This window comes from Myotis daubentonii, chromosome 3, assembly GCF_963259705.1.
Source record: "Myotis daubentonii chromosome 3, mMyoDau2.1, whole genome shotgun sequence".
NCBI classification, from domain to species: Eukaryota; Metazoa; Chordata; class Mammalia; order Chiroptera; family Vespertilionidae; genus Myotis; species Myotis daubentonii.
The window spans coordinates 203,483,044-203,618,361 of record NC_081842.1 but is presented as its reverse complement, the minus strand read 5'-3'; the positions used below and the strand labels follow the sequence as shown (position 1 = coordinate 203,618,361).

Below are 135,318 nucleotides of genomic sequence, written 5' to 3'. Positions count from 1 at the left end.
TTGAAAGTGGGGTTGGGACACCAAAAAAGGGACGATGAATGTATATCCACGTCACTCAGGAACTTTTATGCCGGTGCAAAAAAAACTTATGTCAAAGTAGCCACACGATTGTTTAATAGGAGACGGACGAATGTAACTCCATGTTTACTGCTAGAAACCAAAGCTTTGTGTGAAATCTTGAATTTATGGGGTGGGAGGGAGGGAGGGTAGGAAAGCGTGTACCTGTCTGTTCTTTCCCTGATTCCTTCTCATTTCTAAACTGCAGGGGACTGAGCCCCCTTGGGCTTTGGTGACCTCCATCACTGGGGACTGTTTATTTGATGGTTGATTTTGCTGTGCCGGGTACTTCCACTTGCTGTCATTTTGTAAAACACATGCTGACTTTTTCCCTTCCCCTCTTCTCCCTGGGAAAATAAAATGAATGAATAAAGACTTATTGCTACTGAAACTGTCATCTCCTTGTTAAGATATTTAAGGTGCTTTACTCCTCCCATAATTCTCACCTCCTTGGATTGGGACTCAGAAGTCACAGAAGAACCATTAAGTTTTCTGTTCAGTCATTTTGATAGGAATGCATCTTGAAAGTTCAGTCCTCTTAGCACCTCATTACAGTGGATTTTTGTTTCTAGTTAGGCCTCTTGTCCTTTCCTTGGAAGTGGCCACATTCAAGAGGGGATTAGGAGCCTGGCATGCACAAGAATGGGTTTGTCTATGCCACTGGCTGGGATGAAAGGATGGGGCCATGCCTTGGGGCATGAGACCCTAATAATACCTTGTCCCTTGCTCTTCAAATCCCTTTACAAATCTTAATTAATTAACCCCCTGAAGCACCCCAGGGAGGCAAATAATGTGGAACTGGGGAAATTGAGGCCATAGGAAAACACGTTAACATTGTATTCGAGCCCAAGTTTGCTAGCTCGCTAATGAACAATGCTTTTTAAACATCTAGCCTTTCCCCAACGGAAAGAGAATTTTAAAAGAGAGATATTTTACTTGAGGGCATACCATCTACTACTGAAAGTGCACAGTAACAAGAACAAGGGTAAGTTTTATACATCCACTCCAGGGACCTTGTAGCAACAGTCTTATTTTTTTGTTAACCCTCACTTGATATTTTTGCCATTGATTTCTAGAGAGTGAAATGGACAGGGAGAGAAAAACCTCAATTGGTTGCCTCCACACCCACTCCTGGGGGCGGGGGGTGAGTGGGGCGGGGGCGAGACTGGGGAACCTGCAACCAATGTATATGCCCTTCACCAGGGAATAGAACCTGTGACCCTTTGGTCTGTGGGCCGATGCTCTAACCACTGAGAAAACCGGGCCAGGGCTGTACCGAAAGTCTTAAAACAGGCTGTTGAAACATCCTGAAGCAAAGCAGGAAGGATGGAAAATACGACTATTGCCCTAGCCCGTTTGGCTCAATGGATAGGGCGTTGGCCTGCTGGTCCCCGGTTCCTACCTTGGTTTCAGGCTCCTCCCAGGCCCGACCCTAGTCTGGCCGTGAAGGAGGCAGCCAATCGATGTGTTTTGTTATGGGTTCACTCAGCGAGATAGACCACCGAAGATAGACCACCGACTCAGAATTTAAATTTAAGAGCCTTTATTAAGCTGGCCAGCTGACTACAGTTACAGCACCCTGCCGAAGCAGAAGCTGAACTGCAGCCCCGATTTCCATGGCCAGCGACTACAGTCACAGCACCCTGCCGAAGCAGAGGCTGACTGCAAGAGTTACATTTTATTATTAAATTTTGTGGACGCCCAGAGAAAAATGTGTCTTTCAAATTTTGGGCCCCCCAATATGGAGGAAACTCTCTTTATACTTTTTCCAGTCCTTTGTCTCCCAAATTTGGAATGAGACTTCCGGGCCTTTTGAGAAAGAAAGCCTGAGTGCTGGGAAGGGACCATGAGACCATATCTCAAGGCCTGGCCTGATGTCAGTACCTTCCTATCTATGTGTTTTAGGAACAGACAGCACAGCATGACCCATCTGGCCGAAGTGCCAGATATGCAGCCCAGCACAGTGTCATCAATTTTTCCCTCTTCCCACTTTCTTTAAAAATTAATGGAAATATATGGTCGGGTGAGGATTAACAACAACTTAAAATACTACTGTTCACGGGTGGGTTACTCATCTGGAGGACCTGGTAGAAGTAACTCATCAGAAAGAGTGGAAGGCACAGTGAACTGGGGTTACTAGCGCAGTATTTCTTGCCTTGATTCCTTGGTGAGAGAAACTACAAGAAGGTTCTTTGCCGAAACCGGTTTGGCTCAGTGGATAGAGCGTTGGCCTGCGGACTGAAAAGTCCCAGGTTCGATTCCAGTCAAGGGCATGTACCTGGGTTGCGGGCACATTCCCAGTGGGAGATGTGCAGGAGGCAGCTGATCGATGTTTCTCTCTCATCGATGTTTCTGACTCTCTATCTCTCTCCCTTCCTCTCTGTAAAAAATCAATAAAGTATGGGGGGGAAAAAGTGTGCTTTTACATTACCAACTAAAAAAAAAAAAAGAAGGTTCTTTGAAAATTGCAAAGGTTTCTTTTGGCTGCTTTTTTAATTTTGAGAGAATTGCAGTGCCTCAAATTACGGCAACAGTTTCCCGGAAAGGTTTGGTACAGGGCGAATGCCCTTGGTTTTTCTATTAGGGTTAGCCGATGGCCGCTCTGTTATTTCATAGTAGAGCCCTTAAAGTAGCGCTCTTTCTGGTTTCCAAACTGTTTTCCTTCGTGTAGGTCCTGAGGCTGCACAGCCTGGAAACTGAGTGCCCACCTCAGCACAAACGCACTGGTAGGAAGTGCGTGTGTGCGGTGGACGAGGGCTGGGAACTTCCCAAACGATGCAGCCCGCTGAGACCCGGACAAGGGGCCCTAAGGCGCAGTTCTGCGGCCGCCCAAGGTCTCCCGGCGAGCTGGGCGCTGCCTTCCACCACTTCCCAGGCCCCAAGGCCAGCGGCAGCTGAGGAACCCGGAATCCTCGCCGTGGAGCGGAGCCCCCTGGCGGCCTCCAAGGTAGATCCAACCACCTCTCCGCTCCCCCGGGGCCTCGACCCCGCCTCCCCCGGCGCGCGGCCTGCAGCCCGGCCGCCCACCCCACGCGGTCACGTGAGCGCGCATTCCTCCGGGCTCCCGCGGAGCGCGAGCTGCGGCTCCGCCTCCGAGCTTGTTGGCGCCGGGCAGGACCACGCCTACCGATGGGCGTGTCCCGTCGATCGGCGATGACGTCATCTTCCAGCGTCACGTCGTGAGGAAGTGCCTGTGGGTCCTCTGGGCAGTTGGAAGGCGCCGGCAGAGCCGAGCAGGTTCTGTGTCCTAGCGGTTCACGAGAGGAGAGGTGACTGGACGGGGAGGCAGCCGCGGGAATGAGAGGGGACAGACTAGCGAGGGGATAAATGATTGGGAGACCCCTGAGGTAGGAGGTAACGGGGATGACAGTCGAAGGGATTCGTCCGTGGGAGCGGGAGCGGGAGTGGGAAACGGCCTGGGGGAAGATGGAGAAGGGAGAAGCGGGGAAGGGTCGGAGTGGAGGCACTGATGCGGCAGGAGGTTCGGGAAAAGCCAGTGCCCACGCCGAGGAGAGGGGAAGGGAAGAAGGCCCCCCATCCAGGAGAAGCAGGGAAAGACCGCAGCCCCGCAGGTCCCATTCGTTGGCTGCTTTGTCGACTCCGGGCGGAAAGATGGGAGGCTTGGCCAGTCTTTGGACTCTAATGCTGGCTGCTTTCCACTGCCCGCCGAGTCCCTGCACGTCAGCCGTAGCTGTTTGCAAGCCTTGGTGTCTTCCGTTTCTCTTTCTGTTCATCCAAGGTTGCCCAGTTGATATCTTCTTATTCTGGGCTTATCTTCCGCTCGGGCAAGAACTGAACTATGTCATGGATCAAAGAAGGAGAGTTGTCGCTGTGGGAGCGGTTCTGTGCCAACATCATAAAGGTGAGCCCACAGCACCAGTTGACCTGGTCAGTTGTGTCATCTTGTATCATAACCTGTTTTTCGGATTGAGCAATCCACGATGCTGAGTGGAGTTTAGCAATTCAGGGTAACTTCTAGGTCTGCATTTCTGCCAGGTTATTGTCCTAACTCACATTTTCAGGAAATCCACGTCCTAATATCATTGGGCAGCATAGACTATTAGGTTTTCCTTATGGAGAAGTGAAATTTATTTCCCTGAAACTTTTAACTATTATTCCTAATGCTATCCTCTGGATTTAGAGAAAATAACTAATCTTTCTTTGTAATGATTGAGTTTTAGCTTTGGGGACAGACAAAACAACAGAAGTCCTAGTCTATCATTTTATGAACCATGTGACTTTATGTGTGGGTTTTTTTTGAGGATTAAGTGAAGCATACATAGACAGCATTTAAACTCAATGTCTAGTAGGTGCATGTGTTTTTTCAAACTGTAAGAAAGTTTATTCGGAAAGTCACGGAGGTAGAAGTGAGCAGTAGAAGAAATGGGCTCAGGAAAGAAGTTATAGAGGCCAAAGTGCGGGTCCTTGGAGCTTAGGAGAGAGAAGGGTAAAGGTACTGCGCCTGTTGGGGAGGAAGACTTGGATGGAAAGGTGTGGGCATGCTCCCGAGAGGGAGAGAGCCTATAGCAGTTCTTAATTACTACTATTACAGGGGCCGAATTTCAGCCATTTGAAGACTGCAATCCCTCTATTTCCTATACTCTCCCTTGCTTTCCTAAACCTTCCCTCAGCTTGTTCTCTGAAGATTCACAACAATGTTATATCCTCTGCATGTGATAGGTTTGAGATGGAAGCTAGTCAGCTTGGATTTGTTTTTCAGCCACAGACTGTCAAGTAGTGGGTAGCAATGAATTTATGAGTCAGTAAGCCTTAAACCCACTCACACACTAGCACACAAATACCAAGGTTACTCAGGCAGGCCAAGATATGGAAATATCTCCTCAGGCAACCACTGCAGTCATGTGTTGGGAAGAACAAGAGATGATTGGCATTTCTTTTAAAGGCTGCGTGTGGATCCCAGCCGGTGTGGCTCACTGGTGTGACCCATGAATCAGGGGGTCACAGTTTGATTCTCAGTCGGGGTACATGCCAGGGTTGTGGGCTTGATCCCCAGGAGGGGGCGAACGGAAGGCAGCCGATCGATGATTCCTTCTCATCATTGATGTTTCCATCTCTCTCCCTTTCTCTGATATCAATAAAAACATTTTTTTAAAAAAAGGGCTACAGGGGCAGGAGGAGGGGGTAAGAGATAAACCGAAGGACTTGTATGCATGCATGTAAGCATAACTAATGGATTTAAGACACTGGGGATAGGGGAGGCTGGGGGAATGTCAAGGGGGGGGGGGAGGGTTGGGGAAAGGAGACATATGTAATACTCTTTGTAATACTTTAAGCAATAAAACAAAATTTAAAATAAAGTCAAGAGTCGCCGAAACCGGTTTGGCTCAGTGGATAGAGCGTCGGCCTGCGGACTGGGGGGTCCCAGGTTCGATTCCGGTCAGGGGCATGTACCTGGGTTGCGGGCACATCCCCGGTAGGAGATGTGCAGGAGGCAGCTGATCGATGTTTCTCTCTCATCGATGTTTCTAACTCTCTATCTCTCTCCCTTCCTCTCTGTAAAAAAATCAATAAAATATATTTTAAAAAAAATAAAATAAAGTCAAGAGTAAAAATAAATAAATAAATAAATAAATAAAATGTTACTGAAAAAGTAAAAAAGGGCTGCATGTGGAGACAAAAGTAGAAATGACAGAGAGGTGTGGGGGAAGCAGTTTGTGAAGAGCCCTTCCTGTGACGGAAATAGGCTACGGAGTGATTTTTGCTGTGGTAGACAACAAAAAGCCGCTGTGAACCAGATACCAAGTTTTCTTCGGCCCCCAAAATGTCATTTGTTTGTTTTGAAGTGACTCCTGACTTTTAATCCTATATAATAAAGAGCTAATATGCTAATTAGACTGAACAGCAGAATGACCGTCCAGACATCCTTCTGGATGACCTTCCAGATGAAGCTGGGGCTGCCAGGGCCGGCCGAGGCTGTGAAGGGCCGGCTGAGGCAGCTGGGGCTGTGAGGGCTGAGCCCCTTGCACGAATTTTTTTTATAAAACTCCTGATATATGGCATCTTTTGTAAAATTAGAAGATCCAACAATATTAGGCCCCATTTCTGAGTGTCAGCAATCAGATAGCGCTCAGGAGTGAATGTCTCTTTTATGTGGAGAATGCCCCCTCCATTCAACCACACTGTCAATGTCCTTTCTGGGCCTTCCAGTTGGAGACTAATGAAATCAAAGTGGTGGTTAAAAACATATGGTTAAAAGACAAAACCTGAGTTTAAATCCCCACTTTGCCTTTTAGCTGTGTGACTTGTGCAAGTTACTTGACCGCTCTGAGCCTCAGTTTTTTCGCCTGTAAAATGAAGCTAATACTCTATACTTTATAGATTTGTATGATAAAAAGACTAAGGTGAGGTACAGAAAGCCTAGAGTAGTGCTTGGCATGTAATAAGTGCTTAATAAACACATAAATAAATATAAGTAACCTTGGTCCAGCTGGCGTGGCTCAGTGATTGAGCATCTACCTGTGAACCAGGAGGTCACGATTCCATTCCCGGTCAGAACATGCCCAGGTTGCGGGCTACTGGGGCAGGCAGGCGGCAGCTGATCAATGATTGTCTCTTCATTGATGTTTCATTCTCTTTCTCCCTCTCTAAAATTAATAAAAATATATATTTTAAAAAAATAACAAGTAGCCTTGGTCAGTGTGGCACAGTTGGTTGGAACATTGTCCCTTGCACCGGAAGATTGTGGGTTTGATTCCTGGTCAGGGAACATACCTACTTTGTGGGTTCAATCCCCTGTCTGGGTGCATACGGGAGGCAACTGATTCATGTATTTCTCTTAACATCGATGTTTCTCTCTCTCTTTCTCTTCCATCTCTCTCCCTGACCCCCCTCTTCCCTGTCTAAAATCAATCTTTAAACAAATAAACAAATAATAAGTAAATTGCTTAATACCCAATTCCCTTCCTCAGGGCTTTTGTCATCTAGCTCAAGCCTCTCGGCTCAGGGTGTAATGTCTTCCTTTATCTTTGAAGAGTATGTGATGTGTTCACCATTTGTCTTCTCACTTCACAGGCAGGCCCAATACCCAAACACGTTGCATTTATAATGGATGGGAACCGTCGCTATGCCAAGAAGTGCCAAGTGGAGCATCATGAGGGCCACTCACAGGGCTTCAACAAGCTGGCTGAGGTAGGTATGGGTGGCAGAGCCCAAGGTGAACAGTGTGGAAAATTGGATTATAGCTAGAAAACCTGAGTTTGCTGTGGTGTGAGAGTATTTTTTTTCTTTTTATTTATTGTTTTGTATAGCTGTTTGTTTTATTGCTTGCTTGCTAGCTATCGGTCTTATATCAACATTAATAAAAAACTGAATCATCCAGACACATCACAAAATATTAGAAATAAGAACAAAATTGCCATCTCTCACCACCTTTAACCCATCAACAGTTTATTTTTTCTGTGCCTGATCCGAGTCCTTGTAACTTGTTCTAACATGACCTAACATTTATAAAATTCCATCTATAGCTTCAATAACCTTGTTTTTACTTGACATTTTGGCAAGTATTTTTCTAGGTTGATATATATATATATATATATATATACTTTCTAACTACACTTTTTAATGACTGTAGAGCTTTTATCATCATAAAGAGCTGACAGTTTGTTTAGCTGCTCCACTATTATTGGACATGATAAATAGTACTATTTGAGAATAAATTCTAAGAAGTGACATTTCTGGAGCAATAGTAAAGTGACTGCTCTTCCTAGTTTGCCTGAGTCTGAGAGTTTCCCAGGACACAATTCTTTCAGTGCTTAAACTGAGAAAAGTGCCAAACTGGGACATCACTTTAAGCAAAGGTCATGAATATTTTATGGTTCTTAATATATGCTGCGGATTGGAAAACATTAAGGCTCACAGTGAGATCAGAATGTGTTAATTCTTGTGAAACTAACTTTAAGAAGACTAGAAACATGGCCTCTAGCTTCCTGGCACAAGAACATGGCCTGATGCTAGAGCAGTGGTATTTTTTTTGCCTTGAGCAAGTGGCTGTGGGGTTCTCTTTAATACTGTGTGGAGGTCTTTAGATTTATTGAATCCAGCTTCTCTTTTGTGACTAATTAAGAGATAGTTTTGCCTGGTGCTTAGGAGCTGAAGCTCTGGAGTCACTCAGAACTCATTGGCACCCCTGCTCTGCCACTTCCTGGCTCTCTGACCTGCAGCGAGTTACGTCGTTCCCTTTTTCTTACCCTGGTTTCTTGATTTGCAAATTGGGGATAGCAACAACCTCTACCTCAGGAGATTATGTGAGGATTAAACAAGATGGTAAAATGAAAAGATGGCACAGAACGTGGCATAAGGGAGGTGCTCAAAAAATGGAAGCTGTTGCTATTGGCATCTTTTTTGCTTTTTTTTTAAGTGAGAGAGAGTTTATTAGTGAAGCGCTGAGACAGAGTGGCTACTCCACAGGCAAGCGGCCTTTTGACATCTATTTTGAGTGAGGTCAGTGGTGGATACCAACCAGGTGTACCAGCGAAGACCCTGTAAGGTCTATAGCTTGACCCTATTCAAGTGTCAGGGTTCTCACTGGTAATCTTCCTCAGGTGATAATGAGTTGGTTTGTGGGTATGTTTATGAAGGGATTAGTGTTAAGACAGGGAACTTTGAGGTTAAAGGTAGAGGTTTGAAGACATTTAAACAGAACTAGAGAAACAAAGCGGAAGAGGCATCACTATACATTAGTTTTTGTGTTTTAGAACTTCATATAATGGATTCACTGTGGACTTTTGACACATTTCTTCAACTCTCTGAGCCTCAGTTTCATCATCTTTACAGTAGGTATGAAAACAATAATGCCAGTCTCAAGGGGTTGTTTGAAGAATCAGTTGAAATAGCATATGTGAAATGCAGACTCAAATGGTGCTTTTTTTCTTATAACATGTTGGCCTCTCTGTCTACCAGAATAATGAAGTTACGTTGTGAGTAATAATACCTTGTGTTTTTATACTGTTTATTAGCTACTTTGTGAGGGATGGATTGTAATCTCTTTTTATTTGCATTTTTATTTTTTAATATATTTTTATTGATTTCAGAGAGGAAGAGAGAGGGAGAGAGAGAAACATCAATGATGAGAAAAAATAATTGTTCAGCCGCCTCTTGCATGCCCCATACTGGGTATCGAGCCTGCAACCTGGGCATGTACCCTGACTGGGAATCAAACTGTGACCTCCTGATTCATAGGTTGACGCTCAATCACTGAGCCACACCAGCTGGGTTCTTTTTTTTTTTTTTTTTTTTAATATATACATTTCTATTGAATTCAGAGAGAAAGGGAAAGGGAGAGATAGAAACATCAATAATGAGAATCATTGATTGGCTGCCTCTTGCATGCTCCCTACTGGGGATGGAGCCTGCAACCTGGGCATGTGCCCTCAACTGGAATCAAACTTGGGACCCTTCAATCCGCAGGCCGACGCTCTATCCACTGAACCAAACCAGCTAGGGCTAGCCGGGCTCTTTATACAGACAAGGAGACTTAGGCCCAGAGATGTTAAATGATTCGCCTATAGTCACATAATAAGTGCATGATGGAGCCAAGGACTAGAACCTGGTTTTTTATTCTCTCAGTGGAGAGTTCTTTCCAGTAGACCACAGTGGCATCAGCCTAGTATTCATTAAGTTCACATTTTTCGGTTCTCAAGTGATGGCTTTCTGCATATTTAGATCATTATTCTGACAGAAGCATTGGTGTTATCCTAGCTTGATGCTTTTCTGAGTCGGGGCGAGGCATCTCTTATTTCCCTTCCTACTCTTCCTTACACCCTGTCAGCCGTGGGCAAACTACGGCCCGTGGGCCAGATCCGGCCCGTTTGAAATGAATAAAACTAAAAAAAAAAAGAGACCGTACCCTTTTATGTAATGGTGTTTACTTTGAATTTATATTAGTTCACACAAACACTCCATCCATGCTTTAGTTCCGGCCCTCCGGTCCAGTTTAAGCACCCATTGTGGCCCTCGAGTCAGAAAGTTTGCCCACCCCTGCCCTAGCTCCTTGTCTTCTCCCTTCTCAGACTCTGCACTGGTGCTTGGCCCTGGGCATCCGAGAGGTGACGGTGTACGCGTTCAGCATTGAGAACTTCAAACGTTCCAAAAGTGAAGTGGACGGGCTAATGGAGATGGCCCGGCAGAAGTTCGGCCGTTTGCTGGAAGAGCAGTAAGATGCTGTCAGCGGGGGAGGGTATTCTTTCAGGATCTCCAGCCTAACCCTCAGCACTCTCTCGCGCGCTCTCTCTCTCTCTCTTTTTTGTTTTGTTTAAAGTATTACAGATGTCTCCTTTTTCCCGATTGACCCCCAAGGCCCCTGTCACCCCCCAAGACAAGCCCCCACCGCCCCAGTATCTGTGTCCATTGATTATGCTAATATCCCTCAGCTCTCTTATCTGAAGCTTATTTAAGGAACTTTGCACCCTTTCAATGTTAGTCAGATCTCTAGAGTGGCAAATATGACAAACTAGTTTTTCTTTTCTTTTTTTCAAAGCGAGCATTTACTTGAGGATATAGAGGTATTTCACAGAATGCAAGGACAAGTAAAACCAGCCTTAAGCAAAACTGAAACCAGGATTGATATCCATTAGGTAGCGCCTCTTTATACATTTCCTTCTCTCTACAGACCTGCTTTCCCTGCTTCACAGAATAGCCCAGAATGAACTAGATCCTTTCATGAGCCCACCTTAGATCAAATTTCCACCTCAAGACCAATAAGCTATGGCCAGGGGAGTAGAGTGAGAAAAACATTGAAAAAGTCATTTTCTGCTGTGCAGTCATCTCCAAAAAGTTACTATATTCTCTTGGGATGCCTGGAATGATCCATAAGAGGTCTTTAAGGAGAAGCTTTGCTACCACTGTTAGCTGTCACTAAGTTTAAGCTTAGGGAGCAAAGCCAGAAAGGGACACAGAAGATTGAGAGAGTTTGTTTGCTTTAAAGTATGGAGCCCTTTCCAGCCAGACTACCCAGAAGTCTTCATTATAATCATTCTCTGCCCAGCTCCTTCCCATACCAGTCCAGGACAATGAGAGAACAGAGAGCCTAGAGCTCCAGTGGAGCTGGGCCAAGGACACTTCTGTCTTTTCTGTCCCTGTGAGTCAGTGTGCTGGGGAGAGAAGCCAGGCTTCTCTCTGTCCATTTTGGGTTGGTGAGACTCTGGGCCGCAGACGTTGCTCCCTGCTTCTCAGCAGAGTCCCTGTGGCTCAGAGTTCACACTCAAGGGGCTGGGGATGGAGGCATGAGGGCATATTCCAGGTGTTCAAATTTTTCTGTACTACACACTAATCTTAGCTTTTTAAAGTACTCACTAGAGGCCTGGTGCACGAAATTCGTGTATTGGGTGGGAGGGTCCCTCAGTCCGGTGCATGGTTGGGGCTGGGGAGGGACGCAGGAGGTTGGCCAGCTGGGGAGGGACCGTGGGAGGGCTTCAGGGCATGTCCAGCCTGTCTCACTCAGTCTCGATTGGCCAGACCCCAGCAGCAAGCTAACCTACCAGTCAGAGCCTCTGCCCCCTGGTGGTCAGTGCACTCCCCCACTCAGCCACAAACCAGGCTGATGGCTGGTGAGCGCAGCGGCAGTGGCAGCTCCCGCCTCCGCGGCAGCACTAAGGATGTCCGACTGGGGCTTAGGCCCACTCCCCGGGGAAGCGGGCCTAACCTGTCAGTCGGACATCCCCTGAGGGCTCCCAGACTGCTAAAGGGTGCAGGCTGGGCTGAGGCCTGCCCACCCCCACCCCCCCACAATGCACAAATGTTGTGCACCGGGCCTCTAGTGATGTTATAAATGTCTGAATGGCCCTTGGCAGAAAAAAGGTTCCCCGCCCCTTGGCTAAAAGAAGGTTGGAACACCACTGGCCTAGTTCAGCTTCATTAGTTAGGAAGCTAAACCCTAGTGAAGAGAAGAGAAAGGCTTGCCATGGTCACACAGCAAGCTAGTGGTAGAGCCAGATTGGGAACCCAGGTCTCCAGGTTCCTCACCAGGGCTTTGCAATAATCTCTACTTTATTATTATTATTTTTTTAAATCCTCACACAAGGACATGCTTAGAGGAAGAGAGAGAGAGAAACAGGCAGACATTGATGTGAGAGAAACATCCATCGGTTGCCTTCTGTGTGTGCCCCAATCAGGGATTGAACCCACAACCCAGGTATGTGCCCTGACCTAGAATCGGATCAGCAACCTTTCTGTGCACAGGACGATGCTCAACCAACTGAATCACTTTGGCCAGACTGCAGTAACCTCTACTTTATAGGCCTCGCTCAAGTCATACACCTCTTAACACAAGCCGATGCTGAGACTATGGCAGGAATGGTTACCCAGTTTACAGGGTGAGGGAAACTTGGGCTCAGAGAGGCTAAGTGGTTATGCAAGGTCGCTAATAAGTATTGGCACTAAGACTTAAATCTAGGTATTCGATATATATATATTTTTTTTTTTTTTAATTTCAGCGAGGAAGGGAGAGGGAGAGAGAGAGAGAAACATCAATGATGAGAGAGAATCATTGATTGGCTCCCTCCTGCACACCCCCAACTGGGGATCGAGGCATGTGCCCTTGATCGGAATTGAACCTGGGACCCTTTGGTCCACAGTCTGACACTCTATCCACTGAGCCAAACCAGCTAGGGCTAGGTATTCTTATTTATGTTTTGCTTTGATTGTGCATACATTTGTCTACTGTAGCTCCAGTGGGTTCTCAAAAATAGGTGATTAGATCTTGTTTTACCTTTAAAGAAATGTGGTTGAGGGTTAAAGGATGCATTGGCTGTGGATGTGGCCTTCAGCTCTGGATCAGTGTTCTCCAGGACCTGCCGGAAACCCCCACTCTACAGTATACGTCTTGTTATTAAGCTTCCATTTCCCAAACATTAGTTGTTCAGTTTCTCCATAGCCTTCCCGGTAGAGAAGCTGGTTGGGTGACAGTGAGTTCATGCTCACTGCCTTTTGGGAGTTGCTGTATAGAGGCAGTGTAATGTCAAGATGAGGAGGACAGGCTCTGGAACCAGACTCCCTCGGTTCAAATTCTGGCTTTCCACTCACCAGCTTTTGATTTTGAGCAGATCACCCAACCTCCCTGTGCCTTAGTGTCATCATCTGTAAAAGGGAAATGATAATGATATCTGCCTCCAGGGTTGGTGTAAGGATGGATGTGCAGATGTCTGAAAAGCGGTTAGACCATTGACTGGCACTTAGTAAACATAGAAGTATTTTAGATGTCACGATTATTATATTTTGCCAGAAGATACAAAAGTAACCAATAGTACAGCTCCTGCCCTTGAGGAGTTTAGTTGTCAAAATGGGACAAACAGCCCTAGCTGGTTTGGCTCAGTGGATAGAGCATCGGCCTGCAGACTGAAGAGTCCCGGGTTTGATTCCAGTCAGGGGCACATGCCCAGGTTTCGGGCTCAATCCCCAGGAGGGGGTGTGCAGGAGGCAGCCAATCAATGATTCTCTCTCATCATTGATATTTCAATCTCTCTCTCCCTCTCCTTTCCACTCACTGAAATCAATAAAAATATATTTTTTTTAAAAATGGGACAAACATAGCACAGAATATGTCAAATGCAACTTACCAACAAGGACACATTAGGCGATGTCCTGTGTGGTAAAGACTTGGTATTTTGGGCTGGTTGGTGTGGCTCAATGGTTGAGCGTGGATCCATGAATCAGGAGGTCATGGTTAGATTCCCAGTCAGGGCACATGCCTGGGTTTTGGGTCCAATTCCTAGTAGGGGGCATGCAGAAGGCAGCCGATGGATGATTCTTTCTCATCATTGATGTCTCTCTCTCTATCTCTTCCCATCTCTGAAATCAATTAAAAAACAAACAAACATTTCTTTTTTTAAAAGGAGTTTGGATTTTCAAATCAAACAGACCTAGGTTTCAGTTTTGACACAACACTGATGTCTGTATGATCTTGGGCAGTCTCTGTCTGACTATCCTATCTGAGCGTCAGTTTCCCTCTGTAGCATGGGGAATGTGGTGAACTCCTTTCAGAGTTCTTGGGTGGGGTGGGGAGGGGGATGCAGTGAAATAATACATGTAGGACAGTGCCTGACACGCAGGAAAGCACTCAAAAACTGCTAATTGAGTGTCATCTAAGCACCCTGCTCTCCCCAGCTCAGCAGGTGCTGTGTCCCAACCCTGCCTCCTTTTCCCCAATCAGGGAGAAATTGCAGAAGCATGGAGTATGTATCCGGGTCCTCGGTGATCTGCATTTGTTGCCCTTGGATCTCCAGGAGCTGATTGCACAAGCTGTGCAGGCCACCAAGAACTACAACCAGTAAGTTTTTGGATTTCCCCTTGGGGGCCTGAATTAGTCTTTGATTCCCTCTACTGCAGCGGTTCTCAACCTGTGGGTCGAGACCCCTTTGGGGGTCGAACGACCTTTTCACAGGGGTCGCCTAAGACCATCAGAAAACACATATATAATAACATATTGTTTTTGTGATTAACACTAGAAAGACTGAAATTTAGTATATACCTATATTGCCCAAAAGCAGTCAAAATGACTGCATTGTGAAAGAATAATATCGGAGCACTCTTCACTTATGTTCCTTAGCTTTTCCAATAACTCATTTCTATTCGACATTTCTTTCATGAATTTAGGGTGCAAAAGAAATAAAATAAACAATTTATTAGAACAAGTATCACTGCATAAAGATTCGAATAACAAGTACTAGTTTAGCTTATTGAGCAACTGCAACTTACCAAGTATCGACAATTTATCATGTACTTGTATGTTATCATGTGACGGTAATCGAAAAAAAATGAAAACTGTTATTTCAATACAGAGCCGAACTGGTCATATAAGAAATTTACTCAATTCAATAATAAGAGTCATAATTTCCCAAGCAGTCAAAATGACTGCTTTTGGGCAATATAGGTATAACACATATATATATATACCGGAAATGAAGGAGGGGGAGGTAACTACAATTATTAATAAATGCATTTATATGTTGTACAAAAAGTCACAAAATTCTAAGACATTGTGTCCTTATATACATAATTGTTTTTCTAACTGAAATTAAAAAGCAGTCAAAATGACTTCCTTGGGCAATCTAGTGTTAATCACTATGCTTTAATTATGTTCAATTTGTAACAATGAAATTGGGGATACCACAACATGAGGAACTGTATTAAAGGGTCGCGGCATTAGGAAGGTTGAGAACCACTGCTCTATTGGGAGGCATCTTTGGTCAGAGACAATGAGGGGGTGGTTTTGGATACTTAGAGACCTCCTCCATCTGCAAGGCAGACCAGAGACGATTCTGCAGTACTATGTTGTATGTGTGTATACCAACTCGTACAGTTTACCATCTTCCTCCTTCATTTCATATACCTCTCTCCCCCAGCCCCCTCCAAGGGATGGGGTGGGAATGCAGCAAGCCTTATCTCTGTCTCTGAAGACAATTCCTTTCAAGAAATTCTTTTTTTGTCCTACTCCTTTAACCACGGATAGGATGACCTTGAGAGGTGGTGCAGATGCAGAGAGGAACAGAGTTTAAGAATCCAAACTTCATTTTGTGTGGCTTTGGAATATAGTGTATGCTTGGCAGTGGATTTGTTTTGCATCACATTTCCTTTCTGATCTCCTTGTTTGTGGTACGTGCCCTTGACTGCTAATATCACAGTGGATTCTCTTCCTCTGAGAGCTGGTTGGTAATAGAAGGGGGAGAGGATTAGAAGGGTAATAAGAGTCATTTTATACTTGTTTTATTACAAAGCTAGTAACATGTTTATTTCAAGAAAACTTAGGGAAAAATTCATAATCTTGGGGGTGAGGGGGAGGTGGTTATAGGGGGAATGAATGGTGATAGAAGGAAACTTGACTTGGGGTGGTAAACACAGTACAGTGTACAAATGATATGATGTGGATGTGTGCACCTAAACCTGTATAATTGTGTTAACCATTGTCACCCCAATAAATTAAATGATAAAGAATTCATACTCTGCCCTAGCTGGTTTGGCTCAGTGGATAGAACGTCGGTTTGTGGACTGAAGGGTCCTGGGTTCAATTCCAATTAAGGGCACAGGCCCGGATTGCGGGCTTGATCCGCAGTCGGGGGCATGCAGGAGGCAGCTGATCAGTGATTCTCTCTCATCATTATGTTTCTCTCTGTCTTTCCCTTCCTCTCTGAAATCAATAAAATATAAATATATTTTTTTAAAATTCATAATCTGATCTTTCAGAGGTGTCTCCAGTTAACATTTGGTGGTGTTTTTGTTCCAGGGAAAGGGTGCTCTGGAATAAGTGGTTCCAATCCTTAGTTTCTGTCCTGTTTTGGTAAATTATTCTGTTCTTCCTTCTCAGGTGTTTCCTGAACGTTTGCTTTGCATACACGTCTCGTCATGAGATCAGCAATGCTGTGAGAGAGATGGCCTGGGGAGTGGAGCAGGGTCTGCTGGATCCCAGGTATCCCTAGTTTAGCATGGTCCCTGATAGGGAAACCAGTCATGCACTGAACCATGAAATCCCTCCTAAGTCGGGTACATGGGCCAGAAGTCAAATCAGGCAAGCATGTGGAAAGATCAGGGGGGGCGAGGAGGGGGAGGTCTCCTTGCTTCAGAATTTCTCTGTGTTCACTGCACACCAGGAAGCTCCAGAAAAATGGTAGAACTCTGTGGTATTCGATGAAAAATGATATCCTCCTGGCTCTTTGGCAGTGTTTTTTCAAAGTTGTTTTTCAGGAATGCAGTTTGTCAGGGGAATAATCTCTTGGGTCTCTCGTGTTACAGTTTTATGCAAGATTCAGATATTTTTGCAAAAAGAAAATTGCCCATCATTAGCAACATAATTGAATCCTAATTATTAGAGCTCGGAGAGACTTTAGAAGCTACCTGGCTACTCAGTTCCTTTCATATTATTAAACTAATAAGAGCAATAGTAAAATAATGGTAACAACAAATAACCCAGTCAATCTGTTATTTGTATTTTATTGAGTCATTAATCTCATATGTGAGAGACTTGAGTCTTTTCTCCATGTAATAGATGAGAAAATTGAGCTCAGCATTGAAATTATTTCCCCAAGGTCATTCTGCTAATAAATGCCAGAGCCAGGACTCAGATCTAAAGCTGTCTGATTCCAGAGTTCTTGTCCTTTACCTCTGTTATATGGAATCTTGGGACCGAGGAATTTTCTGATTCCCTTCTGAGGTATAATTCAATTTACCTGAGAAACAAAATAAAAAATATAGAAGTTGCTCAGTGGGAATGGATTTAAATAAGAAGGAAAGGAGACTTTTTTGTTGTATTTTGTTAATCCTCATTCGAGATATGTTTCCATTGATTTTTAGAGAGAGAGAAAGGTAGAAAGAAAAGCCAAGCAATCAGTATTGCAGAAGCCAAGAAAAGAGGGTCAGGTGTGGGTCAGGAGGGGTCTGGGCACTGGTGGGAAAAACTGTCAAATACTGTAAGGAAATCAGTTAAGATGTGGTTTGAAAATTAACTACTCAGCCTGGCCGGGTAGTTCGATTGGTGTTGATTACAGCATCATCCCAGTATGCCAAGATTGTAGATTTGATCCCCTGTCAGGGCACATATAAGAATCAACCAATGATGCATAAATAAGTGAACAACAAATCAATGTTTCTCTCTCTTTCTCCTCTCCTAAAATCAATAAAATTTTTTTTAAAAGAAATAAAAATGAACTGTTGGGGGAAAAATTGAGATAATGAGTAAGTTGTCAGGGTTGGGACCAGGCAGGAAGATGAGATATGTAAGTAGAAACAAGTTACTGGTAATTTTCTAATTCTTGGGGTGGGGGGGTGATTTCATAATTATTCATTATAATATTGTGTTTTATAATTGACGTTTCATATAGTCTTGTGTGAGTGAAATAATACAGTTGATCTTTCAACAATGTGTTGGGGGGTTAGGGCCATCTACCACCCATCTAGTTGAAAATCCATATATAATTACAGTTAGCCCTCCACAACCTTGGATTCCTAACCATGGTTTGAAAATACAATTGACCCTTAAACAACACGAGTTTGAACTATGCAGGTCTACTTATATGTGGAATCTGTCAACTGTATATTAAAAATAGTAATGGATACATGGCCGGTGTTGCTCAGTGGTTGAGTGTCAATCTATAAACCAGGAGGTCATGGTTCGATTCCTGGTCAGGGCACATGCCTGGGTTTCGAGCTCAATCCCCAGTAGAGGGTGTACAGGAGGCAGCCAATCAATTATTCTCTCATCACTGATTTTTCTATCTCTCCCTTCCTCTCTGAAATCAATAAAAAAAAAAAAAAATATATATATATATATATATATATATATATATACTTAAAATAATAAAGGATGTATAAAAAATAGTAAGGGACAAATGTTTATGCTAGAAAGAAAGCTATTTAGCAAGCAGCTGTAATATGCATTCATGCCTAGGACTAGCGTTCTGATCTTGACTCCTAAATTCAGTGCACTTTATACTCATACCACATTCCAATAACTACTGACCTTTATCTTCTTTCTGCTTCTTGTCCAACAAGTTTTCCCATATCCATTTTCTCTGCCCTGCATGGTTTACTAACTTGCCTATGAGGGGTTAGTCATGCAGACATGGTGTAGGTTGGGCAGGGTCACCACTGTAAGGAGTCTGATGTCTCCACCTACGAGCTCAGGAAGCTTGGTGTTCAGCTAAGACTGGTCTAATCAGGACCTGAGGCAGTGCTCTTTACATTATTCAAATTTAGACAAATCTGCATTTATAACAGAGCCAATGAGTTAATTACAATTAGGCTCTACCCTTCCAATAGCTATAACTTTTCTATTCTCATTACCATCATCCAACTCCTCATTTTCCTTTCTTCCAAGGTATATATATATATATATATATTTTTTTTTTTTTTTAATAATTTTATTGATTTTTTACAGAGAGGAAGGGAGAGAGACAGAGAGTCAGAAACATCGATGAGAGAGAAACATCGATCAGCTGCCTCCTGCACATCTCCCACTGGGGATATGCCCGCAACCCAGGTACATGCCCTTGATCGGAATCGAACCTGGGACCCTTCAGTCCGCAGGCCGACGCTCCATCCACTGAGCCAAACCGGTTTTGCCCAAGGTATATATTTTTAAAACATATTAATGTTAGATTGGATTTTGAGTCTGGAATTACAGAAAAGGGATTAGGTTGAGCATAAAGGATAGTTAATAAACTCTTTTTCACTGAGTTACCTTGAGCAGGTCACTTGACCCACTGTAGGTCTCTGTGTTTCTCTTAAAACAATAGTGTTAATAATACTAATAATTGCTAACATTTACTGAGCATTTACTCTTTGCCAGGCATCTGCCAGGTACTCCATATATGTTTATTTTACTTAACCCATAGAGGCTATGAGGTAGATACTGTTCTTATCCCCATTTTTAAGATGAGAATATTGAGACACAAGGAAGTTAAGTAACTTGTTCAGGCCCACCTAGTTGGCAAAGCTTGGTGCCAGGATTTCAACCTGGCTCCAGGGCCTTGTTCTTTCATTCACTACTAGAAGCGTGGTGCACCGGTGTGGTCCCTCATCCTGGCCTGTAGGGATCAGGCCCAAACCTGCTCTCCAACATCCCCCGAGGGGTCCTGGATTGTGAGAGGGCGGTTCTCAAGTGACACACCCTAGAATCAGGCTCCCTCCTCTCTGGTTCCGAACCGCCGCTGCCAAGTCACCGCAGCTCAGCAGCTCCTGCGTTGAGTGTCTGCTCCCTGGTGGTCAGTGCGTGTCATAGCTACCGGTCAGACGGTCGCTTGGCCTTTTATATATATAGATGGAATACTTAGAGTGCCATATATAGGAAGGTTGACGTGAACAAAAATACAGTATAAAAATAAAAGTTACTAATATTTATTGGATCTTATTATACAGTAGGTACTAGACTAAGAGTTTATTACACATATTCTCATTTCATTTTCATATAAGGTAGTGACTATTATTTGCCCCATTTTGTAAGTTCAATTAACTAAGGTTTAAAAAGGTTAGTTGACCCACCCAAAGTAATGTATGCTGTTAAATGAAACAGCCTGGACTCCAGTCAAGTATATCTACTTCCAAAGTCTATGTTGTGTTTGTTTTTTTAAATATGTTTTTATTCGTTTCAGAGAAAGGGAGAGGTGGGGAGAGATAAAAACATCAATGATGATAGAATCATAGATCAGCTGCCTCCTGCATGCCCCACACTGGGGATTGAGTCTGCAACTGGGCGTGTGCCCTGACTGGGAACTGAATGAACTGTAACCTCCTGGTTCATAGGTCAATGCTCAACCACTGAGCCACATTGGCTGGGCTGTTTTGTTTTATTCTTTTTTAAAAAATATATTGGGGTGACATTGGTTAATATGATCATATAGGTTTCAGGTGTGGGTTTCTATGTTACAAGATCTGTATATTGCACTGTGTGGCCACCACCAAAAGTCAGATCTTCTCCCGTCACCGTATATTAGGGTCCCTTCACACCTCACCCCTTCTCTCTGACAACCACTACACTGCTCTTTGTGTCCACAAGTTTCAGTTTTATATCCCACATATGAGTGAAATCAGATGGTTCTTAGCTTTTTCCAACTGACCTATTTCACTTAGCATAATATTTTCAAGGTCCATCCGTGTTATTGCAAATGGCAGTATTTCATCCTTTCTTATGGCTGAGTAGCATCCATTGTGTGTATGTACCACATCTTCTTTATCCAGTCCTCTATCACAGGATACTTAGGTTGTTTCCATGTGTTGGCTACTATGAATAATGCTGCAGTGAACATAGGGATGCATATATCTTTGAAAGTACATGTTTTCAAGTTTTTCAGGTATATACCCAGGAGAGGGGTTGCTGGGTGGTATGGTAACTCTATTCTTTTTTGAGGAATCACCAGACTGTTTTCCATAGTGATTGTACTAGTCTACATTCCCACCAGCAGTTAATGAGGGTCCCCTTTTCTGCACAACCTCTACAACACTTGTTATTACTTGGTTATTACTTGTCATATTAACCAATGTCACCCCAATAAATTTTTTAAAAAGAACATTAAAAACACAAAACAGCCCAGCCAGCATGGCTCAGTGGTTGAGTGTCGACCTATGAACCAGGAGGTCACAGTTCGTTCGATTCTAGATCAAGGCGCAGGCCGGGGTTGTGGGCTCGATCCCCAGTGTGGGGCATGTAGGAAGCAACTGATCAACAATGCTCTCATCTAACAGGTGTGAGGTGGTATCTCATTCTAATTTTGATTTGCCTTTCTCTACTTGCTAGTGAGGTTGAATATCTTTTCATATATCTGTTGGCTGTTTGTATGTCTTCTTGGGAGAGGTGTCTGTTCAGGTCGTCTGTCCATTTTTTTTAATGTTTTTTTATTGATTTCAGAAAAGAAGGGTGAGGGCTAGAGAGATAGAAACATCAATGCTGAGAGAGAATCACTGACTGGCTGCCTCCTGCATGCCCCCTACTGGGGATCGAGCCGGCAACCCAGGCATGTGCCCTTGGCCGGAATCGAACCTGGGACCCTTTAGTCCACAGGCCGACACTCAATCCACTGAGCCAAGCCAAACCGGCTAGGGCGCATCTGCCCATTTTTTGATTGGGTTGTTTGTTTCTTTGTTTGGTGTTGAGTTTTATGAGTTCTTAATATATTTTGGAAATTAAACCTTTGTTGGAGCTACTGTTTGTAAATATCATCTCCTATTTGGTTGGCTGCCTCTTTGTTATGTGTATTTTAAAAAACAAGATGTTTCGCCCTGCCACTGTGGCTTAGCAGTTGAGCGTTGACTCAGGAACCAAGAGGTTGCCGTTTCAATTCCCAGTTAGGACACATGCCCAGGTTGTGGGTTCAGTCCCTGGTGGGGGGCAAGCAGGAAGCAGCCAGTCAATGATTCTTTCTCATCATTGATGTTTCTCTCCCTCTCTCTTCCTCTCTGAAATCAATAAAAATATCCTATATAATAAAAGCCTAGGTGGCGTCGCGCAATGTCATCACAAGATGGCCACCACAAGATGGCTAGCAGGGGAGGGCAGTTGTGGACAATCAGGCCTGCAGGGGAGGGCAGTTGGGGGCGATCAGGCCGGCAGGGGAGCAGTTAGGCATCAGTCAGGCTGGCAGGGGAGAGATTAGGGGGCGATCAGGTCAGCAGGCAGAAGCGGTTAGGGGCAATCAGGCAGGCGAGCAGTTAGGAGCCAGCAGCCCTAATTGTCAATTGGACATCCTCCAAGGGGTCCCAGATTGGAGAGGGTGCAGGCTGGGCTGAGGGATTACCGCCCCCCCTCCTGTGCATGAATTTTGTGCACTGGGCCTCTAGTATTTTAAATTAAAAAAAAAAAAAAGATTAAAAAAAATGAAAGTACTTACTATACTTTGTCAATTATCACTATTCTACTGGATCACAAATGAAGTGTTTCTAAAATATGTTTTTATTGATTTTTAGAGAGAGGGGAAGGGAGAGGGATAGAGAGATAGAGACATCAATGAGAGAGAAACATCTATCAGCTGCCTCCTGCATACCCCCTACTGGGGATCGAGCCCACAGCCCGGGCATGCACCCTGACTGGGAATTGAATGGGCAACCTCTTGGTTCCTGGGTCAATGCTCAACTGCTGGGCCACACTGGCCAGGCAAAAACAAGATGCTTTAAGTGAGAACAGCACATTCTAGTGGGTGCATTTGGTTTAGGTCTTTGGCTAAATGACTTTGGGCAAACTAATCATCTTCTTTGAGCCTCACGTACCTTAATTAATTTATTAAGCATGTTTTGAGGGCCTCTGTGTACTAGGTAGTATTGACTAATATATTTGATGGTATTCTGTAATCCGGGAAGCCTTATGTCACCATGAGAAAAATCCAAAAAGAGATGTGTGCTTACCTTTGTCTCTTCTCCACTCACTTTAGCGATGTCTCTGAGTCTCTGCTTGATAAGTGCCTCTATACCAACCACTCTCCCAATCCGGACATCTTGATACGGACTTCTGGGGAAGTGAGGCTCAGCGACTTCCTGCTCTGGCAGGTAGGTAGTTTCTAACCACCGTTCTGTTCATGTTAGCTGAAAACTGCATTGCACCCACAGAATGGATTTGAGGGGCTCATCCCCACTTCCAGCCATGCAGGCACAGAGAACCTTGTGGGGGAGGAGACCTAAAATCTGGAGAAATGTCAGTGTTTGCTATCCCTTTCTTATCTATTCCTGGCTATGAGAACCTGTGTAGTTCTTACTCTCTAACGTTCCTAGAGGACAAAAATCAAGGCTAGTCAGCTGCAATGGAAACTTCACCAGTGCCCATGTTCAAGGAATTGGACTTCTGACTTTTGTCCCTGAGTATAATCTTCTGCCCTGGTAACCTACCAGGTACACCAGCTCCTCTGGGATAGAACCTTGCTTTGCAGTTACTTGTCTGTCTCCTTCAGAATAAAGGGCTGCATCTATTCAAGCACAGTCCACAAGGGATATAAGCTAAATGCAAACTCTTTCTTAGGGGTCACTGTCTCTCAGCCCAGTTCCCCCAGTGTAGAGAGTCCCCCAAAAGCTCAGAGTCAAATAAGTTTGTCTTTGCTCAAAAGTCTCTATCTGTTACCTTGGCCCCTGGGTACACATCACAGGGAAAGTCTTTGTTTAAGGAGAAGTTGGAGGGAGAGTCTCAGCTTGGAAGCAATTCACATGATAAAATTCTAGAAATTCTAATGGACCATAGTCTTAAAAGTGAAATAAGCCGAAACCGGTTTGGCTCAGTGGATAGAGCGTCGGCCTGCGGACTGAGAGGTCCCAGGTTCGATTCCGGTCAAGGGCATGTACCTGGGTTGCGGGCATATCCCCAGTAGGAGATGTGCAGGAGGCAGCTGATCGATGATTCTCTCTCATCGATGTTTCTAACTCTCTATCTCTCTCCCTTCCTCTCTGTAAAAAATCAATAAAATATATTTTTAAAAAAAAAGTGAAATAACAACATTTAGCTACTGAAGATACTTTTAGTGTTTGGCTATATTGAATGATGTATAATGTGCCGCTTATGGTTCTGTGGCCTGCTCTGCTGGTCAGATCATGTCTGGAAAGTTTATTTCTGGACACTGAGTTTGAAGAGACTTCTTGGTAAACTTAGAGGTCTTACCAGAAGAGGCCAACCTGGATGGCAAGGAATCTAGAACTCACATCTTATAAAGAATGAGTGAAGGATAGTGGTCTGGCAAAGGGAAGCATGGTGACAGTTTTTCCCTTGGGGAAAAGAAATATTGAGTTCCTGCTTTGTGCTGGGAATGGTACAGTGACCAAGTCAGAAATAATCCCTACTGTCCTAAAATGTATAGTTTGTTGGCAAAAACAAAGTGAACAAGTCATTACAACCTTGGCAACAGATAATAGGCCGCTCTAACTTGGCCTTCAGATATTTGAAAGAATGTCACTTCGAAGAAGAAGCAAACTTGTTCCAGAGAAAAGATCTGAGACCATGGTAGAAGTTCCAGGGGAGGTGGCATTGGTTTAGCATCACAAGCTATCCGACAACTAAAGTTATCCCCCGAGGCACTGAATTCCTGGGTACCCTAACGGTCCCCCCGCAGATGCTGTCAAGAATGTTGCAAAGGGACCCTCACATCAGTGGAGGTTATTAAAGTTCATCCAGCTCTGTGCTCTGACTGCTTTCTGTACATTCACTTGTTTAATTTTCATAGTACTTTAAAAACCAGATATTTTAATTACTCAGTTTTACAGTTGAAACAACTGAGGCCCAGAGAGGTTAAGTAACTTGCCTCAAGTCAAAATAGAAGGTAAATGGGAGAGCCAGGTAGTCTGGCCCCAGAGCTCATGCTCTTAACCACTGTGCCACATTCTGCTTCTTAAAAATAACAATGGCAGCCCTAGCTGGTTTGTTTCAGTGGATAGAATATCGGCCTGTGGACTAAAGGGTCCTGGGTTCAGTTCCGGTCAAGGGCTCAGTTGCAGGCTTGATCCCCAGCCCTGGTTGGGGCGCGTGCAGGAGGCAACCAATGCCTCTCTCACGCCGACATTTCTCTCTCTCTCCCCCCTCCCTTCCACTCTCTCTAAAAATCAATGGAAAAATATCCTTGGGTGAGGATTAACAAACAAATAAATATTTAAAAAAAATAACAATGGCAGCTACCAATTGTTCACCACTGACTTTACCAGTGTGTTTCCCAGATGACCTCTAAGGACCAAGAGCCAAAATAACATAATCCAGATGTTATTTCATAGTCCTAAATTTGGCTCCTAGAAAAATCCCAGTGAAAATGTCGGTCTGGTATTTTAGTTCAGTCTTGCTACAGGCAGGTGATCTAACTGCCTCAGGTGACTCCTCCCCCTATTAGTGAGTGAATCAGGGCTGGTGGCAGCAGCTGCAGCTCAGGATGCCTGTGCGATCTCATCTCTGGGTTTCTTGGTCCTGCTCAGCCTCCCCCTCCTTTGGAACCCTGCCCAGGGATATGTCCAGCAACATGTTACTAAACTAAATTATCTTCCTCCTCCCTTTTTCCAGACCTCCCACTCCTGCCTGGTGTTCCAGCCTGTTCTGTGGCCAGAATACATGTTTTGGAACCTCTGTGAAGCCATCCTGCAGTTCCAGATGAACCATAGCATGCTTCAGGTTAGTTCCAGGTAAACCATAGCATTCATCAGGTATGATTCTAGAGCAGTGGTTCCCAACCTTGGCTGCACATTAGAATCACCTGGGAATCTTTTTAAAATCCTGATTTCTGGGCCTCATCCTCCAGAAATTCTGTTTCTTTGTTACTAATGTTGTGGCCCCACCCCATAACAAAGAAACAGAATTTCCAGAGGATGAGGCCCAGAAATCAGGATTTTAAAAAGATTCCCAGGTGATTCTAATAATGTGCAGCCAAGGTTGAGAACCACTGTTCTAGAGCCGTGGTCCGCAAACTGTGGCTCGCGAGCCACATGCGGCTCTTTGGCCCCTTGAGTGTGGCTCTTCCTAAGCCTTAGGAGTACCCTAATTAAGTTAATAACAATGTACCTACCTATATAGTTTAAGTTTAAAAAATTTGGCTCTCAAAAGAAATTTCAATCGTACTGTTGATATTTGGCTCTGTTGACTAATGAGTTTGCCGACCACTGTTCTAGAGCAGTGGTCGGCAAACTGCAGCTCGCGAGCCACATGCAGCTCTGTGGCCCCTTGAGTGTGGCTCTTCCACAAAATACCACGTGCGGGCGCGCATGTACAGTGCGATTGAAACTTCGTGGCCCATGCGCAGAAGTCGGTATTTTGTGGAAGAGCCACACTCAGGGGGCCAAAGAGCCGTATGTGGCTCACGAGCCGCAGTTTGCTGACCACTGTTCTAGAGGAACCAAAGCATGCTTCAGAGCTGGCCTGATGGAGGGGATGGAGGAAAAGGTGAGCATGCACTGACCATATACTAGATATATTCCACACACCTGCTAATAGGTATGTTAATAATGATGATAGTAGCTTTTACTTACTGTGTATTTACTATGTGTCAGGCACTCTGAATATTTTATATGCACTATTTCATTTAATACTCCCAAGAACCCAATGAGATAGGTATTATTAGCCCCGTTTGTGCAAATGTATAAATCAAAATTATTTTATTAAGAACACAACCAATAAGAGATAGAACTTAGATTCAAATTACAAGTCTTTAATCTCTTTACTACAGCAACCCAGGGAAGACTTCTCAGAGAGATAGGCCATTATTCCCTGAAGGTATTAGCTTTGATCACCAGATCTTGAAACAGGTTTCATTAGGAGGCTGAGTCACCTGCATCTGACTAGGATTCTCAGTAATAATGGCAGTGTGTGTGGTGGTGGCAGCTAACATATTGAAGGTCTACTTAGATGTTTTCATGTGAGTTTTCTTATTTAACCCTTCGCAAGAAGCCACCGTGTGACCTAGGCCCAGTCCCTTCAGCCTTTAGTGTCCTTGTCTGAAGTGATCCTTTAGGATCTCCCCTGACTCCATCATCCTAACATTGATTTGCTGGTTCCTGGCACATAGGGGCCAGGCTTTGCCTTAGCTGGAGCCTCCCTGCCCAGCACTCAGTCTGGGGCTGCTCTGCTATTTGGAAGAAGTCTGAGCTTCATAGAGCAACTTTAATTAACCAGCTCTGTATTCCTTCCCTCTGTGGCTAGGTGGCCACATCCTTTCTGTCCTGCCAGAACATAGCTTATTTAGCCATAGCCACAAGTGGTGCTGACAAAGAACAGCTAAACATTAATAGCAGGCACCAGGTTGGACCTATATTATCTCATTTTTCCTCAAACCACCCTGTGAGGTAGATACTGTCATCCCCATTTTGTAGATCAAGAATTAGGCTTAGCCCTAACTGGTTTGGCTCAGTGGATAGAGTGTTGGCCTGCGGACTGGGGGGTCTCGGGTTCGATTCCGGTCAGGGGCATGTGCCTTGGTTGTGGGCACATCCCCAGTGGGGGGTATGCGCGAGGCAGCTGATCGATGTCTCTCTCATTGATGTTTCTAGCTCTCTGTCCCTCTCCCTTCCTCTCTAAAAAATCAATAAAATATATTTTAAAAAAATAAAATAAAAAATCAATAAAATATATTAAAAAAAAGAATTAGGCTTAGACTGAAGCATTTGGCTCAAATAAAACTCTTATAAAAATATTTTTTATAAAAAGAATTAGCCATAGCTGGCTTGGCTCAGTGGATAGAGCATCGGCCTGCGGACTGAAGTGTCCCAGGTTCGATTCCGGCCAAGGGCACATGCCTGGATTGCGGGCTCCATCCCCAGTGTGGGGTGTGCAGGAGGCAGCCAATCAATGATTCTCTCTCATCATTGATGTTTCTGTCTCTCTCCTTATCCCTTCCTCTCTGAAATCAATAAAGAAATATATTTAAAAAATTTAAAAAAAATAAAAAGAATTTGAGCCCTAACCAGTTTGGCTCAATGGATAGAGCATCGGCCTGCGGACTCAAGGGTCCCAGGTTCCATTCCAGTCAAGGGCATGTACCTTGGTTGCGGGCACATCCCCAGTGGGGAGTGTGCAGGAGGCAGCTGATCGATGTTTCTAACTCTCTATCTCTCTTCCTTCCTCTCTGTAAAAAAACAATAAAATATATAATTAATTAATTAATTAATTAATTAATTAATTAAAATAAAAAAAGAATTAGGCTTAGAGAGGTGAGAGTTCTTTGGATAGGAACTTCTTGAATCCCAGAGCTCCAGGAGGACTCACTCTGGCCTGATCAAGCTCTTCAATCAATTTCATGTGTCTTTGCTCATTATTCCATTACCTAATATTCTCCCCCAACCATACACACTCCACCTTTATCCAAGTCCTCCCCATTGGTTAAAGCCCAGCTCAAACATTGCCTGTCCGTTAGGTTTCACTGCTTCTTGACCTTCATAGCCATAATTTTTCTCTCCTCTGGGCTGCATGCCCTTTTCTCTTGCCTCCTTGATGGCCTTACTACATTCTACCTATAGTATGGGACTTTGTGTAGAGATCTGTGTCCTAATCAGCCTGTAAGCACATGGGTTGCTTAGACTGTATCCTGAGCATCTCCCTATCCCCACATAAGGTCATGTACATAGGACCCATGGTTTCTCCTGACCAAGGCAACTCTCAAGCCTGTTTTAGTCTTCATAGCTCCATGTATGAGTTCATTACATAGCAGAAGAGTATCCTTGAATACCTAGAGGAGAATATTCCAGAATTTTCATTTATGCAGTAAACTTTTATTACTGAGAGGCCTTAGCAAATCACTTTCCTATTCTCAACCCCCATGTCTGTCTCCAACAGAAAGAACCTTCCTAGCTTTGTTGCAAGAGTCAAATGCAAGGGTCAAGTGCTTGTGCACATGGAAGATACAGTGGTACCTTGGTTCTTGAACTTAATTCGATCCGGAAGGCTGTTCAAGAAGCAGTTTGTTTGAAAACTGAATATAGTTCCCATTAGAAATAATGTAAATTGAAATAATCCATTCTAGTCCCTCAAATGATTCCATTTTAACCTATCTCAATTGCTTTTGATCTTTGTTTTGTGAGCACTTTCACTGCCTTAGCAACATCAGCACTCATGATGGCCTCTTAATGTTTTAAAATTGTTCTAATTGTCAATTTTGCCATGCCAAACTCAGTAGCCAGATTAAACATGGGAATACCTCTATCATACTTTGTAATTACTTCTTGTCTTTTTAAATATGTTTTTATTGATTTGAGAGAGAGAGGAAGGAAGAGAAAGAGAAAGATAGAAACATCCATGAGAGAGAAACATCAACATCGATCAGCTGCCTCCTGTACACCCCCCACCAGGGATCGATCCCCTAATCTGGGCATGTGCCCTGATGGGGAATCAAACCAGTGACTTCTTGGTTTATGGGTCGACACTCAACCACTGAGCCACACTAGCCGGGATTACTTCCTTTTATAAGCTCTATCGTTGTTCTCACAACTTTCTTTTTCATGTTGCCGCTATCACTAAACTTCTTAGGACGCATGGTGACTTACTGTATGTATTTAATAATAATAAGCAGCAACAAAAAATGATACGAAAATATTCCCAGCACAATTTCCTAAGATGTTAACAACACGAGGTTTAGTGGTAAACTGACTCATACTCTTGAATTCTCTCTTTTGTTTGTTGCATAAGAAAACTGTGAGTAATCATACAGGTGTCAGCATGAAAAGGCTGTCAGGTTGAAATCCAAGTTTTGTTCAACAACCAAGACATTTCTTTCATGAACAAATTATTCAAGATGGGAGGCATTTGAGAACTGAGGTGTAACTGTATTCCTTAAAGGGTGAAGACAGCAATCCAGAGGTTTACAGGCTGAGTAGAACAGAGACATGTACAAAAAGACAGTAATATAAGGTGGAGTTATGTGGTAAGAGTCACCAGAGTATAGGATACCAAGTTGGGAGCAAAGCAGTTTCTCACTTGGCTTTGGCACGACGTACAGCCCGTTAAAGTGGCAGGAGCAGAATGCATCAGTGAGGAACAGAGGGCCTTGGTTCTGCTCCAAAGGGATTTCCCCTCCCCACGAGCATCCTCCCTGCCCTCCTGGGATCACATGGTCAGTCACTTGAGTATTTCACACATACAGGATGCCACAAGTGCCAGAGGAAAAGCCACAATTTCTGCCCTCTAAGAGTTTATGACTTATTTGTCTGGAGACACACACAGGGTATAAGAAGTGCTGCTGGGCGTATGATCGCCTACCTGACATCAGAGCGAGTTCCAGGAGCCCTGAGGGCTCAATGGAACCTTCAAGGGCTTATTTTCTAACAGGAAAAGTAGATTGTGGACTATGGACATTAAGACTTATTCTACTGGCAGAAATCAATAAGTGGCTTAAGAGTGCTGAACAGAAAGGTCATTTGCTGGAAGAATCAGCTGGTCCCCATACGGTAGGTAGGCAAGTCTGGAGCCTAACTCTGAAAAAATAGCTTAAAAAATTAGGAGAATGGCACCCTTAGGGTGACCTGGGAAACCAAAGGCAATGATGCCATGGATGTGTCCCAAGCAGGAAATAGAACCTTCCTTTACAGTAGATAATATAACGTTAAAATTGCTGTTTGTTTGAAAGCCTGCTAATATGCTAGAGAGGGTTTTGCATGTATTAGCTCTAATCCTTAAAATCACTCTTCAAGGTAGGCACAACCCCCACTTTACAGATGAAGACATGAGGTTAGGAGAGGATTTACTCAAAGCCACAAAGCTAGATGGGGGAACCAGAAATCAGATCTATCCATACTCGCTGGTTCCCTAAGTGCAAACCTGAGAATTTTAAGAAATACAGATGCTTCCACCCAAAACAAACCAAGATGGACCCAGAACTTCCACTGCCCTCCCTGTCAACATGGGCACCACCCATCACACACCTACTGCCTGACCTTTCCAAATCTCCTACAATTTCCCCAGTGTTCTACTTAACTTGGCCTGCCCTGTGCCCCACCCATACCTAAAAATGATCTCCAGTGATCTCCCCCAACTCCCACTTTTCTTTAGCAGAAGGCCCGAGACATGTATGCAGAGGAGCGGAAGAGGCAGCAGCTGGAGAGGGACCAGGCTGCAGTGACAGAGCAGCTGCTGCAAGAGGGGCTCCAGGCCAGTGGGGACGCCCAGCTCCGACGGACACGCTTGCACAAACTATCAGCCAGACGGGAAGAGCGAGTCCAAGGTTTCCTGCAGGCCTTGGAACTCAAGCGGGCTGATTGGCTGGCACGTCTGGGCACTGCATCAGCCTGAGGGAGGCTGGCCTCCTGCTACTTTGCCCTGCCCCTCCACCTCTAGGGCCCCACTCCCTATTCTTTTCTTGAAGGGTACCTCCCTCTTGATGAATTGTGTTCCTTTTGCTTGGCAGGGAGCCCAGTTTATGGTGGCCATAGATACCTTTGGGTTGCCTGGGACAGTGGCCCCTTGGGAGTGTTGAGGGTGAGTTTCCAACAAATACACTGAATTTAGCTCCACCAATAGGTTTGGAAAGCAGGGAGCCCCAGATCTTCTGCTGCCTGCTCCTTCCGCCTTTGCCACCTCTACCTGTGCTTCTAGATGCACTTCACTTCCCCCCCCCCCAGCACATCCTTCAACACCCAATTGTGGGGAAGAGGTCTCCCCAGACCCTCACCCTTTACCCATCCATCTTAGCTTTCCATCCGACTTTCACAAAAGATTTGGCTCCACCTCAGATCTGCTGGTAAATAGCTAATAGGCAGCCGGCGTCATTTGGGCAAGGAAGAAGGAGAGATGGAAAGAAAATTTGCCCATCTGCTGGTCCTCCCCCTTGGCTCTCCACCTGGGATTTGCTATTGAATCTCTACCCCCTCCCACCATGCAGTGCTGATTGCTCACTGAAAGGCTCAGCGCCCCCAATGGCACAGAAGCCTGGCGGGTGATTACAATCCAATTACCTATTGTCGACTCAGCCCACACAAGCTTTCCTCCTCCTCCTACAGGGCTCGGGCCAGGCTCCAGGGTAAAAGAAGGGCCTTATAGGCCCTGGTGAATCTAGTCCAGCACAGGCCTCTCCCCTGAAACACATCAGAACCAAGAACACGGAAAGAACCACTTCCCAACCGACTGCCTCCTGCCCTCACCATCTCAGACTCCGTCTCCCACCTCCTCAGACTTTTGAGGCCTGGCTTCCTAAGTAGGCCCTGAGACCATTTATTCTTAGCATGTCAGAGTGTCAGCTTGTGAGGGCCATGGCTGCCCATAAGGAAGAAGAGGGTTGAGTCAAAAGCTGTGTCCTTTCCCTTACCTCTCCTGCCAGGCCTCACTGCAGAGATGCTGAGAGGATTCGTGCCTTTGAAGGGGGCAACTCTGCTTCAGGTGCCCAGAGCAGCAAGCACCAGTCAGTAATACCAACCAATGGCTACTCTTCAGTCTTCCCATTTTACTTTCTGCAAACTGTTTCTCCAGCACCTCCCTCTAGGGGAGGGATGGGGTCTTGCAAGCAGTGCTGCCAGTATACTCTTTAACCCCTGACTTTCCTATACTCTAGTCTCCCTACCTTCCTCTGCCTAAATACGTGGTACAAGAGAATCAAGTTTGAATGGCAGACACTGTGATTGAGAAGTGGATTGATGCACCCTTTGGCAAGCCTCCCTCACACCTGGCACAGGGTTCCCAGAGAGCAGGTGCTGTGCATTTTGCATCTTGACAATGGGGCAGTTGACAGCCTTAATTAGGGAGGCATGAATTATGGGGCTGTAACACAGAGCCCTACAATTAAGGGAATGGGACTGGAGGCAGCAAGCGGAATCTGCCCTGTGAGCATGGCTGAGTCTTGTCTCTTCGGGGTTTCCCCTAATATGATTGGGGTGCAGAAGTGATTAATGAGGCTGGTATCTCTCTCTGGCCTGAGGTCCTGTATGCTGGGAAAGGTACGCAGAGTGGGATGGGCAGGGTGCCCCAGGAGCACTGTAGAGGTGGGAAGAAGAGGCGGGCCTCTGCTGCCCAGAAGCAGGGGATGCAGATAGTTGCTTTGGCCGCATTGTGGTTGCTTTCTGCAGATAATTGTACCAACCAGCTTCAAGCCTTGCCTCAATAAATTAGGTGGGACCTACTTAGATATCCTCCCACCGGTGAGCCAAGCCCCCACTTGAGGATATTGATCGTGTTCTTGTGTTCCCCTGGGTGTCACAGGAATTTAAGAACTCTTAGATGTAAGACTTGCTTGCTAACAGTGCGACAGAACAACTTGTTTTGCTGCTGTAATTGTCTACCTTCCTCAGGTGCACCTGGCTACCTCCAGGATCCCTAGCTTTGGGGGCGTGTGGGGTAGGGGAGCCAATGGAAGAACCCTTTTGCCATCACACCACCTGTTCCTCTACTTGTTTCCTAATCCCCGGACGCTTTCCTCCACCCTCCTTTCCTCGCGCAAGTGAAAGGAAGCCAGCCTGCCAGTGTGGAAGGAGGGATTTCGCCAGCTGCGTTTGCAGCGCCCAGGCTTGGTGGCCGCGTCGGGTGGGGGCAGCTGAGCTTGTCTCCGAAGCGGGTGGAGCGTAGGGGGAGGGGAGTGCTGGTAGGCTGGCGGCGGATCTCCATCACTCGGTGACAGGGTCCTGAGGTCGAGAATCCTGGAGCCTCTTAAGAGCTACCCGAGGCTTTGGCGGGGGGCTTCGTTGATATTTGGGGAGGCTGCAGGACAACGGGTGCTGAAAGGACAGCTCCTACCTGCCCCACTGCGCCCGAAAGTAACCTCTCCGTGTAGTCTCCCTACGAACTCCCACTCCAACCTCCAGTCCCCTGTTGGTGGGCTGCCTTCCAGGTGAGATGCACGGAAAGCTTCCTCCGAGCGGCAGCTTGGAACGATGCACGTACGGCTGCGCCAAGCTGGCTTCCCCGCTCTTTCCCACTTCGGCGTTAGCTTTGGCCTTGGGAACTGCAGCCTGTGCCTCCAAGCCGCGCGCTTTCTCCCGCCTCCGGCGGAGACGGGCGGTGCGGCCAGGCCTTGAAAACCCTTCTTCTGGGGCCCCCAGCGGGAACAGGAAGGAAAGCGGCTGAGATGGCTCTAAGTGGCGCACAGCTTGGAGAAGTGGGTAGCTCGGTTGCATAAGGTGGAAGGAACTTGGTAGTTTGCAAAAGCCGGCTCTTGAGATACCGAAATCCAGAGCCCGCGGGCTCGCACCCCCCCCCCATTTATTGCCTTCGACGCGCGCCTCCCCCACCGCGCCCCCACCCCCAAAGCGCGCCACCGTCTCGCGCGCCCTCCCCCTATACCCCCCTCCTCACTCCCTCCAGAGGAGGTGAGTTTAAACCCCGCCCACGTGACCCCAGCTGGGCCAATGAGCGGCGGCGGGAGGTGAAATCCGGTTCTAACCGGTCCGGGGCTCCCAGCGCTATAAAAACTTTATAAACCCCCCGGAGCCCTAGCAGTGTGAGGAGACGAGATCGACCCCCGGACCGAGCAAGGCTCGCGCGCTGCTGCATCCCCGCGTCCCGCCACCATCGCCATCATGCCCAAGAGAAAGGTACGTGGCGCGAGGGCCCCAGGCGCCGGGCTGCCACTACCGCCGCCTTCACCGCTGTCGCCGCCGCCGCTTGCCCGGCTTTGGGGCGCGAGGCTCGGCGCTGGGCTGGAGCAGGCTCTGCCCCTACCGCCGGCACTCGAGACGGTGTCAGGTGGCCCCCGGGTAACCCTGCGCGTCTCGGCTGCCCGCGGGCGCCAGAGGCCATATTGGAGGAGCGGCGGCCGCGGCGGGAGGAGCCATGTTGGTGGCTGTTTACCCCGCTCCCCTCGGGCTAGACGTGCCCGCCCCGCGCCCCCTCCCCCATCGACACCCCCCCTCCCCGCGGGCGGGCAATTCAAACCCGAAAAGGCGGGAAGGCGGTGCTTGGGGTTGGCGGGCGGGGTAACGCGCTGCCGCCAAAAAAACCGCCGCCGAGAGGAGGCGGGGCTACACCGCGAAGCCCCGCCTCCTCCCAGGGCCCGGGCGCACGGGACTCGCTACGCTGCCGCCCACGAATTCCCCGGGCTGCGCGCGAGCCTCACGTCTCCCGCCCTCGACGGCTGCCATAGCAACGGCGCTCGGGCCCCGCCTCCGGACGGGTTTGTTTGCACCCGCTGCAGCTGTTGCTTCTGCTCCTGCCTGGTGCGGTGGCGCAGGCTGCGCGGCCCTGCGCTGCACTCCGCGCTCCAGCTCAGCGCGTTTCCCTGGGGCCACTTGGCCGAGACTGGGAAGGCTGAGGTTCCGACACCCTGCGAGCTTTGGGCTGGGTTTGGCAGGATGTGTACACAAATAAGCACGCCCACAGTTCCTAAGCACTTCGGGTATTTGCATAGGAGGCGCGGGTGCTAAACACTGACGATTTGTGTATCCTACAGAAGTTGTGTGCAAGACTACTTTTAATTTTTTTCCTTTGGACTGTGTTAAGCTTAGTGAGTCATTAAAAATTACCTCGGAGGCTGCACGTTTCTGAGTTTCTGTTTTGTTTTTTATAGGCTGAAGGGGATGCTAAAGGAGATAAAGCCAAGGTGAAGGACGAAGTAAGTCTTGTTTATTCTCTTTTGAAGTTTTACAAAGCTTTGGGCTTCTCTGGTGGTAATTAGCCATACCCGTATTCCTGAATTTGTCTAAGTAAGCTCTCTTCACATCCTATAGTCCAGAAAAGATTGGCACTGAGACTCTTGTTTTTCTTAAGTGGTTGGACTATTTTGTTACTAACTTTCTCATTTTTCTATTTTTTAAAATAGCCACAGAGAAGATCCGCCAGGTTATCAGCTGTAAGTATGTCTGCTTTTAAATTTTCACCTTTATTCCTGAAACTAGCTTCCCATGAGTGATGGTCGGTGGCTGGTTTTAATGACCTGCTGCTACACTGTGGACTCTCACCCATTCGAGATTCACTGGTTGGGAAATTTTCATGGCTTATAGTCAAAGTGGAACACTCCTGATTGTTACTTCTGAAGATTGGACATTTTAATGGGAAGTCAGCCACAAAATCTTTATGAAGTATGGAAAATTTGGTTGTAGTTTGTTTTCTTTGGCTCATCATACTAATGTTGTCTTCCCCTCTCTCCTCCAAATAAAAGAAACCTGCTCCTCCAAAGCCAGAGCCCAAGCCTAAAAAGGCCCCTGCAAAGGTGAGTGGGACTGGGGGCAAGGTGTTTCTAGGAGTCACATAAGGCTGAGCAGGATTTCATGTTGTTTACGGGAGATCTGCTATATAATAACTTCATCTGTTGGCACAAAGTTGAGATATATGACAAAGTTAACAGGACTGGGCCTTATAATTATGCCCTAATTGTTCACTTTCACAAAAATGAAAACTGTCCTTCAGTATCTTAATGCAGCATAATAATGGTGACTCCATTAATGGGTATTCTGAATTGTTTTGATAGCTTGACTTATCCCTGAGATTTGTATATCAAGAACTATCATTAGTTTAGAAAAATTGCACTTCAGTATTTAACCTCCCAAGTTTTAAGCCATCTTATTCTATCCTATTTATACTCAGATAAAAAATTCTATATACTTAGGACCACAGAATATTATAGATCATTTGGCCTAGTTTTGATCAGTTGTTTTATCAGTGGGAGAGGGTTTATAGTTTGTATGTTATCTTTTATAAACAGTCCTGCCTTGTACAGAACTTTGTAGGCCACACATTGGTAATATGAAATTAGGAGAAACAGCTTTTTTCTTTCTCCCGTCTTTTAGAAGGGAGAGAAGGTACCGAAAGGGAAAAAGGGGAAAGCTGATGCTGGCAAAGATGGGAATAATCCTGCAGAAAATGGAGATGCCAAAACAGACCAGGTACAACTGCTACCTCATTTGATATTTGCAACCATAGTAAAACGAAGACTTAGATTTTTGATATTTACTTTATGTATTTAAATGCCATTTAACAAAGAAAAATCAACCAAAAAAATGAGTTCTCGTGTCACCTCTGACACATGTGTCATAGGTTTGCCATCACTGTTACAGAGTTTTGAAGCTGAGAATAACCTCAGATCTTCTAATGCTGATTTGTTCCCTACCCTGATTTTAGCAAAATTTCCTACCAAGCCATTCTCAAAAGAAGTACTAAGTCTCAGTTTCAGAGTATCTGAAACCTGAGCTTTGGCTGGCCCAGGAGCAAAATAATGTTATATATGGGATATGGGTGAAGATAGTCTCAAACTCGTATGTGTTGTACTAATCTGTCTATTTTTCTTTTAGGCACAGAAAGCTGAAGGTGCTGGAGATGCCAAGTGAAGTGTGTGCATTTTTGATAACTGTGTATTTCTGGTGACTGTACAGTTTGAAATACTATTTTTTATCAAGTTTTATAAAAATGCAGAATTTTGTTTTACTTTTTTTTTTTTTTTTTTTAAGCTATGTTGTTAGCACACAGAACACTTCATTGTTATTTTTGGGGGGAAGGACATATAGTACTAATAGAATATCTCCAAAGCTGGACTGACATGGGGGGAAATACCTTTCCCTTCTGGTTTTGAGAAACTTCCTCTTGGTTCCTGGGAGGAGGGATCCCTTGATGTTGACACACATTAGCCATCGTGGCACGAACACCTTGTCGTGTGGGAAAACTAAAATTCGTTTTTATGTCCTTTTCTCCCTCTCCACTTTAAGCATAGACTTTGGCTCTCTTAAGCCCAGAGACCTATTGGGACCTGACCCAAAAAAAATTGATTTCCAGTATGTTGGGCAATCTGGACTTTCCAGTGTCACTATTGAGATGGCATCCCTCAAAAGAGCAGCAGTTCCTTTTTAGATTGTGGATCTACAGATTGATACTCTCTGCCATTTTCATTTCATTTCCTGAAAGTCAGGGTCGGCTTGTGAAAAGTTGTTAAACAACATGCTTAATGTGAAATGTCAACCCTCACTCTAAACTTTCCCTGTTCGGAGCATCAGATGAAGACTTCACTGGGTTTTATAGTGGCTTTCTGATTTTGGTAGTTCATTGAAGAAGGGAGTGTGAAGTTGTTGTATACTGTTAACGATTGTCTGCCCATGTCCTGCCTGAAATACCATGATTGTTTATGAAAAGTATCTTTAATAAAGCTGGATACAGTTTGGCTTGGAATGCTGCCTCTAATCTTTTCCCATTAGTGGGGGAGCCTGGTTTCTCCAAGTCTAAGGACAGGACCATTCTGGTGTGAGGTGTAAAGGTTCCATGTACAGTCATCTGTAATAGTGAACAGTTCTGTCCTATTGACAATACAGTTTGAGGTGGAGTTAGGAAGATCCCAGAAGCAGTAAGTAGACAAGTAGTGCAAGACTGGGAGCCCAGACGTGGTTTTTGTAGTTGGTCGTGCAGCATTATCTGCAGTGTACTTTCTTGGTAGATCTAAGATTTCAGCCTGATAGTTAACAGCAAAATAGCCTCTACAGTTCACACGTAAGATTTCTGTAAAATTAACGTTAATAGATCCAATTATAGTCCTTGTGTCAGGAGAAAGTGCTTCTGTGTCTGTATACACTTGACCATAAGATGAAGGCAGATGGCAGTCTGCTTTCAAGCAGACCTTAGTGTCTTCTGTGAATTGATTAAACTCTTGTCCTTACTGGTGAATTGTAGCTCCAAAAATGAAGCCATTAATGGAGACTTTGATTGCTTTAGTTTGGAGATTCTGCAGAGAGCCCCTTTCCTCCAGGGAAATAGGAAGTTAATCTGTTAGGCAATAGAGCTTGTAATAAATTCATCACAAATCGCCTCTTTTTGAGGGAATTAAGTCAATTGGACATTACCAGGGGGAAAAAATACCTTGACATTGCTGAGTTGTTTTTTTTATCTGCTTAGTCAAAACTGTCATACCAGTTAAGCTCTTCCTTGGTAGGTTTTCTATCTGATCTTCAGTCTTGGGACAATTGTGTAATGTAAGTTAACACCATTTTTATGGATGAGGAAACAGGCTCGGATGAAGAAACTTGTTCAAGGTTATGTGTACATCTAAAGAGTAGCGGTTATGTGTACATCTCATGAGTAGTCAGGATTCAAACCCCCAATTTGTCAAAAATTTCTGACTTCTACTTGGGAGGCCCCTTTTATATAAAGTATAATTTGTCCACTTAAGTAATTTTTAGCCATTTGCCTTCATTCTTGAAATAGTTCCAGGTTGTAATGATTAATTTTTATTGGGGGGGCGGGGGGTATCTTCCAGAGTGGAACCATTACAGCTGTTAGGAGTAGGGGTTCAATAGCTTGGTATTTGAGCAGAATTTGAGGAAATGGGGGTTACTTATCAATATTTGTATGAGTTCAGATTCAGTAAAACGTGGTGAGCCTGTGGACTATGTTAGAAGCTCTGCTACGTGCTCATTTAATGTTTAGGTAAGTCCTATATAGATTATGCTCATTTTATAATTAAGAACCAGACTCATAATTGGCTGAGGTTAAACTCATTAGTAACCCTCTTTTTCTGTTACCTAGAAATTAGGATAGGTAGGGTGAGCTTAATTTTTTTTAATATTTTTTTTATTGATTTCAGAGAGGAAGGGAGAGAGAGAGAAACATCAACGATGAGAGAGAATCATTGATCAGCTGCCTCCTGCACATTCCACGCGGGATCAAGCCCACAACCCAGGCATGTGTCCTGACCGGGAATCGAACCGTGACCTGGTTCATAGGTTGACGCTCAACCACTGAGCCACGTCAGCTGGGCTGAGCTTAATTTTTTGTTTTCACTTCCTGGAAAATGTTTACTGATTTGACTGTCTGTAAAAGTGGACTCCCTTCCCCTGAGCCCTGTCTTACCCATTCTTACCCATCTCAGGAAGAGTCACCAGTAACCTACATTAGGATGCTTTGGGGGGGGAAAGACTTAATGAGGATTTATCTCAAGACAAGTTCTGAGGTAGGGTTGTTCTAAGGGTCTTTACAGCCTGTGTCCTCTGCTGCCCTCAATATGTCCAACCACCTCACCAAGTCCGCTGCTTCAGGCCTCAGCTTGACAAAAAACGCCCAGAGGCAGAAGACTTCCACTTTTTTTTCTCAAGAATAGTGAACCCTGCCCGGTGTGGCTCCATTGGGTGTCATCCTGCATTGAAATGTTGCTTTTTTAGTTCCCTGTCAGGGCACATGTCCCACAGCCCATCAATGTTTCCCTCCCTCCCTCCCTCCCTAAAAAGCAATATTAAAAATCTTCATAAAAAAATAATTATTTCCCAGAAGCCCCTCGGCCACCCATGTTTCACTGGGCAGAACTGAGTTGCCTGTGTACTCCTAAACCAATCATGGCCAAAGGGATGAAAGCACAGAGTGTTTAGGGTTCAGACTATTGGAATTAAATAAAGGAGGGACAGATGATGGACAAGAGGGAAAGGGCTATCTTAGCCCTAACTGAGTGGACAATCTTCCTGCCATGCTTGGATCCCATGCTCTCTCCAGGCCTCACCTTGTTTGGCTTCATTTACCACTGCTGAGCACAAGCCCCACCCTTTTTAAAAATTGAGCTATAATTCACACCATAAAATCCACTATTTTAAAGCAAACAGTTGAGTGGTTTTCAGTATCACTAATAATTCCAGGATATTGTCATCACTCCAAAAAGAAATCCCATACAAAAAAGTCACTTGCCCTAGCCGCTTTGGCTCACTGGATAGAGCATTGGATTGAAAGGTCCCAGGTTCAGTTCCTGGTCAGGGCACATGCCCGGGTTTTGGTTCTCTGAAATCACATGTGCCTTCTCTGAAGTCAATAAAAATATATACTTTTTAATTTTTTTTAAAAAAGTTACTCTTGTCCCTCCCCCCAATCCTAGGCCACTAAATCTATTATAGACTGGCCTTTTCTAGACATTTCATCTAAATACAATATGTAGTCTTGTAAGTGGCTTCTTTGATTTAGCATAATGTTTTCTCATCCATGTCATACTATGTATTCCTTTATTGCCAAATGCCTGGTAATATGGATAATATTTCATTTACTCATTGATCAGTTAGGTGATGGATATTTGAGTCATTTCCACTTTTTGGGACATTTATAAGTACTATGAGTATTACATATAATTTTCATGTGGACATATTTTCAATTCCTGTGGTCATAGACCTCAGAGTGGAATTGCTGGGTAATAGAGTACTTATGTGTTTAAATTTTGAGAAACTGCCAGGCCATTTTTCCACATCATTTTATATTCCCACCAGCGATATATGAGGGTTCTAATTTCTTCCTGTCATAGAGACATATTTTCTCTCCTGTTTCTTTTTTTATTAGTCATCTCAGTGGATATGAAGTAATATTTCATTGTGGTATTGATTTGTATTTCCTTAATGACTTGGATGTTGGGCAACTTACCATATGCTTATTGACCATTTGTATATCTTTTTTTTTTTTTAGAACTATCAAATTCCTTGCTCATGTTTAAATTGGGTTATTTTTATTGTTGAGGTACACGAGTTCTTTATATGTTCTGGATACTAGTTCCTTATCAAATATATGATTTTCAAGTGTTTTCACCCATTCTGTGAGTTTTCTTCACTTAATTTGATAGTATCCTTTGACTCAACAATTCTTAATTTTTATATGATTTTATTGATTTCAGAGAGAGGAAGGGAGAGGGGGAGTTAAAACATCAATAAGAGAAGAGATACATCAGTTAGTTGCCTCCTGCATTCCCCCCTACTGAGGATCAATCCCCCAACCCAGGCCTGTACCCGAACTGGGAATCGAACCAGTGACCTCATGGTGCATGGGTCAACACCCAACCACTGAGCCTCACCGGCTAGGCCAATTTTTAATTTTGATGAAATCCAGTTTATTTAATTTTTTGTTGCTTGTGCTTTGGTGTCATATCTAAATCCATTGCCTATCCCAGGGTCATAACAATTTATACCTATGTCTTCTAAGAGTTTTAAATAACTAGCTTTTAAATTTAAGTCTTTGAACCATTTTGAATTAGTTTTTTTATGTGGTACACAGTAGGAGTCCAAGCATTTCCTCCTGTTATAAACTGTTCTAGTCCTAGCCGGTTTGGCTCAGTGGATAGAGCATCAGCCTGCAGACTGAGGGGTTCTGGGTTTGATTCCAGTCAAGGCCGCATGCCCGGGGTTGTGGGCTTGATCCCCAGTAGGGGGCAAGCAGGAGGCAGCCGATCAATGATTCTCATCATGGATGTTTCTATCTCCCTCTCCCTTTGTCTCTGAAATCAATAAAAATAAATAAAAAGTATTTTTAAAAAAACTGTTCTAGACTGCTTTCTGGGCCTTCCACTTTCTAAGACATCATTTGTCTACTTCTGGGCTCTGTGATCCTTCCTCAAATCCCTTTGAGACCCCCTTCTCTACAGGTTGTCCCTGTGATGTCACTCATTGACACATTTTCATCTCCTGCCCACATCTTGAGTTCAGTATTTCTACCAACCTCAAATTTAACACCTCAGCATGCAAATTTAACATGACCAAAATGGAACCCATCTTGTTCACAAATCTGCCTCTCTGCTTTTCCTAGATCAAGTGAAAAGCACCACTACCTCCCTAGTCAGTTGCACAGTGGTTAGAGCATCAGCATGCAGAGTGAAGGGTCCTGTGTTTGATTTCCGGTCAAGGGCACATACCTCAGTTGCAGGTTCAATTCCCCAACCTTGGTCGAGGTGCAAGCAGGAAGCAACCACTCAATGTGTCTTTCTAATGTCAATGTTTCTCTCTCTCTTCCCCGCTCCCTTTCACTCCCAAAAATCAATGGAAAAAAAGATCCTCACTCCTCGGCACCATTCCATCCCTCAAGCAAGAAACCTGAAAGTTACCCCAGATACCTTGTTTTTCATGGTCACACATCTCTAGTGAATGCCTAAATCATGCTGACTTAGGGGGGGGGGGGGAATGAAAAGAATATCAGGAACCTCCATGTATCACAGCCTCAGCAATTATCAACTCATGGCCAACTTCATTTAATTTCTTAAAAATATTTGTATTGCCCCAGCTGGTTTGGCTCAGCGGATAGAGCGTCGGGCTGCGGACTGAAGGGTCCCATGTTTGATTCTGGTCAAGGGCACGTGCCCGGGTTGCCTGTGGGTTTGATCCCAGGGGGCATGCAGGAGGCAGCCTATCAATGATTCTCTGTCATCACTGATGTTTCTCTGCCTCTCTGAAATCAAAAAAAACCCTGACCTCCTGATTTATAGGTGGACACTCAACCACTGAGCCACATAGGCCAGGCAAACCTTTAACCTGCCATATTTCATCCATAAATGTTTGTTTATATTGACTTTTTTGTTTTTTATTGATTTGAGAGAGAAACGTCAATTTGTTCCACTTATTTATGCATTCGTTGGTTGCCTCTTACCTGTGCCCTAACCGGAGATTGAACCCACAACCTTGGTGTGTTGGGACGATGCTCTAACCAACTGAGCTACCCGGCCAGGACTATATATGGACTTTTAGAAAACAATTACAGCCCTAGCTGGTTTAGCTCAGTGGATAGAGCATCGGCCTGCAGACAAAGGTCTCAGGTTCAAATACGCCAAGGGCACATGCCCAGGTGTGGGCTCGATCCCCAGTGGGGGCGTGCAGGAGGCAGCCAATCAATGATTCTCATTACTGATGTTTCTATCTCTCCCTCTCCCTTCCTCTCTGAAATCAATATATATATATACACACACACACATATACAATAGCATTAGCATACCCAAAAAATTAATATTCCTTAATACGAAATACTCAAGTTTAATTCAAACAGGCTTTAAATAATGCAAATGCTAGTCACCATTGTCACCCCAATACATTCAGTAAAAATTAAGAAATAGGGATGTGAGGGCGATCTGGCTGCGACATCTGTCACCCCATTGATCGCCAGGGTTGATTCGGCTGATCTGGCTGGCTAGGCGGGTGTCCCCCTCCTCCCTCACCGATCCATGTGCGTCCCTCCCGAAGCTGCGCGCTCGGTCGAAGAGGACGACCTTCTCCCCCCCCCCCCCCCCCCCCCAGGAGAGGACCGGTCTTCGGTCAAGGGTATACGAGTAGCTGCGCTCCCCTGCTAGAACCTCCAAACAAGCTCTCAAGAAATAGTAATAATGCAAGTGGTTGGCATGTTTCTTGGAATCTCTTTGAGCTTCATCTCTGTTTCCCAGTCTGGATTTTGCTGTTATATCTCTACAGTGTCATTTAACAGGTTTCTCTATCCTTTGTATTTCTGTTCATTAAGAAGATGTAATTGCATTCAGATTTAGTGGCAAAACTTTATAGTGTTGTATGTTTTCATCAGGAGACACATCATTTCTGTCTCTTTTTATATGTTGCAGCCTTTGAAGCTAAATGCCTAGATCCATTAATTTATCAAAGGTTGCAAAATGTGATCTTTTAAATATTCCATTCCTCCTTCATATAATACCTGAAATACCTATAAAAGAGAAACTTTCACTCATCTGTTATTTTTATCCAGAGTTACAGTTTACTGGGAAAGATAAATGCCCACGTCTTTTGCCAGTTTTCAAAGTAATGAGTTGGTTTACTAGCATCCTCCAAAGTGACCAGTGGATGGGTTTTTAGTGTGTTAATATCATGATCACTGAATTAACTTTATCCTGTTTTTTAGTTCATTGTAGTCATAAAACTTAATGTTGCTCAAGTTGTCCTTATTTTTGTCCAGTGGAGGCCTCTTCAAGTTGGCTTCTGAGTCCTTTTGATACAACCCTTTTTTATTTGGTAACTTCCTTGCTATCAGGTATGATAGGATGTTCCTTCCTTACCTTGTACACTTCCTGCTCCAGATCTGGAGTCGACTATTGGGGGGGGGGGGGCGTGGGGGGGGGGGGGGAACCTTGGTTTCTTTTAGTCATGAATGGCATTGCCATACCAAAATCTAGGATTTAGAATGCCCATTGCTGCTGTGTTGGTCATGTTTCTAGCCTTTTTGGTGCACAGAGGTAGGATATGTTTTTTGTTTTTTTGTGTTTTTTTTTAAAGAATCTTTTTTTTTTTAAAATATATTTTATTGATTTTTTACAGAAAGGAAGGGAGAGAGATAGTTAGAAACATCGATGAGAGAGAAACATCGATCAGCTGCCTCCTGCACATCTCCCACTGGGGATGTGCCCACAACCCAGGTACATGCCCTTGACCGGAATCGAACCCGGGACCTTTCAGTCCACAGGCAGACGCTCCATCCACTGAGCCAAACCGGTTTTGGCAGGATATGTTTTTTAAGATAAAACATCTTTTTAAACATAAAACACACTGATATTTTCTATTCAAATTCAAGACTTCAGAAATTTTTCTGAACTCTTCTCACATCTGTATACTTTCCTCAATGCTAAGAATCCCAGTTCTCATATGTATCCTGAATTATAATATTAGAACATCAAAGGTACTCCATTGTTTTATCCCATGTTACACAACAGTATCAGAATAACAAAAGGCAGGTTAGCCGAACCGGTTTGGCTCAGTGGATAGAGCGTCGGCCTGCGGACTCAAGGGTCCCAGATTTGATTCCGGTCAAGGGCATGTACCTTGGTTGCGGGCACATCCTCACTGGGGGGCGTGCAGGAGGCAGCTGATCGATGTTTCTCTCTCATCGATGTTTCTAACTCTCTATCCCTCTCCCTTCTTCCTAGTAAAAAATCAATAAAATATATATTTAAAAAAAAAAAAAAGGCAGGTTAAAGTTTTGTTTGCCGTTCTTTTTGTTCTTGGAAGTACAGTATTTCCTGCTGAGCCTGTATGCTCAACGTACTGTGACTTAAACTTACTTAGTATGGCTCCTCTCTGTGACTTGCTACTAACTGGGTACACATTTATGTTAACCTGTTTTTTTGGTGGGGTTTGTTGTTAGTCCTCACCCAAGGATATTTTTTCATTGATTTTAGAGAGAGTGCATGGAAGGGAAGAAGAGAGGGGATAAGAGAGGGAGAGAGAAACATCAATGCTAGAGAGGCACATGGGTCAGTTCCCTCCCACACATACCCTGACCGGGTCTGAGGACTGAACCTGCAACTCACATACATGCCTTGACTGGAATAGAGCCTGAGACCCTTTGGTGCTTGAGCCAACACTCCAACCATTGCGCAACACTGGCCAGGGCAATTTAACCTGTGTTATTCTTCCATTTTTAAGAATTTCTTGCGCTGGTTTAATTTTTTACTTTTTATTTCAGAGAGAAAGGGAGAAGAAGAGAAAGATAGAAACATCAATGATGAGAGAGAATCATTGATCGGCTGCCTCCTGCATGCCCCCTACTGGGGATGGCGCTCACAGCCCAGACATGTGCCCTGACCTGGAATTGAACCATGACCTCCTGGTTCATAGGTCAATGCTCAATCATGGAGCCACATCAGCTGGGCTTGTTTAATTTTAATCATGTAAAATATGGACATATTTCCAAGTCTAATCTACAAAACAAGATATAGTCAAAGAAATCTATTCCTATCCTTTGACTTGTTCTCTCCCCAGTTAGTGACCTTTTTAAAAAAAAAAAAAATACGTTTTATTGATTATAGAGAGAGGGAGGTGAGAGAGAGAGAGAGAGAGAGAGAGAGAAACATCAATTGACTACCTCCCACATACACCCTGACCAGGGATTGACCATGAAACCTGGGCATGTGCCTCAACCCAGAATTGAACTTAGCAACCCTTCAGTGCACTGAAGGACACTCAACCCACTGAGCCACACTGGCCAGGGCAGTAACCTTTTTTATTTTATTTAATCTTTTCTTTTTCTTTTTATTTAAACAGATAAATATGTTACATCTTTATATGTCTTTATTATATAAAGGTAGACTACTATACATTTCTCTACCTTGTTTATTTATTTAACAATATATTTTGGAAATTTGTTATAGAGATTCCTCAATCCTTTTACAGCAGCATAAAATGATAAATCTGACCTTGACTCCATCATACTAATTTTTTTTTAACAGTGGAATGGAGGGGGAGAGACAGAGAGAAACATTGATGTCAGAGAGACACATCAATTGGTTGCCTCCCACATGTGCCCTGACCAGGGCCAGGGATAGAGCCTGCAACCAAGGTATGTGCCCTTGACTGGAATTGAAACTAGGACCCTTTGGTCCTCGGCCCGACACTCTATTCACTGAGCCAAATTAGCTAGGACTAGGTGTTTTTTTTTTTATTAAAAATTTTTAATGTTGCCCTAACAGGTTTGGCTCAGTGGATAGAGCATTGGCCTGCGGACTGAAAGAGTCCCAGGTTCGATTCCGGTCAAGGGCATGTACCTTGTGTGCGGGCACATCCCCAGTAGGTAGTGTGCAGGAGGCAGCTGAATCAATGTTTCTCTCTCATCGATGTTTCTAACTCTCTATCTCTCTTCCTCTCCCTTCTTCTCTGTAGAAAAATCAATAAAATATATTTAGCCCTAACCGGTTTAGCTCAGTGGATAGAACGTCAGCCTGCGGACTGAAGGGTTCCAGGTTCGATTCCGGTCAAGGGCATGTACCTTGGTTGCGGGCACATCCCCAGTGGGGTGTGTGCAGGAGGCAGCTGATTGATGTTTCTCTCTCATCGATGTTTCTGACTCTTTATCCCTCTCCCTTCCTCTCTGTAAAAAATCAATAAAAATATATTTTAAAAAAATTTTTTTTCTTAAATATTTTTTATTGATTTTTTTTTTACAGAGAGGAAGGGAGAGGGATAAAGAGTTAGAAACATCGATGAGAGAGAAACATCTATCAGCTGCCTCCTGCACACTCCCCACTGGGGATGTGCCCGCAACCAAGGTACATGCCCTTGACCGGAGTCGAACCTGGGACCCTTCAATCTGCGGGCCGACGCTCTATCCACTGAGCCAAATCGGTCAGGGCTAAAAAATTTTTTTAATGTTGACATTATTGCAGGTGTCCTCCTTCTAAACCCCTTCCTTTCTTCACCTCCCTCCCAGCATATTGTTTTATATTTACAGGTATTCCAACTCTTTTATATCTAGTCCTTCTTATGTAGTTACTTTTTCTCTCTTTTTTTTTTTTTGTAATGTTTTCTTAGCTGTTTGGTATTTAGAAAGGTATATTTTTGTTCAGTGGTTATCTTTGTATTAATGCCTTTATATAAATATTCTTACTCTCTTCCACCTTGCTGAGGCTTCCTAAAAGGCTGGTTGAGCCATAGCTGGTTTGGCTCAGTGGATAGAGAGTTGGCCTGTGGACTGAAGGTCCCAGGTTTGATTCCAGCCAAGGGCAAATGCCCAGGTTGTGGGGTCAATCCCCAGTGTGGGGTGTGCGAGAGGCTGCTGATAAATGATTCTTTCTCATCATTGATGTTTCCATCTCTTTCTCTCTCCCTTCCTCTCTGAAATCAATAAAAAGATATATCTTTAAAAAAGAAAAGAAAAATATCTTCAGGAGAGGATTAACAATAATTACGACAAAACACTTCATCTCTCCTTAAGTCCTCCACCAGGGCTGGAGGTGTTATCTGAGCAAAGAGTACTTCTTTCTTTTTTTAAAAAATATATTAACATCAGTGATGTTTCTATCTCCTTTCCTCTCTAAAATCAATTAAATGCGCGCACGCACACACACACACACACACACACACACACACACACACACACTAGAGGCCCGGTACACAAAATTTGTGCACTCGGGACGGGGGGCAGTCCCTCACTCAGCCTGCGCCCTCTTGCAGTCCGGGAGACCTCGGGGGATGTCCAACTGATGGCTTAGGCCCATGGGCCTAAGCTGGCAGTCAGACATCCTTAGTGCTGCTGTGGAGGTGGGAGAGGCTCCCCGCCACCACCACTGTGCTTGTCAGCCCAGAGCCCAGTTCAGGGCTTCTGGCTGAGCAACGCTCCCTGTGGAAGTGCACTGACCACCAGGGGGCAGTCACTGTGGGAGCGCACTGACCACCAGGGGGCAGCTCCTGCATTGAGCGTCTGCCCCCTGGTGGTCAGCGCATGTCATAGTGACCGGTTGTTCTGCCATTCAGTCAATTTGCATATTGGCCTTTTATTATATAGGATATTTTTAAAGTCCTAGCTGGAAAAATAAAAGCCCTCGCAGGTTTGACTCAGTGGATAGAGCATTGGCCTGTGGACTGAAGGGTCCTGAGTTCAATTCTGGTCAGGAGCACATGCCCAGGTTGCAGGCTTGATTCCCAGTGTGGGGTGTGCAGGAGGCAGCCAATCAGTGATTCTCTGTCATCGTTGTTTCTATCTCTCACCCTCTTCCTTCCTCTCTGAAGTCAATTAAAAAATACTAAAAGAGTGAGAGAGGAAGATATAAACAAGTGGAAGAATATACCGTGTTCATGGATTGGTAGAATTAACATCATTAAAATGTCCATATTACCCAAAGTAATCTACAGGTTCAATGCAATCCCTATTGAAATCACAGCATATTTCACAGATCTAAAACAAACACTCCAAAAATGTATATGAAACCAAAAAGACCCCAAATTGCTGCAGCTACCTTAAGAAAGAACAAAATTGGAAGGATCACAAAACCAGACATCAAATTATACTACAAAGCCACTGTAATCAAAACAGCCTGGTACTGGCACAAGAACAGGCCTATAGATCAATGGAACAGAACAGAAGGCCCAGAAATTGACCCAAGCCATTACACTCAATATTTGACAAAGGAGGCAAGAGCATTCAATGGAGTCAAGACAGTCCCTTCAATAAATGGTGCTGAGCCCTAGCCAGTTTGCTCAGTGGATAGAGCGTCGGCTTGCGGACTAAAGCAGCGGTCGCCGGCTGCTGGTCCGTGAGGTCCAAAAGGTTGGTGACCTCTGATTTAAGGAAAACTTTGGAGCAGCGATTGCCAACTGGTGGTCCGCAGACCACTGGTAGTCTGTGAGGTCTGAAAGGTTGGTGACCGCTGGACTAAAAGGTCCTAGGTTTGAATCTGGTCAAGGGCATGTACCTTGGTTGCAGGCTCCTCCCCTGCATGGGCCTTGGTCAGGAGGCACCCAATCGATTTGTTTCTCTCACCCATATTTCTCTCTGTCTTTCCCCCTCTCTTCCACTCTCTCTAAAAATCAATGGAAAAATGTCGTAGGGTGAGGATTAAAAAAAAAAGATTGCAATGTTAAACCTTTACATTAAAAAAAAATAGTGTTGGAAAAATTGGACAGATCCATGCAAAAAAAAAAAAAATGAAACTAGACCACCAACTTATACCATACACAAGAATAAACTTAAAATGGATAAAAGATGTAAATGTAAGTCATGAAAACATAAAAATCCAAAAAGAAACCATAGGCAGCAAAATCTCAAACATCTCTCATAGCATTTTGCTTACAGATACATCTCCTAGACTAGTGGTCGGCAAACTCATTAGTCAACAGAGCCAAATATCAACAGTACAACGATTGAAATTTCTTTTGAGAGCCAAATTTTTTAAATTTAAACTATACAGGTAGGTACATTGTTATTAACTTAATTAGGGTGCTCCTAAGGCTTAGGAAGAGCCACACTCAAGGGGCCAAAGAGCCGCGTGTGGCTCACGAGCCGCAGTTTGCCGACCACTGTTAGACTCTAGGACCTAGAGCAAAGGAAACTAAGGAGAGAGTAAATAAATGGGACAACAGCAAAAGAAACCACCCCAAAAGGGAGCATTTGCTGGCATGCAAAGTCTCAAAGGTGTGCTCTCCCTCCCAGGAGCATGCCCGCACCTTTCCTCTAGAAATGGAAAAAGTCACCTTCCCAACCCTTTTCCCCAGGAAACTATTAGAGTAGATTCTCCACCAAAAGGATGGAGTAAATCAAGAAAAAGGCAATTCAACATAGGAGTGAGGTGAGGGGAATCCCTAGGATGATTGTGAAGAAGACCCCAGGGTCAGAGGCAGGCTTTTTGAGAAGCTCCTACAGCCTCGACTTCAGGTTCTGGCACTTGCCCCGCCCCTGTGAGGGCTGGGGATTGTAGGTGGTTCTTGGCGGGTAGGAGAAGTCAACCAGAAAGCATTTCTGCCAGATTACCTAATGAGATCTCAGGAGAAAAGGCCCTGAGACTCCAAAGGCTCTGAATCTCCAGGAATTTATTGCTTTATCAATCTAAATAAATTATACCAAATTTTGTATTTTTTAAGGGCCCCCAACTTGTACAAACTTTAAACCCAACAAAATCTGGATGTTTCCCTGTCCAGAATAAAGAGCAAACACTCCAGCCTGTAGCAGAGGGAAAACAAGAAAAGTTTTTTCAAGAAAATGAAATTGACAGAATACATGAAGTGGTAGTCATGGAGAGCCCCCATTAGAAAGGATTGCTGCTGTGGCTGGTTCGGCTCAGTGGATAGAGCGTCGGCCTGGGGACTGAAAGATTCCAGGTTCGATTCCAGTCAAGGGCACCTGCCTGGGTTGAGGGCTTGATCCCCAGTTGGGGGCATGCAGGAGGCAGCCAATCAATGATTCTCTCTCATCATTGATGTTTCTCTCTCTCTCTCTCCCCCTCTCCCTTCCTCTCTGAAATCAATAAAAATACATTAAAAAAAAAAAAAAAGGATTGCTGCCCCACTTGGGGAGTTTGGACAGCCTCCTCCAGCTGTCAGCTCCTTCAGGGATAGCCTCAGATGCAGAAAGCTGCCTCCCCCAACATCACACCCTCCCCCAACATCACACCCTCCCCTGGGGCAGCCTACACTGGGTGACTGAGTCAGGCAGAATCGAGGGCCTGGCCATGTCGGCTGGGCTCAGGACATTCTGATGGGCAAGGCTTGCTCCAGAGCTCTCTGCCAGGTTGGCAGAGGCTTTGGCAGGCCTCATTGCAGTTGGACTTCTCCCTTTGCCCAGTCCTGCTTTCACCCATTCCTTTCACAGGTGTTGATCCCTAATAAACATCTTTATCTCCATGTCCACTTCCAGAGACACCCGATTTGTATGAACTTCTTTTTTTTTTTTTTTTAATATATTTTATTGATTTTTTACAGAGAGGAAGGGAGAGGGATAGAGAGCCAGAAACATCGGTGAGAAAGAGACATCGGTCAGCTGCTTCCTGCACACTCCCTACTGAGGATGTGCCTGCAACCAAGGTACATGCCCTGGACCGGAATCGAACCTGGGACCCTTGAGTCCGCAGGCCGACGCTCTATCCACTGAGCCAAACCAGTTAGGGCTTGTATGAACTTTTTTTAAAAAAATAAATTAATTAATTAATTTATTTATTTTTTAAAATAATTTTTATTTCTTGAAGTATTACAAAGAGTATTACATATGTCTCCCTTTTCCCCGCCCCCCTGACATTCCCCCGGCCCCCACCCCCCAGTGTCTTGTGTCCATTGGTTACTCCCATATGCATGCATACAAGTCCTGGGGTTGATCCCCTAACCACCACCCCCTCCCAAACCGTCCCCAGGCTTCCCACTGCAGTTTGACAGTCCTTTCAATGCTGCTCTGCCTCTGCATCTACCCCTTTTCATCAGTCTATACTGGTCCCCATTATCTGTCCCAACCTCACCAGGGCCTCACGGCCTCACCCGGGCTGTTTCAACCTCATGTATGAACTTCTTGAGAAGAGATTTAGATAACTGGTGGAGAATGGAGTACATAAAAATTAAGCAAGTGACAAAACAGGACAATTATTAACTCTGAGGAAACAAGAAGTTGTACAGGAAAGGAAAGTAATTGTGTCTTACATATAGCCATGCCAACAATGACTACTGAACTAACCAAAATTATGTTGGCAGTTTGGGGAGGTGGGGATTGTGTGTATGGTGGAACAGGTAATAGGGAAAGAGAGTTAAAATTTTATCTCCCATAACAGAAAATCAAGAGGTAGTGCTTAAAACAGAAACATCAAAAATGGCAAAACATGTTACTTAGAGATAATGGAAATAACTATATAGTCATCTAAAAGAGTTGAAAATAGGTGTTTCTGGGAAAATGGAAATGGGAGAAGAGGGTCGTGGACTGCCTTGTTTTCACAGAAAAACCTTATACTTGTTATTTCTTTAAACTATGTGTATGTTTAACTTTGTTATTTAAAGAAGTCTATAAACTTCCTGATGGCAGGGACCAGGAGTCTTATTACTGTAAAATTCCCAGCCTTCTGCACAGAGTAGGTGCTCAAAGAGTACTTGTTATTTGAATAACTAACTAGAAGTCATTCCTATACTTGAAACTCTAAATGGCTCCCCATAGGGCACAGCAAGCAATTAAGATCTTGTGATGCCTCCAGGGACTACAGGCAGGAACTGGCCTCTACAAGCTCCTCTCCCTGCCTCTGCCTCATGCCTCTCTCAGGTGCTCACATGTACACTGCTCCTGCCTCAGGAATTTTGCATATCTGTTTCTTCTATCTGAAAAGCTCTTCACCACCATCATCTGGCTCTCTGTCATAAATCTGTTGGATTTCAGCTCAAATGTCACTTCTTCCAGGAAATCCTGTCTCCCATCTTCCTTTCTTCACCAATCTAATTGGGCCATGGTGGGCCAATCCTAGGGTCCCAAAGGACTTTGCAAGCCATATTAAGGCATTTACTCTTCATCCAGACAGAAGGATTGCCAAACAGAAAAGATAAGATTTGATACACTGGTAGGTCTGAGGGGTCAGAAGGATTATGAAAAGCAGCAAGCCCTTTACTTGGGACATAGATGAACCTGGCTCAACAGTCACCTCATCCTACTGCCCAGGGCACTTTCACTAATTCCGTCTGGTAGTCTTTTCCACAATGGGGTAGGACCACCACTGGGGTCTCTAGTGATGGTTTTAGTGGTATATGACCAGATATTTTAAAGTAGTACGTATTTATTTCAAAAAATAAAACTTGCACATTAAACCCATTATTTCATGGCTTTATTATTTAGGGCAAACTTAATGACGTGTGCTGGGAGCAAATTCCAGTAGTTAACATAATAAATGCGAGAAGTTCATCAGAAGGCCGGCAGCTTCAGCAGGGCTGAAGATTTGCATTATTATTGCCTGCGGCCAGACAGCTGAGGGCAGTTCTCCCAGCCTGATAATCCTTTATTGTTTACCAAGCCTTACCTTTGAGATGTACATCTGCTTTGCTATAGGGCAGTGGTCGGAAAACTGCGGCTTGAGAGCCACTTGTGGCTCTTTGGCCCCTTGAGTGTGGCCACGAAGTTTCAGTCACACTGTACATGCCCCCCCCCCCCCCACGTGGTATTTTGTGGAAGAGCCACACTCAAGGGGCTGCATAGGGCAAAATGTAGGAATAAAAAGCCAGGAGATTCGGGGAGCTTAGTCACTAGAACTGAGTTTCCATCTGGCTCCCCCATGCCTTCTAAATTCATATTTCTTCTGTAGTCTTTTTAATCCATTTATGCACAGCCCCTTCTCCAGATTTCTGAACCCTTGTAGATGCGGAAAAGATCCCGGCAGAAGTTGATAATCAATTTATTAGCTAAAAATTGGGGGCCTCTTCTCAAGTCAAACTCACCAATTACCTTGAAAATTCCTCCATGCCCTTTTTTGTATATACAACTTTCCTGCCTAGAATACCTTTCACACTCCCTGCTATAGAAATTCTATATCCTCCAAAATTCTATACCAGGAAAGTGGCCTTCAATTAGAGTAGGAGATTGGCATAGTGGTTAAAAGCCAACACTTATGAGATATAAAGTTTAGACTCTGGGTGATAATGAGGTGTCAGTGTAAGTTCATTAACTGTAACAAATGCACTATTGTGTGGGATGTTGATGGTGGGAAAGGGGGTATATGGAAACTCTCTGCACCTTCTGTTCATAAAATAAAGGCTATTAAAAAAAAACAAGAAACGGCCTGACTGCTGTGGCTCAGTGGTTGAGAGTTGACCAGGAGGTTTGATTCCAGGTCAGGGCACATGCCTGGGTTGTGGGATCCCTCCCCAGTAGGGGGCCTGCAGGAGGCAATCAGGCAACTGATTATTGATTCTCTCTCATCATTGATGTTTCTATCTCTCTCTCCCTTCCTCTCTGAAATCAATAAAAAGAAATGTATTTTTTTAGAAAGTCAAGGCTTAGAAATTCAATTCTTAGGTGTGTGACTTTGGACAAGTTACTTAACTTCTCTGAACCTCATTTTCCTCATCTGATAGGAATAATAGTGCCTACCTTCAGAGCAGCAGTTCTCAACCTGTGGGTCACGACCTCTTTGGGGGTCGAAGGACCCTTTCACAGGGGTCACCTAAGACGATCGGGAAACACATATATAATTACATATTGTCTTTGTGATTAATCACTATGCTTTAATTATGTTCAATTTGTAACAATGAAAATACATCCTGCATATCAGATATTTACATTATGATTCATAACAGTAGCAAAATTACAGTTATGAAGTAGCAACGAAAATACCTTTATGGTTGGGGGTCACCGCAACAGGAGGAACTGTATTAGAGGGTCGCGGCATTAGGAAGGTTGAGAACCACTGCTTTAGAGGATTGTGGTTAGAATGTAATGCCAACGTGCATGCAAATGTACTCAGGAGCCCTGGCTGGTGTGGCTCAGTTGGCTGGGTGTTGGGTGTAGTCCAGTGCACTGAAAAGTTGCGGATTTGATTCTGGTCAGGGCACATTCCCAGGTTGCAGGCTTGATCCCCGATCCCCAGTAGGGGTGGTGCAAGGAGCAGCCTATCAATGTTTCCCTCTAACATCGATGTGTGTCTGTCTCTCTGCCTCTCCTTTCCTCTCTCTCTAAAAAATTCTCAGTAAATGCCTAGCATACAGTAAGCCCTCCTTAAACGTTACTTGTTATTTTCACAACGGGGAGGCAATATGAGAGGACTTTCCCTACTTGTTTATTCATTTTGTAGGTGCTTAAAGCTTTTTGGTTGTTGGAGGCCTTGCTGCCTTGGAGAGGGATCATTCCCATCCACACCACGGTGAGCTGGTTGGGGGCGGATGCTGGGAATCCACACGGTCCCACGCGGATTCACAGCGGCCAGAGGATAGTGCGGGGACTGCTCCATCGTCGCCTTAGCCACCTCAACCCCAGTGCTGGACCCGGGTTAGATAGCCGCACGGTCTCGAAAAGCGGGTCTTGCCGAGGGCGGTCCACCCCTTGGTCTCCAGAGCCTGGTTCCCCCAGGCCCTGAGGAGCGACGGGGGCCAGGCAGGCGCTGCTCCTTCCCGCCACATGGTGGCGGCAAAGAGCTGAGCTCCACGCCCCAGCTCGGTTGGGCCTCCTGGGCCCTGCTCCCCACCCCTGCCAGGCCAGGTCACCTGCACGCAGGCCGAGAAAACTGCTGGGTCTGAGCTCACTCCAGCTGGGCCCTGGATTCCCTATTCTAGATCGGACGTTCCCAGATCACGTGACGCTCTCCACCCTACGACCGCTCCCGGGGGCGCCCCGCCCAGCTGCCAGCCGCGTACCTGGCGAGTACCCGCCCTGCCCCTGCTCAGACTCGGGCTCCGAGCCCTCCGGGCCAAGATAGGCGGCCCGTCCCGCTCCCAAATGCGCCAGCCGGGGAGAAAGGCGGTGGCGTGAGCTATGCATCCTCCGCTGCCTCCTACGGCTGCACCGTCCCTAACTTCTCTGAACGCCACGGCCCTCGCCGCCCCACGCCTTTCTAACGCGGGCCGGGGGAGGTTGATTAGGGCCAGGATGGCTAGGGGTAGCCCCGTAAACCCCAGAAGTGGACGGAGCACGCGCGGGCACGTGCAGGGGCGGGGCCTTGGAGGGGCGGGGCCCTGGGCTCGGGTTACCGCGGGCCGGGGAGGTAGGGGAGGCGCGCGCGGGGTGCTGGGAGCCGGAACTGTGCGGAAATCGGGCTGGGGGAGGCGCAGGCCAGGGGGCAGGACCGAGGCCTGCCAGGGGTGGGGCGGGCACCCGGACGGGGGTTTAGGAAGAGGGGCCAGTTAGACCTGGGAACTGGATGGGCTAGGGCCCTGGGTTGGACTAGGGTTTGGGGCCCAAATGCGAGAAGGGCCGGGGGAGTGAGTGGGGAGCGGGGAGGCAGGACCCCGCCCACTTTCTGGGCAGGGTTCTTGGAATCCGCCAGGAAATACTGGGACTTAATCTGGGGACTTAATCTGAGGCCATGGTTTGGATAGAGACGGCTGGTAGGGCCCCAGTGTGTCATCGCGCTCATAGTCCCCACATTCCAGGAGCTGCTCGGGCTTGTCCCCCGGAGTGTGAGGACTCGGCGGCTCCCTCCAGCCGCGCGCTGCAGGGCGGGTCCCACCCCGAGAGCCCCGCAGGGCTCCGCTTCTGTCCAGAGCCCTCCCTCATCTTCAGTTTCAACAAGATTGGGGGAGGGGAGAGTCTCCGGGGCCACAAGCCTCGTCTAGAAAAATCTACAGGCTCCTGTGCCTTTTCCAGCCGCTGCCATCGTGGCTCCAGCAAACCTTACTCCTTAGCGGAGACATTAGCGGGGTCACCGCAGGGAAGGAGGAGGGAGCAACCTCAACGGGCTCCTTTCTGTTGCAGTGTTTGCGAGCGAGGACACGACCTTGAGGGCTGAAGACGGGGTGCGGCTACCCCTCCCTCCCAACCCAATAGCTGGCTGGAGCTCAGACTGCAGAGAGAGACTGAGGTTCGGAGAGTCTGGAGTCCTAGGCCGCCTGCCGTGCTTGTTCTGCTGACGGGACCTGGGGAACCCTCCCTGCCTGCTTTCCCCCCTTAAAATTTTTCCTTTTACCTAAAAGTAGTTCATGCGTCTTACTTAAAAAGTGAAGCCTTAAAAAATAGATTTAAAAAATGAAAAGCCCTCATCTTCACTGCTGAGGTAGCTAAGGTGTTGAGTATCCTTCCAGCACATTTTTAGTTTATTTATATACTTAACACTTAAATATACATATAAAAGGGTCACACTATACATTTCATTTTGCAACTTGCTCTACTGTGGACATTTTTCATGTCATTTATAGAAATACCTTATTTTTAACAAGTTTATAATATTCCAGAATATCGGTACCCCAGAATTCATTTAGTCCTCTACTGATAGTTTGTGCCTGTGTTTATAATAATCTTTATGGTGTTTTATTTTAAATTAAGAATATGTGCTTATTTGGAAACATTTGTTAAAATCTTGATAAAGGCAAAAATATTGATAAAGAGAAAATAAAATTCACCATATTCCTATCAACTGAGACAACTCCTTTATTTTGTCAGTTATACTTTATGGGACACTTAGTATATGTCAAATACCAGGCTCAGTCATTCACGGAACAGCAATCTGAGGTTTGGAGAAGTATGTCCAATGAGGCTTGCCCAAGGTCACACAACTAGAAAGTGGCAGAGCCAGGACCTGAGACCAACTTTATCTGATTCAAAGCTGTGCTGGCCGCTTGCTGTTAACATTGAGGTGTATTTCCTTCCCATCTTTTTTTCTATGCAACAGGACACAAATACTCACATGTAAATATTCATGGCTTTTCCTGCTTCCCAGACTTAGCTAAGGAGCCTGTAAGGAGAGCAGAGGGAGAGGGATAAACCTAAGCAAAAGAGTGGAGTGGCTGGAGGAATTTCCTCCCAGTCCCACTCAGGAAAAGCTAATGCTTACAGAAGGGAGGGGAGTGAGCTGGCAGAGTCTGGGTGGTCAGGAATTGGGGGAAAAGGAGTTTCGGGAGCTACTCTGATAGCGTGGACCTTTGAGGAAGAAAGAAGATTCAGGAGGATTTTGAAAGGATGTCTTGCTGTGAGGTATGCTGTGTGAAATCCCTTCGCAGTGTCTTCCAGAGACCTTTGTTTCCTGTCAGTGCTTTTTGGAGTTAGATCGATTTTTTTGGGGGGGGGGGGGGAGAGGGAGCAAGAATAAGACCAGCTTTATTTGGGTTCAGATACATTTTGTACAATATTTTTACGTTTACGAAAATGACAGCCTCTCTGCCCTTGCTCACTGGGAACCTTCCACCTAAGATGACCTGCCTTTCCCCGTCTTTCTCTATTTCCTCCTTCCTCTAAGCTCCACCTCTTACCCCTCCTATTGGCCCGAGGCCTTTGCAAGTATAGCCCAAATTAGGACATGCGATTGGCCTCTCTACTGGTGATCTGGTAGGCCATATTAAGAGGCAATTTTGTTATCACCAGAATCTCTTTGATTACAAGAAACTCTTCTGGTTTGTTGGTTTTCTAAATTTCTTGGTGTCAAGCTGAGGATTGTGCACCAGTTACCAATCCCAGGGGAGGTCTCTAAAACCTTCTAACCCATTACATCTTGTTATCTGAGTCGCCAAGGAAAACACAGGTAGTCAAGCACTGGATGAAACAATACTCCAGCTATTTTCAACCTTTTTCATCTCATGGCACACAAAACCTAATTACTAAAATTCTGCGGCATACCAAAAAATATATTCTTTGCAGATCTGACAAAAAACGAAAGGTATAGTTTTGATTCATTCATACCAGATGGCTATTGTTGTGTTGGCTCTTGTCATTTTTTAATTTGACAATCTAAGGGAAAAGAGGTCAGTGCCTATGACTAAATAGTCAGGTCTTGCATGTTTTAAAAATTCTTGGAGCGCACTAGTTTGCTTGACTTAGCACACTGGCTGAAAATCGCTGCTTTACTCACATAGAGAAGAGACAGAGCAACATCAGCTTCAGGTCCAGCCAGTGTCTCAGTGGTTGAATCAGGAGGTCACAGTTTTATTTCTAGTTGGAGCAAGCAGGAGGCAGCTGATCGATGATTCTCTCTCATCATTGAGGTTTCTAGCCCTGTCTTCCTCTCCCATCCTCTCTGAAATCAATGATATATATAAGATTAGCTTCTTGGGCATTGGTCCCTCATGGCCAGCAGATCTCTCCTAGTGGCTAACACAGAGCAATTTGCCTATGCCCACCTTTTTCCTGCCACAGTGGAAGGGCCAACCTTGTCATCTCCCAGAGAATAAATTGAGCATGGGGGTTGGCCAGATACTGTATGACTGATGCACATGCTTTAAGCAGAAACAAAAGACTACCCATTGCACCTAAAAAACAAGAAAAGATATTCCCACACAAAGAGTCTAGCACAGGTTGTATGGACTCTTATCTTTTGGTTAGGAAGTGTTACAGGCCCAGGGCCCACTCCTATGCAGCAGTGTGTGTGTGTGTGTGTGTGTGTGTGTGTGTGTGCGCACACGCGCGTGTGGGGGGGGGGCGTCAAAGGACTGTAGACATGAAACTGCTTTCTAGCATGATTCTTGTTTCCCTCTTTGCTTTGCACACTAAAAAGCTTTGAACTTTTCCATTTCTTGATCTCTATTTTTCTCTTCCAATTTTCATAAGTAGTTCCCTTTACCCTTAGAAAATGTTTTATTATGGAAAATTCCAAACATACATAAAAGTAGAGTGAATGTAATCCACTGTCCTGTACCTGTCACCCATCTTCAATAAGTATCAACATCTGCCAATCTTGTTTCATCTACCTCCCCAATTTTCCCTCTGTCTGGAGTATCATAATGCTAATCCCAAACATTTTATCATTTCACCCAAATTATTTCATCATATATCTTTAACAGGGCTTTTTCCAACATAACTATCACACCCAACAAAATTAATAGAGTTCCCAAAAGTCATTTAATACCTAGTTTATGTTCAAATTTCTTTAATAATTTGGTTTGTTCCAACCAGGATTCAAATAAGGTTTACACATTTCATTCAGTTGATATGCCTTCAAGTGCCTTTTAATCTGTGACAGTTCCACCTTTCTTTCTTTATGAAGGCTATTTATTTGTAAAAGAAATCAAAGCACTTGTCCTGTAAAGGTTCCCACATACCAGGAGGTTGGGCTGATGGCTTCCTGATGGGGTCGTTTACGTGTTCTCTGTCCCTTGTATTTCCAGCATACTGACAGTTAGACCTAGAGGCGTGGTTAGACTCAGGGGTAATATTTTTGGCAAGAACTGGAGGTGGTGCTATGTACTTATTATTACATCTGGAGGCATATAATATTTCATTGAAATGTTTTTACTGATTGATCCATGGGTTCAGGGCTCTTAGCCAGCTTCTCTTCATTATAAAATTCCCCATCAACTTTTTATTGGTTTTTAGCACCCACTAATGATCCATTATTTCAGTAGGTGTTACAAAAATGGTAATTTTCTAATTTCTGTCACTTTTTGCATGCATTCGTTGGAATTCTATAAAAAAGAACTTTTCCTCATTCATTATTTGATTTTTCTGAAATAGTTTATACAAGAAAGACAGGATAAATACTTGATTCCTCTCACATATTTTTATAATTTGCCTGAGCTCCTTTGTGTAACAAGGTGTTAAAAAGGCGGGGGCGGGGGGGTAGGCAGAGCAGTAGAATGGAAAGAGCACAGGTCCTGGATTTAGACAGAATCCTGACTCCATCACTTATTACTTGTGGGCCTCAGTTTCTTTCATTGCAAATTGGGGAAACTGACCCCCAACTTGTCCAGAAGTTGAGTAGAATCATTTCCAGGCCTAGATCAAGCAGTTCCTTATACAGGAAGTAAAAGGTATTTATTGTGGGAAATTTATTTATTTACTCATTTTTAAATATATATTTCATTGATTTTTTACAGAGAGGAAAGGAGAGGGATAGAGAGTTAGAAACATCGACGAGAGAAACATCGATCAGCTGCCTCCTGCACACCCCCTACTGGGGATGTGCCCGCAACCAAGGTGCATGCCCTTGACCAGAATCGAACTGGGACTCTTCAGTCCTCAGGCCAACATTCTATCCACTAAGCCAAACTGGTTAGGGCCATTGTGGGAAATTTAAAGGATGCAAATAACACAATAAAGGACTTTACACCTTGTAAAAAGCATCTAGCACATGCCTGGCATATAGTAGGTGTTTTTTTGTTGTTAATCCTCACCGGAGGATTTTTTTCCAATTGATTTTTAGAGAGAGTGGAAGGGAGGGGGAGAGACAAAAACATCAATAGGAGATGTATCTATTGGTTGCCTCCTGCACATACCCCGACCAAGGCCCAGCATCAAGCCTACAACTAAGGCATGTGCCTTTGACCAGAATCAAACCCGGACCCTTCAGTCCTTGGACGCGCTCCAATCACTGAGCAAACTGACTAGGACTGTAGGTGTTTTTGATAATTCCCGTTTGCTCGCAGGCCGCCCTATGTCAGCATCCTCCTGGAGGAGTGCAGATTTCGCCAAGATGACTCCAGCCTCCGTCCAAGAAAACCCTAGGAAGAATGAGAGGGAGCGAGAGGGAGGGAACAGGAGGTGGATTCCTCTGGTCTCATGTCACGAGCTTATGAACTGAAGACAGACCTGCCACAAACTTGCAGTGAGATCCTGGGAAAGTCACCTAATCTCCCGAGCTACAGTTTCTCACCTGCAAGATGGAGGGTGTCAAGACTAACCTGCCAGCCCTAGCTGGTGTGGCTCAGTGGATAGACCATTGGGGTCCCGGGTTCAATTCTGGTCAAGGGCACGTACCTTGGTTGCAGGCTTGATCATGGGCCCCGGTTGGGGCACCTGCGGGAGGCAACCAATCAATGTATTTCTCTCTCATCAATATTTCTCTCTCTCTCTTTCTCTCCTCCTCCTTTCTACTCTCTAAAATTCAATGGAAAATATCCTCAGGTAAGGATTAACAACAACAACAAGTCTAAGCTGCCAGAGTTGTTGGGAGGAACACATGGAGTTGTTGGGAGGACGGCGTGAGATGTGGATCTAGAAATGCCCACCTCAGTGACAGCCCATGGGAGGTGCTCAGGAAATGGGAGTTAGCTTGATCTGAGTGAGAATTCACTTTCTGAGCTCCCGTCAGATGTAAAGTCACTTACAATTGTCTCCTGTCACTTACGGGCTATGTGAGGCCTGGCTTCGAACCCAGCTTTGTCATAGAAGTGCTATTGAGTTGGGTAAGCCTCTTCCTCCCTGAGACTTGGATTCCTCCATCTGGGAAAAGGTCAGATTAGGGGTCCAAATCCAAATGCCCTCAGGAGCAAGCAGGTAACAAGTGAGTGAAATGGGTGAGGAGTTGAGACAGTAGGGGTGGTGGGGGTATGGTGAGCATGCCTTATCTAAGAGAGGCTGCCACTCCATTGCACAACAGGAATGTGAGCCCAGGTGTAATGGCAAGTTATATGAAATATTTAGCGACCTGTTACGGACCAAACAAAATAAATGTAAAGCAGGGCTAAGGGCATGGGCACTAAAGTAGGAGTTCATGTGCCCGCTGTACCACTTAATAACTGTGTGTCCTGGAACAAATCACTTGGCCTCTCTGTACCTCACTTTTCTTATCTGTAAAATGGGAGTAATTATTGCACCTACTTCACAGGATTGTTGTGAGGATTAAATGAGCAAGGATGGGACTCGGGTGAGAGGTTAATAGCGTGAGGTTAATGAGAGTGCATTTGGGTGCAAAGCTTAAGAGGGCACCAAAAATTCTCAACATTCAAGATTATTAACACTTTCATGTAATATTTTATTTTATTTTTTTCATGTACTATTTTAAAAAGTGAAAAGTAATGCAAAAAAGGTGGTTCTTTCTCCTGGGAGCCTTACTTTCCCCTTCTCCCCTCCCCGCACCTCCCCAACCCACACATTACCTTTGCCTTTCTCTCTAAGCTCCAAGGGTCCTTCTTCTGCTTTTGTAACCTGTTTCCTGAGCCTATGCAGCCCAGCTGCTAACTTCTACTACCTCCGTAACTTTCTAAATAAACTTTCTCTTATAATTTGAAAAAAAAAAAAGTTATGCATAAGAAATATACACGATGAACAAAAAATATCAACATTCTGAAGAAAGACAAAATCTGACCTTACACTGACCTGGCCTAACACCTTCACGCTAGTCCTGGCCCTGTGGAATTCTGTCTATATTTTAAAATGAGATGATACACAAGGAGAACCCCATCCCACCTCCAGGCTCAGAGGTTCAAGGGTAAGAGAGAGAAAGCATTTGACTTTGTTCACTGCCATATCCCCAGCACCTACAATGGTGCCTCACACATGGTGGGATCTTAATATTTGTTGAATGAAGAAAGAGAGAGAGAGAGAGAGAGAGAGAGATATGAAACATGCTGAACCTTAGAACAGTGCCTGACAACAAGTAGGTGCTCAGTAAAATAACAATAATTATGAATGAGAAGATGATGTCTTTGGGTCCTATTCTGTATTTGGGCCAATGGTAAACACAGTGTATTTGACACACAGATCATTTTTTAATCCCAACATGACAGACTTATCTTCAGTAATAATCATGAAATAAAACAAAATAAAAATAATGGCCCTGGCCAGGTGGCTTAGTTGATTGGAGTATTGTCCTGTATACCTAAAGATTACAGGTTTGATCCCAGCTTTTGGTACATTTAAGAGGCAACTGATCAATGTTTCTTTCTCACATCAATGTTTCTCTCTCCCTTCCTCTCTCTCTAAAATAAATTTTTTAAAATATATTTTTACTTATTTCAGAGAGGAAGGGAGAAGGAGAGAGAAACATCAATGATGAGAGAGAATCATTGATTGGCTGCCTCCTGCACACCCCCTACTGGGGATCAAGCCCACAACCCAGGCATGTGCCCTTGATCAGAAAGGAACCAGAAACAAATCAGAAACGACCCTCAGTCCGCAGGCTGACACTCTATCCACTGAGCCGAGCCGGCCAGGGCTATTTATTGATTTTTAGAGAGAAAGATCAATGTGTTGCTCCACTTATTTATGCACTCACTGCTTGTTGGCGTATGTGCCCTGACTGGGAATTGAGCCCACAACGTTGGGATGACGCTCTAACCAACTGAGCTACCCGACCAGGGCTCCAATAAAATATTTTAAGTAAAATAAAAATTAGAGTACAAAGGGGAAAAAATAGACTAATACTTTTTATAAATATTTTTTTTACAAAAAGGAACACTCACACACACACACACACACACACACACACACACACACACTCACTCACTCACACTAAGAAACATTTCCAAAAGAAGCAACTTGACAAGTCCAGAGAATGATCTGCACAGAGAACAACAGAATTGCAGTAACTCAAGTTTTCTTCCTTTGTTTTTACAATCACTGGGCTATCACTGTTGATTTCAGATCTGCTATGTAACTGCAGGAACATGGGGACGTGAACACTCCCCAAGTGAGCTTAATGATTCTGACCTGCTGTGAACTCTCTAACTGAAGGCATATATTAGGGCCAATTGTGTGACTGCGGGTTCTCCAAATTAGCTTCCATTTAGAATATATTTATTAAAGGTTAGGTGATAAAAATGTCCTCATTTGAATCTTACATATCCTATATAATCTATAATAATAAAAGTGTAATATGCTAATTAGACCAGACGTCCTGTCCTTCCGGATGAAATCGGGGCTGCGAGGGAAGCCGGTGCCGGCATCTGGGGGGAGGAAGGCCAACTCTTGCATAAATTTCATGCATCGGCCTCTAGTCCTATATAATAAAGAGCTAACATGCTAATTAGACTGGATGGCAGAACGACCTTCTGACCTTCCAGAATGATCTGCCAGAACAACCAGTGGGCCTGCGCCTCCAGGCCAGCCATGGTGGTCCCGGCGCACCCCCTTCTGCAGAAGTGGCAGGAGAGGGGGCTGCGTGGTCCCAGTCTAGGCACTGCGTCTTCCACCGAGGCGGCCACAGGGGAGTGGGTCCAAGCCACAGCCAGACATCCCCCGATGGCTCCCAGGCTGTCAGAGCGAAGTCTGACTGCCAGCTTAGGCCGGGTCCCCTGGGGAGTGGGCCTACATTGGCAGGTGGACATCCCCCGAGAGGTCCCAGACTGCGAGAGGGCACAGGTTGGGCTGAGGAACCCCTGAGTGCACAAATTTTCGTGCACTGGGCCTCTAGTATATTATATTCATAAAACTCACAATAATCCCAGCAATTATTTAGAAGTTAGACCAACAAAAGATCTCTTTAAGAGCATTTTACCACCCACCTTGTTTAGACTTACCAGAGCATGGTGAAAATAAAAAGCAGACCCACTCAGTTTCATTAATGTTTTTAAATTCTCTACTGACAATGCACGCCTTATTTCTTGTACATGGGGGATTTGCCACTCTTATCTGATTCAACTCCGCCTCAAGCCACCAGTTTTCTTCCATCTCTGGCTAAGAAAGTCCCAAAGGCCTTTCCAAAGCTGACATTCCATTACTTTCTAGTCTTGGCTATGCAAGATATTTCAAGGTGTGTGATTCTGGATAAACCAGGTCATTTCTCTAAGTCTCAGTTTCCTCATCTGTGAAATGGGAACAACAAACCCAACCCATGCCTTACCCCTTTAAGAGCTCCAGGAGGTAGCATGGAAGAAAACTTTTTATAAAAGAGCCGCACAGGTGGCAGCTAAACAGGTGACAGGCCTTGATGACAAAGGTGATGATAATATTCCTTTGAACAGCGTACAGAAGTCATTCCTGGATCAAGGATCTGGGAGAGGGGAAGGGGAATCCAGTGGGTGCTGGAATTTGCAAGTCACTAAGTGTGACTTTTTCCTTCTACGAAAAAGGCTAGGTCCTCTCGATTCGGAGGCAGGGGGCTGATCACAATACCCCCAGCTCCTCTGCTGCTGTACGTTACCCACCTGGATGGAGCACTTCCTTTCCAAGGGAAGGTGGCTCAGGCAGAAGCAGGGTGTGAGGAAATGCTAGTGCCAGCTGGCACTTGTCCTCAGAAACACCCTGAAATTCACTGATCTGCTTGTTTACTGTCTCCCCAAAGAGAATGTAAGTTCCTAGAGCAGGGGTTGACAAGTTTTTTTTTCTAAAGAGCCAGCTAGTAAACACTTTAGGCTTTCCAGACCATATGGTCTCTGTTGCTACTACTCAACTCGGCTGTTGGAGTGTGAAAGCAGCCCTAGACCATACGTAAACGGAGCATGGCTGTGTTCCAATAAAACTTTATTTATGGATACTGAAATTTGAATTTCATATAATTTGCACATCATGAAATAGTCTTCTTTTGATTTCTCCCCCAGTCATTTAAAGATGTAAAAACCATTCTTAACTCACAGGCGTACAAAAATAATAGCCTAGAGCCGAACCGGTTTGGCTCAGTGGATAGAGCGTCGGCCTGCGAACTGAAGGGTCCCGGGTTTGAGTCCGGTCAAGGGCATGTACCTTGGTTGTGGGTGCATCCCCAGTGGGGGGCGTGCAGGAGGCAGCTGATTGATGTTTCTCTCTCATCGATGTTTCTGGCTCTCTATCCCTCTCCCTTCCTCTCTGTAAAAAACCAATAAAATATATTTAAAAAAAAATAATAGCCTAGATTTGGCCCACAGGCCACAGTTCACACACCCCCTGCCCCCGCCCTCCCCGTCCGTCCCGCCATCCTAGAGAACAGGAACCCTCCCTGTCTACTCTGCTGTATCCCCAGTGCCCAGAATAGTGCCTGGCACATAGCCAGTGTCTACTGATGACCAACTGCTTCCTCTTCTGTCCCTCTACCTGCAATTCCATTCCATTCTCTTGCTGCTACTGTACCCACCTCTATGGCCACCTCCCATCCTCTCTAACCAGCAGCAACAAGCTTCTGCCTCACCCCCAGGCTCCAGGTCAGTGGAGGAGCCCCACTGGTCAGTTCTCCAGCAGGCCTGGGACTGTCCCACCTGTGTGCTCCCGTTCCTCCTCACTGTTTCATCTTTAGCTCGTTCTTTACCAGCCTTGTGACCACAGTCATGGGAGTTCCTTCTCACATCGTCATCTCCCAACAATGGAGACCCTTCCCAGTGAACTCTCCAAGCCCCAGTCTGCAGCCCTCCCCATCCTTTGCAGGGGGAAGAATTTGGAGGGAAGGGAGAGAGCCTATGATTATTACCTACAATTTCTATTGAGCACCTACCATGTGCCAGATACCACACAGATATTTGTTATTTATTTATTTTTTTTATTGATTTCAGAGAGGAAGGGGGTGAGAGAGAGAGAGAGAAAGATCAATGATGAGAGAATCATTGATTGGCTGCCTCCTGCATGCCCCCTACTGGGGGGGATCACACCCGCAACCCGGGCATGTGCCCTTGGCCAGAATCGAACCTGGGGCCATTTCATCCACAGGCCAACTCTCTATCCACTGAGCCAAACCGGCTAGGGCACCACACAGATATTTTATTGCCCAATCTCACTTAATGCAGTCGGTCCTCCATATCCATGAGTTCTGTATCAGTGGACTCAACCAACTGTGGATTAAAAACATTTGGGGAGGGGGGGCCCTAGCCAGCTTTGTTCAGTGGTTAGAGTGTCAGCCTGAGTACTGAAGGGTTGTGGGTTTGATTCTGGTCAAGGGCACATACCTCGGGTTACAGGCTCAATCCACAGCCCTGGTCATGTTTCTCTCTCTCTGTCTCTCCCCCTTCTTTCCACTCTCTCTAAAAATCAATGGAAAAAATATCCTTGGGTGAGGATTAATAAAAACAAACAAACAAACAACAAACAAAAAAGAAATATTGGGGGGGAAATGTTACATTGTTGCTGAGTGTACCATGTGGTTAGGCCTACCAATGGTTGCATCTGTACTGAATTCCTAAACAATACAGTATGACAACTATTTATATTGTAATAGGTATTATAAGTAATCTAGAAATTAGTTAAAGTATACAGGAGGATGTAAAGTATATGCGAACACTACCCTATCTTGTCTAAGGGACTTGAGAAGCTGCAGATTTTGGTATCTGTGTGGGTCCTAGAACCAATCCTCTGCAGATACTAAGAAATGGCTGTGCTCATAACCATCCCTATTTTACAGATTCTCGGAGAGACTAACTAAAATGCTCAGAGTCACACAGCTAGGGAGTGGCAGAGCCAGAATTAGAGCCCAGGTTGGTTATGCTCCATTCACAAGTACTAGTGTATATATTGTGGGCTTGAAATATGTCAGATGTATCCAGGAATACAGCCGTAAACAAAATATGTAAGTCCTGCTTCATGGAACTTTGTTCTCGTGGGAAGAACAAACAACAAACAGGTAAATATATGGTGTGATTGCTGGTAAAGAGGCTTGCGGTGAAAAGAAGATAACGTAAGTAATACCATTAACGGGGCACTATTTTAGATAGGGTCGGTCCTTTCTCAAGAGGTGTGAATTTGGGAAGTGAATGAAGTGAGAAAGTGAGCTCTCCTGAGAGTTGGAAAAAAGAATGTTCCAGGTGGAGGGCACAGCAGGAGCAAAAGCCTGAGGTGAGAGGTACCTGGCATGTCAATGAGCAGCAAGAATGCCTGGTAGCCCAGGGCAGTGCGTGAGTGGTAGGAGAGGAGATGCCAGAAGGAGCAGGGGACCAGGTCCTGCAGGGCTTTGCAGGCTGGCAAAGTCTTTGGCTTTTGTCTGAAGTGTGATGGGGGAGCCACAGGAGGGTTTCAAGCAAGGAAGTGCTGTCACCTCCATCCCTCAGACCTGGATGGGGCAAACAAGAGACTCCACCCCCTCGCCTATTTACCACTATCCACTGTCTATAAACTGAGTACCCCTGCACCCCCTTCTGGGCTCCCCTTGTAATGAAGTGATTGAGTCTGAGAGAATTGGGTTTCCATCCCAGCTGCAATACTTACTAGCTGTCTGATCATAGGTAATCCCACCCATCTTGGAGCCTCAGTTTTCTCATCTGGAAAATGGGAACAATAATTTGTCTTATGATATTGCTGGGATGATTTGCTGAGCTCTTGCTTGTAAAACACTCAGCCCCAGGCAGGTCACATAGTTCTCTCTCAATAAGCCCTCATAGTTAGTGATGATAATTATTATTTAAGTACTTTGTCAAGTTTTGGCACTTTGTAATTACTTGTGAAAGGTAAATACCATTATGATTATTCCTCTCATCTTGTTCCACCTGCTGTCAGGAGACACATGTGCCAAGACCCTCCTCTACGTGAAAGATCAAGAGAGAATAGCCAGTTTGGCTCAGTGGATAGAGCATTAGCCTGCAGACTGAAGGGTCCCAGGTTCGACTCTGGTCAAGGGCACATGCCAGGGTTGCGGGCTTGATCCCCAGGAGGGGGCATGCAGGAGGCAGCCGATCAATGATTCTCTCTCATCATTGATGTTTCTATCTCTCTCTCCCTCTCTGAAATCAATAAAAAATATTTAAAAATATTGATGTCAGACCTTTTCCCCAGGAACATGTGCGCTTGAACATTATCGTAAGCACATGCTCAGACTTCAGTGCAGGGACCCAAAACCCAGCCCTTAGCCACTGTCAGTACATCCATCCCCCTGCTCTGTGCCAGAATGTCTTCAACAGGATACAGAATAATAATCTCATTTTTGTCCAGTAAAGCCCTTTTACACTCATGAGTCACTCATTTAACAAACACCTCAAGTGACTGCCCAGAAGAGCCCATTCTAACCCCATTATTAATAACTAGTGGCCCAGTGCACGAAATTCGTGCATGGAGGGGGGGGGGCGGGTGTGTGTCCCTCAGCCCGGCCTGCACCCTCTCCAATCTGGGACCCCTGGAAGAATGTCCTACTGCTGGTTTACAGGGATTGGGTCTAAACTGGCAGTCGGACATCCCTCTCAAAATCTGGGACTGCTGGCTCCTAACTGCTCACCTGCCAGCCTGCCTGATTGCCCCAACCACTCTGCCTGCCAGCCTGCTCACCCCCAACTGCTCCCCGCCACTGGCCTGCTTGCCCCCAAATGCCCCCCCACCAGCCTGATCACCCCCAACTGCCCCCTGTGCCAGTGTACTTACCCCCAACTGCCCCCCGTGCCAGTGTGCTCACCCCCAACTGCCCCCCTGCTGGCCTGTTTGCCCCTACCTTCCCTCCCCACTAGCCTGCTCGCCTCCAACTGCCCCCCTGCTGGCCTGCTCACTCCAAACTGCCCCCCCACAGTCCTGATCACCCCCAACTGACTCCCACTGATGGCCTGCTCGCCCCCCACTGGCCTCCCCCACCGGCCTGATCACCCACAACTGCCGTCCCCTCTTGGCCTCTAACCGCCTCTACCTCGGCCCCGCCACCATGGCTTTGTCCAGAAGAATGTCCGGAAGGTCTCCTGGAAGGTCTCCCAGTCTAATTAGCATATTACCCTTTTATTAGTATAGAGGCCTGGTGCACGGGTGGGGGCCAGCTGGTTTGCCCTGAAGGGTGTCCCGGATCAGGGTGGGGGTTCCCTTGGGGCATGGGGTGGCCTGGGCAAGGGGGCTGTGGTGGTTTGCAGGCTGGCCATGCCCCCATGGGGTGAGGGTCCCTGCTGGGGGGGCGTGGCCAGCCTGGGAGGGGCTGAGGGCTGTTTTCAAGCTGGCCACACCCCCTTCAGGGTGGGGGTTCCCACTGGGGTGCCTGGCCAGCCTGGGTGAGGGGCTGAGGGCCATTTTCAGGCTGGCCACGACCCCTGGAGACCCAGGCCTCCAGCCCCTCCTTCAGCAGCGGCCAGGGCAGGAGGGAAGCTTGGCTTCCTCTGTCACCAGGGGCAACCCAAGCCTCCAGCTCCATGGCCACCGCCATCTTTGTTGGGTTAATTTGCATACTTGCCCTGATTGGCTGGTGGGTGTAGCAGAGGGACAGTCAATTTGCATGTTTCCCTTTTATTAGTGTAGATAATAATAGTTGCCCTAGCCCAGTGGTCGGCAAACTCATTAGTCAACAGAGCCAAATATCAACAGTACAACGACTGAAATTTCTTTTGAGAGCCAAATTTTTTAAACTTAAACTATATAGGTAGGTACATTGTTATTAACTTAATTAGGGTGCTCCTAAGGCTTAGGAAGAGCCACACTCAAGGGGCCAAAGAGCTGCATGTGGCTCGCGAGCCGCAGTTTGCCGACCATGGCCCTAGCCGGTTTGGCTCAGTGGGTAGAGTGTCAGCCTTTGGACTGAAGGGTCCCCGGTTCGATTCTGGCCAGGGAACGTGCCTGGGTTGCGGCCTCAATCCCCAGTGTGGGGTGTGTAGGAGGCAGCCAATCAATGATTTCTCTCATTATTGATGTTTCTATCTCTCTTTCCTTCTCCCTTCCACTCTGAAATCAATAAAATAAAAATAAAAATTAAAAAAAAAATAATAGCTAGAACTTATCAACTACTCAGGGTAGTATTTCAGAGCATGGGGTTAAAATGCCTGGATCTGAGTCCTAGATTTGCAATTTCATAGCTAGGTGATGTTGGACAGTTCACTTAGCTCTTTTGAGTTCCTACAATGTGCCAGGTGTCTGGAAAACAATGAAGAGTCAAGAAAACATGACTGCTTCCCTCTGAGAGTTTACCGTCTAATTAAAGAGCCAGATGTTAATCAAATCACATAAAAACACATAAAAGTACAATCTTAAGAAATGCTAAAGAGAAGTATCCATTGCTATGAATGTGTATAACAGGGAGGTAAGGGAAGAAGTGATTGTGAAGCTGGCCTGAGGAAGAGGGAAGACAGTTTCAAGTATAAGAAACAGCATGTGCAAAGGCCCTGTGGTTGTAGCCTAGAAAGAAATAGAGAAAACTATGAGTTCAGACTTCAGGATCAGCACATTGCAAACTGTGGTTTGGTTTCTATAGCTCTCTATTGAGTGACTGCTATCCCTAAAACACTTATGGGCAAGCTGACCTGCCCAAGCTCCCCAGGTGTGCTCTGAACCTCCTTTTCCAGCATGACCCACTGTCTTTCCAATACCCTTGGGAAAGGGGATACAGGAAGTAAAACATGCATAGGAAAGCACTATCACTACTCAGTCCTTAAATTGAGATGGTAGAAAATCCTTTCCTGTGAGAAGGGAAAGAGAGGGCGAGGGGCCCCAGGAAAGGGCCAGACTAAAGGCAAAATCACTCCTGCTTTCCCCTCACTTCCTCCACTCCCACTCATCCATCCTATCTCCCTAGGAGAGTCATTTGCCCTCAATCTCTGTGTCTTTTCCTAAATCTAATTTCAATCTGGCTTGCAGCCAGATATTTGGCATCTGTCTGCAATCTGTTCTGAGCCCTGAGTAGGATTACTAGATTCAGCGAATCGAAACAGAACACCCAGTTAAATTTGAACTTCAGATAAACAGTAACTTTTTAGTCCAGTGAGGGTTGGGGCATCACAAACTAGTTGGGGGTATCAATGAACTGGGTGGTACCAACACTAATGGTAATAATGGCTGCCAACTCTAGTCCTGGCTGCCCCCAGTTTAGATTTTGCTTTTCTCATCAGAGAGGTGTAGAGTGAGTGAACTAGAGAATAAAGTTTGGGCCCGGGGTTGTCTTTCAGCTCTGCCATTTTCCAGCTGTGTAACCTCGAAGATCCCCAGAGAATGAGATGATTGACTTCTCTGTCTGTTTCTTCTTCTGTACACTGGACATAATAACAGGACCAACCTCATAATGGTGTGAGGATTAAGTGAGGTTATCCAGGTTAAGTGCTTAGAACAGTGCCTAGTCCATAGTAAATGCTATGTTAGTGTTAGCTGTAATTCTTTAATCACACCAGACTGAAGGTAAACTCCATGAGGGCAGGGGCTTTGTTTTGTTTATTGCTATATCGTCAGCATCTAGAAGTGGGCCTGATTTACAATACATGCTCAGGAAGAGGGCCTGGCATGTAATATGTAGCCATTAATCTTTATTGAATTAAAATGAATTTAGCCCTTAGCATATTCCTGAACGTTTGGGATTATAATTTCCCTTTTACAGATAAGGAAACAGATTTAGAGACATAAAACAAGTTTCCCAATGTTAAGGAGGTAGCAGACCTGGGATTCAAATCCAGATTTGTTGGGTTCCTAAAGCTTTTTTGCTAAAAACTCAATTCACTTCAACAGCTGAGATGATACCCTGGGAACAAGGAATAAGGAGAGCTCTGGATTTAGGAGAAATTCTCATCCACTTTGATTTTTGAAAATCTTACTCTGTTCTTGGCTTGCTGTGTAAATTTGGGCAAGTCATTTCATCTTTCTGAGGCTGTCAACTAGGTGGTGGAGAGGATTCAAGGAAATCACACTTTGGTGGAGGCTAGTTCATAGAAAGTTTTTTTTTTCTTAGAAGGCTTTTTAAAAAAGATTCTTTAAGTTGATTTTTAGAGAGTGAGGGAGAGGGTGATGGGGAGAAGAAGAGAGAGAAACATCAGTGTGAGAGCAAAACATCAATTGGCTACTGGCAACCCAGGCATGTGCCCTGATCTGAATTGAACCTGAAACCTTTTGGTGTACAGTATGATGGATGCCCAACCAACTGAGCCACACCAGCCAGGGCCACAGAAGCTTTTGATAAACAATCTTTTCCATCCCCCCCTCGTAAGAACAGTTTTGCAAGTAAATGGCCATTCTTCCCCGACCCATGAACCTGCAAGCTCATCCCTCCACTAGCCCGCATGTGAGTAATTCTCACCACACCTGGACCCCTAACACTTCTTTAAATGGAGGCTGAATCTCGCCAGGGGGAATCCTCCCTGGCCTTTTACTCCAAGTGCAGCCCAAGTGTCGGTCCAGGTCCATCTTGGAAGCCTGGTCCGTGTCCTCAGAGGGGGAGCGACTTCAAACCAGCCCAGATGTGGGCTTACAGCTAGAGAGATTCTGGGGAGACTGGGCTTGAAATGAGCCCCTCCCGCTCCAGTACAGGTTGCGAAAAATGTGTATTGAGAAATCACTCTGGGGCACTGTGGGTTCTGATGGTGGTGATGGTGTTGGAACTTACCTGGAGTTGGATCGCTGAGATCCCCACGGGATCCAATGTTGACTTCCGGAGGGGGTATCCCTAGGGCCTCCTGAGGGGGGTGGGGGTGCTCATGGGACTTGGGCCCAGGCTCCTTTCCAGCTTCTGCCAGGGTCAGGCCCCGGGCTTTCTGTGTGCGTGTGCGTGGGGAGCGGTGGGGGTGGGAAACAGGAGGGAATCCCCCCGTAAGGCGAAGGAACATCTAGAGATTCTGAACAAGGTGAGTCGGGGAGACAGCCGTGGACCTGGCGGGGCCAGAGCGGGTGCGGGAGGGAGGCTTGTGGGGGTTAGGGGGGTGGGACAAGGTTTGGGAGGGAGGAGCCAGAAGGCTTCTTCCAGGCGGAGCGGAGCGCCAGGCAGGGGCTCGCAGTGGAGGCGGGGCCAGCGCGGCCCGCACGGCCGGGGCGGGGGTCCGCGCCGGGAATGCCGCCCGCGGGGCGGGGCTTCTTTGGCCCCGCCCCTCGCGCAGGTAGCCAATGGACGCGGCGGCGCCGGGTGACGGAGGGAGCCGAAGTGCGAGTGCCGCGGCGGCGGCGGCGCGGACGGCCCTGCCGGAGCGCGAGGGTCTCGGGGCGGGGGCGCAGGGGCTCAGAGTCGGGGACCCCGGACCCCGGAGGCGGCGTGGCCCGGGCCGCCGGAGGAGCGCGAGCGGCCCGGCGGCGGCGCGATGCCGCTCGCTCAGCTCAAGGAGCCCTGGCCGCTCATGGAGCTGGTGCCGCTGGACCCGGAGGTGAGTGAGCCGGGTGGGGAACCGGCGCCGGCGGCCGACGATCCCGGGTCCCCGCAGAGGCGGGGCAGCTCGCGGCGCCTCTGCAGTGTGGCGGGTGCCCGCGAGGGCGCGAGTGCCCTGCGATCCCTTGCCCCTTCTTCGGCTCCACCCCCCTCTGCCTCGGGTGTGTGCAAGAGAAGGACAGTTCCGCCAAGCCCCGGAGAGGGGATCCGGTGGGGCGCTGAGCCCCGGCCTCCCTCGCACCGCACACCTAGGACCCATGCCGGGAGCTGTCGGGGCTTCCTCCATTAGCGCAGACGGGCAGGGCCGGGTGCCTGATGTCTGGGATTCTATGAGACAAGGATCATGGCCCCCTCCGCCCCCCACTTCTCCTTGACGTCTCCCAGCGCCCTCCCCCTCCCCGCTTCTCCGCTGCGGACCCTAGCAGGATTGTCCCCCTTGACCCTTGGCAGTTATGGGATGTGAGGTGACACCGCTGGTCTGAAACTCTTGGTTTTCTTTGCCCCGAGGCTAGGGCCAGAGGACACCCGCGTCCCCTGCCCCAGATTGTGGAGAAGAGAGTGGAAAAAGCTCTCCGACCTTGTGAAGATTATTCCTGGAGAGGGGAGGACCTTGGTGCCTGCTGCCCTCTGGTGCCCCCTCCCATGGGCAGGGCCCCTGGGCCCGTGGAGAGTTTGGCCTCTGCCAGCCTAGCCTCTCCCAGAAGCAGCTCCTGCCCTGCTCTGAGGATTCTGTGGTGCCAGGCCCTAAGCATGCAGGAGGCCAGCTCTTCCTGTGCCCTTTGACCCCAGGGTCAAGGTCAAGCCCCTGAACCAACAGGTCAAGAAAATTTTCTCTGCAGCCTCAAGTTGGGAGGCTGGTGATGCTCCCTTTCGGAAGGAGATGGGGGGATGTGAGGGGAGGGCGAGAAGACCTCACTGAGCCGGGGAGCCAAGGGCGACTCTCCTGCCTAGGTTCCCTTCCCAGCCCTCTCTTACCTGAGGCAGCCTCCAAGGGCCTGTCTCTCAGGGTCACAGGTTGAGATCAGAGTGAGAACCCTTGGTCCCTAGCATCCAAGGTGTGCTGCCCCTTTAAAGGGATGGTCATGGCTGACACTGGCTGTTGGAGGGTGGGTGAGGCAGGATTAGGTAAGCAACCTGAAGGCGCAATTTGGAGTAAATTGCTCTGGGATCCCTGCCACAGGGTTTTTACAGGCCCTGCATGCTCTTGGAAGTTCTCTCTCGCTGACTCACCTTACACTGCCCTCTGCATCCCCTATTACTCTTTCCCCCCTACCCCAGGTCTGGGTCACTAGGGTCTGGGGAGGGCGCTCTGAGGTGGATTCCACCCCTCTGTAACCTCGGCCTCTCTAGAGGTGGTAGATTGGGAGAGGCCAGGGAGGAACTTAACCTGAGGACTTACCTTGGAGATAGGGAGGGCAGACACCTAGGAGCCTGATTCCCAGTCCAGGGCACAAACTTCCTGCTTCCCTTAGGGAATCCTGGGGCAGGGGCCAGCTTAATCAGGGGGCCAGGTTTTTAATAGGAAACTCAACTCAGTTTTGAGTACCTACTGCATGTGAACTCTGTGAAAGGAGAAAACTGGCTTAGTTCCTGGGATTGGGGCCGGAAGTGGGTGGGGGGCGGGGAAATGATTTCTCCAGGAGCTTTACCTTGGAAATGCTGTGTGACCCTTAGTCAGTCCTTAGCCTCTCTGGGCCTCCTGTTTCTTCAGTGGCCAGGGCTGGGTTTTTGCTTCTGCTTCCTGGGTGCAGAGCCCTGGGTACTGCTGCCCATTCTCCCCCTCCCCCGCTCCATGGAGGTGCCAGGCAAATGGATGTTATTGTTTGGGTAACAGGAGCCTGGGGCAGCCAGGGCATGGGTTGGGCTGTTCTCACCGGAGAACAGGGCCTCCCTGTTCTTAGCCCAGGTGACATGTAAGCGATACAGCAGCCTGACCTGCAGGTATAGGCACTGCCTCTGGCTCCAGGCCGGGCACGAGATAGACAAGGGGCTGGTGGGGGCATTTGGTAGAGGCCTGGAATCTGGACTGCCCTGCCCTCCCAATGACGCTGCTGAAAATGGGCTGCTGGGAGGCAGGGCCTGGCTCAGGGTGTGGCCCAGGTGGAGCAAACTCCTTGGAAGTGTGGGGAGGATTCTGCCTGGGCCTTCCCTGACTTTGCTGAAAGAAGTAACCTTGTCCCCAGGCCCAGCCCTGCCATCTACAGAGCTTTACTGTGTGCCGCCCACCCTGCTTCATAATTAATTCTCATATTTAAATAACTCTCATAACAACTTCTCAAGGTCGGGAATATTACCCCCATTTTCATGTGAGACAACTGAACTCAGAAAGAACTGGCCTATGAATTAATGTCAGAGTTAGTACTGGAACCCAGGTCTCTCAAGTGTGGGGAGGCTCAAGGATGGGGAAGGGTTGGGATCAAACTGGCCCAGGTGGAAGGTACTCCGAGAGAGGCTCCGGATGTTGGCAGACTCTCCTCATCCTGAAAAGCCCCTGTCCAGCCTTTGCCGAGGATGGATTGTGCCAGCCAGCCCTGGCACCTGGCCCCCAGCCTCCAGCATCGGGCAGAGCTGCCAATGCTGGGCTCTGAACCCAGCTCCTGGGGCTGCTTCCTGCCTGCGGGGCACGTGCTGTCTTTGTCCATCTGCTGCCTGGCTTCTCCAGACGCTGCCCTGGGCCCTTCTTCCCAAAACAGAGCTGCTTGAGTGGGAAGGAAGATTGCCTGTTAGAGCCTATCTCTGACTTCTTGGGAAGGGGTACAATGGTTGGGGGCCCTGGGCAACTGTCCCCATGAACAGTGCTCTTTGAGAAAGAGGGAGGAGGGTAGATCTCCATCCTCTTAAGAAGCTGAAGGGTCCTTCCTGTGTCAGACTTTTTTTAAAAATCTTCACCCCAGAATATGTTTTTATTTTTATTTTTTAAATAAATAAATTTATTAATTTCAGAGAGGAAGGGAGAGGGAGAGAGAGATAGAAACATCAATTATGAGAGAGAATCATTAATCAGCTGCCTCCTGCACGGCCCACACTGGGGACTGAGCCCACAACCCAGGCATGTGCCCTTCACCGGGTTCGAACCCAGGACCCTTCAGTCCGCAGGCCGACACTCTATCCACTGAGCCAAACCGGCTAGGGCAAGAATATATGTTTATTGATTTGAGAGAGAGAGAGAAAGAAACATCATTGTGAGAGAGAAACATCAATTGGCTGCCCTCGCCCCTTCCCCACCCCATATGCATCCCGACCAGGGACTGAACCTACAACCTAGGTATGTGCCCTGACCGGAAATCAAACCCGCAACCTTTTCATGTACAGGACGATGCTCCTAAACCAACTTAGCCACCTGGCCAGGGCAGCTGTACCAGACCTTTTAGACAAGGTCCTTCATTCAGTATTCTGCAAGGTCAGCATCATTGTCCCCTTCCATTCATTCGTTCATTCATTCATTCAGCAAATATTTATTGAGCACTTATCATGTGACAAGTACTATTCCAAGCAGCAGGATGCAGCTGTGTATAAGACAGACCTGCTTTCGTGGTATAGATGAAGGAACGAGGCCCAGAGAAATGATGTGACAGAACCAGGGTTGGAGTGAGTGGCTGGCAGAGCTAGGATTAGCAGCTGTATCTTTGTGGCTGCCGAGCTGTGTTCTTTCTGCCATCCATGCAGCAGTCAGGTCAGGACAAATGAACCCTGTCTTCCCTGTGTGGACCCTGGCTCTGAGGGGGAAGCTCACCTGTGGTCTTTTTTGTACTCCTAGTCTTTTCTCCAGGGCTGCCATTTCCTTCTAGAGACTTTATGTATCAGCTCTTACAGATGTGGGGTTCTATGAGGATGCACCCAGGCCAGAGACCCTGGGACTGGAGGCAGCCACACAGGGCCTGTGGGTCCCCTGAAGCACCCAGGTCACTGCTCAGTAAGCCCACACCTCTGGGTACACCCACTGCCTCCTCCCCTCCCTCACTTGGGAGGGGACTTTGGGTTATGGCCCCATGTCCGTTGCCTGCTAACCGAGGGACCTCAGTGGGTCCCTTCACTCCCTGAGCCTTGTCTGGAAAATGGGAGTAATAGAGCCTATTCTGGGCTCCCTGCTCTCTTTGCTGGGTTGAGCTTTGATCTGACGTACTACGTGCTGCATCTTGAGCTGGGTGTCAAGGATATGATGACAGAGAAGCCAGGGCTCCTTCCTGAGTTGAACCTGCAACTTCCTCAGTGCTGTGGGATGCAGAGGAGTGAGGAAAGCACTCGAGGCTGTGTGGACAGAAGAGATGGCATTTGAAGTGAGTCCTGGGAGAAGCCTGGGAGTTAGCCAGAGTGACAAGGCAGGAAAGGTTTTCTTGGTAGAAGAAGTGAGCCATCATGCAAATGCTCAGCAGCATGAAATAAGCTGGCCGGTCCAGGGTTTCAGGTCGTTCAGTTTAGCTTCAGAATAATGATGACTATTGCCGAAACCTGTTTGGCTCAGTGGATGGAGCGTCGGCCTGCGGACTGGAGGGTCCTAGGTTCGATTCCGGTCGGGGGCATGTGCCTGGGTTGCGGGCACATCCCCAGTGGGAGATGTGCAGGAGGCGGCTAATCGATGTTTCTCTCTCATCGATGTTTCTGACTCTCTGTCTCTCTCCCTTCCTCTCTGTAAAAAAATCAATAAAATATATTAAAAAAAAAAAAGAATAATGATGACTATTGTTTATGGACCCAGTCCATGCCTGCCAGGGATAGATATTTATAGACTATTTTGTTTGCTTCTTACAGCCACCCGATGTGGCACATTACTCTTGTCCCCATTTCACAGATGAGGCCTGAAGCCCTAGGAAATGAAGTAACCTCAGGGTGATGTAGGTGGTACGGAATACAGAATTTGAACCCACAAGGTTAGGTTCCAGAGCCCATGTTCTTTTTTATTTTTTTCTAAATATATTTTTGTTGATTTCAGAGAGGAAGAAAGAGGGAGAAACATCAATGATGAGAGAGAATCATTGATTGGCTGCCTCCTGCATGCCCCACACTGGGGATCGAGCCCACAACCCAGGCATGTGCCCTGACTGGGAATCGAACCATGACCTCCTGGTTCATAGGTCGACACTCAACCACTGAGCCACGCTGGCCAGGCCTGAACCCATGTTCTTAATCACTTGTGTTGGGTAGTTGGAAATGATAGCTTCGAAAGCTGTGCCAGGGAGCTGGGACTGCATTCTGCAGGCAGTGGGAAGACGTGGAAGGGTTTGGGGCCTGATACATAGCAGGTTCTCAATAAGCAGTGAGTGAGTGACCGAGGAAATTAATGGCTCAAGTGCAATGATCACAGCTGAGTTTTAGGAAGGTTGAAGGTTTGAATGGGGGAAGGTTGGGCAAGGAGCTGTGTGTAGGCTGTTGAGACATCTGTGGGAATTCTATCAAGAGTCTAGACCAGCCGTGGGCAAACTACGGCCCGCGGGCCGGATCCGGCCCGTTTGAAATGAATAAAACTAAAAAAAAAAAAAAAGACCGTACCCTTTTATGTAATGATGTTTACTTTGAATTTATATTAGTTCACACAAACACTCCATCCATGCTTTTGTTCCGGCCCTCCGGTCCAGTTTAAGAACCCATTGTGGCCCTCCAGTCAAAAAGTTTGCCCACCCCTGGTCTAGACTGTTGGGTGAAGTGGAGCTCAAGCTACAGATGCATCCTGCCTCCTCCCCCTGGGCCCTGATCAACCTGGCCCTTCTCCCCAGGCGGCTGAGAGATGACAGCATGTATGTGTATGTGCGTGTGGAGGGGCCTGCAGAACGCTGGCCCTGGGGAGGATTAGGGGCATTAAAGGGGCTCAGGGGGCAGGATGTCCTGGAAGCGGCGGAGGGAAGCTGTTCCAGGGGCAGGGAGATTATGTAATGGGCAGAACACAGCTGTGCCTGCTGCTGCCAAGCAAAGCCACAGCTGCCCTGTGGACCCAGCCACTGGCTCCAAAGTCCTGACCTGCCCTCAGCTGGGTCTTCCTAGCTATTAGGAGCCTCTGTCTGACTCACCACACTCTTGCTGTACAAGGAAGAGGGGACAGCTCCATTCAGCTCCCCAGGTTCCAGATAAAAGTAATCACCTTGTATCACAGGACTGGGCTGGGTTTGGTATACTCTAGGCCGGGCAAACATGTCAAACTCATTTATTTAAATAAACGAGGCATGCAGCTCGTCGGCCACGAATTTGACATGCTTGCCCTAGGGTGAATAATGCCCACCTGAGTGTGAAGTCTGGGGACTGGAAAAAGCAGGCAGGACTTCTCAGAGATTGACTCCAGTGTCCACCCCTCTGCAGGACGTTCCCTGCCTGGGATGTGGGCTGCTCTTTAATAGACCTCTTTTGAGCATCTCCTGGGTGTCAGAGACCAGAATTTGAATTCCCACTTACCAGTTGTGTGGCCTTAGGTGTCGTTACTAGGCCGCTTGGCCTCAATTTTTTCCTCTGCCAAATGGGGCTAGGGCTTCCCTCCCAGGTCATGAGGATTTAATGATGCCACAGGTGTGAGGCACTGAGCCCAGTGCCTGAAATGTGGGAGGGGCTTGGAAGAGAGCAGCTGTTAGCACGGAGCCCTAATCGCTGCCCTCCTGGCACTCCCATTTATTTGGAAGGGCAGGCCTGTGTGTAAATAGCCTTTGCAGCCCAGCTGGTGTGGCTCAGTAGTTGAGCATCAACCTCTGAACCATGAGGCCATGCTTCAATTCCCCGTCAGGGCACATGCCTGGGTTGTGGGCCCCATCCCCAGTGGGGGGCACACAGGAGGCAGCCGATCGATGATTCTCTGTCATCACTGATGTGTCTATCTCTTTCTCCCTCTCCCTTCCTCTTTGAAATCAATAACAATATTTTTTTTAAAATAGTTTTTGCAATGTGACAAGTGGTACAGTGAAGGAATGCGGGGGCAGAGTGAGCCAGTAGTGGTTCTGCCTGGCAGGATAGGGGTCTTAGAGGGGGCAAGGCCAGGGTAGCCACTGTCTCTGGGCTGGATATTTCCCAGACTTCGTCTATTTCTACCCTTGCAGCACCTCTGGGAAGTGGCTATAACTTCCCCCATATTACAGATCAGGAAACCAAGGCTGTTTGCAATTGGTACAAAGTTATAGTTTGTCTCTGGCAGAACTGGCATTGGGAGGAGATGATATCTAATCTGGGCTTTCAAAGATAGATGTTGGCTGGGCAGAGAGTTGAGGGAGGGAGTTTCAAGAAATGTACTACCTGGATGGTGAGAGGCTGTTGCAGGAGGGCTTGGCACCTGTGCTCTCACTGTGCAAGTGGAGTTGGGAGACCCATTCAGAACTCCTGCCCCACCTCCAAGTCCTCCCTAGCTATTTGAAACAGCCAAGGATGGGGGGACACACGGGTCTATCTTTGCTCTGTCCCACGCTGATAAACCCTGACAATGTTCCGTAATCTCTCTTCTCTTTTCCAGAATGGACAGGCACCTGGGGAAGAAGCTGGCCTTCAGTCATCCAAGGTGAGGGCCAGGGCTAGCATTCTGGGCCAAGTTCTGTGAGGGGGGCACTGTGTGCCTGGCCATGGAGGAGGAGGGAGGGAGGCCTGCCCGCATCCCACCTGGGTGTGAGAGTCCTGGCCTCTCCCCTCTTTCCCAGCTCAGCCTTTCTTCTCTGGTCCCAGTTAATCCCCGAGGCAACCCTGTGCATGGAGATCAGTTGCTCCAACCTTCCTGTTTCTTAGGTGAGGGAACAGTGGCCCAGACAGGGCCAGATCAGAATCCATGCTAGAACTCTGGTTACCCATCACCCAGGCTAGGGCACTTCCTTAGTTTATTTACTCTTGGCATCTGGGCGGACTGTGAGGAGAGGGCTGAAGGGGTGTGGGGAGAGGCTCACGTCAGGTGGGCCTGACAAAGGCCTGGAATCATCTGGGCATGTGATGCTAGAGAAATGGGCAGACAGACCATTTCTCAGGGCTCCCAACTCCCAGCATGAGGCTGTTCCCTCACCCCTGCTGTCTCTGCTTCCCCTGGGTCCTCCCATGCCCAACTGTGAGGGGTCACAGAGCTGTTCTCCCCCTTTTTATATATATTTTATTGATTTTAAAGAGGAAGGAGAGAGAGATATATATAGAAACATCAATGATCAGAGAGAATCAATGATTGGCTGCCTCCTGCATGCCCCACACTGGGGATTGAGTCCAAAACCCAGGCATATATCCTGACTGGGAATCATACCGTAACCTCCTGGTTCATAGGACAACGCTCAACCACTAAGCCAATGCAGCCGAGCGCCCCTTTTCCTTAATGTTTTTACTTATTTTAGAGAGAGAGGGAGGGAAAGGGAGAGAGAGAAATATTGATCGGCTGCTTCCTGCACGCCCCCCTCTGAGGATCGATCCCATCACCTAGGCATGTGCTCTGACCAGGAATCAAACTGGTGACCCTTTGGTGCATGGGATAGCGCTCAATCAACTGAGCCACCCTGGCCAGGGCTCTTCTTCTCCCTTCTGAGTCTTAATTTCCTCATTGTAAACTGGGGATAACAGTGCCTACCCATAGGTGTGATGTGAAGAACATGAGATAGTAACTACCTGGTACACAGTGACTTCAGCACCAGCAGTATGAATGCCCCAAGGCCTTGCTCAGCTCCACTTCTTACTAGTGGCCACACCCTCCAGCCTGGGTCTGCCTGGGCACCAGACCTGCCATAGGCTCGACCTTTGAGATACACCCAGGGCTGGTCCCCATGTTTGTCTTGACTCAGCCTCCTAAGATAAGGTTGCTGAGCTGCTTGAGGTAGGGCTGGGTGAGAGAAATAGGCTCTTGCCTCCTCTTCTGGTGGTTACTATGGCAACCTTGGGCCACCAGAAGCCAGGCAGGTGGTGTGGACTGGGCCCCTCGGTTTGCTCAGCCCCATGTCTGCACAATCTCCTCCCACGAAGTAGCTGCCCAGGGAAGAACCTGGATGTACATATCTTAGAGCCAATATTCTGGGGTTGCAGCTTTGGGGATGTTGGTGGTAAGTACAGCTTCTTATCCCAAGAGCTAGAGTGGCTGGAAGGGAGAGGACAGAAGCTTACCCAGTCAGGTAACCTACATTTAATCCCAAGCCTATGACTCCTGCTCTAGAGAAGAAAATTCTGGGGTGGGATGATGAAGCTGGAGATGGAGAGGGTGGGGAGAGCCTCGAATGCCACTTTAAGGAAGAGAAAGAGCTTAATACACACCTGGCACCACACTGGGAACATTCTCTTTAGTTTTCACAACAGCCCTGGAGGTAGATATTGTTATTATTCCCATTTTACAGAGGAGAAAATTGAGGCCCAAGGTCACATAGGTGGTGGGCAATGTAGTCAGATCTTGCTTGACCACACTCCTCCCAGCGCAGGGAACACTCAGTGCTGTAGAGGAAGAACATTGGGTCCCCCATGACCCCCAACTTCCATTATTCCTAGCAACCTCCTCATCCATCTTCTCTGTTGCCCCAGAACGTCACAGTATCCCCAGTGCCCACTTCTGGGCTCAAACACCAGGGGGCGCTCAGTCTGTGTTCAGGACCTCATCATTTTGTGTAGTGGAATGAGCTGGCAAAGAGCTGGTGTATCATTTGCTTCATCAGACTTTCAGGGCACCCTGCTGTGCCCCTGGGGGAAACCCAAAATGAAATCAACATCCTCACCCTCAGGGAGCTCTCAGGGGGGCAGGTGGAGACAGGAAAGCTATGTGATGGGCACTGTGATGGGGAAGAAGCACGATTGTAGGCATGCAGAACTTCCATTCTGTGCCAGGCCCCATAATGGTCAGAGCAGTGCACCACCTCCCAGTGCCCACATTTCTCTCAGCGGCAGGGTGATGTGAGCATGTCAGTGGCATCTGAGCTTAGGACTGAGCATGGACCAGATGGACAATCACTGCCAGGGAGGGCAGAGGAAGAAACACTGGGTGGGCTGTAGAGGACCAGGCCTCTTCCCTATAGAGCTGGCATTTGGCTGGGCCTCAAAAGGCAGGATTTTGGCACTTGGAGAGAAAACTGGGTCTTCCAGCTGGAGAAGAGGTGGGAGGGGGACTTGGGAGTCAGGCATTCTGAGTTCAGAATCCTGTCCCTCTTTCCTGTTTGCCTCATAACCTTGGGTGAGGGGTTTGCTCCTTTGAGGCCCAGATGCTTTTCCTGTACAAGGCTATCCAGAGGAGGGCATGGGATGTGTATATGTTAAAAAAAATCTAACCAAGTGTGAGGCACAATGTTGTTGTTCAATACTTGTTTTATTTTATTAGTTTTGAGCAGAAAGGGAGATTTGGGGTTTAGCAGCCATAGTATAGACAAAAATCTAGGGTGAGAGCTCCCTGGATCTTTTCAGTACCCAGGGTGCACCTGGTGTCCTCAGGCACACTGGGGTTCCATTCACCCTCCCTTCCTTCCTGGGGGTAGACTGGGCACCCCAGGCCCCCTCCCCTGGCTATCTCCGGAGCTGGACCCCTTTGAAGTGCTTGTGGTCTATTTTGAGAGCTGAGCATCTCCCCCCTCCCCTCCTCTCTTCCTGTTTATGAAACCCTGATCCCTCCGGATCCTCTGGCGCCCCTGGCTGGAGCTCAGGCAGGATGTGACTGTGGACTTTGGGGAGCCTGGGGAGCCTCAGGTGTTGGGGAAAACTTCCCTTAGATTGGCCAGGGCAGGTAGCCCACCCTCCCAGCACCTGGGACCCTGTGGCGGGGCTCTGTCCCTTCTACCTGCCCAGAGGAGACACTGCAGCAGGAAGACTGTCCACGATGCCAGGGAGAAGTTCTGTTGACTGTGTTCCTCTGCCTCTGTGGCCCATTTTGCTTCTAGAAACAACATCTCGTTTTAACTTCTGCTTTACAGAGGAGGAAACTGAGGCTCAGCTAGAGAGAGAGTTTGCCTGGGAGCGCTCAGCTAGTGAGCGAGCAGTTCTTAACTTCCCTCCCTGCACTCCTGGCCTCAAGCCTCTTTTCACACCAGCTCTCTACACCAGTGGTTCTCAACCTGTGGGTCGCAACCCCTTTGGCGGTCGAAGGACCCTTTCACAGGGGTTGCCTAAGACCATCCTGCATATCAGATATGTACATTACAATTCATAATAGTAGCAACATTACAGTTATGAAGTAGCAACGAAAATAATTTTATGGTTGGGTTACCACATGAGGAACTGTGTTTAAAGGGCCAGAAGGTTGAGAGCCACTGCGCTACATTATGTGCCTTTTTTTCCTCCTTTCTGTCTGGCCAACTCCTGTTCCTCCTCAGGGTCCTGCTGGCCTGCCCTCTCTCTGGAAGGTTTTCAGACCTCACCCGAGGCCAGTGATGGCGAACCTTTTGAGCTCGGCGTGTCAGCATTTTAAAAAACCCTAACTTAACTCTGGTGCCGTGTCACATATAGAAATTTTTTGATATTTGCAACCATAGTAAAACAAAGACTTATATTTTTGATATTTATTTTATATATTTAAATGCCATTTAACAAGGAAAAATCAACCAAAAAAATGAGTTCGCGTGTCACCTCTGACACACATGTCATAGGTTTGCCGTCACTGCCGTAGGCAGATAGTCACCGCCTCTGGGCATCCACAGCACCTAACTGTAGCTCTGTCGCCGGCAGTTGTGTTTTGTTATCATGTATTTATTTTTTGGAGCTACCTGAGATCAAGGCCGGCATCTGCCTCAATCTGTGTGCTTCCTAGTGTGTGGCTCCTGACATGGGGATGGAGCAGGGTGCCAGGAGCTGTGGGTGATGTCCACATGGGAGGCCGCTGGCTGGCCTTGCAGGGAGGGCAGTGATGAAATGCTGAGGAGTGTCGGCTTTGATTTTGCTGTTAGCTCTCCCCCTTTCTAACCTTGTGGCCTTGGCCAAGTCACTTTCTGAGTTTAGTTTCCTCATCTCTGAAATGAGACTGAGATGCAGGGTGTGGCAGAGTCCACACCAGCAATGATTGAAGGAAAGAACAGTCTTACTCCAGTAAATTATTGGAGGCACAGTTCTCATTGTCACTCCATGCCAGTCCTGGCCTAGTACTTGAGGCCAGCTCCCCCGTCAAGGATGCCTGGAAACTGTGGAACCCTCCTCACCTGCCCAGAGGCATGCTGGGGAGACAAGTCGAGGGACCTCTGTCCTACAGCAGGGGCAGTGCCTGGGAAGCCCTGCTGATGCTGCCCGCTGGGGAAGGGGCTGTTGATATGCATTAGGGCCAGGGGTTGGCAGGTAGGCTTGGGCTGTAGCTGGTGGAGGGAGGCCCAGGGTGAGGACCCTAGGGACCAGGGATCAGGCGGGGTCTCTGGTCTTCTCTCCCAGCTGCCTTGTGGGAGGAAGTAAATAAGAGGAAGTATCTATAGGGGGGAATGGGGCAGGAACCAAGGGATGTGGTCTGGTGCCTGTCCTACCCCTCCTGCCATCCACAGGCCTCACGGGCCCTGCACATAGCCTTCAGCAAAGGCACTTCTGAGACCATTTCCTTCCTGTTGCCCCTTCTTGGACCCTGCTCGCCACAGATCATCTTCCTTTGCTTCTCAGGGACTCAAGGGTTGGGGTGGCTGAGGGCTGTCCCAACCTCTAAACTGCCTGAAGAAGCTGGGTGCAGTGAGAAGCCTCTAGGACAGCAGTTCTCAACCTGCGGGTCGCGACCCCTTTGGCGGTCGAACGACCCTTTCACAGGGGTCGCCTAAGACCATCCTGCATATCAGATATGTACATGACGATTCATAACAGTAGCAACATTACAGTTATGAAGTAGCCACGAAAATAATTTTGTGGTTGGGTGACAACATGAGGAACTGTATTTAAAGGGCCAGAAGGTTGAGAACCACTGCTCTAGGCGGTATCTTTCACAAGCCCAGCAGGCATCATCAGATTGCTTTATTGGAGGCCCTGTGAGGACTGGAAGGGGAAGTCGGTGTGTACGTGGGGGTGTTTCCACATAGGGGATGTCTGTGGAAATGGTTTCCGATCATCGGCCTGTGTGTATTTGTGTGTGTGTCAGTTCCTGTGGGTGTACTGGGGTGAGTGATGTGGCAGGGTCACGTGAAGGGGGCTGGGCTGGTCAACCCCTGCCCCAGGCTACCTGCTCCTCGCCTCAGACCTCTGTGGGCCTTCGGCCCCCTTGCCCATCCCAGGGCCCTGGACTGTCAGGCTCTTCAGGGCCGGGCTGAGTATGGTGGTGCCTGCGCTGTGGGCTGTCGTTTTGGTTGGGCCTAGCCATGGGATGGTCACTGTGGGGGAAGGTGTCTGTGCTGTAGGCTGGGGCAGTTAGAGCCCATGGCTTGCTGACTTCTGCCCCTCATTCGCTCAAGGAATGTTTGTGGGTCCTAGATGCCCACTGTGTCGGTGCCTTATCACCTGTGACTCTGTCTGTGTTCCAGTCTCCCCTCCTTAGGATTAGAGGAGACAAGTAGGGGTGTGTCCCTGCCCCCTCTCCCCATAGTCATGGGCTTGGGGTCCACAGTGTTCCCTCCTCAGCAAGGGAGACTGACCCATCTTCTGTCCCTCCTCCCTGCAGAGGGGGAAGTGAGAAGGAGGGGGTCAGGGACCCTGCCTTCTGCGCTAGGAAGGCTGAAAAAGCAGAAGTAAGGGGAGTAATGGGGCCCTCTGGCTACCAGCGTGAGCCCCACCATGCAGACCCCGGCAGATTTCTCCAGAGTTGAGAGAGACTCACTCTCCTGTCCCAGAAAGGTAAGCAGAGGGTTGGCCTGCCTCCAGCAGTGTCTGTCACCATAGCTCTGGGCAAGGAATGGGCTTGGGGGTAGCTCTGTCCCCTGGGGTTTCCGGGTGACTGCCTCTGCCTTCAGGGAGTGTTCTCAGTCACAGACAGACGTGGAGGCTCAGGGTGGGGTGGGCAGGGTTTGCTGTGTGGCTCTGCCTGTCCCACCCAGGGCTATTCGAGGACCTGATTAGCTTGCGGCTTTTTGTGACTGTTCAGTGCACCATGACCATGGGGCTGGCCTCTGGGGGTCAAGACCTGGAATGGGAAGTTCCCGGACTGACCCTAGTACTGAGGGAGGGGCGGGCTTGGATGAGAGGACATGGCTCTGGGTGACTTACCTACCCACCCTTTCCTGGCACTTGGGGCCTGCCAACCGCAGGCGCAGCAATAACCAGGGGAAGGACTTGGGTTCTGCCACCACTTCACTTTGAGCCTGGGTGAGTCACTGTCCTCTAGGCCTCAGTTTCCTGTTCCTAAATGGGCATAACAGCTTTTGGGATATTTGGATCAGAATCAAAGTCATCAGATTGCACTCAGATGCTCCTCTCAGCCCACCGTCTTAGTCCTGGTCCCCCCTCAGACGTGGAGGACCTCAGAGATGGGTCTGCCACAAATACCGGACTGTCCTCCCAAGTGCTAGGGGTTTGCAGGTGACATCCTCTCCCACAGGCAGACCAGCAAGAACCAGAGCTCTGCCTTTTGAGTCCAGGGTCTGATGTTCTGAGTACCTGGCTGTCTTTGCTGCCTGTGTGTCTGCCCTGGGTACCTGTCTGTTTACTTGGGCCTCACTGACTGGCTCTCTCTGTCTGCTGCCCACTTGCCTCTGTTGTTGGGCTCCTGTCTCTGTCACTGCTTGGTGAGGGCCTGGCTTTACCTGTTGGGCACATGTCACGTGTTAGATGTCTGTTGGGTCAGGTCCTCTTCTGTTTCTGCCTGTTGAGTACGTGTCCCCATCTGTCTCCACCTGTTGGCTGTACGTCCCCATCTGTTTCTGCCTATTGGGTCCCCATCTGTCTCTGCCTGTTGGGTTCATGTCCCCGTCCGTCTTTGCCTCTTGGATGAGTCCCCACCTGCCTCCACCTGTTAGTGTGAATCTCTGACCACCTCCACCTGTTAGGTATGAGTCTGTCCACCTCTGTCTGTTAGGTGTGAGTCCCCTCCTGCCTCTGCCTGTTGGATATATGTTCTTCCTACCTCTGCCTATCCATCCCTGCCTGCTGGGCATGTGTGCCCTCTGGTCTCTGCCTGTTGGATGCCCACATTCATTCATCTTCACCTGTTGGGTGCCGGTCTCTGCCTGCTGGGTGTCCCTCTTTATCTGCCTCTTGCATGTTGGGTGCCTGCCTCTGCTGGTTGGGTGTCCTTCTTTATCTGCTTCTATGCCTGTCTCTGCCTGTTGGGTACCTATCTGCTCCTCAGCAATTGGGTTGGCATGTAGGCCCACAGGGAGAATAGGGTGGAGGGCCAGAGGGCAGCCCTCAGGCAGTGGGGGAGAGAGAGAGGAAGGGAACACGGTGGAGGGTGTAGGCCTGGAACTAGGAAACCACAGGCCCTGAGTGATTGGCGGCGCAGGCCCAGCCCCAGCCCCCGCCCTCACCCAGCACATCCGCCTTGGGCCCGGCCACCTCCAAGGCAGCCCCGGAGGCTGCCTGCTCCTGCCATGGTGCCTTGGCCCTGCTGGGCGGATGGAGCAGGATCCCAAGCCGCCCCGTCTGCGGCTCTGGGCCCTGCTCCCCTGGATGCCCAGGAAGCAGCGGCCCAGGATCAGCCAGACCTCTCTGCCTGCCCCTGGCCCTGGCTCTGGCCCCAGGCGGGACTCGGTGAGTGTGGCCGGATGAGTTGTCCTGGCTGAGGCCCTTGGAGCAGGTGCCCCGGCAGCCAGTTTGGCCTCAGTTGGGCTCTCCTAGCCCAGGCCTGGCCCTGCTGGGTGACTGGACTCTGCCTAGACTTGCTTCCTGGGGAAGTGAGGAGGCACTTCAGGGCTCCAGGGTGACACCGGAAGATTGGAGGGACGGCAGAGGGTCCTAGAACAACTGCCGCCTGGTGAGGGGTTTCTGGTAGATTTGTATGAAGGAGCTTGGGGAGGGTGGGGCATGGAGTCTCTGGCCTTAGCTCCTGCCCACCCAAATGGGCATTTACTGGGTTGGTCTCTGATGACTTGTGGGTCCCTATGTATCTCAGCCTTGTCCCTCCGGCCAGTGGAATCCTATCATCCATCCTGTCTCAGAACAAAAACCCAGTTCTGCCAACCCAATATGAGAACAAACCCTACTTCCTATTGTGGCAAAACCAAAACCTTTACAGCAGGGGGAGGGGAGGACCTGAGGCAGGTCTCTGGGCCTCAGCCAGAACCGCGGATTGGCTCAGCGTGGCCATGCCTGGCATCCGTTTGGGCCAGAGCATCAGGAACAGTAGGAGCAGTACCTCATCTGACCTGCGCCTTGAGAGTTTGACCCTCCCTGGCCTTTGAAGCCCTTTGGTATCGATGAGTCTGGAGGCTGGTCTCGTTGGGGTGGTTGTCTCTCTGGGCCTGCAGGGCCCTGTCTGCTGGGAGTGGACTTGGAAGGGAGCCATGCCCTGTGCTTGCCCAGAGGGGGCCCACCGTGCCCACCAACTCTATCCCTCCGTCAGGATGAGGGCGTCCTCAAGGAGATCTCCATCACGCACCACGTCAAGGCTGGCTCTGAGAAGGCTGACCCGTCCCATTTCGAGCTGCTCAAGGTTCTGGGCCAGGGATCCTTTGGCAAAGTGAGTCCTGAGCCCACACCTGGGAGGGCAGCACTGGTCATGTCAGGGGTGGGGATGAGAGCTCACCTTGGGGCTCTGAGGACCAGAGGGCAAGGGTGGATGGGTCTGAGGGAGGACGAGAGGTCACCTTAGGACCCAGGGAGGGCAAAAGGTGAACATGGGGCTCAGGGAAATGAGAAGTCAGCTGCTCCTCTGCTTTTCCCACAACTGCCTTCTCAGGTCTTCCTGGTGCGGAAGATCACCCGGCCTGACAGTGGACACCTGTATGCCATGAAGGTACTAAAGAAGGCAACACTGAAAGGTGAGTGGAGGGCCTGGCCGGGGAGCTCGGTTGGAGCATCATCCTGATGTGCCAGGGTTGCGGGTTCCATCCCTGGTCAAGGCGCATGTAGGAGTCAGTGGGTGCGTGAAGGGTGGAGCAGCTGATCGATGTTTCTCCCCCCTCCCTTCCTCTCTCTCTCAAATTAATAAATAAAAATTATTTATCCAGGCTGGGCACAGGATCAAGGGAGACAGACCAGCTCTCCAGGGCCTTGCGTCCGATGGAGGAGGTCAGCCACTCCTTACCCCACACCACACCTTATGGAAAAGACAGGGTCCATTCAAAAGAAAAGACTTCTGGGGTTAACTGCATCCCCACCCCCATGCCCCACACCAAGTGCCAATGACCATAACTGAAGGCGAATGTCTGGAAGGAGGCAGGTGGGGTGTGCAGTGCATCTGTGGTGGGGGCCTACAGATATCAGCGTCAGGTTGCTTGGGCAGAGCCCTTCTGCCAGCAGAGTTACTTCATGGTGTTAGGAGAGTCTGAGGTAGACCTCTCGGGTGGAGAAGGGTGTGAAGCTGCTGAGTGGATAGGGTAGGCTGAGTCAAAGAAGTGGCATAGAGATGGGTGGCAGAGAGGTTCAGGAGGGAGCCTGAGGCAGGGCTAGAATTCCAGGACTTAGGAAGGGCATGAGGACAGTTGGTATGGGCTTTGGGCTGGGCAGTGACTCTTTGACCAGACTGGGAGCCAGTGTAGCCACCGACCAGATGGAGTGGGCCTGGGATACGGGGGGAGAAAGGGTTTGGAAGTGATAGCCTTGGGGACATTACGGGTCTTGCGGCTCATGAAGGGCTGTCTGTGGGATGTTGTAGCTTTGGTGCCCCAAGGCCAGCCTGCTAGGGTGGGAGTCATTCCCCAGGAGGGATGGTGGGGGCCGCATGGGAAGAGAAAGATGACAAGACTTGGTTCCTGCTTTGAAGGGGCTGGAGAGGCTGAGCAGTCCCTGCAGTGGGGTGCACTCATTGCTGTGACCGGGGATCTCAGGGAAGGGGGGTGCAGCCTCCTGGTGGCGGGGGTAGGCTCACATAAAGAGTAGCCATTTGAACTGTGCCTTGCAGGATAAGTTGGGAGTTCTCCAGACTGAAAATAGGAAAGGAATGGGACCCCAGGAAGGAGGAACTGTTAGCCAGAGCTAAATTGTAGGGGCAATTTGAAAATGTAAGGCGTATTTGGGATACGGTGACTGGAATAGTTTACTCCAGCATGGTGCCTGTCATGTCTGGTGAGGGAAACAAAAACATTAAAACAGAGGGTGAGAGGTGCTCTGAGGGGGAAGCAGAGCACTGCTAACTCAGCTAGGCAAGTTCAGGAAGACTTCCTGGAGGAGGTGAGGCCTAAAATGAGTCAAAGAAGAAACTGTTGATCAGAATTGCCTAGGGACTTTTTAAAAAATATATTTTTATTGCTTTCAGAGAGGAAGAGAGAGGGAGAGAGAGATAGAAACATCAATGATGAGAGAGAATCATTGATTGGCTGCCTTCTGCACATCCCACACCAGGGATTGAGCCCGCAACCTGGGCATATGCCCTGACCAGGAATTGAACCGTGACTGGGTTCATAGGTCAATGCTCAACCACTGAACCGCACCAGCCGGGTGGGACATTTAGTCTTTAAAAATAAAAAGTATGTGGGGGCTGTCTGCTCAGACCCATGAGTCTGAATTTGAGGCCCCAGGAATCTGCCTTTATAAGTAGCTCCCTAAGTGACTATTCTCACCAACCCCCTGACTGAAATTGGGGATTTTTATGCAGAGAGGGGGCTAGTGAAGATACCCTGGAGGAGCCCTAGGGGCAAAGGCAGAGGGCACACAGAGGAACGGGTTGCTCAGACTGGCTGGGTTGACTCGCCCTGATGGAGCATGGTTGGAGATGGGGCCAGAGTGTTGGGCAGGGCACCAAGGGCCCAGCCCTGGGCACTGCCATGAAATGTGAGGAACAGGAGGAAAAGAGAGCCCTTCTTTGCCAGGGGCTAGGAGTGGCTAGACTTGATGACCTCCTTTCTTCTCTGGCCAGTGCGTGACCGCGTTCGGACCAAGATGGAGAGAGACATCCTGGCCGATGTGAACCACCCATTTGTGGTGAAGCTGCACTATGGTGAGACTGCAGACCTTCCTGAGTCCCACCCTACCTGCCCGCCTTTGCCCTTGCCTATGGGCTGCTGTCTTCCCTGTACATTGCCAACCTGCCACCTGGCAGGCCAAGGGCACGGGGGGCAGAGCAGCTGGGCCCAGCTGGCTCCAGCATGGCCTTTTCCTCTCTCCCCAGCCTTCCAGACCGAGGGCAAGCTCTATCTTATTCTGGACTTTCTGCGTGGTGGGGACCTCTTCACACGGCTCTCCAAAGAGGTGAGCTTGCACCCCACTACTAGAGGGGCCCAGGATGGAGCTGGAGGGACAGCAAAGCCTCTGTGTGGCCTGGACCTGGTACTACCCAGGCCTGTGTAGCAGCCTCTGACCCAGGAACCTATCCTGGGACAGAGTTCACATTCTCAAAGCCTCTGAGAATTTTGGTGGGTTGAGGAGGGTCAGGCCTTGGATCTGATGCCACTGCGATGCTGGGGAGCTCAGTGTGGCTATCACCTGTCCCCATCCATTCTTCCAGGGCTGCCTTTGGCTGGGCATTGAGAACGGGAGAAGCCCAAATTCACCCAGGAAGCTAGATACTGTAATGTTACATACCATGTGTCAATCAAAAGGATTTTTAACTGACCTAAAACAATTGTAGCCAGGTATAAAAATGGCCATTAGTACAATTCAAACTGTAGAAGAGAACCAGACTTAATTTTTTAAATGTTATTTTAATGTTTGAATAGATGATACATTTATATGATTGAAAAGAAAAATATTGAGAAATCTTCAGCCCATCCCACCCCCCTTCACCCCACATAGATAAACTTGTTTGTTTGTTTTTTTAAATATATTTTTATTGATTTTAGAGAGGAAGGGAGAGGGATGGAGAGATAGAAACATCAATGATGAGAGAGAACCATTGATGGCTGCCTCCTACACGCCCCCTAGTGGGGATCGAGCCTGCAACCCAGGCATGTGCCCTTTACTGGAATTGAACCTGGGACCCTTTAGTCCGCAGGCTGATGTTCTATCCACTGAGCCAAACCAGCTAGGGCAATAAGTAAACATTTTTATTGGTTTCTTGTTTAAGCTTTCCATGTCTCTTTGGAAATACACACCATTCTGATATATGTTCTGAATCCCAACCCCTACATTTTTACATAAAAAGTACTATTCTGGCCCTGGCTGGTGTGGTTCAGTTGGTTGGAGTGTCATCCAGTACACCGAAAGTCACAGGTCCGATTCCCAGTCAGGGTACATACCTAGGTTGTGGGTTTGGTCCCTGGTTAGGATGCATACGAGAGGCAACCAATCGATGTTTCTCTCTCTCCCTTTCCCTTCTTCTCTCTAAAATCAATAAACATATCCTCAACGAGGATTTTTTAAAAAAGGAACTATTCTGTGATACTGTTCTATACCTTGCTTTTATTCAAGACAGTATATCTGAGAGACCGATCTGTATCAGAACATGGGGAAGCTACTTTTTGTAGTTTATGGCTGCACAGCACTGATCTGCAGGGAGAGGCATCACTCCCGTCTACTGCTTGACCCTTGGGCTGTTTCCAACCTTTTGCTATTTCTAAGCAATGCCACAATGAGTGACATGTATATTAGTCATTTCACACCTCGAACCCCTTTAGGAAGAGCAGGGTGGATGGTACTGGGGTCTCTTAAGGGTCCTCCTCAAGGTGGACCCTCAGGACCAGGAAGCTGCTGACTGCCCTTTGCCCCAGCTCCTGAAGAAAAGGCGATCCCAGCTGAAATCCCCTCCCTCCTATTGCAGGTCATGTTCACGGAGGAGGATGTGAAGTTTTATCTGGCTGAGCTGGCTTTGGGCCTGGACCACCTGCATAGCCTGGGCATCATTTACAGAGACCTCAAGCCTGAGAAGTGAGTGCAGCTCCAGCCTCACCTTGGCCTCCCTGGGGAGTGCAGAGGCAGGCCCTGGGGCCTCTCCTAGGACAGGGCCACCCCAATGGGCGTGGGTGTGACTCTCCCCAAGAAAGTTCCTGTCCCATGAGCTGTTCCGTGAATGGGTGGGTAGAGTGGTGGCAGCAGACTTACCTTGGGGGGCTGTCTAATCACTAGTGTTGCCGTTACCAAGGGCCAGGCACCTCCATGAAAGTACGTTGCCTGTCTTTTTCCTAATCCAGTGTGACATCTAAGATGCTACCATTAAAGGTCATTCCTCGATATGGCTTCTCTAGAATTTTCCTTAACATCTAAATATCCTCGAACAGTAACTTGGGAGCCAGGGGCAGGTGCTAAGGTGGACTGAGCTCTGGCTTTAGAGTTAGTCAGACCCACATTCAAACCTTGTCTCCACCACGTTCTATGACCATGGGGAGTTCCTTACCCTCCTTAGGCCTTAGTCTCCCCTTTGTTAAAATGGGGCAATAATAGTACCTACCTCACACAGTGTTTCAAGGGTTAGCAAAGAAGGTAGGCAATACACCTGCATAGCACTGCCAGCACCCGCCCCACCCACCCATTCCTCAGATGCATCTGGGTGGATCATCTCTGGGCCAACTCCGACAGCCCCCGTGGTGTCATCAGAACCATAAGGAGCCACAGCTGAGGGGCCCTGACTCTTCTCTCTTCATTACAGCATCCTTCTGGATGAGGAGGGCCACATCAAACTCACCGGTGAGTGGAGGGCACCTGCCTCCTCAGGTCCCAGGGGAGGGCAGGATGGGCTCTTACTGGGCTTGGGCTGAGTGCTAAGGATCTGTTCTTCCTATGTGACCAAAGGCACTAAGATGTGGTTAGAAGCCCAGGTCCCAGACTTGGAATGGCCTGGGTTTGAACGGTAGCTCCCCACTGTGCAACATTGTGCAAGTCTCCCATCCTCTCTGGGACTTAGCTTACTCTTTTTTAAAAAATAAATTTTTATTGATTTTAGAGAGAAGAAGGGAGAGGAGGAGAGAGAGAGAGAGAGAGAAACATCAATTACTTGCCTCCCGTACCCACCCCAACCAGGGCCCTCAGCTTATTCTTGAATGTCCTGAGAGTGATGTCCTAAGGCCTTTGGGCAGGGAAGTTGGGGGTTTAGGGGGTGATGGCGAAGAAGGCAGGGGTGTCCTGAAGATGTGTCCTCTTGCCCTCCTTGCCACAGACTTTGGCCTGAGCAAGGAAGCCATTGACCATGAGAAGAAGGCCTATTCCTTCTGTGGGACAGTGGAGTACATGGCCCCCGAGGTCGTCAACCGCCAGGGTCACACCCACAGTGCAGATTGGTGGTCCTATGGGGTGCTGATGGTGAGTACCAGGCTGTGGTAGAGTGTCCAACCCAGGCCTCACTCAGGCCTCAGTTTCCTCAGCTGTACGGTCAGGGGATTGATGGTCTTTAAGGCTCTTCTGTCCTCTCATAGCCAAACTGGCCTTGCCCTTCACCCAGCTGCAGTTCCCTTCCTTGGAAGGATTCCTGTTTTGTCCTCAGCCTGGGTGCCCCAGCCCGGGCTGGGCTGGGCCTCTCCCCAACTTCGGGTCCCGAATACTGCTCCTGGTGTTTTGACTGACAGAGGGGAGAGGGACAGACACAGGTGAACCTCCAGCAAGCCAGCAAGAATCCTGGGAATGGAGCTGAGTGGCTTGTGTGGAAAGAGGTGGGGGGCATGGGAGATGGGGACCAGAGCCTGAATGGACCCTTGTCTTCTGCAGTTTGAGATGCTGACGGGCTCCCTGCCCTTCCAGGGGAAGGACCGGAAGGAGACCATGACACTGATTCTGAAGTAAGCACCAGCTCCTTCCTGACCCCTCAGGGTCTCCTCACGCCTGGCCCCAGTTTGGGGGCCAGAATAATACCCTAAACCTGCCTCCGATTTCCCCATTAAAAAGACACTCCTCTGGGTGAAGCATTGTGCTTTCCAGGGCCTCTTGTTCATCCACCAGGGCCTGTGGGAGGCAAATCCCAGAATCCTCTGGGAGGTGAGCTAGTGGATGGCTTGTCTGGCATGAGCTGGAAACTAGACCTGGACAAAAGTGGGAGGGGAAATGGGGCCTCTGGGCTGGGGCTCAGTCCTGATGAGACCCGGGGGCTGTTTCAGGGCGAAGCTAGGCATGCCCCAGTTTCTGAGCACGGAAGCCCAGAGCCTCCTGCGGGCGCTGTTCAAGCGGAATCCTGCCAACCGGCTCGGTAAGCAGTCCCAGCTCAGGGGAGGGGAGCGGGTACAGCTGCGGCCTAGGCCACGGGGCCATATCTGGTGCTGAAAGGGACCGTTGTCCTTTGTGTAGGCAGACAATGCTGCTGGCCACCCTCCTTTTTGGCTCCATGTGTGGTATTCGGGGCAGCGGGGTGACCTGTGTGTAGGGGAAGGCAGGAACTGAGTCATCCCCACTCCCCCTGGGACAAGGACAGAGGCCCCCACACAGCTCCTCGCCAAGGCTGCTGGCACAAGAGGAAGAACATGAGCTCAGGCATCAGAAGGCTCAGGTCCCAATCCCAGCCCCATGCCAGGTCCCCACTGCCTGGTGTGCAGTGGTCTTTCCATAAATATTTGTTGCGAACAAATGAATGCCATTTATGAGCTATGTGACCAAGGTAGTTGACTTCACCTCCCAGTGCCCCAGGTCCTCCTCTTCCGATTGAGGATGATCTCAAGCTCTGTTGATTAAATGAAGTCACATGAACGTGTCTGTTGTGTGCTAGTTGCTCAATATATCTTGGCTCCTGGGTTCACCTGAACCATTAACCAGGTCCTTGGGATTGAGTGGCACGAGAGCCTGTCTGGTGACTGACAAGGGCAATGGGATTAGAACAACAGAGATGATGCCTGGCATGGGAGGGAGGTAGAGGCCCTCTGCAGATCTTGGAACAAGTCCAGCCTCTGTCCTGTGTGGCCTTGGGCAAGTTGCTTAACCTCTCTGGGCCTTCCTTCTTTTAGCAGTCACATTAGAGCTGGATCATAAAGGGCCCCAGAAAGTGGAAAATGCTGAGCAGGCAATAGGCCTTGTGATAGGGGTAGATTGGGGGCAGGGTGAGCCCATCCTCCCCAGTGCTGCTAGTGGACTGCTCCAGCTGCTGGTTCCAGACCAGTGAGGCTGCTTGGTGGTGTCTAGAGGTTGAACCATCTGCAGACCCCTCATCTGGGCTCTTTCAGGCTCCGGCCCTGATGGGGCAGAGGAAATCAAGCGACATGTCTTCTACTCCACCATTGACTGGAATGTGAGTGTGTCTGTCACCCCATCAGGGCTTCAACTGTTGAGGGAGGGGCTTCTATTGATAAAGGCCTTAAATGTGGACCAGGGGTGACAGCATGTACTGGGGGGCAAGGGCTAGCCTTCCAAGGGCAAGCAATTGTGCCCCTGACTGCATAACCTGTGCTCTGGGCCTATCACCTCCTGCATGGGGCTCCCAGCAGGCTGTGGGGGTGTTATGGTGACCAGAATGCCCACCCCACTTTTCAGAAGCTGTACCGTCGTGAGATCAAGCCACCCTTCAAGCCGGCCGTGGCCCAACCTGATGACACCTTTTACTTTGACACTGAGTTCACATCCCGCACACCCAAGGGTGCGTCCCTTGCCTGATTTGTCTTGGACTGGTACAGGAGGGAGGCGGGGGGGTAGGACTCTGGCAGGCGCAGGTGTGTGGGCGGACAGGCGGGTGGGTCTCTGACTCTCTGTCCCCGTCTTGTTCTGCCTGACTCTCCCACTCCAGGGCTCTGTGGGCTCTTTGTGTCTGGGCGAGGGGGTGGGGGAGAGTGGGTGGTTAAGGCCACAATAGAAAAGTCAGGACCCCTGCCCCGGGCATCTGCCAGCCCACTGGGAAGACCAAACACATCAGGCTCACACTCACGTCAGGGGTAAAAAATCTGACCCAATAAAAACAAGGTGGAGATGGTCTGGCAGAGCAGAGGTGACAGCGCCCACAGGTCAGGGGCAAATATGGGAATCTGCTTTGGCTACTCTGACCGCCAGGCCTCAGTGTATTCATCTGGAACATGGGTTTAGTCATAGGTCCACTCAGTCCTGTCTTTTCTTGTAAGAAGCCAAGGGCTTCTGGGAGGAAGTTTGGTAAACCCTAACATTTTATCCAGTTATTGGGGCCGGGGGAGGGGGCTGGGGAATGTTAGTTCTGGAAGGCGGTTTTAGCAGAAGGGGTGCTTTTCTCACTGTGCTTGTACATCTCTGATGATAGGGAGCTTAGCATTTCTCTGAGCATTTCGTCCCTTTTTCTTCATTTATCTGACAAATATGTACCTAGTCTCTACTGTGTGCCAGCCATGGGGGGATTGATGGTGAACAAGACAGATTCAGGTCCTGCCTTTATATGGCCCAGGCTCTAGTGGAGGGAGAGACGTGAAAACAGCTACTGGGCAGTGTGACAAGTGCAGCTTAATAGGGGTGAAGGGCTAGAGGATCAACCTCAAGCAAGGCTTTTCCGAGGAGAGAGTGGATGAGCTGAGCCTCGAAGGATAGACAAAGAGTGAATTATGTAGTGAGAGGGAACAGCATGTGCAGTGGCTCAGAGTGTCCTTTAAGGATCTGAGAAGTCTGACCTGCTGAGCTGTGGAGTGAGGGAGAGGAGGCTAAGATCACAAGAACCTGAGGAGTTAGACTTTTTCTTGCGGGCAGAGGGGAACGTTTGAAGGGAAGGGTACAGGGATTGATTTGTGGTCGGAACCATCTTTCTGGCTGCTGCACAGAAGATGGACCTAAAGGAGCAGACTGAGGCAGGGAGGCCAGGAGGAGGCATCCAGGAAGGGGTGAAGGGTCTTGGCCTGCACTGGACACCGGATGTGGGGGGTCTTTCGTCCTTGTGTATCAGGGCTGGTCTGGTCTAAACACACATGAACAGATGGCTGGCTAGGGGCTGGGATAAGGAGTTCTGTCCTGCCCAAGCTCCCACCATCCATGGCCAGCTGCTGAGGCAAGTCTGGGAGCCCCTAGTTACCCTTTGCTGGGCTGCCTCGGGATCAAGGGCACCTCCTCAGGCTCACATTCCCTTCCTACCCCTGTAGACTCCCCTGGCATCCCCCCCAGTGCTGGCGCCCATCAGCTGTTCCGTGGCTTCAGCTTCGTGGCCACCGGCCTGATGGAGGATGACGGCAAGACTTGGGCCACACAGGCACCACTGCACTCCGTGGTACAGGTGAGGGGCCAGGAGGCTGTTGCCCAGTTGTTCTTTTTCACCTCAAAGCCACAGGCAAAATGACCGAGAACACAGGCTCTGGCGTTGGACAGGCCTGGGTTCAAACCCCGATTGCCACTGTGTAGTCATTGAGCTTCCAAAACTCCTTGGGCCTCAGTTTCCCCATTTGTAAAAACAAGGATGACAACATGGATATAAATTTTCTGGCACAGCCAGGGACATTGTAGATCCTGAATAAGTGCAAGGGGGTGCCCAGGCTGGTGGTGCTGGAGGTGGATGTGAAGTCCCCAACAGGGATGGGTAGCAGGGGGCTCCTGTCTCCTCTCACTTGTTCCCCATTTTCACACTTTCCCGGCTCTGTGTAAAATTTAGAATTGAGAGGCAAGAATGTAGACCCTGGAATTCATTGCCTGGGTTCAAAATTTCCAAGGTGAGGGACTTGATTGAGACACTTACCCTCCTGATGCCTCAGTTTCCTCATCTATAAATGAGGATGATGATAAAAACTTTCCATAGGGTTGTGAGGATTATATAAGTTGATATGTGTAAAGTTAACATGACTATGTAATTTATTATCCAACCTGACATCTTTGTCCAAGACTGGATGTGAGAACAGCAGGCATAAACCAGGGCTGTCCATGGGCCGTGTGGTCACCTGAAGGAAGTGCCTAGAATGGTATCTGCCACACGCTAAGCATTATCGAAGCATTTGCTATTATTAATGTCTTGGAACCTTGGGATACCTTATGAAGTGGGCTGTGACACCCCAGAAAGGGAAGGCAACTTACCCAAGGCCACAGGAAGTGGCTGAGCTGGGACCCAGCTCAGGGCTCCTGCGTGCCTCTCAAGCCTACCCATTTCACTACTCTCTGACAGCAGCGTGGGAACCAGCGAGTGTGCCCATCATATAGGTCCAGGGAGGGCCAAATTCTTGCCCAGGGTCACACATCCAGCATTCTACCCCAGTCCTGGCTGCTGCCTGGTGCCATCTCCACAGAGCCCAGACCTCAGGTGCTGGGAAACCTCCTCTGCATTCTAAAGCAGAAGGCCAGCCCATCTCTTGGTCTCCTACAGCAGCTGCATGGGAAGAACCTGGTTTTCAGCGACGGCTACATGGTAAAGGAGACGATTGGTGTGGGCTCCTACTCCGTGTGCAAGCGCTGTGTCCACAAGGCCACCAACATGGAGTATGCTGTCAAGGTGGGCCTCCAACCATGTATCTGGACAGGGCGGGATGGGGGCGGGGAGTGGCGCGGAAGCCAATGTAGCATTTGCCCTTTGGCAAGGAGGGTTGGTGCCTGGGGCTCTGGATGGGGGAAAGGTGTGCGGCTGGACGCTAGGCCCTGCAGTGGATGCAGGAGGAAATGCTGCTACATGCACCCTTTTTCCTCAGGTCATCGACAAGAGCAAGCGGGATCCCTCGGAAGAGATTGAGATTCTTCTGCGGTATGGGCAGCACCCCAATATCATCACTCTAAAAGATGTGAGTGGGGGTCCTTGAAATGGGTGAGGACTGAGGCACTCGACTCTAGGATTTGTCTCAGGTCTGCCATTCCTTTGACTTCTGATCCTCCTCTGTTCATGGGAGAGGGGGTACTCTTGGTGCCTCTGGTCTGCCTGCACCCCAGGAACCCTTCACTTCAGACTTGGGCATTGTTTGAGAGTTTCCTGCCCATCAGGAGACAAGTACCAGCATCTTCTTGTCCAGGGAGAACAGAGGCCCAAATATCTGAAGGCCCTGAGCAGAACACATGCCCCCGCTCATGTCATTCTTTCCTGGCCTGGTGAACGGTGACCAAGGGGTCCAATCCTGGCATTGAGGGGAGGGGCCTGATGGCACAGTTTTTGGCAGGTGTACGATGATGGCAAACATGTGTACCTGGTGACAGAGCTGATGCGGGGTGGGGAGCTGCTGGACAAGATCCTACGGCAGAAATTCTTCTCCGAGCGGGAGGCCAGCTTCGTCCTGCACACCATTAGCAAAACTGTGGAGTATCTGCACTCTCAGGGGGTAAGTCTCTGGTAGGGAGCACCGAGTGGGGGGCATACCATCAGCAGAGTACATGACCTTGGACTTGGCCCAGGCAGTGGCAGTCTTCAACAGCCAGACAGATGTGGTGGGTGAGTGGATGGATGAAAGGAAGGAAGGGAGGGAGGGAGAGACAAGGCCAAATTGTGAAAAGGAACATTTATTCAGTACCTACTACGCTCTTTCCTTTTGATTTTCACGAAACCCTATGGTGCTGTTATTGGCCCACTTTACAGGTAAGAAGACTGAGGCTCAGAGATGTGAACTTACTTGCCCAAGGTCATACAGCCAGGGAAGAGTGGAGCTAGTATGTCTGGCTGAAGAGTTTGGATGGGGAGTTGCAGACAGGGAATGGTTTTTTGAGTTAGGAAGAAGCAGGGTCACTATGGGGGCACTCAAAGCTTCAGGGAGGTGTATCTGGCTGTGGTTTCGGCGACTAGGACAGAGAAAGTGGATGCAGGAGGAAATGCTACTGGAAACACAGCAGGAGCTACCGAAGAGGTGGATGTCCAAATACAGTGGGGCCTTGACTTACAAGTTTAATTCATTCCGTGATGGAGCTCGTAACTCAAATTACTCGTATGTCAAATCAAAAAGTGAACGAGTGAGACACGTGATGCTGGGCTGATGTTGTGGCGGTCACTGTGACGTTCGCTGCGCCAACTAGCTGGGTCGTAACCCGAATTTTAGCTCGCAACTCAAAGCAAAAAATTGGCCGAGAGATGGCTCGTATCTCGAAAAACTCGTTAGTCGGGACACTCGTAAGTCAAGGCCCCACTGTAGTAGAACTTGGCCTTTATCACTGCACAAGGTGAAGATAGAAAAGTTCCTGTAGTATATTGAAGTCAAAATAGAGTTAGCATGAGTTTCTGGAGGAGATGATGTTTTAGGTGCTTCCAGTCAGACAGTGTGGGGGTTAGGAATGCAGGCTCTGGCTCTAGCCAGTTTGGCTCAGTGGATAGGGCATTGGCCTGCGGACCGAAGAGTCCTGGGTTCGATTCTGGTCAAGGGCATGTACCTTGGTTGCAGGCTCCTCCCCAGCCCGGGCCCTAAACAGGTCAGGGCTCCTGCAGGAGACAACCAACTGATGTGATATCTCACATTGATGTTTCTCTCTCTGTGTCTTAACCTCTTTCTTCCACTCTCTCTAAAAATCAGTGGAAAAATATCCTCGGATAAGGATTAATAACAACAAAAAAGAATGCAGGCGCTTAATCCAACTGGCTGTGTTCAAGTCCTGTGTGTGAGGTTGGTGAATGGCACCTGCTGTGAATGGCACCTGTCTTTTAATTGTCCTGTCCTTCTTGTCCTGTAATTTTCAAAATAAATATATTTGTATTGATTGGAGAGAGAGAGAGAGAGAGGAAGACAGAGGGAGAGAGAGAGAAACATTGATGTGAGAAACATCCATCAGTTGCCTTCCATACACGTCCCAACCAGGGATCAAACCCACAACTCAGGTATGTGCCCCGAGCGGGAATCAAACCAGCAACCTTCCAGTGCCCAGGACAACACTCAATCAACTGAGCCACTCCGGCCAGGATTGTCCTCTAATTTTTTATTTTTATTTTTATTGCTTTCAGAGAGGAAGGGAGAGGGAGAGCGGGATAGAAACATCAATGATGAGAGAGAATCATCGATCGACCGCTTCCTGCACGCCCCACACTGGGGACCGAGCCCACAACCCGGGCATGTGCCCTGACCGGGAATTGAACCGTGACCTCCTGGCTCATAGGTCGACGCTCAACCACTGAGCCACGCCGGCCAGGCTGTCCTCTAATTTTTAAGTGCACCTGGCAAGCAGTCACTGTATGATGGTGGGGCTCAGCCCAAGCAAGTGCTGGGGTGACTATGACAGCAGCAGCCATATCTCAAGTTCTGTGCTGAGTATTCCTGGTAAACAACTCAAGTGCTCCTTCTTGCAGCCCGGGGGGCTCGGCATTATTACCATCCCATTTTACAAGTGAGAAAACCAAGGGTTAGGGAGGTTAAGTGACATCCCAAGATCACCTCTAGTAAAGCCAGGATTCTCACCATGGCCTGCCTGACTCTTGACTGAAACCACAACTCTGCCTATTGACTCAGTGGCTACATTTGGCTTACAGACATTTAGTTTGGCCTACAAGATGTGGGATGTTTTTTGTTTGGGGTTTGCTTTGGTTTGGTCATTTGGCTGCTTTTGGAGCCAGGGCCTGAGTTGTTACACGGTGACTGTCGGCTGGAGAAAGTAGCAGATGCCCCTTTAGACTGGTTGACATGGCTCCCTCTCAGCCTGGCTTCGCTCATTGCTTGTCCAGCCTATTGTGCTTTTCAATATAGTGAGATGTGAGACTATGCTCCCCCCTCTGCCCACATAGGACCTGGGGACAGGTATCGTAATTACTTATGGGGCTACCTGCCATGGTGAGCCAGTTCCCTGTAGGAGTTTGTTGTTTCTCTATGTTGTATTAGGGAATAAAGATTAAAAACTTCCATATCCTTGTTTCCCAAAAGTGTCATCGGTACTACACTAAACTAGAAAGACTGGAATTAAGGTCAGAACTGGGATCAAGTCTTATCTCTGCTTCTTACTTAGACGAGCAAGTCAATTCTCCTCTGATTGCCTTGGTTTCCTTCTCTGTAAAATGAGCCTACAGTCCCTGCCCTGCACACTTACCAAGTACAGCGGGCCCCATGGAGAGCATGGCTGGGAAAGTACTTTGTAAACCAGGAAGATCACTTGTCCGACAGAGTCGATGTCCGCAACCAAGCTGCGCATCCTTGACATCTGGGAAGCTCGGCTGGGCCCTCTGCAGGGAGAAGAGAAGAGCCTACATTCTGAGGGCCTGGGCTTATCCCTATGCTAGTGTTAGGAAGGAGAGGGCCCCAGGGGCTGGGCAGGGACTGCCCAGGAAGGGGCTTCCCCATGGCCTGGATGCAATTCATAGTGCAGCCGGGACCACTCTGCCAGTGTAGCCCTTTCCTCCTCATCTATCTGACACTTCCCCCTGTGGAGCTGGACTAGCCTGGGTCATGTCTACCCTCCAACCTGCCCACCTCGTGGCACCTGCTAGAGGGTTCAGGGCTCAACTGGGACTATAAAAGGACCATCTCATAAAGGCAGCTAATCAATGAGACTCAGTGGATCTAACCCGAAAGGTCGTACATGTTTCAGAGGTATGATTTGTTCATTCATTGAACAGAGTTCATTTAGCACTTGCTCTGTGCTAGGCCCTGTGCTGGGTGCTCGAGGTGAGCAGGCGTTGCACTGACAGACAGAGCTGTTTGTGACCAAAGGAGCCCCACTGGCCCGAGCTCAGGGCGCTTGAGGGATGCAGTGGATGATGAGCCTGGAACAGGATGAGGACTTTAGCTTTATCTTGCAGGTAGCAAAGAGCCATTGAAGTTGTTTGACAATGCCTAGGGAGGTACCATGAGCTCATGGGAGGAGGAGCAGGAGGGTGAGAATGAGCTTAATCTGGGTTGTGTTGGGTGTGAGGGTCTGTGGAGTATTCAGTGGTTGCCACCTGGTAAACAGCTGTAAGACTTGCACTCAGGAAAGTTCCGGGCTAGGATCAGAGATCTGAGTTGTCAATAATTAGGTGATAAAGGAGTGACTGAGTAGAACCATGTAGAGGGGTTGGAGAAGATGAAAAGTGGAGTGGCTCAGCCCTCTCAGGTTACAAATGAGCAAATGGGGACCAGAGGAAAGTCATTGGCATAAGGTCTCAGTAGTAAGTGTTATTCATCCATTCATTCAATAGATATTTATTGAATACCTACTATGTGTTAGAACTTCTTTAAAGTCTGGGTTATAGCAGTGAGCAAAATACTATTGGGGCTTACATTCCTGTAGGTGGATTCCGAAAACAACTAAGTAAATATGTCAAGTGGTAGTAAATGCTCTGGATGAAAGTAACGCAGAAGAAGGAAACCAGGAGCACTTCTTGGTGATGGCTATTGTGTATGGAGTCGTCCAGGCCTCACTGATACAGTGACACCTGAGCTGAGACCTAAAAGAAACAGAGAATGAGCCAGGCAGATGCCCGGAGGCAGGAGTGTGCTTGGCATGTGGAAGGAAGAGCAAAGAAGCTGGTGTGGCTAGAAGACCAGAGAGTGCAAGGGATGTGGGTGATGGGTAGGGGAGAGATCAGGTGGGGCCACTTAGGCCATTGTCAGGACTTTCCTCTTGAGAGGGGAAGCCTTCAAAGGTTTCTGGCTGGGATGACATGATCTGACGTGCATTTGACAGTATTCCCCTGGCTGCTGTGTTTAGAACAGACTGTAGGAGGTGAGGGTGACGCAGGAAGGCCAGTTACAGGGTGGTTGCTGTAATCCGGCAGTGGCATGATGGCGGCTGGAATCAGTGCTCCTGGTAGAGGGGCTGAGAAGTGGTTGGGCTCTGGGTATGTTTTAATGGTAGAGCCAATGGAGCTTGCGATGGATTGATTGAGGCATATGAGAAAACGAGAATGCCTCTTAAGATTTTGACCCAAGCAATTGGAAAGATGGAGTTGCCAGTAGGTAAGATTATGTGAAGGGCAGAATTGAGGGGAGAAAATGGGAGGTGAGTGTGAATAGGTGATGTCAGAGCTGCCCTGTAATCATGGACATAGAGATTCCAGGTGGGCAGTACCAGCAGCATGAAAGGCCTCATTTCAGCCCCTTCCCTCCTTTCAGATTCTGCTTCCCTCAGTCAGTCCCTCTCTCGGGGCCCACCTTCTGAACTCTCCCTCCCCGGCAGTGGATCTGAGCCATAGCCACCTGCCCACACTGAGAACTGACTGCCCTCTGCCCCCAGGTTGTGCATAGGGACCTCAAGCCCAGCAACATCCTCTACGTAGACGAGTCTGGGAACCCCGAGTGCCTGCGCATCTGTGACTTTGGCTTCGCCAAGCAGCTGCGGGCTGAGAATGGGCTCCTCATGACACCCTGCTACACTGCCAACTTCGTGGCGCCTGAGGTGAGTGGCCTGACCTCAGCTGTGAGTGAGGAAGCGCAGTCTCTGTGGCCTTGGCCTAGGACAGTGATGGCGAACCTATGACACGTGTGTCAGAGGTGACACATGAACTCATTTTTTTGGTTGATTTTTCTTTGTTAAATGGCATTTAAATATATAAAATAAATATCAAATATATAAGTCTTTGTTTTACTATGGTTGCAAATATCAAAAAATTTCTATATGTGACACGGCACCAGAGTTAAGTTAGGGTTTTTCAAAATGCTGACACGCCGAGCTCAAAAGGTTCGCCACCACTGGCCTAGGACCAAGGGAGGATCCAGCCATGGGAACCTCCCCTTTGGGGAGTAGCAGGCGAGCACTTGTCACTGCCCCTCAGACTGACCACACTCCCCTGCCCTTCTTCCTGCCAGGTGCTGAAGCGCCAGGGCTACGATGAAGGCTGTGACATCTGGAGCCTGGGCATTCTGCTGTACACCATGCTGGCGGGGTGAGTGCCCTGTTGGCCTGGCCCCCTCCCACTACCCAGCCCTAGAGTACAGGCTGGGGTGGTGCTTGTCTGATGGGCGAAACTCAGCCCTGCCTCAGGAAGGTCTGAAGATAGGGACGTGGCCCTAGCTTTGGACGCTTCACCTTGAGGAGAAAGATGCTGCCCTTGGGAATACCCAGTCAGAAGGGGGAGACCCAGCCCTCCACCCTGAACCCCAGGATGGAGTCCAGAGGCAATACCCAGACTGGGTGGGCTTTTCTCCAGATACACTCCATTCGCCAATGGACCCAGTGACACACCCGAGGAAATCCTGACCCGGATCGGCAGTGGGAAGTTCACCCTCAGTGGGGGAAACTGGGACACAGTATCAGAGACAGCCAAGGTGAGTCTGAGGCTGGACCCAGCCTATTTGGGGTGGGGAGGCAGGGACTGTCCCAGGGCTTTTTAGTAGGTCATGAGCAGGTGACCTGAAGCCTCGGTTTTCCAAGTGGAAGATTCCCAGGCAGCCTGCCTACGCACGCTCGCGCGCGCGCGTGCACACACACACACACACACACACACACAGAGGCAGCCTGCCTACACACACACACACACACACACACACACACACACACACACACACCTTGTTTGGTCAACTGGGCAATCATTCAGTGGCTCTTCCCGTGTTCTGGACCCACAGGGGACAGAGAGCTGTGATGATGCCTTATGGGAACTTGCTGTGGGGGGGATACAGGCTTGCCTATAAGGAACAGAGATGCCAGGCAGTGGAGGGAAGTGGGTCTTCCTGGCCAGGGGTACAGGCCGTGGAGGCACGGAGCAGAGCTGCTGACCGTGCCAAGCAGAGAGGCCTTCTCAGAGGAGGGAACGTTTGGGCTTTCAATGTGAGCAAGTTTGCAGTTATGGCACCTGTGTGCTGGACACTGGGCTGAGCCCTTCATGAGCTGTACACCTCACATCAGCCTAGGAGGCAGGTATTGTTGCCATTCCTGTTTCTCAGAGAGGACACTGAGGCTCAGAGAGTTGAAGTAAATCGCCCAGGATACTCAGTTGAACAGAAGAGTCACATTTTGAACCTGAGTCTGCTCAACCCCAACCTTAGGTTCTTCCCACCTTCCTGCGTGGCTTCTAGAAGATGAAAGAGAAAGGAAAGGCAAGAAGTCCCAAAGAAGGGCCTGTGCTCAGTGGGGCCCTGGAGCAGTGTGGGGAATGGATCGCAGGGAGGGGCTACTGCAGGGTTTAGGCAGGAGAGGGTGGGAAATGGTTGCCTTGCCCATTCCCCATCAGTGTGTATGTGCCCCTGCCGGCCCCTCCCACCAACCCCCTTGCCCACTGTGTCCCCAGGACTTGGTGTCTAAAATGCTACACGTGGACCCCCACCAGCGCCTCACAGCTAAGCAGGTCCTGCAGCACCCATGGATCACCCAGAAGGACAAGCTTCCTCAGAGCCAGCTATCCCATCAGGACTTACAACTTGTGAAGGTATGGCCATCCCAGCTACTGGGCATCCAGGGGCCCAAGGCAAGTTTTCCTGGGCAAGGACTTGGGGTGGCAGGGTCAGGAGATGCCATGTCTGTCTGTCCTGGAGCCCAGATCTAACATGCAGAGGTGTCAACAGTACATCCCAGGCCTCCAGGCCTCCGGGGGTCACAGCCCCTTACATCTGAGGCAGGAGGCAGGACTACTGACCAAGACTGGATTAACGGGGCTGGGCGGGCTGCGGAACACTGGGAGGAGCTGGCCTAACCCTGGAGCACATGTCCCTCCTCCCCCCTGTACCTCCCCATCATCATGAACTAACCTACTACCTTCTCTCCCAGGGAGCCATGGCAGCTACTTACTCTGCACTCAACAGCTCCAAGCCCACCCCTCAGTTGAAGCCCATCGAGTCATCTATCCTGGCGCAGCGGCGGGTGAGGAAGCTGCCGTCCACCACCCTGTGAGGGGCCAGGGCATCCAGGCTGCAGGGCAGTGCTAGCTCGATGGAGGCGCCTCTTTCCCGGAGAGAGCGGGCCTGAGCCACAGGGCCAGAGGCAGCAGAGCCCCAAGGGGCCCCGGAAGCAGCCAGCCCAGATCACCCCAGTGAGGGTGTGAGAAGTGCCTTCTCCTTCCTGAGGACGGACTCTTCTCGGCTCAGGCTCTGCTGGTTGAAATCGATTCACTGTACAAACTCTTATCTTTTTTTTAAGGAAAAATGACATCAGCCACCATGGATTTTTACAAGATTCATTTGCCTTTCTGGGAGCAGAAATAGCCCCGTGCAGCCCCAGGAGGGGCACTGAGTCACACTAGGGCTCTCTGTGGCTGAGACGCCTTAGAGCAGTTTTGCAGTCCTACCCTGGGGACCCCACGATTGGCCTTCTGCAGCCATCTGCACCCACCTCCCAGGCAGCAACTTCCAGAGCCCTTGGCTGTTTAGCAGAACTTGCTCTATCCCCAGTCAGCTCCTTTTCCATATGTTCTGCCGGGGAGTCTGGAACCACTTCCTGCTAGAGGAGAGGACCAAGGCCCCGTGGCGCCCAGTTCCAGGCACCAGCATCCACATCAGCCCCACCAGTGGGTCCCCTGCAGTTAGGGTGGCCGCTCTCTGAGGAGGATCCGGAATGCACTTTTGACTGACTTCTGTTGGAGTCTGCCACAGGACAGAGCACACAGGAGGCCTGTGGGGTGGGCCAGGCGGGCAGGGGCTTTTTTTCATTTCTTCCTCAGCTGGTAACTCAGGGTTCATCTGTCCATGGCCTTTCTAATAAACTTACAGTTGAGTTGAAGCACGCTTGCCTCCACTTTTCATCCCTGAATTTGCCCCCTCTCTGCTATCAGGAGGTGAGGACTTTGGCAGTGACAGATGAGTAATGTACTAGGGCTGATTAGCCCAGCTACTTGGAGCTCAGGTCATTTGGAGAACATGTGGGAGTCCTGCCGGACCTGCCCTCACATTCCTGCCGGGGGATTCCATTATGCTATTGATAACAGTAATGGAATTATTAGCCATGGGTTGGTGGCCAAGTGCCAGGCACTGTGCCTGGGTCTTACATGTATATCTCATTTAATCTTTTTTTTTAAAATTAAATATGTTTTTATTGATTTCAGAGAGGAAGAGAGAGGGAGAAAGCGATAGAAACATCAATGATGAGAATCATTGATCAGCTGCCTTCTGCACGCCCCACACCGAGGACTGAGCCCACAACCCGGGCATGTGCCCTTGACTGGAATTGAACTTGGGACACTTCAGTCCACAGGCTGACACGCTGTTTGCTGAGCCAAACCAGCTAGGGCTATATCTCATTTAATCTTAACCCTGTGAGGTAGATGCTATTTTTATCCCTGTTTATAGAGGGAAAATCTGAAGCTCAGAGAGGGAATGACATTGCCTTACATGATAAACTTTTTCTGAGGATCTCTCTGCCCTGCTTCAGGTGCTGGTGAACCAAGTAGAAAACAAGGTCATTGTTTTTTTTTTAAATATTTTATTGATTTTTTACAGAGAAGAAGGGAGAGTGATAGAGAGCCAGAAACATCGATGAGAGAGATCGATCAGCTGCCTCCTGCACGCCCCCCACTGGGGACGTGCCTGCAACCAATGTACATGCCCTTGTCCGGAATCGAACCTGGGACCCTTCAGTCCAAAGGCCGACGCTCTATCCACTGAGCCAAACCGGTCTGGCAAGGTCATTGTTTTTATGGGTCTTGCTTCTGGTGAGGAAACCTTCTAGTGAAAAATGGACAATTAATAAACCAAGGTCAACTACTGTTAAGACATACGTAGAGTTAAATTGGGGTGATCAGGGAAGGCCTCTCGGAGGACATGACCCAGAAGCTAAGATCTGAATGATGAGAAGAGGCCAGCCAAGACCACAAGGCAGAGGGCCGAGTCAGGACAAAGGCTCCCAGGGGAAACAGGCTGGGCTTGCTCAGGAAACAGAGGAGCTGATGTGGCTGTGATGTCAGGTTCAGGAGATTGCACAAGACGAAGTTAGGAAGGAGGGCAGTCATTCTAGGCTTTTCAGACCAGGGTAAGGAGTTAGGGTTTAATTCTAATTGAGATGCAAGGCCTAAAAGAACGTAAGTAAGCAGGAGAGTGACATGATTTGATTTACATTTTTAAAAGATCGCTCTAACTAATGTGTAGAGAATTGATGGGGATGAAGGCGGTGGGCAGGAAGACCAGGTCGGTGGCTACTGCAGTAGCTCAGACGGTGTTTGGAAGTCCAGCAGAGAGCACTTGCTGGCAGTTTGGGTTTAGAGCAGCGGTTCTCAACCTGTGGTCGCGACCCCTTTGGCGGTTGAATGACCCTTTCACAGGGTCGCCTAAGACCATCCTGCATATCAGATATTTACATTACGATTCATAACAGTAGCAACATTACAGTTATGAGTTAGCAAAGAAAATAATTTTATGGTTGGGTCACAACATGAGGAACTGTATTTAAAGGGCCAGAAGGTTGAGAACCACTGGTTTAGAGGCTAAGAGAAAAAGGAGGTTAATGGATATCTTCTAGATTTTTTTTTTTTAACTTCTAGATTTTTGGCTTGAGCAGGTAAGTACTGAGGGAAAAGTTGGGGAAAGCAGGTTTGAGAACTCTGTGGGAGATGTCTTTTTATTTTTTGTTAATCCTCACCCAAGGATACTTTTTCCATTGCTTTTCAGAGATAGTGGAAAGGAGGGAGGGAGGGGGGGAGAGACAGAGGAGAGAAACATCAATGTGAGGGAGACACATCAATTGGTTGCATCCTGCATGCACTCTGACCAGGGTGCGGACAGAACCTGCAACCCAGGTACATGCCCTTCACTGGGAATCGAACCTGTGACCCTTCAGTGCAAGGGCTGGCGCTCTAACCATTGAACAACACTGGCCAGGATGGGAGATGCTTTTAAAAATCTAAATAGAGTTTCCAACTAAGAGTAATGAGAAATTGGAGCTCTGGAGAGAAAGCTGGATTGGAAGGGTAAATTTAGGAATCATTAGTTTGGAGAAACAAGAGGCTGGGCTTTTCAAAGTGTGGTCAGTGGGCCAGCAGCATTGCTATTATCTGGGAGCTTATTAGAATGCAGAATCTCAGGCCCATTCTCAGATCTGACTATAGGTAGAATTTATATTTTAACAAAATCTGCATTTGTGTGTACATGAAAGTTTGAGAAGTGCTATTGTAGGGACTGAGAACAGAGAAGAAAAGGGAACAGTGGTTGAGTCCTGGAGCATACTAGCATTTAAAGGCAGTACCCCAGCCCTGGCTGGTTGCTCAGTGGTTAGAACATTGCCCCATGCACTGAAGGGTCTTGGGTTCAATTCTTGGTCAAGGGCATGTACCTCGGTTGCAGATTTGATCCCTGGCCCTGGTCATGGCACATATGGGAGGCAACCAATCAATGTGTCTCTCTAATATCAATGCTCCTCTCTCTCCCTCTCCCCCTCCCTCCCATTCTCTAAGAACCAATGGGAAAAAATATCCTCCAGTGAGGATTAACAACAAAAAAGACAGCACCCCAGGGGCCCTGGCCAGGTAGCTCGGTTGATTGGAGCATCATCCCTATACTCCAATGTTGCAGGTTCGATTCCCAGTCAGGGCACATATAAGACTCAACTAATGAATGCATAAATAAATGAAACAACAAATCCAGGCTCATCTCTCCCTCTCTCTCTCTCTGTCTCTCCATTCTTCCAAAATCAATATTAAAAATACAAAAATAAAGACAGCACTCCAGGAGGGAGAGCTAGCAGGAGACTGCGCTGTGAGAGTGGGGAACCAGTCTGGGAAGATTCAAAATCTAAAGGCCCAGGTTCTTTGCTCCTGTTATTTCTCAGACTCTACTGTGCAGCTTAGAAAGCCAGGGCCTGAGAGGTGAATCTGTCCTGTTATAAGGGAAGGAGATCCCGACACTAGCAGCTCAACTTCAGAGCTGCGTAGGTGTGAAGATTCTGAGCCATGACCCCCATGGGGTCAGGGAAAGCTGTATTGTATCCCCAGGGGCTGAACACCCACTGATATACATAGTACTGAGCCCCTGACTTGGGTGTATTATACTTCTTTGAGGCTCAGTTTACCCCTCTGTGCAGTGAAACCAACATTTCCTGTCCCACCCACCACCCAAGTTTGTCTACTCTGGACCCCAGCTGGAATCCTTAGCGTCATCCGAACTCTTTCTTGTACTTCCCACATTCATTCTGCATCCTGGCCCCATCAATTTTTGTCTCCTAAGTATTTTTGGCGCTCGTCCCCTCCTCTCCTTCCTCCTTGTCATAGTTGTGTTTTTTGCCACAGCCTTCTTCTGACTTCCTCATCTTTTGGGTCCCCAACACCCTCCATTTAGAATCAAGTCTGACCTAACATCTGCCTGCAGTGGCTCCTCATTGTCCATAAGACAGAGCCCAGCCATCCTAGCCTGACAATCAGTGTCCCGTGTGATCTGGCCCCTGCTGAGCCCCAGAGTCAGCTCTCATAGCTTGTCTCCAAACTGCTCACAGACCTGAACTTGCCATGCTCCTCCCTGCACTGGATTCTGCTGCTGCATGTCCTGGCTAACTTCTACTCATCCTTTAGAAAATTTCAAATGACGTCTTAGGAAGCCAACCAGGACACCCCCCACAGGGTTTGGCATCCCTCCTTTGGAGTCCCCAGGCTCTCTCATTCTCCATCTCTTTGTACATCACACTGTTTTAGAAACAGCTGATGATGTGTTTTCTTCCCACCAGTCTGTGAACTGGAGGCTGTGTTTCGTTCATTTCTGGAACCCCAGCACCTAGCCCCAGGCCTGGCACACAATATTTTGATCCTCAGCTAGTGCTTGTTGAATGAGGAAGAGAGAATGCAGGACCCGTGGACTTGATGGTGCTGTGGGAAGCATAGACACTACACCTCAGAGTAGGAAGGGAAGCTGGCGCTCTGAGGCCCAGAGCAGTTAGTGTCTTGGCCCAGGCACCAGAGGGAGAACTCAAGAACCAGGAAACAGTGATGGGTGGAGTGGGAGTCCACAGGTGCTTTCTTAGCAACTCAACCTCAAAACCCAAATACCTACCTTCTCTGAGCCTCAGTTTCCCCATTTGCTAACTGGGATCATAATCCTCACCCATCTCCTAGTGTCATCTCCCAGTGAAAATCAAATGAACAAGTTTCGGAAACTAAGTGCTACTTGTACAGTTAAGCTTGTTCTAATTTTCACAAGGTCAGGGCAGTCCCTCAAGAACTCAATAGGCCGAAACCGGTTTGGCTCAGTGGATAGAGCGTCGGCTTGCGGACTGAAAGGTCCCAGGTTCGATTCGGGTCAAGGGCATGTACCTGGGTTGCGGGCACATCCCCAGTAGGAGATGTGCAGGAGGCAGCTGATTGATGTTTCTCTCTCATCGATGTTTCTAACTCTCTATCTCTCTCCCTTCCTCTCTGTAAAAAATCAATAAAATAGATTTAAAAAAAAAAAAAAAAGAGCTCAATAGACTCCAGAAACACAGTCCCCAGCTGCCAGCATGTCAGACAGGAACTTTCCTCTCTGTGGACCAACTCCCTGGGCAAAACCCACCAATAGAAGTAAGCCAGTTTAGGGAAACAAATTGCCAATCCAGATAGCCCCAAGTTCCAAGGTCACTGTTCCCTTTAATGCTCAAATAATCATCCCTGAGCTCCCCCCGGCCCCCAAGGATGCCCCTTCCCAAGGAATATTGGCATGTCTATTACACAAATACTATGTGGAGATGCTAGACACCGAGTGTTTTCTGTGCTTATTTCATTTGGTCCTTATGTGAGGCTTGGAGATTAAGTGTTTTGCCCAAGGACACTGCTAAAAGGCAGAACAGAACTCAGAACGATACCTGTGTGATTCTGAAACTCACTCTTAACCAGGATGCTGCCCCACCTCTCTGCTTCTGAGAACGCCCAAGGTTTACTTCAGTGTTCCACACACCTGGCTGGTTATCACTCTTCCCCTCCGTCAGCCATGTGGTCATAAATGTTCCTATAACACTGGGGTCTGGTCTCATTTAGGGGTTACATTGTTAGAAAGTTACATTTCCCAGATGGCAAACAGTGGAGAATAAACTGGGGAAACTGGGGAGTTTCCTATGGACAGTCTCAGAAGGTAGTGAGTTCCCCATCACCTGGGCTGCACACGCAGAGAACTAATGAGATTTGTCAAGTCTTGGAGATTCCTATTCCCCGTCTGGGATTGTTTAGATGACCTTGTCAAAGACTCAGATTCTCAGTTGTCAGCACAGGCATTAAAGCCCCTCAGCGTTCCTTGTATTTTACCCATTTCTGTATTGTGTTTTCCAAGATGATTTCTGAGACAGGCACTCTAAGAGAAAAGCGGGTTTCCTACATATGTTAAGTATGTAAACATTTGTTTTTTGGTTAGCACATGGATTTAATTCTCTCACCCAGACCTGTAATATAAGGCCACCAATTATTTAATGCCTATAATAGTAGGCATGCTTTATTGAGTTCCTGCTTTACATTGGGCACAATATATATATCACCCCCAATGCTCAAAGCAATCCATAGGTAGATCCTATCATTTCCATCTTATACAAGGAAATTGAGGCTAAGAGAAGAATCTTGCCTACAGTCTCCCAGCAAGGACGTGGCTGAGCTAAGTTTTGAGACCGAATCTATCTGGCCCCAAAGCTCATACTATATCACCGTTATCCCACAGTGACTCATAAAACCTCACAGTCAGAAGATCAGCCCTAAAGGCTGATCTCCGCCCAGTACAGGAATCTCCCATAGATGGTTATCCGGTTTCTGCTCAAGTACTGCCTGCAACGGAGACTCCACCACATCACAAAGCAGTCCCCCGCACGGTTGGAAAGTTCCTCTGCTTTGAACTGAGGTCTTCTGAGTAGCTTCCATTTCTTGGGGGGTTCCCACTAACTCCAAAGAACTCAACAGAGAAATGACTCAACAGTAACAGGAGGGAAACCTAAATGAGCACTCCCACCAGCACTCCAATCCCCCCCACCACCCCTGTGGAGGTACTGGCAGGCAGGCAAAGGTGCTAAGGCTATGCTGACAAGGGAGTAGGAGGGCCGCTTGGGCCATCCCTTTTCCCCAGAAACCTGGTGGCCCCCACTATTTCTTCCGGCCTCAACTCCTGCCCAGCTTGCCTGGGAAGGCAGCAGTGAGTGGGTAGTGGCAACAGCGCTGGATGTGGAGTCAGGCATCCCAACCCCAACGCTGACCTTCTGGGTGACTTTGGGCAAGTCATTTCACTGCTTTGAGGTTTTCTCAACTGTAAAACAGGACTACTGTGAGCATTAAAGGAGAGGGTGGGTGAAGCTTCTATAGAGCTGCTCAGTTATAAGCAAACAGCAACCAGGATGTAGGAAGCTATTTAGAGTTGTGGTTAACTGCAGACTCAGGGGTTAGGCTGTCCTGGTTTTATTGTTTAACTTTTTTCTTGAAGTATAAGCAGTCCTGGGTTAGAATCCAATTTTGACCATTTGCCTGTGTGACCTTGGGAAAACCATTTAACTCTCTGCCTCAATTTCTCCATCTTTAAAGTGGGCTTAATGGTATTATATACTCTTTGGTAAAGGTAAAACAAGGTAATGCATCAGAGCACAGTTTCTCTCTCTGTCTTTCTCTCTGTCTCTCTCTCTCTCCTGTTTAATAGAGGGAGCCCCCTCCAGAGCCTGAAGAGATGCTTAATTCACCTGAGCATCTTCACTCCATGGAGAAAGGAGGGAGCCCTCTCATAAGGACCTTCTTTTTCCCCCTCCTACTCCAGAGTCTTTTTCTGAGTTATAAGTCATGTTAATGACTCAGTCTGAAACTTCTTTTTATAAGTAATTTCCTCTGTTTCTCTTCCCTCTTCTGTTCCACCCCCACCCCTCAAGCTGTGGGCTGAATTGAGAAATCGAGGGGTAGATGGCACATGTTTGAGCTGGGCATGAGGCCTGTTCCTGGATGAGCCTGGAGTCACTCACCCATTGCAGAATGTTCTTACCAGGCTGGATTTGGGCAGTCATTCCTGCTGTCACTATAGAGCTTTATAGTTACCAGCCCCTTTGCATAGGATTCCAAAAGTACATGAAGGGAATTAAATTCTCACTTGAAGGAATAAGTTAGAGGGTTGGAATCAGAGGCATGAGATTGAAGTCAAATCTCAATACTAGCCATGACTAGCTGTGTGATCTTGGGCAAGTCACTTGGCCTCTCTGAGCTTCATTTTCCTCATCTGCAAACCATCCTCAGAGGGTTATGAGAGCAAAGGCTCTAGCAGAGATTCGGCACAGAACAAATAGTAGCTGAGTTGCAAGAATGCTTGACAGAACCTTCAGAGCTGAGTAAGGCCTCCAGAACCAGGGGATCTTTACATGGGATCCCTCTAGCCTTAGGGATGTAAAATGGTGTATACTGGTATATGTGTATTTTTCTGGAAATAGAGGTTATAAAGTTTTCATCATATTCTTTTTTTTTAAAAAAAAATACATTTTTATTGATTTCAAAGAGGGAGAGAGAGATAGAAACATCAATGATGGGAGAGAATCATTGATCAGCTGCCTCCTGCACACCCCCTACTGGGGATCAAGCCCACAACCCAGGCATGTGCCCTGACAGGGAATCGAACCTTGACCTCCTGGTTCATAGGTCAATGCTCAACCACTGAGCCATGCTGGCTGGGCTATTTTTATTTTTTAAAATATATTTTTATTGATTTCAGAGAGGAAGGGAGAGGGAGAGAGAGATAGAAACATCAATGATGAGAGAGAATCATTGATCATCTGCCTCCTGCATGCCTCCTACTGGGGATCGACCCCACAATCCCGGGCATATGCCCTTGACCAGAATGGAACCTGGGACCCTTCAGTCTGCAGGCCGATGCTCTATCCACTGAGCCAAACCGGCTAGGGCTAAAACTTTTACTTTACAAGTATGTAGACTAGCCTTCCTGCCTCAGCACTGTGCTGCTCATTCAGTAGACATGTATGTCCCAGGCACTGGAGATACAAAGACGAATGCTCCTTGCCCCTCCGTAGCACTGAGCTTCAGAGAGACAAAGCGATTTCACCAAAGTCACCTACTTCTGAAGGAAGCTGGCTGTTGGGATTGGAACCCCAGATCTCTGACTGCAAAGCTGGCCACTTTATATCTCAGAGGGGCACTCTAAGATCCAAGCTCCCTCTGGTCAATGAGGACTAACAGGATGAGCATTCCATAAGCAAGGCCCTGAGGTCACACCAAAGGAGCCAGATTGGAGCTGTCAGCACACCAACTGGGTGTGCTGATGCCTTGCCTGCAGGTGGCAGGTCATAGTCTATGGCTGGTTCTATTCTGAGTTTACTCAGGGAGGGGGTTCCCCTTCCTAAACTCTCACACAGGCCACAGACCATGAGGGAATTCCACATGTATATTTATATCAACTATATTGAGGTTTCATTTACATACAGTAAAATGCATAGACTTTTAAGTACAATTGGATGAGTTTTGACAAACTCATACACCTGTGAAACCCATACCACTCTCAAGATATATATTTTCATTACCTAGGGAATTCCTTCATGTCCCTTTCTCAATCTCCCCCGATGTCAGAGGCAACCACTATTCACTATCCTGATTTTTGTCACCATAAATGAGTGTTGCCTGCTTTAGAACTGGTATAAATGTAATCATACAGTGCTTTCTCTTTCCTGTCTGACTTCTTTTGTTCAACATAATGTCTGTAAAGCTTCATCCATGCTATTGCATGTTCATCCCTTTTTGTTGTTGAGTAGTATTTATTGGGCAAATATGCCACAATTTGTTTAATCTATTTATCCGTCCATGGACATTTTTTCCAGTTTTGGCTAATATAAATATTCATGTAGGGTCTTTGTGTAGACATATGTTTTCATTTCTCTTGGGTAAATACATGGAAGTGGCATTTCTGCATCACAGGATGGGTGTATGTTTAACTATATAAAAATTACTAAACTGTTTCCCACAGTACAGTACATGGGAGTTCCAGTTGCTTTGTATCCTTGCCAATCTCTGGTATTATTCTTTCTAACTAGTCATTCTAGTGGGTGTAAAGTGGTTTCTCTTCGTGGTTTTAATTTGCATTTCTTTAATAACTAATAATACTGAATATCTTTTCATGTGCTTATTGGCTATTCCTGTATATTCTTCTGTCTGTTCAAACCTTTTGCCCCACTTAAAAATTGGGTTATTCATCTTATAGATTGTAAAGAATTATTTGTATATTCTGGATACAAGATCTTTGTCAGATATATGTATTGTGAGTATTTTCTTCCAACTTGTGACTTGTCATTTTATTTGAAGAACAGAAGTTTTAGTTTTTAAAATATAGTTTTTTTATTGATTTTAGAGAGAAGAAGAGAGAAGGAAGGAGAGTGAGAGAGAGATGTGAGCAATGTGCCTCCCATATGCACCCCAGCTGGGGATCAAACCTGCAACTCGGATATGTGCCCTGACCAGGAGTCAAACCTGTCACCCCTTAGTGTACAGGATGACGCTCCAATGAACTGAGCCACCACTGGCCAGGTCATCCCACAGTGTCTTTTTATTGGTGGGAAATTGGTCCAACTTAAATTACACCAATGAGGTAGCAAATGCATATCGTACAATATACAATGGTATGTATTATACTATAATATGTGATGATATACAGACATGAATACAATTTCATTTGGGAAAATTATTAAGAACATGGGGAAGTATTCATAATATAATGTCTTTTAAAAAACAAGTGTTTAAGTAGAATATAAGATCAATTTATTTTTAAATGTTATATGTATAAAAAAAACACCTAAAATGATAGAGACAAAATATGGACAATGCATCTTTTCTTTGTGCTTTTTCAATATATGACAAACTTTCTAAAGTGAAGCTATGAATTTAGAAAAAAAACCCACAAACATATATTTTTTATTTATTTCATTTATTTATTTTAAAAATATATTTCTTTATTGATTTCAGAGAGGAAGGAAGAGGGAGAGAGAGATAGAAACATCAATGATGAGAGAGAATCATTGATCGGCTGCCTCCTGCACGCCCCCCACTGGGGATTGAGCCCGCAACCCAGGCATGTGCCTTTGGCCAGAATCGAACCTGGGACCCTCCAGTCCGCAGGCCGACACTCTATCCACTGAGCTCATACATTTTTTAAAAACGTGTGTGTGTGTGTGTGTTTCCACAGCCCAGTCCTGCCCCAAGTATGTGTCCTAAGAATTGAAGAGGTGGGAAAATTCAGAAATAGCTGGCTGTACCCTTGACCATAGCCTTTTACAGCCACCTTCCTGCCTTCAGGATCTCAAAGGAAAGCCTTAACAAATCCCCAGGAACTTTGCAGGGATACTAGAAGTTAGAAAGCCTGAGTAGGAACAGGTGAGTATTTTGATTGTTTAAAAAAGCAACGTTTTAGAAAGATGAAATTTATTTATCTAGGAGTTTGAACTTAATCCCATTAGGCAGTGGGAGCCATTGCAGGATTCTGAGCTGGGGAAGGGCTTGACCAACATTGCATTTTAGAATGATCACTCTGGCAGGCAGTAGTATAAGCAAAGGAGTGGAGGAAGAGAAACCCAACAGGGAGATCAGATGGGAGACGATTAGGCCAAATCAAGAGCTCAAGGAAGGCACCCATACCACTTGGATTACTGAGTGGAGAGCAGTGCCGTTGAACCAAGATTAGAAATTACTATTTTGCCAAGGGTGAGGGATTGTTCCCAGGCAGGAAATCAGGGATATGGATAAGATTGGAGAGAACCTGTAGACAAAATAAATTATTGATCCTAAATCATATGGATATCAGACTCTTCAAAGTATAGTACTTTCACAGCTGTTAGGGGGTTGATCCTGGAACAACCCTGGGAGAGGAGGGAAACAATTGAGCCCCAGAGAGGCAAAGTTTGTTGTCCATAGTCATGCAGGATTTGCTTATTTGATGTAGTTTAGTAAAATATGGAATTAGAACCCAAGCATCTTTTAGGGAAAATAAGTTTTTCCTTCATTACCCAAATTAATATGTGCTCATTAAAGATAATTTGGAAAACACTAAAAAGTAGGAAAAAATGTTTAGTCCCTCATGGCCTCACAAAGAACTACTGGTAGCATTTTGGTGTGGCTTTCCCTCCCCACTAAAATAGTATTTTGATGTGGCTTTTTTTCAAAAAAAAAAATTTTATTTTCTATGCTTAGATTTTAATTTGTTCTTTTAATCTGTTTTCTTTCCCCCCACTTTTTGCTCAATCCCATCCCAGTACCTCCCCCACCCCGCACAGACACACACCCACACACCAGAGCTGTCTGCCTGCTCTCTATCTATTAGTCTGTCTCAATTTTTATTTTTTGGTTAATCCTCAACCAAGAGTATTTTCCCCCATTGATTTTTAGAGAGAGTGGAAGGGAGGGGGAGAGGAGAGGCAGAGAGAGAGAAACATCAATGTGAGAAAGGCACATCCATTGGCTGCCTCCCACATGCGCCCCAACTGGGGCTAGGGATTGAATCTGCAACTAAGGTATGTGGCCCTTGACCAGAATCGAACCCTGGACCCTTCAGTCAGCAGGCCGATGCTCTATCCACTGAGCGAAACCAGCTAGGGTGAATCTGTTTTATTTTCATGTTGCATTACAAAATAAACACTTTGTGATGTAGTCTCACATTTTTAAGATAATTTGTTTAATAGCTTCAGAATATTTCACCAAGTTTTAAACATTTGCTAATTGGTAGACATTTGGGTTGCTTCTTAAAAACAATTTTTTTTCTCACCCTAGCCGGTTTGGCTCAGTGGATAGAGCGTCGGCCTGCGGACCAAAGGGTCCTGGGTTTGATTCTGGTCGAAGGCACTTATCTTGGCTGCAGGCTTTTCCCTGACCTGGGCTGGTGCAGGAGGCAAGCAATCGATGTTTCTCTCCGTCTTTTCCTCTCTTTTCCACTCTCTCTAAAAATCAATGGAAAAATATTCTCAAGTGAGGATTAACAAAAAAAGAAAAAAGAAAAAAATTTGTTTTCAATATACAATAATTGTGATGAACATCTTTCACACACATGGCTTTCTCTTAATTTTGGATTCATCCTTTAGAACAGGTTTCCAGAGTAGAATGACTAGGTTTTAATCTGCTCATTTAATCTGTTTTCTTTGTTTTTTTCAAGGTAAAGAACATTCTACCACTCTTTTTAAAAATATATATTTTTTTATTAATTTCAGAAAGGAAGGAAGAGGGAGAGAGAGATAGAAACATCAGTGATGAAAGAGAATTATTGATTGGCTGCCTCCTGCACGCTCCCCAGTGGGGATTGAGCCTGCAACCTGGGCATGTGCCCTTGACCGGAATCGAACCTAGAACCCTTTAGTCTGCAGGTCAACGCTCTATCCACTGAGCCAAACCAGCTAGGGCTCTACCACTCTTTTTTTTTTTTTTAATATTTTTTATTGATTTCAGGGAGGAAGGGAGAGACAGAAACATCAACATCAATGATGAGAGAGAATCATTGATGGGCTGCCTCCTGCACACCCCTCACTGGGTGCCCTGACCGGGAATCAAACCTGTGACCTCCTGGTTTATAGGTGGACACTCAACCACTGAGCCACTCTACCACTCTTGATACAAGATTGTCAATTGTGTTCCAAAAGAATTGTACCCACATTTTTTGGACCCTCCATCAGGGCTCTTGCTATTAATCACATTTTCTCTCCCTCATAATAATAAAAATGGAAAGTGATACCCTCAAAAGAAGGAAGATTTATATATATATATATTTTATTAATAAGAAGGAATATTTTACCTGTACCAAACTCTTACCTCGGCCATCCCATTTCTCTGCTGTTGTTTCTCTTTTGAACAGCAGATGGCAGGATAATCCCACAACAGGTGGTCATGACAATTTAATTGCAATGAGGAAAAATTGCTTCTTTCCCCACATATATTTCTTTCCTGAAATAAACAGCATACAAGGCATCTGCCTCATTATTGAAAGTCAGATATGTAAGGAAGTGCATTTTAAGCAAGGAATATAAAGGTAGCGACATAAATCCTGAGCTTTAGGTTATTATAGTCCGTGCACAAACAAATTTCTCAGAAAGAAGCAAATGGAGGTTGAAAGTCGATTGTTAAAATTCCACATATTCTAGATTTCCCCAGTTAATAATCATAAAAACTTTATAGCCAGAAAGTCACAGAGGCCCTTCTGTTGTAATTGTTAGAGTTTAGAGTCAGTGGAAACACCCTTCTCACCCAGGGGATTTTAAAAGCCAATCCCACCCCCTCCCCACAACCCTCTCCCCTAGCACTCATTTCCCATCCCTTCACAAAATTGCCAGGGTAATTGACTCTTAGATGAGATGAGTTTGACTTTCTACCCTGATTTTGTAACAGAAGTTCTTTTGGTGAGGTCCTTTGTTTGAAAATGCACAATAAAAATGGCTTTAGAATGACTTCAGAGGACTCTTTCTGGTGCCAACAACAGATTCCAAAGCCGCTATTATTCGAGATGGGTGATAGGATCCCTTGAGACTGTTTGAGTATCGGTTTTCAAAGTGCTTAGGAACCTGAAATGTCCTGTATGGTATATTCGCAGGTGCATAATTAGCCAAGTGCTCCAGGGGTTATAAAGACTGCCTTCCTGTAGTTGAAATAGACAGATTTAGCCTCTTACTGAAATTGAAGGCTGCAATGTTGATAACAAATCTGATTCTAACTCTCCCGTGTCACTGCAGCCCAAAGGTGCCTTTGTCTCCCAAGAGAAAGAGGTTGGAGGTAAGTGAATGGCCCTTAACCAGACCCATGTAGAAAATATTGCGAAGAAAAAACTTTTGTGCTGAGAGTGTAGGTTTAGGGCTGTTGCATGTGAAGCCAATTTGCTTTGTTCATAGCCAACCTGCCTAAATGCGAGTATTGCGAGGTGACGGAGCTGTGGAGCAGCAAACTGCTTTAAAAGCAGGCTTTCAGTGGGAAACTCTAAGCATACAATGGCTTTATTTTTGTTAGACATAATTCTCCAACCTGGCTTTTTTATTGCACTAACCAAAATAAATCCGGGCAAACTTAAAAGGCTGCCTTGATGTCAGAAGAAAATGGATATTGTCTCTCCTGAACATGTCTGAGTGGTCGTACATAATCCTAGCTACATCCAGATAAGACTACACATCCTCCCATAGAAAGCTTTCCTGGATCGTAATATCACCAGGAGTATTCACTTTGGGGCTTGATGGTTCCAGGCTGTCTTACTAAACACTTCTGAAGAAGTAGTTTGCCTGTTCTTTCACTCTTCCATTTGTAGTTAATACTTGTGTGTACTTAGTGGTGTTTTGAACTCCTTTTATATCTCAAGGCCTCTGGCATTTGATGATACCTGGGCAGCAGGAGCTTTCATCACACCAAATACAGGGTGATGTTTAGTGAAGAAGGGTCCAGGAGGGAGGGAGAAAAAAAACAAACACCTATGCTCTTTCCTAAGTCTTAGAAAACCAGTGGGCTCCTTTTAAGATTAACTGTGTCTTTAAATATTAGGATCTCTGGTTGTGAAGGTATGGGTGGAACTGCTTCCATCAGACAAACCTGAGGTAGAGGATGTAGGTGTCACATTCAAATCAAAGAGGTGCCTCTCAACAGGAAAGATTTAATCAGCTCTCCTTCCCAGGATCAGCTGCCAGGTTTGAACATTTACTTGTCTGTGTTCCAGGCAGGAGACACTGCTAATTATGGGAGCAATTCCCATGGATACAGAAAAGAATAGTCTGAGCTGGGGAGTCAAAGCTCTGACCAAGAGGGAGCTGAGAAGAAAAATGCCCCCAACATTCTCAGAGAAAATTCCAGAATTGCCCAGAGTCCTGCTTTTCTGCGGGAATACCACTGTAACTGGCCTTTGAAGATCTGGAAACATCCTTTCCTTTACCTTCCTAACTCATGTGTTACCCCCACCCCTATTTTTTTAGAAATGGAATTTTAAAAGTACATTCTTTTAGTTAAACATTATCTCATAAGGTTATCTTGAAAACACACACACACACACACCCCGGCTTTACCAAGAGTGATTCTCAGAAATGATAGTACCTGAAAACAAGCCGACTTGGCCATCAGGCCAGCCAAAATGGCACAAACATTTGGAACCTGTTGCTTTATTCTTGGCAAAGACACCATTGAGTCCTTTCTGTTGTGTGTAAAGTAAGCTGTGGCAAAACTTACCTCTTATGTGGTACAAAATCTAGACTCACAGGGAGCTTCTACAACATTAGTTTGAATTTATATTCTGCCCCCTTCTTTCTCCATTATGCAGAGCACCTGCTCCCCCTGTCCTTCCCCCACTCCTCCAGCTGTCTGTCTGTCTCATTTGTGTCAATTAAGAATTCAATACTGCTTGATTTAATTGAATGACTTTCCCTGTATAGATCCCACCCATGGATAGGACACTGGCCATCTCTCATATTGCCCAGAGTAAAAACTCTAAAAAAGCCAAATGCATGCAAGGGTGCCTTAGAAAAGAGAAGAGGTCCTCGCTGGCTTTGCCAGTGAACTGGAAAAGACAAGGAGGGCAAGACTGAGTTCCCAGTTAGGTATTTGCTGGCATCCAACGGTCAGCACTGCATGAACCAAGATCATTTGGGTTGACTCCACTTAGCTAAGGCTCTTCAGAAGTAGTTCTTAGGCTTAGAAACCTAAGAACCAAGTAGAAAAAATAAACCTCTATACCATTTCCTAGTTTACAAAGTGCTTTCCCATCCTCAGAATGACTTTGTCCTTCTGTTCATTCAGTCATTGAAAAAATAGGGTCTGTTCTTGAGTCACCTGCCTCTATTCATTGAGCACTTACTATGTGTCAGGCAATGTTCTGGGAGCTGAGAACTGTGCTCTGAGAATAGAAAATGAAGTTCCTGTCCTCTTGGAATTTACATTTTAAAAGGGAGGGGAGACAATAAACATATAAGTAAACATATAGTATACCAAATGGAAATAAGGGTTATGGAGAATCAAACAGCAAGGTTAAGGGAGATAGGGATTATGGAGTTTTTTTAGTTTATATAAGGTAGTCAAAGGACTCCCTGAGCTGACACAAAAGAATATAAGGAGCAAGTCACACAATTATGAGGGGGAGGAGCATTCCAGATAGAGGGAATAGCAAATGCAAAGGTCCTGAGATAGGAGTTTCCTTGTTGAAGGAGACCAGTTTAGCTGAATAGATTGAGCCAAGAGAGAGATGTAAGAGACAGGCCAGGGCAGTGGAAGTGCAGGGGCAGACTTTGGAAAACCTTGTAAGGCATTGTACACTTTTATTCTGAGGGAGATGGGGAGCCACTGGAGGAATGACTTGTGTCTTATGTTGTGATTTATGCTTTCGAAGGTTTATTCTGGCTGCTGTGTGGAAAACAGAAGAAAGGAGTACAAGGGCAAAAGCAAGGAGAACAGTTAGGAGGCAATTGCAGGAATCTAGGCAAGAAATTGTGGTCAGGGTGGCGGCAATGGTGGAGGTGGCAACAGAGGTTAGAGAGATATTGAAGGTAAAGGCCCCAGAATTCGCTGCTGGACATGGGAGGTATATGAGAAAGAAAGAGAAGTCAAGGATATTGTGGATGTTTGGGCCTGAGCAGCTATTAGATAATCTAGTGAAATGAACAGAGGCCTTCAATCAGAGGTGAGACTAAATCTTAAATTCATGGCTTCTGGGTTGTGTAATCTTGGGCAAGTCATGGAAGCTCTCTGAGCACTGAGTCCTTCATCAATAAAAAAGTGATAATGAGCCAAAACCGGTTTGGCTCAGTGGATAGAGCATTGGCCTGCGGACTGAAAGGTCCCAGGTTCGATTCCGGTCAAGGGCATGTACCTGGGTTGCGGGCACATCTCCCAGTGGGAGATGGGAGATGTGCAGGAGGCAGCTGATTGATGTTTCTCTCTCATCGATGTTTCTAACTCTCTATCTTTCTCCCTTCCTCTCTGTAAAAAATCAATAAAATATATTTTAAAAATAAATAAATAAAAAATAAAAAAGGAGGACACATGTGCCTTCTTAAAAAAAAAGTGATAATGATAATATTAATACCCCTCTCACAGGTCTATGGTAAGAATTGAATGGGATATGAAAATGCTTAGAAGAGTACCTGGCACAGAGATACTCAATAAATGTCAGTTGAATCTGGGTGCCAGGGGCTTATACTACAAGGAACTTTATTTCCTCAGACTGGCCCTTCTTTTTTAAAATATTTTTATTGCCCTAGGTTGTTTGGCTCATTGGATAGAGAGTTGGCCTGTAGACTAAAGGGCCCCGGGTTCAATTCCAATCAAGGGCACACTCCCAGGTTGCGGGTTTGATTCCCAGTAGGGGGTGTGCAGGAGGCAGCCAATCAATGATTCTCTCTCATCATTAACGTTTCTATCTCTCTTCCTCTCTGAAATCAATAAAAAAAATATATATATTTTTAAAAAATAATAAAATTTAAACCTTCCCCAACATCCATTTCTATTCTCTGTCTCTTCCACTATAAGGCAGAGACCACACCAAGGTGTATATAAAATGCCTAGCACAATGCCTGGCTCATAATCGGCTCACAAATATTTGTTGAAAGGTTGACTAACCTATAAGGCTCTTACTAGTATTCTGGTTTTTTTTTTTTTTTTTAAGTAAATCTTATTCTATCTTTTTTTAAAAAAAGTAAATCTTATTTTGTCTAGATTTTGCACAGCTCTGTATTACATTTCACTGCTGACTGGAAACACCTCTTTGTTGTATCAGAAAAACCCCTTACTCTTCTGTGTGTACACTTGTTGGGCTTAATGTCTCTGTATAGTACTAATACTGGTTTGTTCTATTTTTTGTGTGTTCACTTCTCAAGGCTGTACTTGTTTTTAGAGGCAGGTAACAAAAGAATAAGACATAACCTTCAATTCATCTAAGAATTATCCACCCAAATTACTTGTAGAGGCAAAGGGAGTGAGTGGGAGTGCATTCCAAAAAAGGGAAAAAGTGTCAGCAACAGCATGCAGCATGCTGTGTGTGGAATAATTAGGAAACACCCATAGTTTAGGTGGTTGGGGCAGAAGTGGCGAAGATTCAGTTGGTACATAAGGGTCTAATGAGTTGAAATGTTCCCTCCTCTTTATTTTTTGAAAGAATTCCTATAGGATCAGTGTTACTTCTTCTGTAAAAGAATTTACAAGTGAAACCATCTGGGCCTAGAGCTTTCTTTAGGGGAAATTGTTTGTAACAAATTCAATTTATTTAATAGATACAGGACAATTCAGATTTTCTATTGTGTCTTGTGTCAGTTTTACTAAGTTGTATTACATAAAGTTTGAATGCTAAACGAAATCCTAGTTTCTTGAAACAAACTATATTTCGGGGTCATTAAAGATTTTTAGGTGAAAGAGTAACAGCACTTCAGGAACGTTAATCTGGAGAATGTACAATAAGGGTTTTGGAAAGAGGTCAGGGAAAGGGGAGAAACAGAGGTGGGAGAGGCAGATAGTAAGCTTTTACAGAAATGTGAGGAAAAAGTGCCAAGGGCCCTGACTAGAGTGGAATTGGAAATAGCGAAGAACCAAATTCCAGAAATATAACCACTTCTTTATCTATATCTCCTTTTGCCTGAACTAGGGTATTGATAAATTTTAGTACTTAATGGAACATTGTGCTGCTTCTCAGCATCTACTCTGCCCAAGGTGGAAAGCATTCCTTGTACCAGAGCCCAGTGGTGGAAAGGTATAATATTTCTGCTGTGATTTAGACTTCCAGCCTTTAAGACTCAGGCCTTAGGAACTGGTGCCAGCTGTCTGTCCTTTTAGTTTTAAGTTTAACTTCACAATTAGCTTTCCCAATATACTGTTGATATTTCTCTTTTATATGACAGATGTGGTTTCACAGGGCAACTAGAGGCTGCTTAAATTCTGTAAGTAAATACAGTGGTGGAGCTGTTTCCCTAATTTGGGAACTGAAATAACAGCTCTGACAGAGGAAAGAAATAAGATTTAGAACCCGGCTGGTGTGGCACAGTGGCTGAGCATCAACTTTTGAATCAGGAGGTCCCAGTTTGATTCCCAGTCAGGGCACATGCCCGGTTTGAGGGCTTGATCCCCAGTGTGGGATGTGCAGGAGGCAGTCGATCAATGATTCTCTCATTACTGATGTTTCTATCTCTCTCTCTCCCCCTTCCTCTCTGAAATCAATAAAAAATATATAGTTAAAATAATAATAAAATAAAATTTAAACCTTTACAAACATTCATTTCTATTCTCTTCTTATTTCTTCTCCACAGCATTTATCATTTAATATATTATATAATTATTTGTTTGTATCTTGCCCCTTCACCACTGCTGTCCTCCACTATAATGTAACCTCCATGAATTTTATCTGTTCACTAGAGGCCCAGTGCACAGATTCGTGCACTGGTGGGGTCCTTCGGCATGGCCTGCACGCTCTCGCAATCCAGGACCCCTCAGGGGATGTCAGAGAGCCAGTTTTGGCCCAATCCCCTCAGGCCAGGCCGAGGGACCCCACCTGAGTACAAATTCGAGCACCCCGTATCTAGTATGCATATAAGATCTTTGGTTAATCTCTTTCTACACTCTCCCCTCCCCCTTTCTCTCTGAGATTCATCAGTCTGTTCCATGTTTCCATGCCTGTGCATTGAGCATCTGCTCCTGGTGGTCAGTGCATGTCATAGCTAACGGTCGCTTAGGCTTTTATATTGTTGTATCTCTAGAAAGAGGATAGTACTTGGGACATAATAGGCACTTGGTAAATATGTGTGAAACGAATAAAAGAACACATCATGGAGTTTTCTCTTTGAATTTAATAGTATATGAATATGAAAAATCTAGCAGTGATTGGACTCTGGGTACGCAGGTGTGTCTTTTTTTTTTTTTAATATATTTTATTGATTTCCACAGAGAGGAAGGGAGAGAGATAGAGAATTAGAAACATCGATGAGAGAGAAACATCGACCAGCTGCCTCCTGCATATCCCCCACTGGGGACGTGCCCGCAACCCAGATACATGCCCTTGACCGGAATCGAACCTGGGACCTTTCAGTCCGCAGGCCGACGCTCTATCCACTGAGCCAAACCGGTTTCGGCCGCAGATGTGTCTTTTAACACCAGACACAGCAGACCAATATGTCCACACTTAAATTGAAAAGGTCCTGTTCTTTCAACTCTGAGATCAATGATTGGAAATTTGTTGTTGTTGTTGTTAATCATCACCTGAGGATATTTTTGCCATTATTTTTTTTATTGAGAGTGGAAGGGAGGGAGAGAGACAGAGAGAGAGAAACATTGATGTGAAAAGACACATTGATTGGTTGCTTCCTGCATGTGCCCCAAGGTGGGGGGCAGGGATATATCCTGCAACCAAGGTATGTGCCCTTGACTGGAATTGAACCCATGACCCTTCAGTCTGAGGTCTGATGCTCTAACTTCTGATCCAAACTGGCTAGGGCAATGATTGGAAACTTTTATGGTCACTGTTTACTTTATTGAGGATGGTAGGAGCAGAATGACATCCAGGAGGTCACCTTCTTAAGAGAATTCTCTCCCAAATCTTGGGTTCTGTCAAGTAAGGTTGGGAGTCATTAAAATAATCCTCTCCTCTCACTTACAGAGGATTCCCTCTGAAACACAAATACCCCAGGAGAGGAATCACAGCTTAATCCTTCAACGTTTAACACTTGAGTTGGATTTAGGATGAGGGGTAAGGACTGGTCAGCAAGATTCATTTTACTAATTTTACAGTTGTGCCTGGGGCAGAATATGACCTTTTTTTCCACACACCAAATTCCCCTTGCCCTTAAATATCACTCTATAAATACTATGGATTGCAACTGATCAAGGAGAATCTGTGTTTCTAATCAGCTACAATTCATCAATTCTACCAAACTGATCTCTCTGCAATTGTAATTTCAAAGAATATTTTAGGAGGAAGAGGTTTGAATTCCTAACATACCAAACTGGCATCACAGAATGTAAGCCTCCCAATCTGTAGCCTGAGGTATAGATTTGGCAGGGGGAGTGTCCACTGATTAGGTCATCATGTGATATAAATAAGTACATATATATATTGTAGTTTACACCCAAACATTTTTACTCAAGTTGAGTGATTCTTATGCCAGGAGCTATGAGCAGTGATTCTCCAACTTCTGTCAGGGACTGGTTACACCCGAAGCAAAAAACACAGATTCCTGGCTCCCATCTTATTATTATTATTATTTTAATATATTTTTACTTATTTCAGAAAGGAAGGGAGAGAGATAGAAATGTCAATGATGAGAGAGAATCATTGATCTGCTGTTTCCTGCCTGCCTCCTACTGGGGATCAAGCCTACAACCTGGGCATGTGCCCTGATGGGAACTGAATCCTGACTTCCTGGTTTATAGGTCCATGCTCAACTGAGCCACCCCAGTTGGGCCCTGGCTCCCATCTTAGACCTAGCAAAACAGAATCTCAGGTAGGGTACAACCTAATAATCCGTGTTTTTAAAAAGGGACTTGATGATTATCATGAATGGCCAGGATGGGAAACCCCTGGGAGAGATTCCGTCATAGTATGGTATATGAATTCAGAGAAGTTCCAAAGGAACCCTGACTTTAGAAACCTTATGGTTTCATCACAGTGGTCAACATGTGGTACACTATACAAATGTTACCAATGCAAAGACAGAAGAGGGGAAGATTGAATGGAGTAAATAAGATCTTGGTGGCCCTTGAGGTTCAAATAGGATTTGAATAAAGGAGAGAAGGCCCCGGCAGGCGTGCTCAGTGGTTGAGTGTCAACCTATGAACCAGGAGGTCACAGTTTGGTTTTCGGTCAGGGCACATGCCTGGGTTGTGGGCTCGATCCCCAGTGTGAGGTGTGCAGGATGCAGCCAATCAATGATTCTCTTTATTCATTGATGTTTCTATCTCTCTCTCCCTCTCCCTTCCTCTCTTAAATAAAAATATAATAAAAGAGAAAGGAGCACATGGGGGGAGATCAGTAGGGAAATGAACAAAAGTTTAGAGACAGGAACATAGAAGCATGTTCTCAGAATATTGAATATGGTCAAAGTAGAATGTACACTTTGATGAAGATTAAGAAATAGGGGTTGATAGGTAGGGTTGGGCCAGATTATAGACTGTCTCAGAAGTTAGGCAGAAGAGTTTAACCTGCCTGAGGTGAGAAAATTAAGCCATCAACTGAGTAAAATCCTGTGAGAAGCAACAAGTGTATGGGTTCTGGTGCACACACGAAGGTTAAGCCCACTCCTTCCTCTTAATTCTGAGACGCTCCAGCAAGGGAAAGCTAGCAGAGGGACCTGGGGGAAGATACCTGTGTTTTTCTTCTCACCCAACTCTCTAATACAAATCTTTTCAATCTCTGATACAAATTCCCTTTTGAAATCAGCAGAAAAGTTCCCAGGAAACCTGAAACTTGCTTTACAATTTAGAGCAATGCTTACTTCTTCATCTTTTTAAAAAATATAGATTTTTATTGATTTCAGAGAGGAAGGGGAAGGGAGAGGGAGAGGGAGAAACATTAATGATGAGAGAATGATTGATCAGCTGCCTCCTGCACCCCCTGACTGGGCATCAAGCCCACAACCTGGGCATGTGCCCTGACCAGGAATCAAACTGTGACCTCCTGGCTGATGTTTTACAAACATTCATTTCTGTTCTCTTCTTATTTCTTCTCCACAGCATTTAGTTAGCCAGGCCAATGCTTACTTCTAACGCTAGAAACCCATCTGGCTTGATCTGTAGCCCTAAGGTAGTTTACTAAATCCTAAACATATATTGGAAATTCCCCATAACTCAGGAAGCAGTTTAACCTACATTGGGTCTGAATGTGTTGCTCCGAATTCTCCTAGTAAAAAGACTTGTGAATTGTGATCCTATAGAAAACCATATTGAGGACAAAAGGGCACAGAGGTATGGTATTTACCTAGGCAGGTAAGCTTTCTCCTTCTCTTCTGTTTCTTTGCTCACTACTGAACAGGAAGTTTTAGAAGCTAATGCTCCAGACAGAAAGCCAAGCTCCTGGGTGATTGAGGATTTTCTGGTTTTGAATTAAACAGAAAACTAAATTAGCAAATTAATTGTTGGATGTATTTTCCTGGGCCCTTCATCAGCTGCTGCAGGACCAGTAGCCAATCAAAGAAGGTTTTCGCTTCCCTGGAGAGGGGGCAGGGTTCAGAATCAGGTTCTGCTAGCTACCAAGTGTCAGACATGTTAATTTTAAATTACTTTTGTACAGCTTGGTGTCAAAATGATTAAAGCATGAAGAGAAAAACAGGGCCAAAGGAGAGAGAAGGGAAACCATTTACCTTGCATTTGGAGCAAGGACACTTGCAATTCCATTTCAGCTGGCTTTCTCCTATAAGTTATTGAAGTTCTAAGCTTTAGGCCCGTTAGTGACCAAAGATGGGAGGGTGGTGTGATGGTCATGGCTCTCCATTTCTTTGAATAATGTCACTATGTCTATATGGCAGAATCTATATCATAAACACTAATATGGCCACACTTTCTTCCCACTTCCCCAATGAAACGTAATTCTGATATTAGGCACTGTCCTAAGTATATTTTACATATAACATCTGTAATAATAAAAGGGTAATATGCTAATTAGACCAGGTATCCTTCTGGACATCCTTCCAGATGACCTTCTGGACCAAGCCGGGCTTCAAGGGAAGCCCCTGTCCCAGGTGCCAGAGGGAAGCTGGTGCTGGCAGCTGGGGGAAAGAAGGCCTACTCTTGCACGAATTTCGTGCAGCGGGCTTCGAGTATCATATAATCCTCACAACAATGCAATGAGGTGGATGTTATTTCTGTCCCACAGGTGCAAAAACGTTGGCTAGTAGAGGCAGAGTTGGGATTCTAGTCCCAGGTTTGTTCTATTCTACGGTCAGACGGCCTCCTCTCTTATTTTCCCTTTCGGGTTGGAAGAACCAAGCAAGATTGTTAAGACAACTTCATTGTCCCTTTTAACAGTAATGCATGCTTTCTTTTTGTTTAAAGATGCTGCTGAGGTCAGCCTTATTCCCCAGGAAACAGCACAATAGTTACAGAACTAGTTTCCCAGGTGAGCAGTTGGCTAGTTCATGGTTGGTTTGTCTCTGTACCCAACTTTACCCA

General features: G+C 47.2%; 3 protein-coding genes and 1 long non-coding RNA gene across 11 annotated transcripts; all 4 read left to right on the top strand.

The window, feature by feature from the left end:
• The first annotated feature begins 3,196 nt into the window (after nt 1-3,196).
• DHDDS (dehydrodolichyl diphosphate synthase subunit) lies at nt 3,197-33,287 on the top strand. Of its 3 annotated transcripts, none has more exons than XM_059690685.1 (9): nt 3,197-3,326; nt 3,797-3,919; nt 7,090-7,206; nt 10,086-10,228; nt 14,222-14,338; nt 16,373-16,474; nt 22,920-23,034; nt 25,511-25,618; nt 30,980-33,287. In XM_059690685.1, the coding sequence occupies exons 2-9, from the start codon at nt 3,857-3,859 to the stop codon at nt 31,214-31,216; spliced, it is 1,002 nt and encodes a 333-aa protein (XP_059546668.1). In that variant the 5' UTR covers nt 3,197-3,326; nt 3,797-3,856; the 3' UTR covers nt 31,217-33,287. The 3 variants fall into 3 exon arrangements, with proteins under 3 accessions (XP_059546668.1, XP_059546665.1, XP_059546667.1); XM_059690682.1 differs by having other exon boundaries at nt 30,977-33,287; XM_059690684.1 differs by lacking the exon at nt 3,197-3,326 and adding an exon at nt 3,384-3,404 and having other exon boundaries at nt 30,977-33,287.
• Nucleotides 33,288-34,248: 961 nt separating this feature from the next.
• On the top strand, nt 34,249-38,002 carry HMGN2 (high mobility group nucleosomal binding domain 2). The gene is made up of 6 exons (XM_059690686.1): nt 34,249-34,443; nt 35,415-35,459; nt 35,667-35,696; nt 36,006-36,056; nt 36,634-36,729; nt 37,135-38,002. The coding sequence occupies exons 1-6, from the start codon at nt 34,429-34,431 to the stop codon at nt 37,168-37,170; spliced, it is 273 nt and encodes a 90-aa protein (XP_059546669.1). The 5' UTR covers nt 34,249-34,428; the 3' UTR covers nt 37,171-38,002.
• A 7,042-nt stretch (nt 38,003-45,044) lies between these two features.
• On the top strand, nt 45,045-47,423 carry LOC132229534 (uncharacterized). The gene is made up of 2 exons (XR_009451705.1): nt 45,045-45,272; nt 45,509-47,423. It is a non-coding gene; the product is annotated as an uncharacterized LOC132229534 (long non-coding RNA).
• A 27,292-nt stretch (nt 47,424-74,715) lies between these two features.
• Nucleotides 74,716-111,065, top strand: RPS6KA1 (ribosomal protein S6 kinase A1). Of its 6 annotated transcripts, XM_059690677.1 has the most exons (22): nt 74,717-74,955; nt 82,378-82,422; nt 91,243-91,359; nt 91,579-91,660; nt 93,697-93,777; nt 93,949-94,028; nt 95,536-95,642; nt 96,361-96,398; nt 96,868-97,010; nt 97,413-97,483; nt 97,799-97,887; nt 98,852-98,916; nt 99,159-99,261; nt 100,712-100,842; nt 101,917-102,042; nt 102,236-102,325; nt 102,695-102,853; nt 107,652-107,813; nt 108,224-108,300; nt 108,565-108,682; nt 109,642-109,779; nt 110,118-111,065. In XM_059690677.1, the coding sequence occupies exons 1-22, from the start codon at nt 74,893-74,895 to the stop codon at nt 110,238-110,240; spliced, it is 2,208 nt and encodes a 735-aa protein (XP_059546660.1). In that variant the 5' UTR covers nt 74,717-74,892; the 3' UTR covers nt 110,241-111,065. The 6 variants fall into 6 exon arrangements, with proteins under 6 accessions (XP_059546661.1, XP_059546660.1, XP_059546662.1 ...); XM_059690678.1 differs by lacking the exon at nt 82,378-82,422 and having other exon boundaries at nt 74,716-74,955; XM_059690679.1 differs by lacking the exons at nt 74,717-74,955; nt 82,378-82,422 and adding an exon at nt 88,506-88,580.
• The last annotated feature ends 24,253 nt before the right edge of the window (nt 111,066-135,318 follow it).

Bases quoted from the DNA above. Each gene is read 5' to 3' on its own strand.
- DHDDS (XM_059690682.1), top strand. From the start codon at position 3,857: ATGTCATGGATCAAAGAAGGAGAGTTGTCGCTGTGGGAGCGGTTCTGT. The intron at 16,475-22,919 runs GTATCCCTAGTT...CACTCACTTTAG, and splicing joins CAGGGTCTGCTGGATCCCAG to CGATGTCTCTGAGTCTCTGC. The intron at 23,035-25,510 runs GTAGGTAGTTTC...CCCTTTTTCCAG, and splicing joins GCGACTTCCTGCTCTGGCAG to ACCTCCCACTCCTGCCTGGT.
- HMGN2 (XM_059690686.1), top strand. The intron at 36,057-36,633 runs GTGAGTGGGACT...CCCGTCTTTTAG, and splicing joins CTAAAAAGGCCCCTGCAAAG to AAGGGAGAGAAGGTACCGAA. The intron at 36,730-37,134 runs GTACAACTGCTA...TTTTTCTTTTAG, and splicing joins GAGATGCCAAAACAGACCAG to GCACAGAAAGCTGAAGGTGC.
- RPS6KA1 (XM_059690676.1), top strand. From the start codon at position 90,297: ATGGAGCAGGATCCCAAGCCGCCCCGTCTGCGGCTCTGGGCCCTGCTC. The intron at 99,262-100,711 runs GTGCGTCCCTTG...CTACCCCTGTAG, and splicing joins CACATCCCGCACACCCAAGG to ACTCCCCTGGCATCCCCCCC. The intron at 107,814-108,223 runs GTGAGTGGCCTG...TCTTCCTGCCAG, and splicing joins CCAACTTCGTGGCGCCTGAG to GTGCTGAAGCGCCAGGGCTA.